The sequence below is a fragment of the Callospermophilus lateralis genome, chromosome 4 (assembly GCF_048772815.1).
Source record: "Callospermophilus lateralis isolate mCalLat2 chromosome 4, mCalLat2.hap1, whole genome shotgun sequence".
Lineage (NCBI taxonomy): Eukaryota > Metazoa > Chordata > Mammalia > Rodentia > Sciuridae > Callospermophilus > Callospermophilus lateralis.
Window position 1 is genome coordinate 157,570,862 of NC_135308.1, and position 128,161 is coordinate 157,699,022.

Sequence of the window (128,161 nt, forward strand, 5' to 3'; positions counted from 1 at the left end):
CTCAAGTCACCTCAATAAGACCAGAAAGAAAAACGCAGCACGCTGGAGCTCAAGTTCATTGAAAATACATGGGAAGGTAAGGCTCCCTGCAAAACCGTGAACCCTGATTACTTTGGGGAGGTAGCACTTTGAGTGGTTTTTAAATTGGGGGATGGAACCCAGGGGCACTTCATCACTGAGCCACATCCCCAACCCTTTTTTATTTTATTCTGAGACAGGGTCTCGCTAAGTTGCTGAGGCTGGCTTTCAACACATGATCCTCCTGCCTCAGCCTCCCCAGTGGCTGGGATTGCAGGTGTGTGCTACTGCACCGATCTGACTTTGAAATTTTTAATGCTTTATTTTCATTTCCAAATTTCTACCTTCCTTCCTTCCTTCCTTCCTTCCTTCCTTCCTTCCTTCCTTCCCTCCTTCCTTCCTTCCTTCCTTTGCAGTGTTGGGATGGAACCAGGGCCTGGTGTGTGCAAAGAACACCCTCCCCCTCTGAGCTGCACCCACAGCCCTGCTTACACATTTTAAAATTACTGGAAATGAAGGCAAGGAGCAGGTCCGGTGTTCAAGGAGCAGGTCCGTGTTTTCGTCCTGTGTCTCTGCAAAGATCTCTTTGTGGACAGGCCGGTTCTTGAAGTGAACTCATGTTTTCAGCTTGAACCAGGGAGGGAGGCCTTTTACTACGAATGACAGAAAACCCGACTCACATGCAGTTCCCCTGACAGGACGTCCCCATGAGGGCCTGATGCAGCTTCATGACCCGAGGTGGACCAGCTCCCTGGGTCCAGGGGAACTTCCTGTGATTTGGCCCAAACCCTCTCTTCCCCTCCTGTTTGCTTTGTTTATTCATGCGTTCTAGTCATGGAGGGCCATTGTGAGAATCACTTTTTTTTCGTGCCTGGGATTGAACCCAGGACCTTGCCTACCCCCGGCAAGGCTCCAGCGGAGCTGCACCCTGGCCCCCTCCCCATTTTCACGCTCTCTGTGTGCCCGCCGGGCCCTGGTCTCCTGAGGTGGGGTGCTACGTGAGGTCCTGCTGAGCTCACCCAGCCCCTGTCTCCAGGTTTTGCCTGGGGACCAGGACCAGGACCAGGCAGTGCAGGGTTGGGCCCACCAGAAGGCATTGGCCAGGAAGTGACCTGCTGTGTTAGCCAGCGTTTTCGCTGCTGTGACCAAAAGACTTGACAAAGACAACTTCAGAGGAGGAAAAGTTTATTGGAGGGCTCGTGGTTTCAGGGTCTCGGTGCATAGACGGCAGCTCCATTGCTGAGGGCCCGAGTCAGGCAGAGATATGACCGAAGGGTGTGATGGAGGTAGCAGCCAGGACAGGGCACCAGGATGCACAGAGAGAAAAGTCCCCTCACCAGGGACAAAATATAAACCCCAAAGGCACCTTCCCATGGCCCACCTCCTCCAGCCACCCCACCTGCCTAAGTCACCACCCAGTTAATTCCTATCCGGGGATCCCTGCACCGTTAGGAGAAGACTCTCATAACCCAATCATTTCACCTCTGAACCTTCTGGTTTTCTTTGGTCCTGGAGACTGAACCTGGGGGTGCTTGGCCACTAAGCCTCGTCCCCAGTTCTTTATATATTTTATTTAGAGACAGGGCCTCACCAAATTGCCCAGGCTGGCTTTGAACTCATGATCCTCCTGCCTCAGCCTCCTGAGCGGCTGGGATGACAGGCGTGCACACAGTGCCCAGCTCACCTCTGAACTTTTGTCTCACACAGGAGCTTTGGGGGACACATCACATCTAAACCATAACACCTGCCCACGGTCACATGGCCACTCTGTGAGCCGAATATGTGGATGAACAGAGGCAGGGGTAGAGCCCAGATCCTGACTCTTTCCCCTATCCAAGTGACAAATTCCCAAATCTGAACATCTAAACAGTGTGCCGGGCCCTGGAGACCTTGTCCTGCTGGCCTACTTGCCTCCCCTCTCACCACAGAACTGCTGTGGTTCACACACACCATGGGGTTTTACTCTGTGCCTTTGCTTATGCCGTTCCCTCTGCCTGAAATGCTTTTCCCTGCTGCCCCATCCACTTTGGTTTAACTCCTACTCATCCCCCAAGAGCATCAGCTCCCCTGGCAGCCTCCCTGACTGCTTGGCTGGGCGGGGCTCCCGTTCTGACCCCCCAGCGCTGTCCTCCCTGACCTTGCCCACTGAGTTAGATTCTCAGTGCACACACAGACCCCTCCCGACCCCGCCAGACATCAAGGCCCTGGAGGGCAGCCCTGTGCCGGGCTCGCGGCTGCTCCCTCATGCCGGCCAATCTGGCATGTTGGGCAGGAAGTCGGGGGCCAGCTCCACTGCTGCTCATGTCTCTGGCCAAGTCACAACCCATTTCCCAGTGATCGAGGTGTCACCAGACGCTCACAAGGACCTGGATGTACAGAAGACAGGCCTGGCTAGCCCGGGACGGCCCATCAGGTCCCCGCGAGCAGACAGGGTCTCGCCATCTCCCTGTGGTTAGGGGTGGGGCAGGGGCAGTGGAGGGCTACACTGTGGGGCTGGCCTGGCTTCCCCCCAGCAGGATGGCATCCTGGTGGCCATCCAAGGCCAGCGGGAACCTCCCCTCCAATGACTGTGGAGGAGCAGTGGGGAATCTCCCGGGGCTGCTGAGGCTCTGCCACTGTCACTGACCAGCCGGGCCATCCATCAGGCCTGAGCACAATGGGGTCATTAACCCCTGACCCGGCCCCTTTCAGCCACTTCCTCTGGAGGGCCCGCGGGGCTGAGCCGGCGCTGGGAGGGGAGGGTTGTCGTCAGGCCGGGAGAGGCCTCCCCTGGGCTGCTTTGGGGACCTCAGCTCTGCAGGCCTTTGTGAAGCTCCGGGCCCCAGTGCTCCGGCTCACTCCCCCATGGCTGCCTGGCAGTGGGTGGGGCCACGTCCAGCAGGTGGCTTCCATCTGTGCCACCCTTGGGAACACCCGCTGGGCTGACTCTTTCATGCCAAAGCAGAGTACAGGGGGAAGGAAAGAGACAGGGGACAGAGACCCTGAGAGAGATAGCAGAGAGACAGCGGAGGGTCCTTTTCTCTCTACAAAGGAACAGAGAGACCAACCTGCTGTGAGACGAGGTGCAAGAGCCCTAAACAGAATCTTAACAAGTCCAGCCAACAGTGTGAGAAGACGCACACACCAGGCCCGTCGCTTCATCCTCAAAACGCAAGGGTGGTTTGACATCTGGAAATCTGTCAATGAACTCTGTGTGGATAGAGTCAGGCAGAGAAGTCATGTGACCAACTCAACCCTGAACAGAAACCTCCGCATCTGCACATGATGAAAACGTCCTGGCACATGAATGGGAAGGGTCAGCCCGAAGCCCGAACCACAGAGCTCTTAAAGGGTCCGTGGACACGCGCATGTGCACACACACACATACATGTGTGTGTGCAAGACCTAGTGACTCTGATTCAGCTCTGAGTTGGGAACGACACCACTGCCTGGGTTGTGACCAAGTTCTCTGGCTACGTGAGATACGTGTCTGTGGGAAACTTGGAAAAGGCCCTGGGTCCTGTCTACCAGTTTTGTGACTTCTTGTGACTCTGTAATTATGTGAGAATAAAAACCTACACAGAAAATATTACTGAGGAGCAGGAAGATGGCTCAGGGGTAAAGCACCTGCCTAGCATGCATGAGGCCCTGGGTTCAATCCCCATCACCATAAAAAATAAACAACAGCAGCTAAAAATGTTTTTGGAAAACATTAAAGAAGACCCCACATGAGGAGTGCTGGGATGGAGAAGGGGTGCAGCACGGACAGGTTGTGGCTGAAGACAGATGACCACAGGGGACCCTGGTGAAGCTGGATGTGGGTCAAAGAGCCTTGCTGTTCTCTAATTATGTGCATTGAAAATTTTCTAGTATTGCTCTTCTTTTCTTTTTTCTTTCTTTCTTCTTCTCCTTCTCCTTCTTCTTCTTCTTCACTACAGGGATGGAACCTAGGGGCACTTTACCAATGAGCCATGTCCCCAGCCCTTTTTATTTTTAATTTTGAGAGACGGTCTCAGTAAGACGCTTAGGGCCTTGCTAAGTTGCTGAGGCTGGCCTCAAACTTGCAATCCTCCTGCCTCAACCTCTTAAATCGCTGGGATTGCAGTGTGAACCACCACGCTTGTCTGAAAATTTCCTTAAGAATTTTTTAAAAGAACCTCCCTTGATGCAGAGAATCAGTCGATGTGCACAGACTCAACGTGAAGATGTCAGTTCTTCCCAAATTAATGTCTACATTCAATTCAATTCTGATGGAAACCACCACAGGGTTTTTGGTGGAGTTTATCAAGCAGATTCAGAAAAACAGAGAAAGAGCTAAGTATGAAGACTGGCTGAGATGCCCCCACAGGGGCAGAGGGACCCTTGCCCTGCCACCTGGAGGCTTAGGATGGACTCTAGCCAGCGTGATACCCGCTGCCCTGCGGGACCTGAGCACCAGGTACAGAGCCTGGCCCAGGCCTGCTCCTAAGTGGATAGGGCAGGTGGGCGTGAAGAAAGGAGGGCAGGGCCCTTGTGTCCATCTTCAGGGATCAGAGCCTTCTTGCGGGGATGCCTCTTCTGGCTCTTAGAGTCCAGCATCCCAAGCTCCCATTTCACAGTCGATGTCACCAAGGCTCAGAAAGGGCCAGTGACACCCAAGCTCTTCTGGCCCTGATCCGACCAGCCTCCTCAGCCTGTGCCTGAGCCTCTGGCCCCAGGCCAGGCTGCGTTCACAGTCTCAGGGGTGGGGTGGGGGCAGGGAGTCTGAGCGCCCTGGCAGAGAGACGGGGTGGGCGGCGGGGGGAGTAGGAGCTGCTGACGAGGAGGGGTGGGGAACAATCGGGCACTGTCCCTCTCCCCTCAGCCCCTGGGCTCCCAGCAGCTTTCATCACTACCCTAACCCAGAGGGCAGGGTGCTGGGGGGGCCAGGTCAGAGGTCAGCCCACAGGCCAAGCTGAGCTAGGAATGGAGCCTCCTGGGGGTGGCCGGGGGGACTTGGGGCCCCATGGAGGCCCATGTCCACCTCGAGTGAGGGCAGCCGACCAGAGGCAGCCAGTGAGGAGAGAGGAGAGGGCAGCCCTGTGACCAAGGGCAGTGAGACCCCAGCTCCCCCGGGAAGCTAGGGACGGCTTCGGGAAAGAAGCAGCCCTCGTCCCCTCCCCAGCCGGCCCCTGGGGGGGACACTTTCCTGCCCCTAGGAAATCTGGCCTGCAGACCCACTGTCCCCCAGTCTGGCCCACCTGGAGGTTCCCTTCTTCCTCTCCTGCCAGCTGCCCTGGCATGCTGTCCCCTCTCCCACATTAAGTCAAGCTGGGGGGATGGAGACAGTGCCCCCACCTCTATCAGTGGGCCCCTCTGGACCCCTCAATCTGCCCAAGTAGCCAATGGGCTCTGAGCTGTTCTGACAGCTCTCTCCCTCCCCTGCTAGGGTCCCTAGCGTCAGGCACATGCCTCCGGGTCTGGTTCTGGTTGGAGGCCAGTGGCAGCCCAAATTGGCCCATTTCCTTGTTTAACGGGCCCTTGCCTGCCCGTCCTGTGAGCTCGTCTCCTTCCCGGATGTGTCCTCATGACCTGGACATGGTAGATGCTCAATATGTGTCCCCTGGACAGTGTGTGGAGGAGTGAAGGGGTCAGACCCCAGGTGGATGGGAGGCTCTAGCCATGGCCAGCGCTCCAAGGCCTGGCTGCTGGTTCTGCTGTTATTCCCCCTGGGCTTGGAAACCACGCTCTCACCTCCAGGCAGCTGGTGAACTGAATCCTCATGACCCACCCTTGGTTTTTTTTTTTTTTTTTTTTGGTGGGGGGGTACCAGGGATTGAACTCAGGGACACTCGACCACTGAGCCACATCCCCAGCCCTATTTTGAATTTATTAGAGACAAAGTCTCACAGAGTTGCTTAGTGCCTCGCCATTGCTGAGGCTGGCTTTGAACTCTTGATCCTCCTGCCTCACTCGGCCTCCCAAGCTGCTAGGATTACAGGCGTGGGCCACCGCACCCGGCTCACCCTAGGTTTCTTGACCTTTATTTACAGAAGACTTCGATGCTGGGTGGCAGGTCAGACAGTGAGGACTGCAGACCTTGTGTTGGGGAACAGTGATGACCTAGGGGCCGGTAGTTAGGCACAGCCCAGCTGTTGACACCAGCCCCATCCATCATCCTTAAACTGCAGTCTCCAGGCTCAGCAGCAGAGAGGATGGTGGCGGTTCTGGTTTCCCAGGAGCTATTTCTCCTAGCAGCCACCAGGTGGCAGCACTTCCTCAGGGAAAGAGTTGGCAGGCCACCTCTTGCCATTGAATCCGAGGCTGGGGGTCACAGGGATGGAGTCCTGGTGGAAACCCAGGCCCAGAGAGGGGTTGCAACTTGACCTCCTTCTCACAGCTTTCAGTGGCAGGGCTGGGTGAAAGATCACCCTCCTTCCTGGAGAGACAGGAGCAGCAATGGGGAGAAGAAAGAGACGCTGGGAGAGAGGCTTGGAGCTCCAGCCCCGCTCAGCTCCCTGCAGTGGGTAGCTGTCCTCCCCCTGGGTCGACTCCCAGAACCCCGCGCTTCCTCAAGGAAGGAACTGCAGCACTGCCTTCCGAGGCCCTGGCTGACCTTCCTCCCCACCATGCTGACAGAAGTGGGCTCACCCTGAGCCTCCCAAAGGACTGGCAGAGCAGCCACCTCCTGTCAGTCCCCGTCACACCACAGACTGTGACTCCCTGATGGCAGGGACTGTGCCTTGTACCTGCACATCCCGCCTCCGAAGCCTGTGCACCCGCCCTCCCTCCGCCTGGCAGCACCAGCACCTCCTTCAGGACTGCAGATGCCCTTCCTCCAGGGAGCCTGGCCTGCGTCCCTGGCAGCTGCTCCACTTCTAGGACCACACAACAACCTGGCCCCACAGGGACACCTGGTGCCCTAAACAGCCCGACCCCAGGTGTGGAAATGCTGTGCGCCCTGGGCCTCCGACACAGTGGTGTGCAGACCGCTCTTGGCAGGATGTCACCCCTAGAGCTTTGAGAAAATGCAGACTCCCCAGAGACTCAGGTCCACAGGTCTGAGATGGAGCCCAGGAAAATACATTTAGGACGGTACCTGAAAGGGTCTGATGCCAAGACCCGGGCACCGGTGGCCCTGCCTTCTGAAGTGGTTGGCAAAACAGTTACCCTTCAGAGCGACAGAGCAAACCTCTGACACGTGCCACTCACCGCACTTCTTTGTAGCTGCTCTCTGGGGAGGACTATCGCTCCACGGGAACCTGAGGCTCAAGGGTGACCTTGCCCACTATCCCGACCTGAAACCAGACCCCTGGGGAGGGTGGGCGATGGTCTGCATGCAGGTCTCCATTTGGAAACTGTTTCTCAAAATCCAAAATTCAGGGCCTTTCCTTAGTCTGGTGATTCCAGCTTCATAGAGAAAATCTGGGACACTGCCAGGGTCTCTGTCCAGTTGGGAAGACAAGAAGCATTTACTTTGCTGATGAAGCAAAGTACTTGAAAGCTCTTACCCCTCAGATAAATTGTGGTCCCAATCAGGCCTCCTCAATTGGCCAGAACGTGTTCCTCAATTGGCCAGAACGTTTCCTGGGTGGGCTGACCCAGGAAAGCCAGTCACCAAAATAAATAAATAAATAAAGTGGGTCATGGTATTAATTACAAAGAAATCTGGTTTCCTTTTTCTTGTTTGTCTGTTGATGGATTCCTAGCATCTATGGAAGACAGGAATCCCGGGATGGTAAAGTCAGTAGAGAAGGAAGCTCAGGAAGGAGAAAGTTGGGAGAAGTATTTTACAATTTCTCAGGATATGAACCCTAAGCCTGCATTTTAATTATTCTCATTTTTTTAGCACTGAGGGATTGAAGCCAGGGCCTCACATGTGCTCTATTACTGAGCCACATCCTCAGCCGGCTAAGCCCCAGTTTTAAAGGGGAAAAATCCTCCCCCCACAAAATATAGCATGTAATAAGCCAACCCCTCAGAAGAGGTTCAGGGAAACCATCAAAGGATTTCCATAAGACAAAGTTGCCAAAAGAATGATCCAAATAATAACTGCTTCAGGAGCTCAGGGAAAGGAACCCGATTTGAGGCTGCTGAGAGAGAGGGATGGCAGCTGAGCCTCGGGGGCGGTGGGAGACAAGGCAGAAATGAGGGGAGGCAGGGAGGGAACAGAATAGGTTGGGGGTTTGGAAGTTCTGGAAACATCTGTGTCATGTGAATTGTTTACAAAGCACTTCAAATCTGTTTCTCCTTTTAATCTTGACTTTCACAAATACCTGTGGGAGGGACCATTTTCCCATTCAAGGCTCAGAGTTAGCTGTGACTTGCCCCAAATCTGCTAAAAAATGGCAGGGCCCAGGCTTGAGCTGGGGCTGAGTGGGTGGAAGAGCCACAATCCACATTAAAGCACCTGGGCTTGGAGGCGGCCATTCTTCAAGACTGAAACTGTGGCCTGAAAAAAGGTGATCCCAGCTTGGTGATCCAGCTCTGCCCAGAGCATGTGAAAAAGGTGGAGCTGCTTCTGAGCCTCGGCCTCCCTGCTTGCTCTCCTCTCAGGGTGGTGGTGAACTTTAAAATCCTGTGAAAGTGATCTCAACTCCAGAGCAGTGGGCACAGGGAGAGCTGTTGCCACAGCAGCCCTCTGCATACCTGCCCAAACTCAGGTCAGCTCCCTGTGGAAGGGGTGGGAGGGCTTCCATCAGACCTGGGATATGTAGATAATCATCCCTCTGCATCCTCTTCCCTCATGGACCCTGGGGCAGCTGGGGAAGGACCCTGGATAAGCCGGTCCCCATGCAGCCTGAATGTGGTGACCAAGAGAGCGGTGGTCCTGTGAGAGCCAATCTCCTCCAGGGAACCCGTTTTACATAATATCAAGTGGGAAGATGAGATTCAGATTCCTCGACTGGGAAACACTGATGGTGTTTGTTGAGTCTCAGGGACGTGGAGGCTAAGGTCGCCTCAGTGTACTCAGGACTTAGGGAAGGAGTGGAGTATGAGGAATCTTTCACCAAATACCACGGAAAGCATCTACTCAATGCCATTAGTTTGTATATGGGGAAAATGAGGCTCATAAAGAAAAAGTGACAAGTCCAATCAGTCCTTATCAGAGGTGAATACACCTTTTCTGGATCCAGATTTAGTGTGAGTGTTCAAAGGGCACTGGACACCTGCGCACACTGCACACGCCTGTGATCCAGCTACTCATGAGGCTGAGGCAGGAGGATGGCAAGTTCGAGGCCAGCGTGGGCAACTTAGTCTCAAAAATAAAAAGAGCTGGGGATGCGCGCAGCGGTAAAGGAGGAAGGGAAGAGCGGGGGAAACCGAGGCGCCAACGGCGGCAGGGGTCTCGCGGCCAGGATCTAGATCTTCCTCCAACTCCTTGTGGCTCTGGACAAAATGATTTCCTTTCTCTGGCACTTCGATTCCTTGTCTGCCAAACTGGCTTGGGCTGGGACCTCCAGGGGCCCTTCCGTCTCTGGCACCGTCATTCTAGTCGAGAAGTCATGGGCTTTTCCTAGGACGACACGGTGACGACGTGAAAGGCAAGGTCTCCGAGTGTGTGGTCCACGGAACTCGGCCGAAGGTAACTCCGGCCCAGGGATGCTTCCGTTGCCACGGCAACCGCCAGGGCCGGCGTGGTCCCCAGCGTGCCGCGGAGGAAGCCGGGAGGACCTGCCCTCCGGTGATGGCGGCGCCCGCGCGAGGGGCGGGGCCCGGTGCTGTCGGCCGGTGAAGGCGTCTCCGTTGTTTCCGCTTTTCCAAACAGAGGCGAGCTCCCTCCAGAGCTTTTCTCTGCCCGGGTCCTGAGAGCCGGGAAGCGGGAAGCGAAGGGTGGCCGGCAGCCACCGGGGCACGGACCCGGGAGAAGGCGGGACTTCCGTGTCTCGCCGGAAGTGACGCGACAGTTGCGGCCGCCGCCAGGTGGAACGGCAGGTGGGTTCAGGTGCCAGCCCGGCCCCGGCCCTGCTGTGGGACCGACTCTCCCGTGAGCGACAGAGGCAGCCCCCAAGGGCCTGGAGACCCGTGGGGCGGGCTCTGGGATCCGAGCCCACCGCCCTGGCCTGGAGTCCCTCCCTGTACCTAGTAAGAGCCGCCGCCCACCCCGCACGCCGCGCCCCCTGCCCGAGGCCGGGGAGGTCCTGGGTCCTTGATGGGGTGTGGGGGCCTGGGGCCGGCCTCCGTGCGCTCCGGTCCCCTGAGCCCTTTGCTCCTTTCTCTCCCTGACCCAGTTCCCCATTCCCCTGCCGAGCTGGGCCGTTGGCCAGCCCACCCCGACTCTCGGAACCATGTTTGCAGACTTGGATTATGACATCGAGGAGGATAAACTGTGAGTACTTTGTTCCCCACAAGACCTAGGAGTTCTGGGGCTCAGGTGACACCCATTTCCTTGAACTTCCCAGCTCCACAAACCCGTTCTTCTCAATGGGGGAGTCGGGTGTACTGTAGCAGAAACAGGCCCCACCCTTCAGGAGCTCATCTTCCACAGGGGGCTGTGGACGGCTACTGTGCAGGCCACAGGACACCTACAGCATCGGCCAGTGCTAAGGAAAGCAGAGCAAGTGGAGCAGTGCCTCTGCCTGCAGGGTGGTCAGGGAACGCTTCACAGAGGTGGCCAGGCAGCCAGGTTTTGCTGTAGCATAGATAATTAGTAGGACAGAGTTGCAAAATTAGAGTTATCTGCTCATTAGAATATAGTCTCAGAACAAGGACTGGGTCTAATGCCTTTCTGTGTTCTCAGCATTTAGTAGGTTTGGGACACTAATAGCTTGTTAACAATTGTCTTTTGAATGAATAAGTTAATACACTTATGTTTTTTGCCATAAAATGTAAATAGCTGCTAATTTATAGTGATACTGAGGGGTAATTGAGTAGAGGAATTGAGAAATGGCAGGAGAATAGTTGAATAACAGGGAAAGACTCTCTAGAGGTGGTTATAATGTTCCACATGTTTCTCCGAAGGTGACAGAGCCTGGCTAAATCTTTTGAAAGTTTGAAGTCAGGGAAGAGCAGGAAGGTGGTGATTTTTCTATCAGTTGTGACACAGGAGTGGGGACAGTCCTGCTGGGTTGGCCCTGGTGCCTTCCATGCCCGTTCTGTGGGAACTCTGATAAGGGAGACTCATTCCCGTTTTATGGACGAGGAAATTGAGATGCAGAGAGGGTGATTTACCAAGTCCCATGGCAGAGCAGTGGCAGGGCTGGGGTTTCTTTTCACTCTGCACGACTCCAGGAGCAGCATACGTTCTAGCACAAATTGCTGTTTCTGGCCAAGTAAGGAAGAGAGGAGAGGCTGCGCAGCCTTTGGTGCCTCGTGGGCTGTTGGAGGGCCCTCCCCCTCCAGCTCCGTCCTCCAGGAGGCTCAGCCTCATTTGCTTCTCTTTCTAGTGGAATCCCTACTGTGCCTGGGAAGGTGACCCTGCAGAAGGATGCTCAAAACCTGATCGGAATCAGCATTGGAGGAGGGGCCCAGTACTGTCCCTGCCTGTACATTGTCCAGGTATCGGGCACTTTGGAGGTGGCGGTAGGGTCCAGATGGAGGGAGTCATCTCCCTACTGGGTATGGCAGGGGCAGGTTCACCGTGCTGCTCTGAAGAACCTGGTTCCTTCTCATTTTTGAGATATGACCTCAGCAAGGCCTTCGGACCAGCTGCTGCCCATGTTTTTCTCTGTCATTTGAACTCCTTCTTTGCCCGTGGCACTTGTCGCCATCTATAATCATTCCCTTGCTACCTGTTCTACAGCTGGCTGCCCTGCCAGGCTTTCGGCATTATGAGGGCAGGGTTGCAGTCTGCTTTTTCACCAGTGTTGATGCCAGGTACAGTGCCTGGCATGCAGTGGACATTCAGTGAAAATGTCTTTGATGAATCAGCAGAGCTGTCAGCCTCGGGTGCTAGCCCAAGTGAAGTAGGAAGGCTGTGAAATAGTAGCTTCCCTGATTACTAGCAAGTTCTTTAACCTCTCTGGGCCTGTTTCCTCTCCCAGAAAGTGAGGATTTGAAATACATAGGCATAAGCATCTTTGAATTCTTATAAAAATTGAACAGAATGACAATACACTGGTGCTGAAGAAGCCCTCCCTGAGCAGCAGCTGGCAGCTCCTGGCCGCATCACATTTCCTTAGCTGCTCTGCCCGTGATAACGGACAACTTTGTGGCCCCTGCTGAGGGAGCTGCCCTGATGATTTTCTATCAGCTGTGACACAGGAGTGGGGACAATCCTGCTGGGAGGTCTCCTTACCATGTGGCAGTTAATCAGTGACTTTTCTATTGCCTTGGAAGGTCTGGATTGTAGCTGTTCCAGCCCTCCTGGCCAAGTAGCCATTGGGGGACGTGGGCACCATGGCTTTTGGGAGGATCCTCTGGTCATGTCTCTGCCCAGGGTGTGAACTTGGCCTCCTCTGACTCAGGAGGCTCTAGAGAGGCTTCTTCCAGGCCTGGTCTTCTTGCCGTGTGCCTGTTCAGCCTCTCTGTCACCTCCCTCTCCCCATCTGTTGGAACCTTGGTGGCGGGTTTTGTAATATGAACTGGGATTATAAACTATTAGAATGTCTCCTCTAAAATTCAATTTTGTTTTTATCAAAGTACCATCTGACCTGCCTCTGACAAGTCAAGAGCACTGAAAGGCCTGTGTGTGGCTGCAGCTCACTGACACCCCCCCCACACACACCCCGTCGCTGTTTCTTCACACAGGGCTGCACGTGTCTCAGGGTGCTTGTCCTGTTGCTTTTCATCTCACCTGTGAAGGTCGGTGGCCTTCGCTGGTGCACTCTGCTCCCTCCTGCTCCATTCTCCCCACATGGCCATCTTGGCATTTTGGGCTAAGACACTAAGTGCAACAGATGTTTTGCTCAGCAGATCTTTTCTGAATACCTGGCAGCTCTGTTGCAGTTACAGGGGTTGAAGAAATAGAGAAGACAAGCCCTCTGCTTCCTGAGCTTTCATCCTGTGGCTCTGTGTTGAACTTTTTAAGAAACCTGTTTCTCTTCTTAGCTCATTCTCTCTTTCCTTTTCTTCATGATAGTCTCCTGGTTTTCTCGGTACGCTTTCCACTCAGACCTTCCCCATCCTCCTGCAGTCTGTTCTCTGCCCCCATCTCCCCACCGTGCCCTGAGCCCTCTCCCTCCCTGTCCTCTTTTGGAATCCTCTTCTCCAGGGTCCCTGTCTGGGTGGAGACTGGCCTATAGCTTTCTGAGAGAGGTTGTGTGGAAGATCAGCTTTGCGATCTTTGTCTTTGAATGCCCTGGCATCTTTTTTTTGACATTGTCACTTCCATATTCTTTTCAGTTGACATTTGGCTTATCAGACTCAAGAATAAATGTCAGAATGCTAAGTGAAGTTAGCCAATCCCAAATGGCCAAATGCCAAATGTCTTCTCTCATAGAAGGAGGCTGACTCATAGTGGGGTAGGGAGAGGGAGGGAGCATGGGAGGAATAGACAGGCTCTAGATAGGGCACAGGGGTGGGAGGGGAAGGGAGGGGTCGTGGGGTCAGAAATGATGGTGGAACGTGAGGGACTTATTATCCAAAGTACATGTATGAAGTCATGAATTGGTGTGAATATACTTTGTATACAACCAGAGATATGAAAAATTGTGCTTTATATGTGTAATAAGAATTAATTCTGCTGTCATATATAAATAAAAAATAAAGTAATTTTTTTTAGCTTTTAAAATAAAGTAATTTTAAAAAGAATTAATGTCAGGGGCTGGGGTTGTGGCTCAGTGGCAGAGCACTTGCCTCGCACACATGAGGTACTGGTTTCTACCCTCAGCACCACATAAAATTAATAAACAAAATAAAGTTATTGTGTAACGTGTAACTTAAAAAAATATTTTAAAAAAAGAATAAATGTCAGGCCAGAAGCCTGTTTGACTAGAAGTCTGATGGTGTGGCCTCCGAGGTACTGTCTTTCTCTTTGGAGACCCTTTATTTCTAATGTGCCTGTTATTGCTCTGTCAGGGGTTTTGGGAACTCCTTATTCCTGGGGTCCTGAGGTGTCACGGGGACCACTGCTGGCACGGGCCTTCTTTGTTGTCTGGGCTGGCTCCCCAGGGGACGGCTTCCTCAGAGCACTGCTCTCTTGTTCATGAGAGTTTTTGTGTTACTAATAGAGGACATTCTGCCCTCCATGGTCTCTGCTCTCTCTTCCATTTTGCAGTTTTTTTAATTGTAGTAAATGTACATAACATAATACATAAACTTTACCATCGTAAGCTTTTTTTCTTTCTTTTTTTTTTTTTTGGTACCAGGGATTTAATCCAGGGGTGCTTAACCACATCCCCAGCCCTTTTTATTTTTTATCCTTGAGACAGGGTCTCGATAAGTTGCTGAGGGCCTCACTGAATTGCTGAGGCTGGCCTTGAACTTATGATCCTCCTGCCTTAGCCTCCCGAGCTGCTGGGAGTATAGGCATGTGCCACCATGTTTGACTATCTTAACCATTTTTTTAAAATATTTTTTTAGATGTTGATGGATCTTTATTTTATTTATTTATTTTTATGTGGTGCTGAGAATCGAACCCAGTGCCTCGCACATGCTAGGCAAGCGCTCTACCACTGAGCCACCACCCCAGCCCCTATCCTAACCATTTTTAACTGCACAGTTCACTGGTATTAAATATCTTCATAGTGTGGTTCAGCCATTGGCACTGTCCAGAGCCCTTCATCTCATGACATTGAAACTCCACACCCATTAAACACAAGCTCCCCAACCCACCCCCCTCAGTTCCCGGCAGCCCCATTCCACTTTCTGCCTCTGGTTCTGACTGCTCCAGGCCCTCGTGCAAGTGAAATCGTGGGTGGTGTTTTTTTGTTCCTGGAATGTTTTACTGTAATGTCCTCTAGGTTCCTCCGTGGCATGGTATGTGTCAGGATGTCCTTGCCCTCAATGGCTGAGGAACGTTCCACTGCATGCTGCTTGGCCGGTCCTCCCCTGGTGGACGTCTGGGCTGCTTCCACCTTGTGGCTGTTGTGAGCCGGGCTGCTCTGAGCCAGCTTGCACAGAGCTCTCCTCCAGACCCTGCTCTCAGTTCTTCTGCTGTCCACCTGGGACGCGCTGTGCTTCCCTCCACAGGCCTGTGTGGCTATTCGTTCCCACCAACAGCGCGCAAGGTCGTTTCTCGCATCCTCGCAGCGTGTGTTATTTTCTCTGTGGTCTGCACCAGCCTCCTGATGGGTGTGAGGTGGTGATTCCTGGTGGTCTTGCTTCTCATTTCACCAGTATATAAGTGAGATTGAGCATCCGCTGTATTTACAGACCACTTATGTCTCTTTGGAGAATCTCTGTTCAGTCCTTTGCCCATGTTTGAGTTGGGTTGTTGGCTTTGTTGTTAGTTCTCTGTATATTTGGATATTAATATCTTATCAAATGCCATTTTCTCCCATTCTGTGGGTTGACTTTTACTCTGTTGATAGTGTTTTGTTTTTTTTTCCCTACCAGGGATTGAACTCAGGGGTACTCAACTGCTGAGCCACATCCCCATCCCTATTTTGTATTTTATTTAGAGACAGGATCTCAGTGCCTTGCTTAGTGCCTTACTGTTGCTGAGACTGGCTTTGAACCTGAGATCCTCCTGCCTCAGCCTCCCAAACCACTGGGATTATAGGCGTGCACTACTGCACCTGGCTGACAGTGGATTTTGATTCACAGATTTTAAAAATCTTTGGACTGTGGTTGTGGCTCAATAGTGGAGTACTTGCCTAGTATGTGTGAGGCACTGGGTTCGATCCTCAGCACCACATAAAAATAAATAAAGTTATTGTGTCCATCTACAACTAAAAAACTTTTTTCACAAAGTTCATTTGTATTCTTTCTCTGTTTCCCATGCCTTTGGTGTCATATTCAAGAAGTCATTGCCAAATCCCTGGGCCGAAGCTTCTGTTTTCCTCTCAGTTTTACAGTCTTAGTCTTACATCTAGGTTGCTGATCCAGATCATTTTAGGCCACGGACAGGCTTCATTCTTTGCATGTGGATCCCCTTTCCCTCGGCACCCACTGTTGAAAGACTTTCCTTTCCCCATTGAATGTTCTTGGCTCCTGTCAAAAATCATTTGACCATATACACAAGGGTGTATTTCTGAGCTCTCTGTTCTGTTCCTTTGGTCTGTCCATCTGCCTTTATGCCGGTACTATTCTGTTTTAATTACTGTAGCTTTGTAGAAACTTGGGAAATCAAGAACTCTGGGTCTCCCAGCTTTGTTTTTCTTTTTCAAGATTGTTTTAGCCTTTGCGAGTCCCTTGAGATTCCAGGTGGATTTTAGGGTGGATTTTTCTATTTCTGTTTAGAAAAAAATAAAAACCTCTTTGGGATTTTGACAGTGTTCGCACCGACTCTGCGGATTGCTTAGGTTGGTGGTGTCATCTGAGGGATGCTCGGGCTGCCCAGACGTGCACTTCCAATTACTTGTCTTTATTACTTTGAGCAGTGTTTCGTCGTACCTGTCATACCTGTCTTTCACTGTTGTTTTCAGTGTGATTCTGGGATGCAGCAGAAATGTTCATCTTAATTATCTCATTTTTCCTTGTAATATTATAAATAAGTTGTGAAGCATTCTTTTTCTTTTTGTAGAGAATTTAGAAATTGCAGGTAGGGCAGAAGGAATACAACATCAGAACCACTGCTGATGATGCGGGCCTCTCTCCTGGTGGCTTCTTGGTACAGTCTGCTGTACACCAGGTGGCCGACTTTCCCTGCTGTGTCACTTGTAGTTCTGATCTTCAGCAGCACACACAGCCTCACACAGCCAGTGGGCTTGGATCCTATTGAAGGGGTCACTTGGGATTAGGGGCTCACAGGCATTTGGGGCCCCTGTTCATGACAAACATGGACTGTTCTTTGGGGACCAAAGTGAGGTGTAGAATTGATAAGAGGCGCTTTGGGATGCTGAGTCAGCTTGGAGCAGCACTGTTGGTAAAACCTGTCAAGAGGTGACATTGGAGGAGCAATGTCACATGGATGTGTGATGGTTGGTGTATTTGCCATTAGAAAAGGAATGTCTCGTCGGTTCAGATTTACGTCCTGTCCTTCTTCAGGAACATGGGGTCATCCCTCCCTTGCTTGCTTTACACAAGAAGCCACAGGGCAGAGCTGGAGACCGAACCAGGCAGTGTGGGTGGAGGGAATGACCGTCTCCCAGCTTCACCTCAGTCCATCATATGTCCCCCCCCACCCCTGTCATCTTCAGGTATTCGACAACACACCTGCGGCCCTCGATGGCACGGTGGCAGCTGGCGATGAGATCACCGGTGTCAATGGCAGGTCAATCAAGGGGAAAACCAAGGTGGAGGTGGCTAAGATGATTCAGGAGGTGAAGGTAAGGCCGCTGCGGTGGGGCCTGGAGCCGCCAGGTCTGCTTCCGAGCCCTCCGTGCAGACTGCAGGGGGCCCGCCGCTCCCCTCCTGGTATCACAGTGTCAGGGGTACACCCGGGTCTCCCTCCGTTTCTCCCTCCTTTCTTCAGTAAATACTAATGTTGTGCTTGTGCTGGGCCTGGTGAAAGAGCCCCAGGACCACAAGGCATCTGTGGGGCACCACTCTTGGGGGTTCTGACGCACTTGGGCAAACCATGGTGTCCCTGGTCAGGGCTGGAGCAGAAGCTGAAAGCCCAAGGGGACCCTCCCTGGATAGTAGATACTACTAATGTTAGCGGGGCCATATTGGTCTCTACAGGGACCTCCTCCCTGCGCAGCAGGCAGCAGCCTGGCCACTTTGGAAGTGAGCCCAAGGCCCTTCTGCCACTTCCTAGACATCTGGCTGCTGGTGGCTCTTGAGAAACTGGTACAGTGAAGGAAGCAGCATGAGGCAGGGAGCAGGGTGATTGGCAGGCCCTGGGGGCAGGCGCAGCCCACTGTGGAAGAGGCTGGCTCAGTGGTTTAGCGGCTGCCCTGCCCCAGGCCCAGCACTCCCACAGCACTCCCACCCCCCGCTGGGATCAGGGCTGCTCCCACCTCCCAACGTCCCTTTTCTGGCTCCACCCGGAAGCCTCTTTTGTGGCTTCTCCCACAAGGCCCTGTGCGGCCAACTCATCCCCATGTGCCTCCCTACCTCAGGGACAGGCTTCCAGTTCTGCGAGGCTGCCTCCTAGCACCCCTTCAGCCAAGGAACAAGCCAGGGACTGGGTCTCAGGGCTCCAGATGCTAAAGGCAGCAGCCAGGTTCACTGAGCCCATAGCCACCACTGCACGGCTGTGTCACAGGCGTTACCTGATGGCCACAGGTGGCAGGCGGCCTTCCATGCATACCCAGTGTGGGAGCCATGTGCCCCTCCAGCAGCCCCTTCCTCCGCTCCTCGCTCCGGGTTCGTGGACCCTGTCCTCGCAGGCCTGTCTCCCCAGCCCCTTGTGCTGCCGTGAGGATGGGGCTCCTCCTGTTCCTATGCAGCCTTGGCCTGAACATGGTTCCCCCAACTCCCAAGTTTGAGTGCCAGGCAGGAGTCACTGCCCCACACTTCACTGGTGTCCAGAGGAGGAAGTGACCTGCTAAACTGGCTCAACTGCGTGAACCGGTCCTGGGCCCGGCCTCCCCCCACGGCAGCCTCCTTTACCCCAGCTGCTCCGTGGGCTGGTTCTGCAGAGCGTCCCGCAGCCTCCTAAGGGCACAGTTTCACCTGCTCCTGATTCCAGCTGTGTTGGCTCATTTCCATTCCCACTGGGGACGGAGTTTTAAATTCTGTTTTATATTCGGGTGGATTTAGTCCCAAGTCCACGTGCCTTAGGATTATAACGACGAGTGGCCACTGTGGCCTGTGGTCAGGGAGGGCTTCGTGGAGGAGTCCAAGCTCTGCGGAGAAGCCCTCCCCTCTCAGCACTGGAACACAACTCTTGTGACTCCCTGATTCTCTTTGACCTCCCCTGATGGACGGGGCCCCAGGGCTTGGCTGTCTCTGGCCCCTTCTCCTAGGTGTCCTAGCACTAGGCACAAATAAAGAAGGCTTCAGGGAGGGACCTGGGACTCAAGAGCCTTGTCACATGCTGCCTGTGCTGCTTTTGCAGGGGGAGGTGACCATCCACTACAACAAGCTGCAGGCGGACCCCAAGCAGGGCATGTCCCTGGACATTGGTAAGCTGGCCAGAGCTGCGGTGCCATTGCCCACCAACCCCAGCCCTACACAGAGGAGCTCCCATCCTTCTTATGAAGTCATCAGTAGCTCTGTGGCTGTGGTCTCTGGCAGTCTGAAAGGCCTGCCAGGACCTGGGTACTCTCCCTGTGGCTGACCTGTCCCCATGTCTCACTGCTCAGTTTTACCCTGTCCCCTAGCTACCCCCGCTGAGAGCTTGCTGTCTTAGGGTTGTCCTCTGTAGGCCGCTTGGATTTACTGCAGTCCAGAAAGGGAGGCAGCCAGCCTTGGCCAGTGCCTCGTGTCCACCTGCCCACCCCTCCTCCCTGACCCCCTCCCTGCCTTCTGCTCCCAGGAAGATGCAAGGTTAGAACAGACCTTAGCCACTGGGTAGAAGGTCATAGGCCAGCCCTTCTCCCACAGCTTGCTCTGGGACAGGGTACCTCCTGCCAGAAGGGCTGGGCTTTGGTTCTGTAGAAGCTTTAAGAATAAGAGGGGCCAGGCATCGTGGCACACGCTGGAATTCCAGTGCCTCAGAAGGCTGAAGCAGGAGGATTGCAAGTTTGAGGCTAGCCTCAGCAACTTAGTAAAAAAGTGCTGGGGATGTGGCTAGTGGTAAAGTACCCCGGGTTAGATTCCTGGCACAAAATAAAATAAAGGACCAGTGGGACAACAGCTTCAAAGTCTTCTGGACCAGCCCCCCCCACCGCCACACACACACACATTAGGGAACAAAGGCCGAGTCCCAGAGGAGGCTCAGTGACCCCTTCATGAGCGCACATCCAGGTGAACCTACCAACCCATGCCACCTCCTGGGTCAGGGCAAAAGGCAAAGGGCAAATCAAATCAGCCTGGAGCTTCCTTCTTAGCACTCCTGGGTTCTGTCCCAGGATCCCTCCAGGGACTGAGCTGGTCAGAAGCCATAACTGAGTCTGAGCTGAGGCCAGTGGTCCCAATGGCACCACAACGTTGATGTAACCAGCACAGACACTGACCCTTCCCCTTTCCCTCGTAGGGGCCACTCTAAGTCCTGATGAAAAGCGAAGAGGGCGAGGGACAGGCTCCTGACTGGCCTGGTGGCTGTTGTTGAGCCTGGGCCATCTGGGCCCTCAGTGATGCCAGCAGCTGGCGTGAGGCGGACCCTGGGCCGCACACCCCACGTTTACCTCCCCCAGCCTGCCAGTCCCCTGAAGTGGGGGTGAAGAGTGCAGGCCCTCCCCACTGGACACTGCTGCTTCCTAGACTCCCAGCCCGAGCCCCAGTCCAGCTCTCAGCCAGTTGTGAGGGGACCCAGGACAGGGATGGCCTGGGGCTCAGTAGCAACTCACTGGGTCCTTCCTCTCCTGGCCCCAGTGTTGAAGAAGGTCAAGCACCGGCTGGTGGAGAACATGAGTTCGGGGACGGCTGATGCCCTGGGCCTGAGCCGGGCCATCCTGTGCAATGGTGAGTCCCCTTGTCCCACCCAGCTCTGGCGCAAGGACTCTCACTCAGGCCCGTGGGCTGGGGCACCATGGTGCCTGCCAGGCTGGTATGGGTCCTGCTGGCCGGGCCCTGCTTCTGCCTGAGGGACTGATAGTCACCATCTCTTTGTGTCCCTGGAGGCCTTTCTGGTTCCCAGAGAGCTCCCACAGCTGTCACCTGGGCCACCCTCACCACCAGGGCCCCTCATATCACAGAGGAGGAGACAGACTCAGGGTAGGTGCCTCCTCCACTTCCCCAGGCTGGGGGCTGGGGGCTGGGGGCTGAGAGCCAGGGCCAGCCTGAGAGCTGGCTCCCCCTCTGCATCCTGGTTCCCAGTGCCCTCATCAGCCCCTCCCTTCCCCAAGAGGTGGCGCTGCTACCCTTGTTTCTGGTCCCTGTCCAGGCTGTAGAGGTGGCCACCCGGGCGGGGAGCAGCCACATGCCAGCGTGTATACACATGGGCACATGCACGCCTTCTGTCCTGGGGAGGCCAGAGAGACAGTGGCCACTCCCTCCATCGCCAGCTGGGCTCATAAATAGCACCGCCGTGCCATGGCCGGGGAGAGAGACCTGGGAACTGTAGGCTCAGCTGGGCACGCTGGGCTTTGTTGGCTATGGCCGTGGGGGTGGGGCCTGAGCCTGTTCCAAATGGGGTACAAAAGTGGTAGCTGCTATTTTTGGCCTCTTGGTGCCTATAAATCCTGTTCCCGTAGCGACCATGCGTTGAGATGAAATTAGAACTGGTTGTTGTGTTTTTCCCCCGAAACCTTGCAATTTCCCTAGCCATAAATAGGGTTTCTAAAATCAAAGCTGTCATGATGTCCCATGACCCAGCTACAAACAACAGCGGGTGCCTACACGGCTTATCTCCTGCCGGCCACGTGCTCAGGCCCAGGGAGCCAGGGCCTCCCAAAGACCTCTAGGGTACCCTTCCTCCCCAGCAGCCCACTCCCCAGCCACCTTCCCCCGTCCTCTTCCTGCTCTGAAGACCCTAACCCTGGTCAGTATAGGACACTAGAGAGCAAGAAGACCCCGATTTAGACCTTCCCAGCTGTGTGACTTGGGACAAATTGCTTTACCTCTCTGTCCCTTGGTTTTCTCAGTAGAATGGGAGAAGTAGTTCCTGTCCCAGCAGCTCAAACTAAGGAGGACTGAGACCTTCCCGGGGAGCCTCCAGCAGGCCTGGTGCCCAGTGGTCTGTGCTGTGGGTACAAATGCTGTTACAGGCCAGGCCCTGCCCTGGGAGGTGGCTGCATAAAGAAGCCCCCAGCATAGGCATGTCCCTTACGGTTGCTCCCCATGGAGAGGTGTGTGTGCCCTATGTCCTCACCAGGTGGAGACCTATCCGGGATTGCTGGGAGCCCTGGGGAGGGTGGCAGTTGTTGGCTGGAGGAGTCCTGGCTCCTCCTCAGGCTGGCCCTTGGCTGGCCTTATGTGCTCCCTGTACTGCCCCCGCCCCCCAGTCTGGAATCCCGCCTATCCCTGGTCATCTGCGTCCTCCCATTTGGCGGCCCTGATGTGAGACTGCGGGCCCCCACTTCTCCCTGCCTCTGCTCTTGGAGCCTAGAGCAGGTCTTGGATCATGTTCACCCTAGTCATTCCCTGGGCCTGACACAGTGGCAGCACATGGCTGGTGCTTGGCCGATGCCTGCCGAGCCAATACCTGGGCCACCAAGTTCTACACCCAGTGCCAGCCCTTCCTAGACCCCACTTCTCTCCCTCCTGTCTGTCCTGTCAGCCGCCTCGTGCTTTGCCATGGCAGCAACCGCTCCCAGCCTGCCTGGGAAACGGTTGAGATCTCCCTGCCTGTCCCCTGCCTGGTTGGGCTGTGTCAGCAGGGCCAGGGGCCTGGCTGCTCACCAAGAGCCTGCTTCCTACAGCACGGGGAGCTGCTCACCGGCTTCATCTTGAGGGCCCAATGTTTTTGCACTGAAGGACCTGTCTTTGTCTTGGAAGGACCTGTGCCCCTGGGTTGGCCCCAGTGGCTGGAGTGGGGACTCATCCCAAGAGCAAGTCCCCTGCTTGCCTCTCATTTGGGTGCCAAGGCCATTTACAGATCACTCTTGAACTGCCGACCCTAGGGTGCCTGGGCCCCCATCTTGTGTAGAAGCCAGTTTTTTGGGCCCGCCCCTCGTCCCCACCCCTGCCCTGGCCTCCTCAGGACACTCTCCTCACCTCTGACCTGACCTCAGCTGTTCTCTGAACCCCACAGATGGGCTGGTGAAGAGGCTGGAGGAGCTGGAGCGGACGGCTGAGCTTTATAAAGGTGCGGGGGGCTTTGATAGGAAGCGCCCAGCCCTGGCTCTGCCTAGGAACCTGTCCAGAGAGAGTGGCCTTGGAGGCAGGGAGGCCAACCTGAGAAATTCTAGGACCTCTAAACTTATGAGTCCCCAGAATCCCTGTGCTCCCGAAGGTGCAGCCCCTGAGAGGCCGTGTTGTCCTGCATCACACAAAGTCCCAGTCCCCTGAATGAGGGGCCTCTTGGTGGGGCTGTGGGAAGACCCAGTGGCTCCAGTACCAGTGAAGGCCTGAATGGGGTGGGGGGTGAGGCTGTGCCCTGGCCTGTGTGGCCTGTGACATGTGTCCCCATCCTCCTCATTTGGATCTCTCCCCCAGGGATGACGGAACACACGAAGAATCTCCTTCGGGCTTTTTATGAACTCTCACAGACCCACCGGGGTAATGGCCTCCCCGAGCCTGCTGCATGGCCCGGGCAAGTCCCTGCCTCTCTCGGGGCTCAGTAACCCTAACAGTGAGAAAGTGGCCAGCTTCCTCCCGGGGCCTTGTACCCATGCTGGGGAGAAACAGCTCAGCCTCCAGCTGGGGTGGCAGCGAGGGGCCAGTGGAAACTCTGGGCCACTGGCCTCCTGAGGGCCCACCCTACTCCTTACGTTGCCGCTTGAATGCATGTGTTCCCCTCGTTTGTGGTCCCATTTCTTACAAGGCTGTGAGACTGTGCGGGACATCCATGGTGAGCCCCATTTATAGGCGGGGAAGTGAAGCCCAGGCAGGAAATGGCCACTGGGTGGTCCTGACATCAGAACCCAGATTCCCAGGCCAGTGCTGTGCCCTCAGTGCCACCACCTCAGTCTGGCTCAGCTCTCCCCTGGTCCCGCCGTTGGGGCGCGCAGTCCGGCTCCCCGGTTTGTGTGCTCCCAGTTCCTCCAGAGCCATTGCTTGGAGATGCAGATGCCCTCCCGGGGCGCAGACCCCACGTAGACTTGTCTTCCAGCATGCCAGCCCCCTGGTGACACCCTGGCTTTCCATCAGGGGGTCAGGTGGGGGCAGCCTTCAAGTCATGCTTGTCATGCAGCCTTTGGGGACGTGTTCTCCGTGATCGGGGTGCGGGAGCCCCAGCCGGCAGCAAGCGAGGCTTTTGTGAAGTTTGCCGACGCCCACCGCAGTATGGAGAAGTTTGGCGTTCGGCTGCTAAAGACCATCAAGCCGGTACGTCCAGCGTGTGAGGCCAACGAGGGGACAGCGTGGCGTGCAGGGCTCTTCCACTGCAGCCAGGGGCTGGGGTGTGGGTCCTCCCTGGTCACCTACGTGGCTGCCCTCAGCAGGCTGCCGCACTGCTCAGGCCTGTGGGGACCTGGAGGCTGGTCAGCCTTGTACCAGATCACAGCTCATCACGGCCTAGACTTGGTCCTAACCTTGAGATGGGAAAGGCCATTGGGAAGTGCCTGTGGACTGTGTCCCCTGAATCAGGTGACACAGTGCCACTCTTTGTCACCCTGGCCACCCCCTGTGGGAAGGCCTAAGCACGTCCCCCCCACCCCCAGATGCTGACAGACCTGAACACATACCTCAACAAGGCCATCCCAGACACTCGCCTCACCATCAGGAAGTACCTGGACGTGAAGTTCGAGTACCTGGTGAGTAGCCTGCAGGTGAGCCCCGCTGGAGGCCTGCCCTGCCTTGTGTCATCCAGCTATGCACAGCCTCGTCACACCTGACTGGGACATGGAAATTCCAGAATCTCTGGAGATCCAGGAGCAGCGCAGGCCTGCCGGCAGTGCAGAGGCGCCTCGTTGGGCCTGGGGCTGGTCCTGGAGCTCTGGTCGCATCACTCTGACCCTGGGGGACTTTTAATTTTTTTAAAATCACATTTTAACAGTGAGTGAGTGTTTTAGTCAGCTTTTTTGCCACTGCGACCAAAAGACCCAGCCAGAACAATTTTAGAGGAGGAAAGGTTTATTTTAGGGCTCACGGTTTCAGAGATCTTGGACCGTAGACAGCAGGCGCCATTCCTCGGGGCTTACGGTGAGGCAGGACCCTGTGGTGGAAGAGCTTGGTTGAGGGGGGTGATCAGGAAGCAGAGGGAGGCTCCACTAGCCAGATCCAAAGTGTCTGCCCCAAAGTCGCACCCCCAGCATCCCCTCCTCCAGCCACACCTACCTGCTCTCCTCCACCTCTCAGTTAATCCCATCAGGGGATGAATTCACTGACTGGGTTAAGGCCTCTCAACCCACCGTCTTGCATTGTCTCACACATGAGCTTTTAGGGGGCTTTTCACATCCAAACCATAACAGTCTAGGTCTAGGTAGTTTCAATTGGTGCCAAGGAATGTTGGTTTTAGGTAATAATTCTGTGGTCACGAGTTGGGAAGCCAAGCTCCGTTTGTGGGACTTCCCAGAGCCAGGCTGGGCCTGTGTGCCATCTCTGGAGGGAACCGTTTTTCCCAGGGTATTTTTTCCCCTTCATTCCTGGGGCTGTTACCCAGGGCCTTGCAGGTGCCCAGCAGGTGCTGTACCACTGAACCATGCTTCCAGCCCCCAACGCATTCCTTGGGACCTGAATTGGGTCAACTCTGAGTCACCCAAACCCTCAGGCCTGCCCTCCCTTCCAAAGAGAGAGCCCTTGTCCAGCCTCTCTCAGCCTCCCCAGGCCTCCTACACACCTGCCACCAGCCTCTCCCATATGGGTCACAGCTGATCCCAGCGGGGGTCTGCAGGAGCCAGGAGGCCTGACATACTGCAGTTCTTTGGCTGGGCCAGCTTCCTGGGTCACCTGGGGGCATGGTGTGACATGGGCAGAGCTGGGAATGTTGGGGCGGATGTCCAGGAGGCTGCAGCTCTTGATTGCTTGGCCTCACCTGTCCCACGCAGTCGTACTGCCTGAAGGTGAAGGAGATGGATGACGAGGAATACAGCTGCATCGTGAGTATCGAGGGGTGAGGGGGCCCAGCCCTTGTATTGGAAAGGCTTGGGGCGCATGTACCTTCTCCCACCTGCCTCAGAGCCCCCAGAATGTCCTGGATCTGCCAGGGGCATCAGGTGGGTCAGGCCATCCCAGGAAAGTCCTGGGGGCTTGGTCAGACTCTTGTTCCTGGAGCATGGGACCATCCACACCCAGTCCCTCTGGGCCTTAGAGTGCCGGCCAGCTTGCCATGGGGCCACTCCCCAGGCCTGCTCCTCGCCCACCTCCAAGCTGGTGAGGCCCCTGCAGGGAGGCTGTCCAGCCTCACTCATGAGTGGCATTTTAATTTACTCAATTCAATATCTTTGCTGTTGGAGTCAGTCTTAGGACCCGTCTTCATTCGTTTAATGTGACGGGTTTGGGTCTTTTCTGGGTTTTTCTCCCTCCGAAGCTATTGCCATGTGCTTCTAATGAGTGCTGGCATCTCAAACAAGGGATTGTGGTGGCTCTAAAAAGTGCCTTGTGTTGTGGGGCTGAGCTGGGGGGTCAGCTCTGCAGCCCTCCCGCCCCACCCCCGACCCAGCAGGCCCCACTGCACCCAGGATCCCTAACGTGCTCCCCGCCCCAGGCCCTAGGGGAGCCCCTGTACCGAGTGAGCACAGGCAACTATGAGTATCGCCTGATCCTGCGCTGCCGCCAGGAGGCCCGCGCCCGCTTCTCCCAGATGCGCAAGGACGTGCTGGAGAAGATGGAGCTGCTGGATCAGAAGCACGGTGAGGGCACAGGGGCACAGAGGCGCCAGGCCGCGGTGGGCTGTTCTCTTACAGCCCTTGTACAGGGTAGCGGCCTGCTTCTCCCCATTGTAGAGACGGGAAATCCGAGGCCCAGAGAGGTCAAGTGCCTAAGTGAGCCCCAGGGGCAGGCCCTGGCAGTAGCCTGCCCACCTTCCCCGAGCCTGGTCTGGGTGGGCCCCTGGAGGGGGCCCCATGCCCTGCAGCCTCTGCTCTCTGAACTGGGGGCCAAGACACCGGGTCCTCTGGGAGGCCGCCGCATGGGCTGCCCGGTGCTCACCTCTGCACCTTCCCAGGGCCTGAGGGGTCAGCTGAGTGCCCAGGGGAAGGAGGTGGCCGGGCAGGCTCAGGGGTCTCCACGAGGCACACAGCCACCGGGCCTGTCCCCCACCCTCCTGCCCCAGTCCAGGACATCGTGTTCCAGTTGCAGCGCTTCGTGTCCACCATGTCCAAGTACTACAACGACTGCTACTCCGTGCTGCGGGATGCAGACGTCTTCCCCATCGAGGTGGACCTGGCACACACCACACTGGCCTATGGCCTCAGCCAGGGCGAGTTTACTGACGGGGAGGACGAGGAGGAGGAGGAAGAGGACACTGCAGCCCGGGAGCCATCCAGGGATATCCGCGGGGCTGCTGGACCCCTGGACAAGGGTGGAAGCTGGTGTGACTCCTGAGCACCCAGGGTGCAGATCAGGGGGGAAGGGCAGTGGGCAGACGGCAGCGGGAGCGGGGCTGGGCAGTGGTGCACGTGGTGGCGCATAAAGCCTGCTGGCTCGGGCGCCTGCCTCCCTGCTCCTCTGTCCTCGCACAGCGAACCCGGCTCCTGCCCAGGAAAGGTGCCAGGCTGAGGCCCAGCCCTGGACACCGGCCCACCCTCCCTCACCTCCCCAACCGGGGAGAGCGAGGCCTCTGGACCGTACTTAGGAAGGAGAGGGCAGAAGGACGAGGGGCTGCAGGTGGCATCCAACCCAGGACCTGCCATGCCTGCTGGGAGCAGGCGAGTCCTGCACACCCTACGCTGGCCCCCCCCAACCCCTCCGCTGGCCCCTCCACCCCCCACACCTCCGCGGCCTTTATTTATTTGTCCCCAGCTCAGCCATTTCTGGAGCAGGGCTGGGCCTGGGCCTGTATCAATAAACAAACCAGATGGAGCCGGCTCTTTGCATGGCCACAGGCCCTCCTCGCACCTCGCCTGCCTCCCACCTACCTCCCGCCTGCCTCCCGGTCACAGGGTCACTGCTGATCCCATATTCCTTGCAGCACCCTGCAGGAGGGGTCACGCTGTTGTCCCCACTGCAGCTGGGAACATGAGGCTGAGAGAACCATCTTGCTGGAGGCCACACTGTCCAGGGGACAGAGTGGCACCTGAGCACCGTCTGGCAGGTCCCAGGCTGTCACCTTTTCCCTTCCTCCGGAGTCCTTTACATCCTCCCTTGTCTTCGACCCCCCTGTGCTTCTGGACATGAAGAAAACCTTATTTGGGGGAGGGGAGGGCAGGACAGATGTTGGTCAGGCCCAAGGCTCCCCGTGGTGGAGATGGGGTTAGCATCAGGTGCACCTGTTCCCCGTGGCCATGGGGGTGTTGGGAAAATGACGTCCTCTGCTCTGGGTCTCCATAAAGTGACAGGACAGGGTGGCCCACAAGTCCTGCTTTGCCTGGCCAGGTCCAACCCACATTGTGGCCCTTTTCACACTGAAGTGCCCCATTAGGGCAGTGAGTACGGTCGTCCTGAGGACAGGAGGGAGGGCAAGAGGCAGCAGGGCAAGTTCATGATGGGGAGGACGACGAGGAGGAGGAGGAGGACACTGCAGCCAGGGGGCCGTCCAGGGATGTCGGCGGGGCTGCTGGACCCCTGGACGAGGGCGGAAGCTGGTGTGACTCCTGAGCACCTGAGCTCTCCTCAGCCCTGAGCTCAGTCCTGGCGCAAACCCAGTGGCATTCTCGGCAGGTGTGGGGCACAGAGCAAGAGGGGCTGGCACCAGGAATCCCTGGGGTCCCTGTGGAGCTGACAGGCCACTCCACCTCTGAAGAGGCAGCCAAGGGCACTGCCCCTGCCCCACAGACTTGGCTTCTGCCACCCTGGGCCTCAGTTCCCCAGACTGCAAAGTGTGGGCAGCAGTGGTGGACACTGATGGCCTCGGCCTCAGCAGATGGCTGGGGATCACAGGAGTTGACATTTGGAAAGGTGCTTGACCCCAGGTCAGCCCTCGGGGGCGTTAAGTGCAGTGTTGCTCTGGTGGCCTGGGGGACGACAGGTATAAAGGATGAGTCAGCCAGGCACCTGTAGGAAGGTCCACCCAGACAGTGGGAAAGGGCCACCATGGCTGGCTGTGTTGGCAGGACAAGGTCCCTGCACATGGGACAAATGCAGGAGGGAAGATGGCACTGAGACTCCTGAGGAAGCAGATAGATGCCAAGGACAGTGATGACCAGGTTGTCCACAGGCCACAGGTGTCCTCAGGAGCACCGTCCAGAGCAATAGCCTCTGGGACAGGCGAGTTCTCAAGAGGAAGGGTGCCTTCAGGACGGGGAGGGGACGTGCACCCCTTGCAGAGGACAGTAGGGCCCCATGCTCTCCTGTTGCCCAGGCCGCAGCACAGCTTCCAATGCCCACACTGACCCTGGGACCTTCTTTCTCTCGGGCTACTCTGACCCCATCTGTGAGCAACACCCACCCTCAAGCCTAAGGTGCTACCAACACCCGGCCACCTGGATGGGGAGAGGCAGGTAGACGGCAGCCCCCGGGCTTCAGTGCACAGCTCGGCCACAGCCGGGTCTCGGCCTGGGACGTCTCCCTGGCCCTCCATCTGTCTTTGGCACTGCCCAACTCCAGCAGCCAGGGCCCCTGGGGAGACCCCTCAGCACCCCCACCCTTCCCCCAACTTGGTGGTGACCAGATCCCGGATGGAGGTGCAGGCACAGAACTCGTGCTTCAGCTGAGCTTTATCAATGTGAGTTCCTGTCAGTCCACACGGCTTCACTGGCGAGGGGACAGAGGCCGGCAGCAGGAAGGACATTCCTCGGATACCCAAGGGATCAACTGCAGCCCAAACTTGCTCCCTGGAGGGACCACCCTGACCAGGCCCTCTGAGAGGACAAGTCACTCTGACCAGGCCCTCTGAGAGGCCCTCTGAGAGGGCAAGCCTGGGGTCGCGCCCAGTGCTACACAGACTCCCGACTCCGCCCTGGGTCTGCCTCCCGCTCCTGTCCCACAGACCCAGCCCGGGGGCTGGGCACCTCCAGGCTCTCGAGGCTGCGGGGCTCCTGGGTGCCGGGAGGCAGGGGCTCAGGTTCTCCCTCCGCCTCAGCGTCCTCAGTGTCACTGGCCCCACCAGTGGTGGGGCCAGGTGGGGTGTCCCGAGAGCGGCGCAGGCAGCAGTAGGTGGCAACAGCCATGAAGACCCCCGCCAGGGCCACCTCTGAGCCAGCCAGGTAGAAGATGATCTCGTAGTTCTTGAGTGCGTCCACCAGGCGGCCTGGGGGTGGGGACAGGAGGTCAGGGCCTGGGCGGGTCACCCTCAGTGAAAGGCAGTGCTGCTGATGTGGTAGGGCTCATTGGTGACTGTCACATGCCCCTGTCTTTATCCTATTCTACAGACACCAAGCCCCACACAGGTCCTGCCCCTTGAGACTTTAGAAATGTCACTCCCTCTCCCTGGGCCTCTTAAGCACTGTGGGACTCGGGGTGAGGCAGCTCTTTATAGAGTACAGAAGGTACTGCATGTGTCCAGGTACAAGTGTCCTGTGACTTGCCCAGGTGGCAGTGGGGAGGGGCCCTGGTTTAACCCTTTCTCCTGGGACTCCAGCTCTTGCTCTTTCTACACACGGCCCCGGTCTTCAGGGACATGGTTCATCCTCCTCCAGCCTCCTGCCCTCCCTGGGCCTCGAGCACCCGACTGAGCAGGCTTCAGCCTCTGCCCTGATGCGTGTGTGTGCGTGTGCTTGCGCGCACGCTCGTGTGCATGTGTGCACTCTGGGGATTGAATCAGGCAGGACCTCACAGATGCTGGCACCTGAAAAATTTTCTAACTGCAAGTATTTATCCCCTAAATTGTGGTTCCTCTGGGGGCCCCACCCTCTCTCTGGAGCATTCTTGTGGCTGAGCAATCAAGTCTGTGACCTTCAGGAAGTTCCCTGGTATCCCCCAGGCCAGCTGTCCTACCTATATTCCTCTGAGCAGCCTTCCTCCAAACATCCTGGTCCCTGCCCAGCCAGCCAGTCCACCCCTCCCAAACTCAGCCCTGTAGAGATGCATTCTCTGGTCATTAGAACCAATCCAGGGACAAGAAATGGCAGGTGGGCTCCTAAGCCTCTGGGGGCTGGGTTTAGGATGCCCATGAGTGCCACTGGGTCTGGCAGGTTAATAAAGCTTGATGAGGGCAATGCTAGTCCCATCCTGGAGGGAAGATGGGCAGCTCCCCTCAACTCAGCTGCAGCCGGGGCCCCAGCACAAGTGGCCTCCTCCATCCCTGTCACTACCCCATCCTGCTCACCTTCCTGCTGTTCTGGCAACCCAGGAAGACATGTGACCCCAACTCCGGTCTCTCCAGTCTTAGTCCTGCCTCACTCCTAAGGTCCAAGGCAAACCCTGCACCTGCTCATGCTGTGCCCACCCAGGGGGCTCTACAGGACACCACCCCTGGCCATCATCATGGTGACTGCCCAAGGCAGGTGATGGACGGAGATCGCCCTGCAAGCAGCCTGCACAGTGGAAGGCGCAGGTGCCTCTCCTCCTGCTGGCTGCCCTCTAAGAACCTTCACACTGTCCCTGAGTCTGATTCCCAAAGACATCGTAGCTGTCCCCCTTACAGGTCCAGGAACTAAGCCATCCAGACACTGTTTTCAAGGGGTGGACAGTGAGCATGGGCAGGTTATGGTTCTAACTCTGAGACTGCAACTTGTCCTGGCCCTCAGTGCCTCAGTGCCTCGGTGCCTCAGTTTTCCCATCTGCAAAATGAGAATAAGCACCCTCGCTTCCCGGGCCTTTGCACCCCTGCTTGCCGTGGCTGGGGGCCTTATCAGGTTGGCTTCTTCCTGGCTCCTCCCTGGCTTTTCCTTCTCCACTCACAGCTGGTTCCTGCTTGGGGGAGGGGTGGGCCACAGGGGGAGTCCACCCACCCGCTGCCTCTGTCATTGGTCCCTTCCCCTCATCCCCAAAGTTCCATTTGGGACAGGGAGAGAGCTTCCCAGGGACTAAGTGGCACTAAGCCTTGCCATCCCCTCCTCCTGCGGGGGGCACCTGCAGAAGGCGGTCCGATGAGCACAGCCACGGCCTCCACGAGCAGCACCAGGCCCAGCGCGCTGGGGAAGCGGGGCGCACCCACAGCTGCCATAAGCACCTCGAACTGCAGCGCACCCACCATGCCATAGGAGAGGCCGAAGGCAATGCAGAAGGCGACAAGGGTGCCGTAGGAGCGCGCGCGCGCACTGCTCAGATCGGTAATCCCGTTGGCCAGTAGGGCCAGGCTGAAGAGGTAGGGGACGTGTGGTCTCAGGCGCGCCAGACCCGCGAGGGCTCCGCACGCTGGCCGCGCCACGATGTCCACAAAGCCCACGATGGACAGCAGGAAGGCGGCCTCGGTGTCAGGCACACCCGCGTCCTTAGCGTAGTTCACCAGCAGAATGGCAGGCACGAAGAGCCCGAGCGCCATCAGGAACTTGGTGACCACGTACACGATGAAGGCACGATCGGTGCAGACGGCCACGTCCAGCAGGCGCCGGCGGGCCCGGCCGCCAGGGGGCGCCTCGCGCAACCGCAACCTCGTGCCCTCGGCATCCGCCTCCGCCTCTCTGGGGGCGTCCCCCGCGCAGTCCTCCTCGCGGTCCGCACGTGGCCGGGGCCGGGGCCCGGGCCCGGGCGGGGGCCGCATGACTGCTCCGCAGGCGCAGCAATGCAGCAGGAGGCCCCCGAACAGCAGGAAGCCGCCGCGCCAGCCGAAGAGCTCGAGCAGCAGCTGGCCGAGCGGCGACAATGCAGACAGGAACACCGGGCTGCCCGCCGCCGCCAGCCCGTTGGCCAGAGGCCGCCGCCGCTCAAAGTACAGCCCCAGCATGATGAGCGACGGCTGGAAGTTGAGGGCCAGGCCCAGGCCTGCGGGCGAGGCGGCGCTGGGCGCGGCTCCCCAGGGCACCCCGCCCCGCCCCAACAGGAGCGAGAGGTCGGGCCGACGGGAAGGGCAAACCCCTGGGGAACTGAGCCAGGGCACTTTGTGGGGAAATTAAGGACAGGAGGGACTGTCTGACAGGAAGGTCTCCCGACCCGCACCCCCACCGGGCGGGGGAGAAGAGCAGTGCCCCTCACCTGTGAGCACCCCGGCCGTCAGGTACAGCTCCAGCAGGCGCGTGGCGAAGGAAGCCAAGATCATGCCCGCTGAGGCCAGAAGCCCACCCGCCAGCATCACCGGGCGACAGCCAAAGCGAGTCACGAGAATGCTGGACACGGGGCCTGTGGGCAGGGCAGGTTCACCAGCGAGGCCAGGTGGCCCATCCCCCCGCCCCAGGGGACATCAGCCAGGCTACGGAACTCCCAGCCTGGAAGGGATAAAGTCGCACTCGTCCAGAGACTCAGAGAGGGCAGTGTCTGGCCAGGTCACACAGGCTGGCGAGGACAGGCGGAGGGGGCGGTGGGGGTGGTGGGGAAAGGCTCTGTCCTGAACCAGAGCTCCCATCCCTCATGGCTCTTGAGACCCAGAACCCAAGGCAGAAAGGGTGGCTTCTCTCCGTCTTCATCTTCACAACTCCAAGTCCCCACTGACAGCCTGGAATCCCACCGGCTGCCTCCCCCCCAGTCGCCCCTCATCCCCTCCCCCATCCACAGGTGGTTGGGGCAACAGGGACAGGATGCTTCCTGCCACCTCAGTTTCCATAGCAAAACAGGTGGGTGGGCTGGGGCAGCGTAGAGGGCTTGCCTAGCCGGGAGGAATAGTGGGTGCATGTCGGTTGGCAGGATTGGAGCCCCTGTTCCACCCTGCAGCTGACCGAGCTGGCCAGGTCAGCTGGGCCTGCTGTCCCTTTCCTGTCCCCTTCCCTCCCTCTGGTACAGAGTTTCTGCAGGAAGGAGGGGGTTAGGGATGTTTCAGGGGTCTGGTTCTGCTGGTTCCTGACCCAACCCTCCAGTCCTGGGCCCCTGGGGAGTGGAGGCCCTGGGAGGGGCGCTGACCGGTTCCGTAGAGCATGGCCAGCATGATGGAGGACACCCAGGCCGTGTCGCTGTAGCCAGCGCCAAAGTCGCGCATGAGCGCGCGGAAGAAGACGCTCACGGCCTTGGGAAAGCCATAGGCAAAGCCCGTGACCACGAAGCAGGCGCCCAGCACCACCCAGCCCCAGCCGCCGTCTGGGGGGCCCACACCTGGCCTGGGGCCGCCAGCGCCCATCACCACGGCTGCTGCTGGGAAAAGAGAGAGCAAGTGAGGCTGTAGCACACGGCAGGGGGATGGAGGGCTCAGAGGCGGAGGGGACCCGGAGAGCCCCGCAGCAGGAGGGACCCAGGGGAAGCCTGCCCCTCTTGCAAGGGGAGCGGCGAGGTGACTGGTTACCTGAGGCTTGGCTTCAGGAAGGCTCCCGGGAGGGCACCTCTCCCCTCAGGACCTGGTGACGCGGGAGAAGGAGGTGAGAGGCCGGCAGCCAGCAGGTGCCCAGGGGGTGCTTGGGACTGCCAGTGAGTACACGTGGCAGCCTCTGGACACCAGGCGCACTCAGTGGGTCGGATGTCAGCGGCAGAGAGGGCCTGAGCGGTCGATCTTTCTCTGTGGCTTATGGGATGTTGATTTCTCTCCATGATCAGGAGTGACTGTTGTCACCAGAACCTCACAGGGAAACTGTGACCGCAGACCCCAGCCTTGTCTCAGAAGCGGGTGCTGAGGTGCAGCCCAGGCCCTGTTTGTTCTGTGGTCTGTTTTCCCACCTGCATGATGGCTCCTAGGCCAGCTGGAAACCTTGGGGTCAGGGAGGGCTCTGGCTCCCACTGGACAGTGAGATTTTATTTATTTATTTATTTGTGCCAAGCTCTGAACCTTTACAGAAGGCTCTGGTTGGTTAAGTGCCCACCCAGGGGCACTTGACCACATCCCCAGCCCTTTCAGAGACAGGGTCTTGCTGAGTTGCTGAGGTTGGCTTTCTTTGATCTTTCCATCCTCCTGCCTCAGCTTCCCGAGCCGCTGGCACCGAGCCTGGCCCAGTGGGGACCTTTGAGAGGCCCAGGAGGTAGCCCTGCCTTCAACCCGGCAGCCCAGCTCCCCATCCACCCTCCATCCATGGATGACGGCTCAGAGACCCTGGAGCTCCAGCTGGGGGTCTCTTCACAGCCCCCTGGGCCCTGTGGCCGAGGAGGAGGGTGGACCAGCCCAGAGGGCAGCAGCAGCCCAGGGCTCCCAGCACAGCCTCCTTCCCTCCTGCAGCTCTGGGGGCCTGTGCCCTCCCTCTTGGCATTAACAAGACAGGCCCCCTCCCCAGGGGGTCTGTGACTCTGCCCTCCACCCGCCCCAGGACTTGGCTTCACCTGTCCCCTTCCACCATAGCTGCTAGAACAGGGACCAAAGAGTCCGGCAGGCCTCACCCACACTCACCAAGCCGGAGTTGGGGTGCTGCCTCACATCTCCCGAGGCCTGCAGGGAAGCTTCTGGATGGGTCTTGCAGACCCCCTCTGCCCAGCGCTCCTGGTGCAGTGGCCAGAGCTCTCCTGCGGACTCCCTCCCCCGCCTGGGGCTTAGAATGTCCCCCACCCCTGCCCCCGCCCAGCCTTGCACTAAGAGGCTTTTGCAGAGAGGGACCATGAACACTGGGCCAGGTGGGCCTCCACGGCGGGGTGACCTGTCCCAGCCCAAAGACGGACAAGGACACCCCTTCTACCTTGGGGCATCAGGTGGAAGTCACACAGAGCTGCCCAGGGGACCTGGTTCTGGGGGCACAGCCTGTGCTGGAGAGACCCGCAGCCCTGTCACCTCAGCCCCTTGGCTGCCCCACAGTCCCGGGCCACATTCCAGGAGGGCTCCCGGCTCCCCTGGATAAGGCTAATCCGGCCTGGGAACGTGGGGGTGGGGGGCTGGGACAAAGGCCGCTGTGTTCAGGCGGCCGGGAGCCGGTGGTCCCCGACTTGGGCCACTGCCACCTCCCCCACTCCTTCCTGGGTTTCTGGAGTGGACACGGGGGCTGGATCTGAGGGCGAGGGCAGCCCTAGGGCGATGCTCAAGTGAGGGGAGGGAGGGCCGGGAGTGAGGGCCTCCCAGGAACCGCCATGGACTCCGTCCTCCCTCCCCAGCTCCCGGCCTGTCCCCTGCCCCCCGAGTCAGACACACCACACCTGGGCACGCCCACTGCCTTTATTTTCATCCTTTACAAAAGTGAAAGGGGACACGTGGGGGGCAGGGGTCTCCTCCCCACGGGGAGAGTGGGGGCAGGGCTGGGGTCAGGAGGCTGCCCTGGGAGAGTTCTCGGCCCCTGAGGGAAGAGGCTGCTCTGTCCCTCAGTCCCCTGCGGCGCTGTGTCGGCCCAGACCACAGGCCGCTGTCCTGAGCCCTCGGGCTGAGGGGTGGGTGGGGAAGGCCCGGCGGGGTCAGGGCTCCAGCATCTGGGATCCGCGGGGGCTGCTGCTGCCACCACGGCCACCACACAGCTCCACGCAGGTGCGCAGGCCACCTCGGGCCCCCCAGGGGCGCCCCTCAGCGGATGATGGGTGCCGAACGGTCATTGGTGACAGTGGGACGCAGCTTCACGGTGGCAAAGGGGTTCGTGCCCCTGTGTGGAGGGAGAGGCTACCATGAGGGTCCAGGCTCCCGGCTACCCGGGGCCAGGGAGGGTGCCCAGCTCCACCTCCGGGTCATCCTGGTCACCCCATCACCCCTCACCCCCACTTGCCCTCTGGCCCCGATGGCGGGACTCACCGGGGGAAGAGCTCTGGAGGGTGCTGCTCCCAGGACATCAGTTTCTGTGGGGGAGGGAGGAGGTGGGTCAGGCCAGCCCTGGGCACCCCCAGCAGGCCAAGGCCTGGACGCAGAGACCAGACTTGGGGAGAGGAGACCGGCATTGTGAGAGCCCTGGGCACGCAGGCACCACCTCCTGGGACAGGCTGTCCCTCCCCTGGAAGGTCCCCTCCCTCCTCACCTGCCTGCCGCTGGCCCCAGGACACCAGGCTGCATCCCTGAGACACTTGTCCCCTCCCTCCCCGAGGCTCAGGACCCTGTCCCTCCCTCCCAGCACTGAGGGGCAGCCTGGGGCCAGCTGGGGGCCCTGCCAGGCAGCACAGGAAGGCTTTCCTGTCCCGCCTCCTTGCCCAGGGCCCAGGACGGCTGGGGACTTACCTTGACGTCATTGACACCCCCCATGCTGCTTCGGCGGCTGCCGGGCAAGGGTGCAGGTGCAGGCGCAGGGCTAGGGACGCGGCTTGGGGTGCGGGGTCGAGACTGGCCGTCCCAGTACTCGGAGGATGCTGCGGGGTTGCCTGGCCGCTCCAGGAGGTCATCCAGGCTGTGGGTGCCCCGGAGCGGGTAGGACCTGAGTCCAGAGAAAGGAGGGAGAGACGGGGTTCAGGGGTCGTCCCTGGTGTCCCCACCCCATCTGCTGGTCCCCTGAGCATCCTCCACCTTCTTTCTCTGGACCTGGGTGAGAGGGAGTCAGCGCAAGGGAGCGCCTGCAGGGAGGCAGGGGGATGGACACAATGACCTTCCATGCGCCCAGGGTGTGGCGCTCTGCCTCCCCTTGCCGCGGCCACAGGCCCACCCTGGGAAGGTACCTGGAAGGTAGCTCGTTCGCGGGGTTCACGGAGGTCACGGGGCTGGCGGGGCTCAGGGGGCTCCCGGGCACCTGCTCCAAAGGCTTCACGTAGGCCTCGGGGAACCAGCCGCTCCTGCGGGGCAGAGGCCAGGGGCCCTGAGCAGGCCCCGAGGACCCCGGGACGGCTGCCCCCCAGCGCCGACCGCCCCCACCTGGGCGCCCCTCTAGAGCAGCTGGGCCGGCAGGAGGGACATGGTGGCAGTTCCTGGCCTGATCACTCTTCAGAACACCCGGGAAATGTCCCCAGGAGCCAGTCACAACATGTCCCCGGGCCAGTGAGGCCCCCAGGCATGGACACAGCCATTGGCTAGCCTCCACCTGTTTTCAGGGGTGTGCCTAAGATGACACCTCCTGTCACCCTCCCACAGAGGGAGCAGCCCTGGGCCAGCAGGTGAGTGTCAGGCTCCCGCAGGCCGCTCCCACAGGGCAGCTGCAGGCACTGGAGGGCGGCCTCCACCCACACTCTCAGGCATCTGACCCCTTCTGCTCCGGTCCCTGTCACCTGCCCAGCCCGGACCTTGCACTTCACTCACATCTTGGGCCAAGGACCCACAATCCACCTGGGCGGCCTCCCACTGGACGCCTACTGCGCATCCACCAGAACACCCGCTGGCCCAGGTCACCCACCCACCCAGCAGTCCCCCACCGTCTGCCACCCAGCCCTCTGTCCCTCCGTCCCTCCAGCCTTCCAGCTGCCTGTGGCCATCCCCAGCCCCACTCATCTTCTCATGGACTGGGGCCACAGCGGCCACCTGAGCAATGTCCACTTACTCAGGCCCTGCTCCTCCTCCGTGGGTGGGAGTGGGCACCACTAGTTTGTCCTGCCACAAAGTCCCTTGGGCGGCACTGCCTGGTCCAGCAGGCCCCCAACTTCCCCTTTTCTCCTGCGGACACCGGGTCCCTCCACACTCCCTTTCTGGAGACCAACCCAGCTCTCCCCCAGGCCCCCTGCCCCCGCCCTGTCCCCTGCTCCCACTCACGCGGAGGAGCCCTCCAGCTTGCCGTAGAGCCAGCCGTTCTGGGCCTCGGGCACTAGCACCTCCACCACGTCTCCGGCCGAGAAGCGCAGCAGCGTGTGGTTGGCGCCCTCAGAGTGGGAGACCAGGGCGCGGACTCTCTTGGCGCCCCCGCTGCTGCCGCCGCCTCCCGGGCGCTCGCCGAAAGAGTTGGAGCGCGAGCGCTGGGAGCTGCTGGTGTAGAGCGAGGCTGCGGGGCGGAGAGCGCAGCGGAGCATGAGCGGGAAGTCCTCCCAGGCGTCTGCCCTCCATCCCTCCTGCTGCAGCCCAACCCGGGGCACTCACCGGCCGACGGCGTCCGGGGCAGGGACCGGCGGTCTGGCTCCAGCTGGGACGCGGACCTCGCCTCGGCGGGCTCAGGACCGTAGGAGCCGGAGCCGTGCCGGCTGCGCGGGGAGCTGAACTCTCCCAGAGGCCTGGGGGGCTGCGGGGGAGAGGGCAGGGCGGGTGGGGCGGGCGGGGGCGGCCGCGCCCTAGTCCAGCCCCCACCCCCACCCCCAGTCCCAGACGTCGGCGTAGGGGTTCTGGGGCCGGCGGCCGGGCCACCACGGGGGCGCCGAGGCCGCGCCGGGGCGGAAGGGCGGCCCGAGGGGCGCGGCGTAGGGCGGGAGCCTGGGGGTCCGCAGGCTCCAGGCTGCGGGCCGCAGGCCCCAGGGCCCCGCCGGGAGCGGCGGGGGCGCGAAGGGTGGCGGGGGCGCCCAGGGCCTCACCATGTCCAGGCGGGTGGGCGTCAGGCGGCCCGCGGGGTAGGGCGGCCCCAGCGCGGGGCCCAGCAGGCCCGGGGAGTGGGCGCGCGACGGGCTGCGGCTGGCCTCCGACTGCTCCTTCCACAGCAGCACGCGGCTCTGCAGCATGCCCCGGGCCTGCCGGGAGGACACGGGTCAGCCGCGTCCGGCGGCCCCCGGAGTCTGCGGGCTCCTGGACGGGCCCTGAAGCTCGGGATGGCCGATGTCCTCTGGGAGGAACCGGGGACCCTGCGGGGCCGCTCGGGCCGCTCACTGCCCCCCCCTCGTGTCAAAGTCCCCCCAGTCCTCCTTAGGCGCTGCCCCTGACCGGCCCAGCCTGTGAGCTTTGTCCTGCCGGCAGCTTCATGGGTAGCAGAGAAGCCCAGGCCTGGCCACCAGGCGGCCCATCCTCCTGATGACAAGAGATGGGCTTAGGCACACTCCCTCCCCAAAGCTGTGACGGAAGACCCCAGCCCAGTACCTACCCTGGAGCAATCTGGCAATGCCCAGGTAGAGTGGGGCCAGTACAGGAAGCTAAGACCTAAGCATCAGATGGTGGCGGACTTCCGATGGCATACTTTTGTGCACCTGGATCAAGCTATATCTGAATCTCTCTAGTTAACTAACCCTTTTCATTTAAGCCACTTTGAGTGATTTTCTGAAAGAGGCCTCTCAAACAGTTTCCAGTGTGTCCCTGTAGCTCACACTCTACCATTTCTACCTCCCACTCAGCCTCCGCCCCTGTTGAACACTTTCAAGGACAGGGAGCGCAGCAGCTGAGCACAGTCCACACCTACAAAGTCCCTGTAAATGTTAGACGTGCTGCCCCGTGTCTAGTCATGACTTTTATTTCCTGTCTTTTGAGATGCTTTAACATCCTGGGAATTTGCTACTTCTGGAGAAACCGCCCTTCCCAGGGGAGTGAGCCGCTTGCTGGGGACCTGCCCTTCTTGTGCCAACCAGCCTGGAGGTCGGGCCGTCTCTGAGTGACCGCAGCAGCAGTGTCCAGGGGTGCCTGACATTGCCCACTCCATTTTGTGAGCGGTGGTCTGCCATGAGCTACTCCAGGCTGAGTTGAAGGCTGAGGTGGAAGACTCCACACCTTGTTTGCACAGGTCAACAATGCCACCTGCTGGCACAGACCTGAGGCACAGCTGATACGTCATCATGCGCATAAGAATGACATCTGGGAGGTGACCATCTGGGAGGCCACCACGCTAAGTGAAATAAGCCAGGCCCCAGAAAGCAAAGGCTGAAGGTTCTCTCTGATGTGTGGGCCCAGTCACAGGAGGAGGACGGGAGGACAGGAGTTCAGGGTCAGACAAAGGGGAGGGAGGGAGGGGGATGGGGAAGCAGGAGAATGAGGTGGATCTGACTCTCCTGTGTTCACATACGAATACACCACCAGTGTTTGGGATTTGGTGGCAATGGAGCCCAGGGCCTCCCCTTGCCAGGCAAGCACTCTACTGCTGAGCTATCCCTAACCCTTTTTAAATTTTTTGTTTTGAGGCAGGATCTTGCTAAGTTGCTGAGGCTGGCCTCCAACTTGAGCGCCTCCTGTCTCAGCCTCCGAGTTGCTGGGATTACAGGTGTGCACCATCCTGCCCCCTTTATGACCAGACTTTTCAATGATTCCTTCCTTGAACCCAGCCCAGCACCCCCAGGCAGCGATGAGGAAGGCTCTGGGTGTCCCATCAGCTGGCCTGGTTGCTCAGTGGACACCCCATCGTCTCCTGCAGTGTTTAATTAGTAAAATAGCCAAAGGCAAAGCCTGGGGCCTCACTGCACTTGTCCCAGAGGCAGGAAGCAAAGGGAGGCCGCCCATCCTGCAGATGGTATTTTAAAGGGGTTTCTGTCTGCATCTGGGGAAAACACCATGGGCACCAGGGGGTCCTGGGAGGGACGACCATAGCCCCCAGGCACCACCTGGACAGCACTCAGCTGCCCCCACCTGGGCAGGTCGCTGGACTGGAAGGACCTCTGTGTGGACCTAGAGGCCCAGGCCAGGGGCGAATTCCAGGTTCTTGCGGAGAGGAAGAGCCTGCTGAGCAGGACAAACCCTGACTCTGGACAGAAGCACAGGGCCACCTGGCCACGGGGGATTCTTCCATATGGCAAAACCCACTGGGAATGTGGGAGCCGCCCGCCCAGGAGTGAGCATCCTGCTGGAGCCCGAGTCGGGCGCTGGCCTGGCATCGCCCACTCCCCCTTCGCTGCCACGCGCAGGACACCCGTGGGGCCTCATCGCCTGCCTCGAGACTCCCTTGTGGGTCCCCCTATAAAAATAAAGGGACTCCGGGTGCGGGCTCTCTTTTCCAGCGGACCCTCAGGTCGCAGGGCCATCCCACCCTCCATACGAAAATTACTTCTGTGTCCTGCGCTTTTTGGTTTTCGAGCCTAATGTCGCCGCCAGCTTTTTTGAACCCAGTTCATCTCCTCAGCGCAGGTCGCTGGGGGAAGGGAAATGGGGAGCAATACCCGGTGGACTGACAGCAAGTCATGGCCGAATGCCCCTCAGCTACACTTAAAAGTTCCTAGGAGTGATAAGAAAGGATCCTGACGCACAGCAGCGAGCCCATCTGAGACAGCGGCTGCTCATCGGCGCCTTTCCAGCGGCCAGGAGCAGACATTTGCTCGGAGGCCACTGTCAAGGGCACGGAAAGGCGCGATCCCAGGACCGTGTCCTCACCTGCCTTGCACAGTCACCGAGCCAAGTCACCATCTAAACATCTAAACCTGGACTGTCGGCATGAATGAGAAGGACACCTTGCTGTGCCCAAGCACTGATACTTCAACTCTTGTTCCCACTGTGCCTTATGAACAGAGTGACAGGACGATCTGGTCCGGAGAAACCCAGGTCAGAAAAGCAGCTGTGTGGAGCCTGCAGGTGGAGCCAACACCGCCACCCTGTCCCCGGCGCCTGCTGCAGCCCAGGTGCACCTGGCAGTACAGAGTGGAACAGGCCGAGAGGATTGTACCTGGGGCATTCAAGTCGGAACAGCAAAGGGAGCCAGCTCACTTCTCCTTTGCATTTGGTGGCTCACGTGACCAGCTGAGGGGGTCGAGGATCTGAACAGGTGGTGTGAGCACACTGGGGGACTCAACCCCGGGAGTCTGTGTTCCTGGGCACCAGAGGGGTCTGCTGTCCCACGAGAAGACTCCTAGGAGGCTCCTGAGAGCCACACTCCCAGCACAGACCTGCAGGCCCTGGGGGTGTTGATCTAATCTCTCCCAAGTAGATGCCACCGACATAGCCCCCGAGGCCTGGTCAGACTCCAGTGCCACCTGCCTGAACTCCACTCATGGAACTGAGGCAGCTCCACCCTGGGAGGGCACCCATGTGGTCGGCAAACCCCAGCTGACAGCCCTCCCATCCCATCCTACCTCATACGGGGGAAGGGAAGCTGAGAGTGACTCCAGGCTGCTTCAGCCACAGGCCAGGCAACCAGCAGCTCAGAGAGCAGCGCAAAAAGGGGAGGGGTCTGCACCCCCTGCCTGGCTGCTCTCTCTCTGTGCAGTGCTCACGAAGAAACGGAGTCGGGCATAGACGGCGACCATCTATGGTCCTGTCAACTATTTTGATCACCTCAGTGGAGACGATCTCTTCATTTATCATTAAGATTCTATCCTCTGAACATTCAGAGTATTAAACATATAAGTAACTGTGATCAGAATACGGAACTCTAGGGCAGCATCCGACTGAGGAGGGTTGGGAGAGGCAGGCGAATGGAGCCAATGACCTCTTCAGGGAAATAACACAGAAGAATGTCCAAACCTTGAGAATGAGATAGACAACCAGAGTCAGGAATCATTCAGAACCCAAATAGACAAGACTGAAAGAGAACCTCTCCACAGCACATTATAAGTAAAAGATCTGACTTACGGAGAGAATTTTAAAAGCCTCAAGAGAAAAACATCAGGTCACATTTAAAGGCGAACCAATCAGAATTACTCCTGATTTTTCAGTACAAACTCTAAGAGCCAAAGGGCTTGGAAAGATGTGTTCCAAGTCCTAAAAGAAAATACTGTCAACCCATATTGCTATATCAGCAAAGCTATCCTTCAGAATTGAAAAAGAAATCAAAACCTTCCACGATAAGCAGAAGCTAAAAGAATTCATGAGTGCTAACCCTACACTACAGAGCTTACTTAAGAAACACTCCACACAGAAGAAATAAAAAACAAACCTCAGAGCGCACAAATGAACAAATATCATTGAAAATTATCTTGGCAAATGAGAACCAGACCAAATTAAATAATATAAATAAATTAAAATGGCAGGGATTAATAAACATCTCTCTATAATAGCATCAAATGTAAATGGTTTGAACTCTCCTAAAAGACCTAAGGAGATGCGGGGTGCACACCTGTAATTCCAGTGGCTCCGGAGGCTGAGGCAGGAGGATTGTGAGTTCAAAGCCAGCCTCAGCAAAAGCAAGGTGCTAAGCAACTCAGTGAGACCCTGTCTCTACAAAAAATACAAAATAGGGCTGGGGATGTGGCTCTATGGTTGAGTGCCCCCGAGTTCAAGCCCCAGTACCTGCCTCCCCAAAATGACAGAGGCTGGCAGAACAGATTTTTTTAAAAAAGGTCTAACTAAATGTTGTTTGCAAGAGACACACCTCACAGGCAAAGAGAGCCACCAGCTGAAAGCGAAAGGATGGAAATTGACATCCCTCGCAAACGGAACCTGAAAACAAGCTGAAGTAGCTACACGCATATCTGACAAAGCAGATTTCACACCAAAATTAATCAGAAGAGACAAGGTCAACAAGAAGATATAAAAATAATCAATATTTACACCTCAAACATGAGTGCAGCTGATTCCATAAAAGTGACACTACTCAAATTGAAGATTCAGACACACCCACTACCATAATCCTGGTGATTTCAATACACCTCTCGCACCATTAGACAGGTCTCCCAGAACAAACTCAGTAAAGACTCTTTGAACCTGAAAAATATTACAAATCAAATGGACCTAACATACATCTGTAGAATATTTCTTCCAATAATAGCAGAATATACTTTCTTCTCAGAAGCTCCTGGAACATTCTCCAAAATAGACCCTACTTTAGGCCACAAAGCAACTCTTAGCATGTACAGAAAGTTGCTGAAATTGCTTGTATCTTATCAGATCATAATGGAATGAAATTTAAAAATTAAAAAAACAACTCACAGAAACTATATAAACACCTGGAGATTGAACAATACACTTTTGAATGATAAATGGGTGATAGAAGAAAGCAGGGGAGAAATTTAAAAATTCTTAGACACAAATGAGAATAGTGACCCAGCACACCAGAATCCCTGGGACACTAGGAAGTGAGTTCTCAGAGGCAAGTTTATGAGAGCCTACATAAGAAAATAGGGAAAATCCCAAATAAACAACCCATGGGTGCACATCAAGTCCCTTGAAAAAGAAGAACAAACCAATTCCAAGACCAGTAGAAGAAAGGAAATGATGAAGATCAGAGCCAAAATCAGTGACTTGAGAATGAAGAAACCATACAAAGGATCAATGGAACAAAGAGTTGTTTCTTTAAAATGATAAACAAGGTTGATAAGCCCCAAGCCACACTAACCAGAAGAAAAGGAGACCCGAATTAATAAAATTAGGGACATCACAGAAATCCAGCAGATCATCAGAGAATAGGATTTTTCCTAATAAATTGGAAAATCTAGAAGAAATGGATACATTTTTAGATGAATACAATATGCCAAAATTAAATCAAGAGGACACAGAAAATGTCAACAGGCCAATAACTTGTAATGAGACAGTAGCAGTAATCAAATATAAGCCCAGGACCAGATGGATTCTCGTCTGAATTCTATCAGACCTTTCAAGAGGAACCAATATTGCAGACTTGGTGGTGCCCACCTGTAATCCAAGGAGTCTGGGCTGGAGGATTGCAGGTTAGAGGCCAGCCTCAGCAACTTAGCAAGGCCTTAAGCAACTTAGTAAGACCCTGTCTCAAAATTTAAAAAATAAATAAAATAAATAAATAAAAAAGGATTGGGATGTGGCTCAGTGGTTAAGTCCCTTCGGTTCAATCCCCAGTACCCCCCCCCCAAAAAAAAAAAAACGTCAGTATTCTTCAAATTATTTCACGAATAGCAAGGGATGGAACACTTCCAAATTCATTCTACAAAGCCAGTATCCCATTCATACCAAAACCAAGGAAAGAAAACTACAAACCAGTATCCCTGGTGAACTTAGATGCAAAAATACTTAATAGAATATTAGCAAATTATGTTCAACAACATATTAAGATTATACATCACAACCAAGATGGTTTTATTCCAGAGATGCAGGGATGGCTGAACATACACAAATCCATAAATATGATCCATCATCTCAATATAACTGGGGACACAAATCTCTTAAAATCTCAATAGATGCAGAGCAGACCTTTGATAAAGCTCAGCACCCATTCATGATAAAAACATGGAAGAAACTAGGGAAGGAAGGAGCCTCCCTCAACATCATACATAACAAACCCAAGCCAACCTCATGGGGAAACCCCGAAAACATTTTCCTTAAAACCAGAACAAGAATGTCCACTCTCGCCATTCTTCTTTAATACATGCTAGAAATTCCATCCAGAGCAATTAGGCAAGAGAAGGAAATAAGAGGGATAAAAACAGGAAAGGAAGGAGTTAGATCATCACTGTTTGCAGATAAGATCCTGTACTTAGAAGATGAAAAAAGAAAAACACCAAACTTTGACAAAGTAGCAGGTTACAAAATCTGCAAACAAAAATTAACAGCTTTCCTATATCCCAACAAAGAATCAGCTGGAAAAGAAATCAGGAAACCACTCCATTCCCAATAGCCTCGAAAACAAAAACAAAACCTTAGGAATAAATCAGACCAAGGATGTGAAAACCTCTACAATGTACACTATGGAATGTTGAAGAACAAAATTGAAGAAGACCTCAGCAGATGGAGACTTCTCATGTTCATGGAGAGGCAGAATTAATAGTTAAAATGACTGTCAACCAAAAGCAATATACAGATTCAGTGCAATCGCCATCAAAATACCAGTGACATTCTTCACAGAACTAGCAAAAAGAAAAAACAATTAATTTTGAAAATTAAAAGACCCAAAATAGCTAAAGGAGTTTTAAACCAAAGGGCAATACCAGAGGCGTCACAATACATAGGCTTCAAATCATATTACAGAGTTACAGTAACGAAAACTGCACAGTGCTGGCTTAAAGACAGACACGCAGACCAGTGGTCCAGAATAAGAGACGATCACACACATCTACAGTCATCTGATCCTTAACAAAGGTGACAACAACATACACTGGAGAAAAGCAGCCTTTGGAACAACTGGTTATCCCTATGTAGAAGAATGAAACTTCACCCTTATCTCTCACCCTCCACAAAAAGCAACTCAAAATGGATCGAAGACCTCAGAAATAGAGTAGAAACTATGCAACTCCTGGAAGAAGTCGTAGGGTCCACACTCCAGCATCTAGGCACAGGCAATGACTTTCTCAATAGGATCCTAAAGCTCAGGAAATAATGCCAAGAGTTAATAAATGGGAAGGCATCAGATTAAAAAGCTTCCTCACAGCAAAGGAAACAGGAATGTGCAGAGAGAGCCCACAGAATGGGGAAGACCTTCGCCAGCTGCTCTTCTGACAGAGGATTAGTATCTAGAATTTATAAAGAGCTCAAAAAACTTTACACCAAAAACCAAATAGCCCAGCTATCAAGTGGGCAAATGAATGAAACAGATACTTCTCAAAAGAAGAAATACGAATGGCCACAAACATGAAAAGATGTTCAACGTCATTAGCAATTAGAGAAACGCAGATCAAAACCACACTGAGATCTCATCTCTCAGCAGTCAGAAGGGCAGTCCTCAAGAAAACAACAACAATAGGTGCTGGAGAAGATGCGGGGAGAGAAGGACACTTGGACACTCTTCATGAGGTTGTAGGCTTGTGTGACCACTATGGAAATCAGTGTGGAGCTCCTCAAAAGACCAGCTAGACCACGTCTTGGTATTTACCCTGAAGAGTGAGTCTCTTACTAGAGTGACAACCACAAACCCACGTTCATAGCAGCAGAACTCACAAGAGCCCAACTGCGGAACCAGCCCAGGTGTCCACTGGGGATGAGTTGATAAAGAAAACGTGGCATTTACACACAGTGGAGTTCATTCAGCCATCGGGACAATGAACTCACATCATTTGCAGGAAAATGGATGAACTAGAGACCATTGTGTTATGTGAAAATAAGCCACACTCAGAAGGTCAAGGGTGATTTGTTTTCTGTTATTTGTGGAAACTACAGAGGAACAAGGGAAAGAAAGGTGGGTGTGGGGTGGGGACCTCATGAAAATTCAAGGGAGATGAACAGAGGAAAGAGACGGGGTGGGGAGCAGGAGGAGGGGGGAGGTGCTGGGGAGGGGTGGTGTCCAGATTATACTGTGCCACCACGTGTTGTGTGCACGCATGCATGTGTCACAACAGACCCCACCATGACATACAACTATAACGCATCAACTAAAAAACACAGGCGTGAGCGCGCACCTTCCAGCCAGCCAGGAGCAGAAGAGAGCCACAGGTGTTGGCGAGGGTGTGGCGAAGGGACACCCCCACGCGCTTGCTGACTGGCAGGTCGACTGCAGCCACGCCACCCAAGGCGCTGGAACAGTCACACACAGTCATCACCCGGCCCAACTGTCCCACTCACACCGAGAGCAGGAAGAGTCTGTCCACACAGAGACGCGCGGCTCTTCCCAGAGGAGCCATTAACAGCCCCGGCGGAGCGACCCACACGTCCATCACTGGGCGCCCGTCCATCAAGGGGATCCATGCACACAGCCGGATGCTGCGTGCCCACAAAGGGAGCCGTCACAGAGGACGCACTCCCTCGGTGGCTTTTGTGTGAAATGTCGACAGTGACAACAGGTGCATCTCCTGAGGCAGAGAGGAGGAGGAGGGCGGACTCCACCACAGGGTGCTGGGGATTTCGGGGTGGGGGAGGTTCTGATGGACCCTTTCCGAGGGTGAGCGCTAGTGCGTGCTGTGGCTTGGGCACAGTTGAGGGGGTTCCCAAGGGCCATGTGCTGGCAGTTTGGTCCCCAGAGTGGCGATGCTTAGAGAGGTCTGTGGAGGAGACAGGTGACTCAGAGTGCACGGTCAGCCCTGCCCTTGGCCACAGCAAGTGGCCATTTCCCTCCTGCATCTCCAGCACACTACAACCCAGCCAAGGGCCTTGCAGAAGCAAAATCACGAATAGAGGGACAGATAGGGGACACATGGTGACACAAACACAGCAACAAGCAAAGATGGGTGGACAGAGTGAAACAAAATCAATTTCTGTGCCAGGCACAGTGACACACGCCTGCAATCCCAGCGGCTGGGGAGGCTGAGACAGGAGGATCTTGGGTTCAAAGCCAGCCTCAGCAATGGTGAGGCCCTAGGGTCAATGAGACCCTGTCTCTAAATAAAATACTAAATAGGGCCCCATGGTTGAGTGTCACCAGCCGTCCCTGGGTTGAGTGTGGGTCACTGTGCATCGAAACCTAGTGGGTACCAACCTCTAGTGCCTGGGAATGGCCAGACTCTAGTCTATCTCTGGAGACTATCCCCAGCCAATTGCCCAGAGACGCTGTGGCTCCCTGTCCCGCTCTGCAGAGCCCCACACAGCACCTGAGATGGGTGTGACCTGCCCAGATGCCAATCAACCTGCTGACTCAAGACATCAGGAAGCAAGACTCCGCCCTTGAAACCTGACCCCTGCTCTTGATGTGCCCCTTAAATAAATGACAGAGCTGTCTTCCTTGTCCAGTTCCAGCCCCCACGTGGGCTAGATCTATCAGGGGCCCCTGGTTAGTCGAGTACCCCTGAGTTCAATCCCTGGTACAAAAAAAAAAAAGTCATTTATAGGCAATGACCCATGCCTATAATCCCAGCGACTTGGAGGCTGAGATAGGAGGATCAGAAGTTTGAGGCCAGCCTCAGCAAATTAGGAAACCGTGTCTCAGAAAGTGGAGAGAGGGGAGGGGAAGGCTGGAGGTATGGCTCAGTGGTCAGTAGCGTCCATCCCTGGCACCAATTTCTTTTTTTTTTTTAATCATGCCCAGATGAAGGACGGATGGAGGAGGACTCCTGTGTGCAGCCACCTGGGGCGCAGCCTCCCCCACCGCACTCACCCGGCCAAAGAACTGCAGGAAGGTGTTGGAGAGCAGCAGGTGCTTCTCGGCCAGGAAGCGGTAGCGCCGCTTCTCCTCGAGCTCCGCGGCGCGCTGGCTCTCGGCCACGAAGGCCTGCATCTGCGCGTGCAGCCGGCTCACGCTCTCCTGCGGGAGGCTCTGGTTGCGGGTCCTGACTTAGCCGCCTCTTCCTGGCCCCTCCCAGCACCCAGCCGCTCCCAGCTCCGGAGCCTGCCGGAGCCTGCCCCGCGGGCATCCTCAGTGTCCCCCTGGCGGGGTGCCTGAGCCATCGCTCTGCCCCTGGCACCGGGCACCGGCCTGAGCAGAGCCGCCCCAGGAGGTTGGGTAATGAAGATGGGGTGGCCAAGATCACCAAGGCCCGACTTGGGAGGGGAGACTCTCAGAGGGAGACTCACTTAGAGGGGCCAGGAGAGGAAGCGGAGGAGGCGGGGGCTAATCCTGGCCAGGGCAGGGCCCTCTGGCTGGGCAGGAGGAGGGGCGCTGGGGTTCCAGGAGGGACCCGGGAGCCTGGGACAGGCCAGGAGGCCCCCGGGCAGGCGGGGTGCCGAGGGTGGCCCTGGCCTCCAGCAGCCACGGGAGCTGGCCGACCTCTCCAGCTGTGCTGGCCTCTGTGGGGCTGGTGCCGGGCGGGGACTTAGGGGGTGCTGGGGGCTCCCCTGAGACTGGACCCAGCGCTCACCTTCATCTCCCGGGCGTTCTTGTCCCTGTTGCGCTCCATGCGCCACAGCTCGGACATGCACTTCTCCAGGTTGGAGGCTCGGTGGCGGTACTCCATCTCGTAGTGCTGCCGGCTGTCCTGGGGAGGGTGGAGAGGCAGGGGTCCAAGCGCCCAGGACACCCATCCCAGGGCTCAGAGCACTAGACAGGGCTTGTGGGCTCAGCTGGGAATGTGTTTAACCTGGGCCTGGTCAATGCTAGGTGCTGGGGGAGGTGGCCTGCTGTGGGGAGCTGGGCGCCGGGTGGGGAGGGCAGACTCACCTTGATGAACTGCATGTCCAGCTTAGTGTTCTTCTCCATGTGCTGCAGCAGGTCTCCATGGAATGTCTGCACCTGTGTGGAGTGCAGGGTGGGGCTGATCAGGGCGGCCCTTCTGTTCCCAGGCCCCAGCACCCCCCGGCATTCTCTGCTGCAGTGTGCTGCCCACTGTGCTCCCGACACACCAGGCACCTGCCCACCGGTCAGAGAAGTGGGGATGAGAAGCTCATTTAGCTGGGGCTGCTCACGTGGTTGAGCAGGTAATCACCAGCTCAAAACACAGCCTTGATCAATGCATCTAAGTTTTCTGGTTCCTGGGTTAGTCTTAGTCTATGCTTTGCTCAGTTTCCTACCAGTCCCCAAGTGCCAGCTTCCCTGCCCTCTGCTGAGACTTCCTGCTTCCCCAGCAGCAGCCACAGCTCCTCCCCTGCCCTCCTGTGCTCTGGACATCTGTTCATTGACGGCTCCCTCCTGCAGCCACATGGCACAGTGTGTCCCGGCCACGGTCAAGCCCCTTGGAGCTGCTGTGGCATAAGCCAAGTCCCGCCTGCCTCTGTCCTCAGCACCATGGGCAGAGCCTGGCCCAGCAAAGGGGCCCAGAACTGCTGGGGCCTTGGGGGGTGGCAGCTGGGGGTTCTCTTAACAAGCAGGAAGTAGGTGTCTGACCACCTGGGGAGGCTGTTGTGGGCGGCAGGGCTCAGGATAGCAGTTTGGGCAAGTGGCCACCCTCTCTGAGCCTCGTTTCCCCATCTATTACAGGACCTGATGAGCTTTGGTGCTGTGGGCTGGGTGGTCTCCTCCATGACTCATGTACCCTCCACCCAGCTGCCTGCCCTTGGGCACAGGCTACGCAGGGGACACAGGAGCTACCCCGTCGCTCCAGCCCACCCACCCCTGCTCACCCTTTCCCCACGGGAGCCTTCCCGCCACCCTGGGTCCGCCTGCTTTGCGCAGGTGCTCTGTCCCCAGGGGAAGGGGTGCTACGCCAAACAGAAGGCTGGCAGTGCCCCCGGTGTGCGGGAAAGCCAGTGCACTGTAGCATTTCTAAAGTTAAAGTTTCCTCCCAAGATTGTTTCCAAATCCAGGGAAGTGCTGGTCTGCTGGGGAGCTGAGGGCCCCTCCCCCCTGCTGGCCAAGCCCTAATGCCCTAAAACACTGCCAGTGTGTGTTGGGGACAGAGGTGCTAAGAATGGAGCCTGCCAGGTGTGCGTCCTGGGAAGCACCGTGCGGGGAGGGGGGGGGGGACGCGGGCAGGACTATAGGCACGAAGGGAGGCCTCCACCCGCTGGGCTCCAGGAGAAGGGGGTCTCCAGTGCGGAGCTGGGGGCTGCCGTCCCTCCAAGGGCCATCCAGGATCCCTGCTCGGACTCCACAGGCGGGATCCTGAGATCCTCAGCCCCTGCACGAGGGCCCGACCTAACCAACAGGGCTCATGGGACATGCGGGGCTGGGACTGTGATAAAGTCGGGGAACCACAGAGAGGCCGCCTGGATTCCCACTGGAGCCCAGGAGACAAAATGGACAGAGTGGATACGCCAGGGAAGGCCTAATCATGGCAGGGCCGGACACAGGCACCTCGCAGGAGGACGCAGAACCCAGCAGGGGGGTCACTGGGGTCAGCAGGAGGGCCCTGGCAGGCCCAGGAGGCCCTCCCCAGGAGGCCCGGGCGCAGGAGCGCTTTCCAAATGTCCTTAAAATGCAGCCTCCAGAGCTCTGGGGATTCAGAGCGGCAGGAAATCAGGGCTCACTCCTTTCCTGCTCCCCTTGACCCTGTCCCCGTGCCCAGGACAGTCGCTTATGCAGATGCCACTTCCATGCCGGGCAGCACGGATCCTCTGCTTCCTGTCGCATGGGATCTGAGGTGCGTGGAAGTGGCCTTAGAGCAGCGCAGGCGGGCGGCCATTCTTGCTGTGCGGCTGTGGCTGACAGTGGGGCAGAGACACAGCGGCCGGGCGCAGGCACAGGGGGCTTGGGGGCTGGCGGGAAGTCTTCCTCAAGCTCCTGGAGAAGTGGGCCTCCCGAGAGGTTGAGTTCTTGCTCTGGGGACCAGAGGACTGTGGGTAAGCAGCAGGTGGCTTTGGACACAAGGAAGTCACCAACTCCAGGGCCGGCTGAGGACCTCCCTCTGCACACCACACTTGGGCCACACACTTCAGAGGAGGGTTCTGGAAGCTTCTGGACTCAGAAGCGCAGGACGCTGAGAGCAGCCGCGGTGGTGAGACACGCATGGCAAGGTCAGTGGCAGTGTCGTCCCAGCCCCCAGGAGTCCTCTTGCAGTCCTGCACCGGCCACCCCCGGCTCTCCTCCCGCCTCCTCCTGAGCTCCTTCGGATCAGCCTGTTGCCCCTCGGGCCAATGAGAACGTTTTGTCAAAATCATGGCTGGCTCCACGTTGCTAGGTGACCGCTGGGCCTCAGTGACTGTCCTGTCATCGCCCTCTCCCATGGCTGACCTTCGCTCTGCCTGGAAACACCTCCCTCCACTTCTTCTGGCCCTCGCCAGTCTTCCTCCTGTCTCCCTGGCTGCTCCTCCTCTGTCCTGTCCTGTCCCCTGGTCCCTACGGCTGGCTTGCTCCAGGGTACAGGCCTTGGGCCTCTTTCCTTGTCCTGCTGCGCCCTTGGTGAGCTTGCTCAGCCCCGAGCCCATGGCCCCAGGTGCACAGCACCCCCCCCCCCCCCCCCCCCCGCAGGCTCAGCCCAGCCACTGAAATCCCCAAGTCCCTCAACAGCTCTTCTGGAAAGGGCACAGCTGAGGGCCAGCCCTCTCGCTGGCCAGGCTAAAACCTCGGCACTGTCCTTGACTTTTCTCTTTCCTTCACGCCTGGTATCAGAGCCTTCAGAAAATGCTCTTGGCACTACCTTCTCTCCGATGTCTCCCACACCAGTCCCCGTGGCGGCCACCCCTTCCCGGCCACCTCAGCCCTCCCCAGGAGGCACTGGCCTCCTCTCTGGCCTTCCTGCTCCTGCTTTTGCTTCCCCTGGTCCTTTACTCTACGACAGGATCTAGCGTCATCCCACTAAAACAGAAGTCTACTAAAATAAAATCGCAATGCCATTTATGACAACTTCAACAAACACCAAACACCTAGGAACACGTCTATCAAAAGATGAGCAAGCCTGCTGTGCTGGGGAGGCAGAACATGGCCAGAAAGACAAGCAAACAAGTAAATAAATGGAAGATATACCATATTCATGGATCCGAAGATGCGACATTAAGAGATCCCTGAGTTCCAGATCAATACAACCCCTTCAAAACTCCAGCAAGCTGGCCAGGCGCCGTGGCCCACGCCTGTAATCCCAGCGGCTTGGGAGGCTGAGACAGAGGATCACAAGTTCAAAGCCAGCCTCAGCAAAAGTGAGGCGCTGAGCAACTGAGTGAGACTCTGTCTCTAAATAAAATACAAAATAGGGCTGGGATGTGGCCCAGTGGTTGAGTGTCCCTGAGTTCAGTCCCTGGTACCTCCCCCCCACACACACACACAAAAAAAAAAAACCCAGCAAGCTTCCTGGAAGAAGTGGACAAGTTGATTCCATAATTTATATGGAAAGACAAAGGATCTTGAAGGGAGAAAACAATTTTGAAAAACAACAAAGGAGTTCTTAGACTACTTGATTTCAATAAAAAGAAGTCCCTGCCCCCAGGATCAGGTGAGGAACGCTCTCTGCACACCTTACCCTGGGCCCCACTTTAAGAGAGGGTCCTGGAAGCCATCATGAAGCTACAGTAGCTGACACAGGGCGGCACTGGGGGAAGGAGACAAATAAGTTCATGGAATGGGGTCGGGTCCAGGAACAGACCCACTCACAGAGGACAAGTCGGTTTTTAAACCAAGACATCAAGTAGTTCAATGAGTAAAGAAGTCTTTTTAATATGATGTTAAGAAAACTGATGACCCTCACAGGGAAAAATGGACCTGGTTCACTTCATACCCACACAGATTTGAGATGGATAATAGAAATAACCATAAAGCCCAGAATATGGAGTTTCTAAAAGAAAACTTAGGAGAGTATTTTAATACCTCCCCCATGACAGATTTCTTGGCTGGTACATAAACGTGGACTATTTACAAAAATTACATGCTCATCAAAGATGGAAAGTATTAAGAAAAATGAACAGAGAAACAGGTGACAGACTGGGAGAGTGTCCACCATCCAGGCTGCGGAGAGAGGAATCCTATCTTGATTAAATAAAGAACTCCTGAAAGTCAACAAGAAGATCAACCCAATAAAAAAATGGCGAAGCCCTAAGCAAACTCTGGTGGAAGAAGGTGTACAAATGTCTAATAGGCCCCATAAAAGTCATTACAAAGCAGGGCCACGCGGAGCTGCCATTCCCCACGCACCAGAAGACCCAGAGAAAAAGACGGTCCCCACCAGCCGCCAGGGTGAGAGCAGCAGCCACCATCGTTCTCTGCCGTGAGAGTGGGGAACAGTCCCAGGCCGCGGGGAGCTCGGGCAGCACCTTGTGACCCTAAGCACGTGCCACGTCATGGCCCACATCATCCCTCCCGGCTCTGTATCCAGCTCTACCCACAGGAAGACTTGCCCAAGAACGTTAGTAGCAGGGTTATTCATACCAGCCCATAATAGCCTTCCACTGGAAATAACCCAAGTGACCATCATCGCAGGAGCCAGTAAACAGATAGCACCATGCTCATACCAAAGAGGACCGAGCAGTGAAACAGGACAGGATGTCCGCAGCCCAACGACACGAGCTAGCCTCGCAGATCTGTGCCGGGAGAGGAGCCGGACACAGAAGAAAACAAAGCACTTGGTTCTGCTCCTGTGACGATCTGGAACAGGCAGAATTAACCTCGAGAGACAGAAGTTAGATCATGGTGGCCCCTGGGGGGCGGGTGACTGATGACAGGGACACAGGGGCTTTCTGGACTGATGGAAACGTCCTGGATCTCGTTCAGCATGAGGCTATGTGGCACATAAGGTTGTTAAACTCGAAGCTCAGCATTTACTAGCTGGGCTTGTAGTGCATGGGAATTTTACCACGAGAAACCAAGTCAGCCTGGGGTCTAGGACGGGAGGGACGAGGGAGGGTGGTTCTTAAGACGGAGAGACTGAGGTGTGAAACCCAAACTCAGGACAGCCTCCAGAACCAAAGTCGGCGACAATACAGTGGCTCTTTCTTACCCACACTTTGGCTTTCCATAGTTTCAGATGTCCTCAGACAACTGAGGTCTGAAAATACTAAGTGGAAATTTCCCGAAACAAATGATTCATGAATTTTAAATAACTTTTGCTTTAGTATATCATAATAATTATTCTGCATTTCTTGCTAAATTGCCCAGCCTGACCTTGAACTTGACCACTGGGATTGCAGGTGTGGGCCCGGCACCCAGCAGTTCTCTGCTGTCATTAGTCATTGCTGTTGATCTTTACTGCACTAATTTATAAGTCAGACGTCATCGCAGGTGCGTGATCCCAGGGAAAACAGGGTCTGGGTAAGGCCAGCGCTCCCAGTGGCTTCAGGCCCCCTCGGGGTTCTCAACACACACCCCCGGAAGGGAAGGGGACCCCCTGTGTACCTGCAGCCCCCAGATACAAGCACTGTCCGCCGTGAGGTCAGTGGGGGCCAGCACAGGGAGCGAGGCATGGAGGTGACTGGGTGTCCAGGGTCCTGGTCACAGGAGCACCGCACACAGGCCACTCTGAACAGCAGCCGAAACCCGGAGGGGGGCCTGCTAGTCCCGAAGGGCCAGTGCAGGGTCCCTCGTAGAGGCCCCAGGGCTGGAGCAGCTGGGTGTCCAGGGGCTCTTGAAAGTGATCAGCCAGCTCCATCCCAGGACGGGGAAATGACACAGACGCCCTTAAGGGACAGAGAAAGCCACAAAAGCATGGGAGGCTGCAGAAAGGCTTCCCACAAGGGAGCCACCATGTTTTAGGAAAATATAACAATAGGGAGAGTCTTGCAAGGTAGGAAACTGCCCCACTGCGCCTCCTCCCAAATTTTAGAGTGAAACTCATTTCCCATAATAAAGAGCAACAAACGATCTGTGAAGTAAAATCCAATCGACAGTCACTAAGAGAGAAAACAGAACCCAGGACAGAGTAACATTCCACAGACACAGAAGCACACCAGAAAGATCAGCAAAACAGAAGGAAAACACAAGTTGCAGTTTTAAAGACATCAAGAAAGCCAGTGTGGTGGAGCATGCCTGTAATCCCAGCGACTCGGGAGGCTGAGGCAGGAGGATCACAAGTTTGAGGCCAGCCTCGGCAATTTAGTGAGATCATATCTTAAAAAAAAAAAAAAAAAATGCTGGGGACGTAGCTCAGTAGTAAAATGCCCCGACTTCAATCCTTACTACAAAATAATTTTTTAAAAATTTATTTTAATTGAAAAAAGGACTGGCAATGGAGTTCAGGGTAGAGCACTTGCCTGGCATGCTCAAAGCCCTGGGTTCGATCTCTGGCACCAAATAAATAAATAAACGACCATTAAGAAGAAGATACAAGACAGAAAGTAAACATCATGGATGAGGATTTGAAAATTCAGAAGTGGGTGACAATTCAGGACAGAAATAGAAATTAAAAAAGTAAAACATAAGTTCAGTAATGAAGATTAGACTATAAAGAACTTGAAAGTGAGTAAACTATCACGCCTTATGAGAGATATAAAGGAAAAAGGAGGAAAGGAAAATTTTAAACAAAAAAGCAATAAAGCAACATGTCCACAGGTTTTTGGGGGTAATGAAATGTTTCAAAATCAGACAGAGAAGATGGTTGCCTAAGTCTACTAATATACTCAAAAGTTCTGAATTTATAGCATGCGGATAATATCTCAATAAAACTGATACCTGCAAATACCTCAGGCTATAGATCCACGTTACAGTAAGGTCCTAGCTCCAGGCATTAAACCATAGTATCTGGCAGCAGAACAAAATAGAAATAAAGAAAAAAGTGAAAAACATCCCAGAGGAAGAGACCAATGTTGAAGGTAGGCCATGAAGACCTACATAAGGACAATAGGTGTCCCTGGTAGAAAAGTAAAGAAAGGGCCTGGGGCTCAGCGGTAGAGCCTTTGCCTGTCACATGCGGGGCCGTGGGTTGGATCCTTGGCACCACATAAAGATAAATAAAATAAAGGTATTTACAACTACAACTAAAATATATATATAAAAGGTATTGTATCCATTTCCAGCTAAAACGTTTTTTTAAAAAGAGATTTTAAAAAAATGTTATTCAAGGGCTGGGGATGCAGCTCAGCACAGAGCACTTTGCCTGGCGGGCCCAAGGCCCTGGGCTCCATCCTCAGCAAAGATAAATGAATGAATACACAGTAGTGCTGAGGCTGGATTGGAAGTATCGTGGTTATTTGAAGTATTTAAACTTTTTTCCTTTTTTTGTACCAGAGATTGAAACCAAGGGCACTTAACCACTGAGTCAAATCCCCAGCCCTTTTTTACATTTTATTTAGAGATAGGGTCTAGCTAAGTTGCTCAGGCCTCACTCCATTGTGGAGGCTGGCTTAGAACTTGCAATCCTCCTGCCTCAGCCTCCAAGCCCCTGGGATTGCAGGTGTGTGCCATCCCGCCTGGCTGTTTAATCCTGTGTGTCTCTAGAGAGCTCTCTGTGTGCAGGTGTGCACAGGGACAGCTGTGTGTTAGTGAGGTGCAGGTATGGACGTGTGTGAGGAGGTGTCTACACGTGCACAGTGCAGGCCACTGGGAGAGCTGGAAGCACAGGTCAGTGCAGCAGCAGCGAAGGCTCCTTGAGCCAGACTGTGGTCTCACAATACCACTGGCCAATAAAACCCAAGACGCCAGGCTTCGTGGGGAAAGTCAGATTCCCGTTTAAAGCAGCAGAGGAGCTAAAGAGGCCAGGGCTCCTTGTCTTGCAGGCTAGCAGAAAAGCTGTCAAAGCCACTGGAGTCCTTCCAAAGTGGAAGGACCAGGCAGACAGAGGAGGCCACCACTGGCCAGAGATGTACACTTTCACCTCCCTGCAGATAATGGTTGCAAAGGACCGCAGCACATCGAATGGGCTCAGATCTACATATAAGATTTAAGCCTGGACTGGACCCCAGGGCCTCGTGCTAGCTGGGCACGTGCTCCATCCTGAGCTACACCCCAGCTCTGATGCTAGTGGAAAATCAGATGTGTCCCCGCAGGGGAGGGGACAGGAAGCAAATTCTCTCCTGAGGACTGATGAGTTAAAGGGAAGGGTTGAGCCTTTCTCCGGCTTCTCCCATGTGAACAGTGCGGCTGGGGCAAAGAGCAGGCGGGCAGCCCTGTCCTCAGGTGCTCTGGCTCCCTGTGCTCTGGGCACAGCACCGTGACTGGATGTACAAATGGCCTAGACACACTGCTGTCCCTCAGTCTTGCCAATGTGCTGGGACAGAGGAGGCCGAGCACGCCTGGGCAGGACGGGCACCTGCTAAGCTTCACGGGGAACCTAGGATCTGTGACTTTTATCTGTGGGAACCAAGTCACCTTGCCCAGGTCTCCCACAGACAGAGAAAGGAAAAGAAATGGACACAGGGGACCAGCAGGTTAAAAGAAACCCCAAGCTATTTTTTGTAAGAGTGAAACCTCTTTCCCGTGTCGCGGGATGTCCATGCAGGGGACAAACAGGAAGGAACAAAGCGGGGGTCAGCTCAGGCCAGAGGCCCCCTCTGGGGTCGGGGAGGAGGAAGGGTCCCGGGAGGCTGGCCTCCTTCTACCCCTGGGAGCAGCCTCCGGGCTGGCTGGCCTCACCAGCTCTGATTTGTTCCATGGGAGTCCCTGTATCTGGTTTTTAGTTCACGATTTTTAAAAGTTGGAAACAAAACAACAACAACAACAAAACCACTCGAAGCCAACACCTCACACACCCAAGCCAGGTCCTGTCCCTTCTTCTCAAAATCCACCCGTGGTGGCATTTTTGTAGAGAGGACAGCTATCTGTGGCCCTGGTGCCGGCCCGTCACCCCCCACGGCCCGCGCTGCCCACTGCAGCTGTGGAACTCTCCACAGCTGTCCCCTCGGCTCGCCAGCTCTCCCGGGCACCTCCGGGCACACCCCCTCACCACCTGCAGGCCTCTCTCAGCGTCCCCTTTCTGTCATGTTTTCCTTGAGCGCCTGCCAAAAATGGCCCCAGACACCGCTACGGGCCCTCTCTTCTCCACAGCAGGTTTGCACCCAATGCGTCCACACAGCCGCAGCCTGGCTTGCTGCCCCTCGGTGGGGACAGGGCTTTCTGCTGCTGGGCCTCTGGTGCCCGATCAGTGCCTGGCACTGAGCTCCAGGTGGAGGCGCCTGTGACGCTGTCCTACCTGGCATAGCCCTGGCTGGGGGCCTGCCCAGTGTCACAGCCAATACACCTGCCTGGGGAGGGCAGCTCCCCTTACAGAGCAGGCCTGGGTGACGCTCACCCCTGGCCAGCACAGGTGTACCACAAGTGGCTTGGAGAGCCGCTGAACACAGGGCAGGAAGCCACAGGTTCATAACCAATGCCCACCCCGAGGGGCCGTGGGGCTCAGAGCCACACCCTAGTGTCCAGGGAGGGTTGAGCCCCGGGCGGGGGCGTGGTGCTCCCGTGTGGATGTGATGCACACGGTATCTTACAAAGAGCACCCTGATTTCCACGGACCCCTCACCCCGTCTGGGGACAGTTGATTGAGTGTCCTTCTGAGCCCCACATCACCTCACCCTCAGGCCCACCCTCTCCCCACTCTGCCAGCCTCTGGGCTCTGCCTTACTTCCGCCGGAGCTGGGTCCTTCCGGAAGGCTCTCTGCCCCCCTCCACCTAGCCAAGCTCCTTCCACACTCCGTGAAGCCCTGCTGGGACCCCCAGATCCTGGAGCTACAGGGAAAAGAAGACCCCCCAGCCCCTGCTCAGCCCCCGTGTCGAGGCGAGCTGAATCCCGCTGCTGGTCATTCAGCTGAGGCTCGGCAGGGCGCAGGGTCAGGGGGTCACGGGGGTCACGGGGTCACACTTACTAACTCATTCCATCCACTGGGAGCCCTACAAGGCAGGTAAACTGAGGCACGGTCAGCGACTGTGGTGCTGGACTCTGAACCCAGTGTTTGGGCTGCGGCGCCACTTTCCTAACTGCCATGTGCCAAGAGCAGTTAGAGGCACCTGTCGGGGTCAGCAGGAGAGGGGGCTACAACTGCTGGGGGTCAGGGGAGGGGTCATGGAGGAAGGGACACCATGCTGGGCAGTGGGGGAGGGGCTGGCCATTTTAGCCTGGGATACCAGCAGGACAGCAGCCCAGTGCAGAAGGCTAGCTCTTCCGGGTGGCTAGGCTGTCACTGGGGGTCTGGGCTGCTGGGTCAGTGGGAGCCCATGTTTAGTCCCCTGGGTGGCCGGGGCATGGAAGGGTTCTACCCCTGAGTGAGGTGGTCCGATCAGGGTGCTGCTCCCTGAGAGGCGGCGTGAGGAGGAAGGGGCGGGCGGGACTGGTGCACCCGGCAGTGGTCCCTTCTCTTCCTAGCTCTCCCTCTCTCTGGGGGAATAGCGAGACTGGATCTCTGAGAATCAGTTTCCTCTTCTGTAAGATGGGGATGGAAATGGCCCGGGCCTTCTGGTGGCCCAATCAAGCCATCGCGGGACATGTGCCCGCAGAACCTGCCAGGGCAGCTGCTGGGAAGAGTGGCCTTGGTCGCATCACTCAGAGCCAGGTGGGGGCAGGAGGTCCTACCTGAGAAGGCTCTGGGGGTGGAAACACAGCCCACTTCTTGAGTGACCCCAGACCTGGCGACCGATACTCACCACCACCTCCAGGTCTGAGTTCAAGTGCCGCTGGGTGTCCGACATCTGCACCAAGATCTCCCCTAGGGGCAGGAGGGGCGTGGCTTTAGTGTGGGGGAGCCTGCCCCACCTGCCCTCTTCCCACACCCGAGGCTGGATTTGGGGACCAAAGTCCAGGGATTTCCCATGTAGCTCTTGGGACTCTGCCACCCTTGTCCCAGCCCTGCGGCAGCCCTGCAAGGAACAGGGAGGAGCTTGGGCTCCCAATCAGCATCTGGGCTCAGAGCTGCAGGCTGGGCCGGGGCCTGTGGGGTGGGGGCTCCTGGAATGGCCAGTGTGTGAAAGGGGCCCCCCTGGGCCTCAGAATGTGGGGCCTGGGCTTGAGGGGGCATCAGTAACACAGGTGGGAGGCCCGGACAAGAGCTGAGAGGAGTGACCCCAGGCCTGAGAAATGGGGTGCAGTGGAGGTAGTGCCTCACCCAGAATCTGCGAGGTGGAACTCTGCAAGGCCTGCTCCCCAATCTTCTGGATGGCCCTGAAGTACACCTCAGCTGCCTCGGACAGGGCTACAGGAGAGAGGGGACGTCCAGCTCAGCCCCAGCCCGGCCTCTGACCCCGCCTTCTGGGTCTCCCACTTCGGTCAGAAGAATGTGTGGTGGGGGGACCTTCTGGGGTCTGGAGTGTGTGTGGGTGAGAGGGCGGAGTGCCCTGGGCAGAGCGTGGCATTGACCAGGGGCAACAGAGCGGGCTCTGCTCCAGCCTGGCACTGAGCAGGATGCTCCACTGTGTCCGTTGCAGGTGGGGTGCAGCCTCTGTGTGTGCCTGTGACGAGGGTGTGCACAGGTGTGTGGAGAGGCTCGGGGCAGGGCTTGGCCTGGGGTGGGGCAGGGCTTGGCATGGGAGTGGGAGAGCAGGATTTGATTCTGTGGTCCCAAGAGGCAGGGCAAGTGGTGGCCTCAGCTTCTACCTTGTTGGGTGCTGAGAGATGGGAGTGGCCACACGGGGCCAGTGAGGGTGACTGTCCACACAGGGCTGCTGCGGTGTGAGGCTGGGTGCAGAGGTGGCACTGGGTCTGGGAGTGGGTTTTGTAGATGGCACACAGGTGACACAGCAATGAATGTCGGGGTGTGCACTTGACTCTGAGGGACCCGCAGGGCCTGGTGCTCACTCCCGGGGGCGTCTCAGGGCACAGGAGGTGTGGGACTGGGATCAAGGGGCAGAGACTGCACAGGAAGGGCTGAGCATGGCCTCTCTGGCTGCAGCAGAGCAGGTGAGGTGCGTGGGGCTGAGGCTGAGCCTCACGTCTCGTGAGGGCTGCAGAGAACATGGGCTGGAGCTCAGGGGACTGAAGCAGGTGGGCGAGGCCGAGCGGCGGGGCCCTGGGCGCCTGAGGCAGTGCACTCACCGTGAAAGGCCCGTAGGTAGTTGTTGCCCAGGTACACCAGGTTCTCCAGGGCAGGGTTGAACTGCTCCATGATGCTCTGGACCCACGGGCAAGGGAGGCAGGGCACGGAGATGAAGAGAGGGTCAAGGAGCAGGGGCACTGGCCCCGCTGAGAAGCCTCCAGCCTCCGGGAGCCGCCCGGAAACCTGGGTGACTCACGACCTGGCTCTCAGCTGCAGGTCCCTCAGAGGCCACTTGGGGAGGCCCCTTTTAGGCCAAGGTCCCCTCACAGCCAGCCCCTGTCCTCACACCTGCCCCGGCTCCGGGGATAGCCTACTTCAAAGATTCTCCTCCTCCCTGGGCTGAGCTGTCCATTGGCTATGGCCCTGTCCCGGTCCAGGTCTCACAGGGCTGAACAGATGGGGCTGCTGAAAGTCGCCTCAGGGGTGGGGTCAATCTTGCCCTCCTCAAAGAGACCCCTGGGAGCAAGTTTACGGCTGAATTACTGTGGGTCACTGTGTGTTGCACTTTGTGATAGTCCAAGCCTTGGCCTTGGCCTTGAACTTGTGTCTTGATTCAAATCCCTTCTTTTGTGACCTTGAACAAGCTGTTTAACCTCTGTGGTCTCCGTTTTCTTATCAGCCGGGGTGGTTATTTCCTACTTCACAGGTAGGGTGATGTGAGGCTTACATGTAAAAGGGCCCTGCGTACAGCAGGAGCTCAATAAGTGCCTATGGCAACTGTGGCAACCTCCGGAGATGAAATAGTTCTGAGATGCTTAGAAATGGGAGAGACAGAGACAGAGAGCCCCCATTCCCCATGCTGGGCCAGCTCCCCCCATCGGGACTCCCGTCTCGGCTCAGCTCTTCAGCCCTCTGCGTGCAGCTACAGCCCGCCCGGCCTGGGCCCCGTCCTCCTTGTTGAGAGCAGGCGCAGTTGGGGTCCTGCTGGGTGGTGTGGCTGACGGCTCCAGGAATGCCCACTCCCTTGCCCACTGCTTGCCCAGCCTGGCCCAGGCCCTCCTTCCCAGAGCACCTGCAGCCTGAGGCTGCCCCCTGCTCCTGGAGCAGGCCTGTCCTCCACACCTGGCCCGGGCTGCCACATGCTCACCTTGTAGATGGCCATGGTGGACCTGTAGAACTGGTCCATCTCGGGTGCCATTAGGGTGGCTGTGCCGGTGCTGAGCAGAAGGCGGGGAGCACCGAGGGTTCAGTGGGCAGCGAGGAGGCTGCAGAGTGGGGCCTGCAGATGGAGGCCTGCCTCAGAGGAGGAGGCCGCTTAATTATTCACCAGCCGGGACGTCAATGCGATCTGGGGTGTAACCAGATCCGGCGGGGAAGGCATCCTGTGACGCGGGTGGGTTCATGTGACCTGCCCTTCAATTATTTACCCCAATGAGGGAAGGCCAGTGGGCATGCGTGCACGGGCCACTCTTCCCAGTCACCTCCTCTTCCAGGACCCCCAGCCCTGGGGAAACCCTGTCCTCACCCACCTCCCCAGGGCCCTGCCTGACGCACTCCTCTGGGCCTCCTGGGAGCGCCTGGCAGGAGGCCAGCTCGCAGGTGAACTATCACTGTCCTCGGACCTTGTCTCTGCTCTGAGCCCCTCAGAGCTGCCCCTCGAGGGGCTGTGGCCGCTGAGGTACATCCTCTACTCCTCCAAAGGCCGGAGGGGAGGCGCAAACCCAGTCACCAAGACCGGGGGCCGACCCGGCCCCGCTGCTCGCCGTCTCACCATCCCCAGGTCCCTGCCTTGCTCAGTCTCCAGCGGGCTCTCTGCCTTCCCTCACCCTGGGGCCTGCTGGGGAAAGTGGGCCCAGAAGCTGCCTCTGGACACCCCGTTGGCCTGTTCAGGGGAGGCCCTGAGGAGAGACTTGGTGTCCCTTACCCAGAGGGCCCAGAAAACAGGGCACAGGACGAGGCCAGGTCAAGGCTGAGGGAGCGGGGTGGGGACAGGACACTAACACCACAGGCTCACAGCACAGGAAAACTTCAGTCCAAGCCATTTATTTCACAGTTTGGGGGCCCCTGAGCCCCTCACCACTCTCAAGCCACTTCCGAAGGGAAGATGTGAACTCACAGGGTAACCTTTGAAAGCTGGGAGGGCTCTCGGGGTGGGGCCAGAGGGTGGGGTGCCTGGCGTGTGCTGAGGGGCAAAGTCAAATGGGGCACGCGGCTCCTGGAGCCCGGGCTGCCCTGCTGACAGGGTGGGGGCCCCATTTCTCCAGCCCCAACCCCAGGCGCGCAGGATGGTGGGCTGCAGTTGCTGGGGACTGAGAGCCGCGCAGGCCCCGGGGAGGCCAGCCGGAGACACGCTGGGCACCCTTAGTGTTAGCGGCCGGGCGCGGGGCCACGCGCCAAGTCGGGTGTCCTTCACAGCCGGGAAGCGGGCCGAGGGACCCTGCGCTTTCTGGGTCTGGGGTGACAAATGGTGGGGAAGGCGGTGGGGAGAGGCCTTCAGAACCAGCCTCAGGCAGGAAGACGCAGGCTCTGAGCCCCCGTCCCTGGACGACGGAGCCGTGGGGCCCTGGCTCCGCGCCACGTGGTGGGTGGCTTCACCCAGCTTTGCAGAGGGGCCGGGAGGCGCTCAGGGCGAGAGCAGCAGCTGGACAAGCTTCTGGAACTGCTCCCGGTGCTCGTAGATGTAGACCTCGGTCTCCCAGAGCGCGTTGATCAGCACCGCGTCGCTGACCTCGTCCAGCATGATGTCCGTGCCCAGCTGGGGGTTCAATCTGTACAGAGGAGGAAGTGTCACTGGGGGTGCCTGGCCTGGGAGGGGACAAGAGCTGGGACTGGAGGGCTGTCTCCAGGGGTAGGAAAGCCCATGCCGCCGGCTGGGGCGGGGTTGGCGGCCCGGCCTGGCCTCACCTGAAGTACTGAATGCCGACCATCTCGCACCAGGCCCGCGCCCGGTCCACAGCCCGCCCATCTGGATCTGTGCACTGGGGACAAGCAGCCTCAGTGAGACCTGAGCCTGGCCCCGGCAGTCCTGGAGTCCCCGACATCCCTGGGCTCTCGCGCCCATCAGCAAGTCCCTCCCCAGGCCTGCGACTGGCCTGGCTGTGCAGTCTGGGGCAGTGGTTTCCCATGTGGCTCAGCAGTCTGTTCAGGGTCACTGAGTGGCAGTGTGGGCAGCAGCTGATGGACAGGCCTCCCTGTCCCGCCCCACAGCTTTTGTCCGTGTGTATTGTGGGCTTCCACACGGGGTTCTGGGCAGAAAGGGACCCACAGCTAAAGGACATCTGAAAACCCCACAGTGGCAAAGCCTGTCATTTCGCCCTTGGTGGAGGGGCTGACCTAGCTGGAAACTCACACAGTCCACCACCATCTTGCCCAGCTCCTTGGCCCCAAAAACAGTCTTGGCTAGTTCCCAGGGGTTGCTGGGGCGGAAGACATCCACACAGGTCACAGGCACCTGTGGGGACCTCCCAGTCCCCAAAGAGACGACGATGGAGAGTTTCTTCACCTTGTTGGCCTGACCCTGTAAAGAGCAGGATGAGGGGAGTCAGAGGGGACGCCCTAGGCCAGGGGCTGGGAGCGCAGTGCACCTGGGGCTAAGCCACCATCCTGGGTGCCCTTGCAGGCAGGGTCTGGCCAGGGCTCATCTACAGCCCTCTGCTGGAGGCTGGTGTGGGCACCACCGTGGTCTACTGGAAAGCACCCTAGGTCCCTCCACGTCCACCAGCTGCGAGCACGCTCAGCCGGCCACGCGCTGCCCCAGACCTAGGCTCCCCAGGGGAGGGCGGGAGGACCCCCTCCTGTGGACTACAGGTGTCCACACCATTATCCCATAGTCCTCCAGCCCATCTGTGGCAGGACGGCCACCCCACTTCACAAATGAGGACCTCTACGCAGTCTGGGCAGGAGGGAGGCCTTCGTGGGCCACGCAGTGGGATGCAGGGCTGAGGCGTGGACCCGGGGTCCTGGGGGGCCACCTCAAGTTTGCTCAACAACCTCTGTTGCCAATTTGCCGGGTGACAATGGGGTGAACCCTCCTGCTCTGGGCCCAGGCTCCTCATGCTGAATGGTATGTGACTTAGACTGGGCACATCTGAGTCCCCCCACGTCACCTCTGACTTCTTCAGCAGAAGCCCTGCCTGGTCCGCCCCAGAGGGCAGGTGCTCCCCACCCCGGGGCCGCACTGCCCAGGCTGCCCTTCAGACAATCACAACAGCAGGCACCTCTGGCCACTCAGGCGCTGTTCCAAGGCCTCACAGGCCACCGAGTGACCATCCCTGGTGGGCACTATCTTCACCCAGCTCAGCAGCTGGCGCCACGCAGGGGCAGAGGCAGCCGAGCCCCCCACTGCCCCACACTGCCTCCCAGGGCACCAGGCCTCCCGCCCTGCTCCAGCTCCTCAGGGTGGGGTGGCTACTTGTCCTTCAGACACTACCACTGACTCTGCACCTCTCCATCCCCAAAAGCCTCGGGACAGGTCTTCTCAGACGCAGAGCAGAGAGGAGCCGCCTGACAGCCCCACCTGCGCTCCGTCAGCACCTGGGCGCCCAGAGGGTAGGACCCGGGGGGGGGGGGGGGTGCTCCTCAAGGGCAGGCCCACGCCTGGGCTGGGCGAGTGGCGGGTCCACAGGACTCACGCTGCCGCCCCTGACGGCAGACGGAGTTAGCGGATGGCAGGATCCTCACGCAGGGCTGCCTGGACCCCAGGGTCCCTCTTACCACAGTGCTGCAGGCCGGAGCCCAGGTGGCCAGGATCAAGTGGGCACCGCACAGCCCTCCAGGGCTGCTCAGGTGAGCACAGGAGTGGGCCATCGCCCAGCCTCCTCCTGGCCTGAGATGACGCTCACCTTGCGGATCAGGTCCTGGTTGTACTCGTGGATCTCGGTCATGGCGTCCAGGGTGGGGTTGTTGGCCAGCAGGCCGCCATCCAGGAAGCGACCATTGGGCCGGAAGTAGGTGGGGGCCGCCCCGCTGCTCCGGGCTGCTCGCCACACCAACTGGTCTGGGGACAGGGAGGAGGGTGGCCGAGTGACACAGGGATGGCAGAAGCTTATGCATTCCAGATCTCAGGGCGTGCGTGTGTATGCGGGAGGGGGTGCAGAAAGAGGGGACCCGGGCTCTCCGTTACCCCAGGCCCTGGCCTCCTGGGGAAGGCAAGTCCACCGAGGACCTCCTGGGGCCTCCGCTAGCCTGCCAGGGCTGCCAGCTCCCCGTGCCCATCCTCAGCCAGGCAAGGCCAGGGCGATGGGGGGCTGCAGGGGTGCGGAGCCCGATGGCAAGCCTGTCACTCCCACTCCCACCCCCACCCTGCGGCCGCGCGGATCCATCAGACAGCCTTAACCTGAGGGGTGAGTCGGGGGCTTCAGGTTGGCACTGGGGCTGAAGCGAGGCTCCCTGGAGGCCTCCGGGGCCTCGTAGTTCCGGAAGAGGTGGAGTTCGGCTGGCTGCCGGTCAGACAGCGTCCCGGTCAGCATCACCCTGGGGAGAAACACACAGGATGGGCGTCCCCCACCCAGCTCTCCCGGCTGCTGCCAGCTGCCCCCATCCACCACCCTCCCCGCACAGATGTCCCCTGCACACTGCAGGCAGGCAGATCCACACACCTTGCTGAGGCCACCTGGGGTCAATCCTCAGGCCCAGTGACCTGCTTCTGTGTGAGTTTGTCCTAAGAATGTGCCACATGGGTGGCAGTGTCCATTATTAAAGCAAAACGTGCCCATCAATGGGACAGTTCCAGATACTGCAGCTCATCCCCCAGGGGACAGGTGGGGCTGTGGAAGGAGCTGGGAGGCTTCATGCACAAGGGCTGGAGGCCAAGTCGCAGGTCTGCATAGAGAAGGCTGGGCCTCTGCGTTTAACAGGCGCCGTCTACCTCGAGGAACCTACGGTCTCTCTGCAGGGTCAGAGGGTGAATCTGAAAGGCCCCGTGGTGGCGCTTGGTAGCAGGGATCTGACTTTGGGTGGGGGGTTACTTGGAAGCTGCAGCTCCAGGAAGGGAGTGGGAGGAGAACTCACTGTCACCTCTGATGCCTGTCCTTTCCAAGAAACAGACGCCCTTAACCCTGCTGGCCCGGCCCCTCGAAAACTAACAGGTAAGCCAGGCACAGACATGCCTGTTGTCCCAGCGACTTGGGAGGCTGAGGCAGGAGGATAGTAAGTTTGAGGCCAACCTGGGTGACAGCAAGACTCTGCCTCAAAATAAAAATTTTGGGATGGGCTGGGAAGTAGCTCAGTGGCAGCGCACCTCTGGGTTCAATCCCCAGTGCCAAAAACAGAGAAAAAGAAAGGGAACCTGATATGTATCTAGATCCCGGCTCTTGGATATCCTGGCTCTTGGATCTGAGACTCGTCCCCTGGAAGATCATCCCAAAGGAACAATCTCCACCAGGATGAGGGCTTCCTGTGACTGGAGCTCACGGCAGCGGGACCGACAGGGAAAGCCCAGCAGGAAGGGCAAAGGGTGAGGAAGAGGGAACTGTTTTGCAACCGTTCAAACGAGGCTCACAAAGGGAGCTCAGAGGAGCCCAGACATCTGTTATGCCATGAAGAAAACATAAAGGCAGGGGAACAAAAAACTGTACAGGAAAAAAATGCTAGTTTTCCATACCCAGGAATACTGTGGGAAGATCAGGAAGAATTCCGCCAAAGAAAAAAACGTAAGTGCTGAAAAAAACATAGACTTTTTTGGTCCCGGGGATTGAACACAGGGGCCCTGGACGACTGAGCCACATCCCAGCCCTATTTTGTATTTTATTTAGAGACAGGGCTCACTGAGTGGCTTAGCACCTCACTAAGTTGCTGAGGCTGGTTTTGAACTCCCAATCCTCCTGGAAATGGTGTGGCCAGGGCTCTCCCAGAACAAAGACAAGGGGCGTATCTACGTGTAGGAGGTCAACTCTGTTGCGACTCGACGGAACCCCAGTCAGAAGTGTGCTACCGTACGTACAGGGGAGACCAAGGGACTAGCACTACGGGAACAAGCCAGGGACATATAAGACACTGAACCTGCAGCGCTCGGCACTCAGGGCTCAGCCTTTGGATACAAATCTGCTGGGCCAGTGCCCGCACAAATAAATGCTGCTTCCCACTGAAAGCCCCGTGTCCTGTCTCTCTGTGGGAGAAGCCTGCAACAAAGGACCACGGAGGAAGCAAACAGCTTTATTATGAAAGGAAATTCTCCCTATGCCTCCAGGCCTAGCTCACACTCTGCCTCCTCCAGGCAGGCCTCCCTGACCACCTCACCTCAGTCCACCTCCTTTCTCTTGCTCCTCCAGTCAGCTGATGGACACTGTTTAACAGCCTGCTCTGTGGCAGACACTGTGCTTGAACTGGGCTACAAAGAAAATCAAGGGAGCCATGTCCCTGCCCTCCAGAACTCCCAGCCTTGTGGCAACCTTACTGCAGGGTGGGGTGGGGTGTACACTGTGGACTGCAGAGCTTCTGGAACCTCTGCGGCAGGGCTGCCTTGCCTGGCTGCTGTTTTCCAGCTTATCTCCCAGCCTCTCACCTCCCAGGTGCACCCTCCCTCTTCCCTTCCACACAGAGGCTCAGGGAAGAGGTCCCAAGTGTGCAGCTAGGGGGAACACCCCGGGCCAGGCCCTGGGTGGGGGACATCAGACCAGTGTCTGGCAAGGAAAGGCGAAGGCGTGGGGCTGCTGCTTAGGCACTATCCCCCCCCAACCCAATGGTCACTGAGGCTGGGCAAACTGAGGGAGGCTTCTGCAGGTGCAAAGGGCTGAGTCTGGAGGACAGTGGGACCCGGCCCTGGGGAGAAGCCAGAGGCAAATCCCTGCTGTGTGTCTTCTCCTTCCCTAGCCCGGCCTCAAGCTCAAGAAGGGGGTCCAGACCTGCCCGAGTCCCACCTCAGGCCACCTGAGTGGCACCCTTTCCATCCAGCCCCAAGGGAAGGCCCGGATGCTGGGCTTGGTCCTGCAATGACCCTCTTGGGGTTAAGCATCTCAAACAAATGCTTCCTGGACACGTGACTCTCCTTTAAGCCCCGGCCTCACTATGAGCTCCAGTCTGAGGGCCTTAAAGCAAAGACAGCACCGCGGCTGTCCACTTGACACCGGGCTTCTGAACACGGGAGCAAGCGCTATTTGAGTGTGAGAAAGTGTCCAGCCACATGTTGTGAAAGGCTGGGGCTCCTTTGGCCTGGGCAGCAAGAACTGTGCCTCCGTCCAGCTTAAGGGAGGCCCAGGCTCTTTCCAGACAGCCAGGCCCCTGGCCAGGTGCAGAGCCACGCAAGAGGTCAGGCCCCACCTTTGCCCTGGGCTCCTGCAGGGTCCCTCTGCCCACAGGCCCTGGGCCCTCCAGGTGACTCCTCCCAAGGCCGCAGGGTCAGAGCTGCAGGCAGAGCAGGGCCCTCTGCTCAGGCCCACCGGCGACGGCGACGGGCTTACTTGGGCTTCTTGACATCAGTCATCTTGGTGTGCTCCCCAAACTCCCGCTTCAGGAACTCTTCCAGGGGCCCGGACTCGTAGGGCCGCGAGCCCCGGAACACCTCGTCCTTCATGCGGAAGTACACGCCGCGCATGTAGGCCATGGATTTGCCTAGAACAGGGAGGGGAGCACTGGGGGGACCAGGACTCCACAGAGCATCCCGCACACAGGCCAGCAGTGGCAGGAGGCAGGGGAGGGAGGCGGTGCATCTTCCATGGGACTGCACCTGAACTTCCGGCCCCTTCCTGACATCTTCTTCCCTCCCACGTGGACAGAAAGTGCCCTCCACAGCCCCAAGGCTCTGGGCCCAGCAGTGTGTTCATAATTTTGCAGTATTTTCTTTAAAGAAAGGCCCTCAAAGTGTACAAGTGTATAAAGACCCAATCTGGCGGGGCTGCTCCCCCACGAGGTTCTCTAGATAGTGTCATAGCTGTGGGACCTCTGAAGACCCAGGCTATGGGATGATGGTCCCTGAAGAAGGTGGCCCTTCCCAGAGAGGCTGGGACTTCCACCAACTCTGCTGGCCCAGGTCTCATGCCCTGGGCTGGTCCTGAGATGACTCTTCTCTCACAGAAGACAGAAAGGGGGAGAAAGCTGGGCGGAGCCAGACACCAGACCTGCCTCTGCCCCAACTCACTGGGTGACCTGACCTGGTCCTCAGCTTCCCCGGCTGCCCACCTCATGGCTATGGTGAGACTCGTCAAAACAAACTTCAACACCCCACAAGACTGCTGAGTGACGGAGTTCCCTGCACCCGGCCCAAGGGCCACCCTCTTGGCAGCCTCCTGGGCAGGCAAAGCCCCTGCTCCTGCAGCACCCTGCACCTCCCAGCCTGGCCTCCTCATGTGGCCCAGCAGGTGCCCAGATGCCTGTACCCCCATCGACTGGGTTCCCCGAGACGGGAACTCAGCTCTGCATGCCCAGTGCCTGGCAGAGGCATGGCTCACGGGCCTCGATGGCCCCTACCCTGGGGTAGGGTCCTCCCCTATTGCCTCCAGGGCCTTGGGTCACCAGGATCTAGATCTGAAAAGTGGCCTGGAGGTGGTGACCAGCACCAGGCAAGGGAATGCCAGCCAGGGACATCGAGGATGACGCACAGCTGGTGGCAGCTAGGCGCTGACTGAGCCTCACATGGCTTCAACAGCTCCACAGAGACGCCACTCGAGTGGCAATGTGGGCCTATATGGTGGCCCGTCTAGTATGCCAAGCACCCTGTCACCTCTGCATGGCTCTGTAGAAGGAGACAGATTCATGGCCCGTGAGGCCTGGGACATAATGGACATAATGGGCATGTAGGGGACTGCTTTGGCCTGAGCAATCAGGGATGAGCCCTGTGACCCTGGGCCACCCTGACACCTGGGACCTTAATTTCCAGGGCCCTCCAGGGCTCTGGCCTTCTGGGACTCCATGGCTCCTCATTCCTGACTGCCCACTCCAGCCACACGTGCAGGGGCGGTGAGGACCAGGGCGCTGCCTTGCAGGGGGGAGGTGGCAGAGGCAGCTGCAGGACATGGCCTCCTACACTAGCCACACCCTTGAGTTGAACCCCCACCCGGCCTTGCTCCGTGCAGCCTGGGGCCCTACGGCCTGCAGACTCCCTCAGAGCCCACCACCACTTTTTTGCAAGGCTATGCCAATGCACTGGCTCCCGTGAGGACAGGTTAGGACCCACCCTGCCCGCCTGCCCCCTCTCGGGGGCTGTGCTTACTGTGCAGAATGGCCAGAGCCAGGATGCCCCCCGTGCTGGTCCCTGCCACCCAGTCAAAAAGGTCCTTGGTGGCCACGCCCGAGGCCTTCTCGATGGCGATGAGCAGCTGGATGATGACTAGGCCTTTCACGCCCCCTCCGTCCAGGCAGAGCAGGTGGTCGTGGCTGCAGTGAGGACACTGGTGGTCACGAGGGAGCTGACTTCTGCATGGTCAGCGCGAGCCCCCAAGCACGGGCACCATGGCGCAGGCAGGGACAAAGCCAACGAGGCCTGCCACAGAGCCTCCCTGCGCAGGGCACACGGGGAAGGCCAGGATGCCGCGGGCCAGGTGCCATCCAGGACATGCACACCAGGGTGCCATGGAAACAGGTGATGTCCAAGGTTCACTGACATCTCAGGCAAGGGGTGACAGAGCCACAAGATCTGGCTGCTGGCCTGGAAGCCGGGCTGCATCAGATGATAGAAGTGCTGTCCCTGTGGGCCAGGCAGCAGCTGTGCCCGAGAGCAGCAGAGGGCCCAGGTCGGGAGGACCCTGGCGTGAGCCTCCATGCTGCACCTTGAGCAGGTCCCTTCCCCTCTCGCGGGCTCAGGCTCTGCTTCTGCAAAGCCAGGTTCCCAATCCTCCCTAGGAAGGCCGCTAGGAGGAGGAGGAGGTCACCCCCAAAGAACAACCCGCCAACGTGTGCTAACAGAGGTGGGGAGTCCCGTGGGCTGGAATCCCACTGCCTGTCGCGCGCCTAGACCTTCACTCTAGACACCAGGGCCAGTCCTTCGGGGCAGGGCTGGTCCCTCTGTGCCCTCACCCGGGCCTGCCTCCTGGGCCTGGGCACACAGCTCAGGAAGCCACGACCGTGCTGACGGATGGGACGAGGCAGCAGGTGGACACAGAGGGAAGCTGCTGCTGGGATCTCTCCGGAGGAGCCCCTGAGGCCCTCCCGCTCCTCAGACCATGGCAAGGTCAGGACCATACCGTGTTGGCCCTGGCACCCAGCTGTAGGACTACACTGTCCCCAGGATCCCGCACCACTGTTACTAAGGAGCCAATGCAGGCCCTGAGGACTCAGCCTCTGCCATGACTGCAGGAGCAGAAGAGCTGGCTCCCGGGGGGCACAGGGGAGAGCCTGGGCTGCAGGGGCACCAGGAGAGCTTCACCACGGTCCCCCGCCACACTGCACTTACGTCCGCTTCTCGTCCCTCAAGGAGCTCAGGATAAAAGCCGGTTTCCGGGCCCGGGAGATGTGCATGAGGTCCTGCAGTTCTGCGAGGCATAGGGCAGGATGCGCTGGGGCCGCAGGTCCCTGACCCTGTGCCCCACAGATCCCCAGAGCCAATCTGGAGCTGTGCCCACCCACTGTGCTCCCGCCCACATCTGAGCCCTGGCCCCAGAGCAGAGCTAAGCCAGGGGCCAAAGGCCTGCCAGGGAGACGCCCCACTGCTCTGGGAAGGATCCCCACCCAGTCCAGCTGCTCCCAGATTCTCCTCGGTGTCTTCCTCCTGAAACCCCAAAGCACGAACTCCCGACGTGCCCTGTTTCTCCATGCGTCAGCTCATGCTGCTGACAGCCACCTTGAGGCATAAGGATCATGCCCAACCTAAGCCAGTGTAGGCCCCAAAGAGGCTCCAGGAGGCTCCATAACTACCCAAGGTCGTTCAGCCAAAGGGCCGTGGAGGACACTGCTTGGAGCTGAACTACATGAATGAAGGGAGACATCCCAGCAGCCTTTGGACTGCTCGTGTCCTGGTCCCCAGTCGCCTCCAGGCTCAGGTCCACCCATCCAGTCTTCCTCTGTGCCCAAGACCCCACCCCATGCTCACCCTCCTAACAAGCAGGACAGCCCCCAGTGGCTCCACCCAGCAGGACCATGCGACTGTGACCCCAAAGGCCACTGCAGGGAGGCCACTGGCAGCAAGGCAGGCAAGCTGCACCCAGGCAGGAGCTAGAAGCAGCCAAGGAAGCAGGAGACTGGGCGGGAGGCGGAAGCAGACAGCCGGGGATGGGGCAGGGAGGGCGCTTGTCTGGGCTGAGAAGAGGAGACGGAACCAGAGCTACGGCCAGTGAGGGGCTTGGCTGGCTCCACGGCCTCGCTAGGCTCAGGCATTACCCATGTGCTGCCACAGCCCAGGCCCACTGTCCAGCCTGGCGTGGGTGACTGACTGCCTGCAAGATGGAAAGATACAGGGGGGGTGACTGGAGCTCTCGAGCGACACGTTGGGGACAGAGGCAGCCGCAGCTGTGTCCCTCCAGAGCTCAGGCCTGGCCAGCGGATCCTCTGCTCACCATCAATCTAGGTCTCTGAATGGACTAGGCAACAGAAAGCCGGGAGCAGGGTCTGGTCTCGTCTAAGGCTATCTTTGAGGACACCTAGGGTGCACAGGGGCAAATGCTGGCTGCCTGGCCATACTCAAAAGCATGTAGGTCACTGAAGGGGCCAGCAGGTGGCAGACCAGGCCTCGCACTGAACAGGTTCAAACAATGAAGTTGAAGCAAGAAGGCCAGGGGTGTGCGCCTCTCTCAGCTCTCCCCGCTCTCGGCGGGGACAAGGGAGGCCCTGAGAATGCCCACTTCATGGGTGCCGTGAGCAATACCCAACCCAAGACCACGTCCATCCTCTCAGGGATGATGGACTGTGGGACCTCTGCCAGGGGCACCCCAGCTCTCTGGGGCCCCTGGGTTGCCACCTGCTGTCATTAGCTAAACCTCGCCTCATCCTCCCCTGCTGCCTTCAACAACTTCCACCCTGGGGTCCTGCTTCTTTCCAGTCGGGACTCTGGTCCAAGGGCCTGGGCACTGCAGCAGAGGAGGGGAGGGCGTGGCCTACCTAGGTTGTTTAGGCTGATCGGCGGGGGCTGGGCTCTTTCCGGGGAGACGAGGGGGTGAGAGAAAGCCGTGGAACCCTGCTCTGTGGGGACCTCTTGGAGGAGTGAGATGCGGTAGTTGGCCCCCACGGTTCTCAGCAGAGTCAAGAGCGCCTTCCTGGTGGCATCTTGTCATGGTTTGGCAGAGGATAGAGATAGTGTCAACATGCAAATTTTAGAGGCCCCTCCTTCCACACATGGACTCCTGTCCCATCTACCAGGTGACCCGGATGTGGGTGAAGCCACCCTGACAGGGTGTGCCCCTCTGTCTCCAAAGCAGTCTCCTGGGGCCAGGTAAGGCGCTGGGGCTGGCCATGGCACAAGGCAGGAGGAGGGCAGGGTCACCCTGCCTGATTATTTTGGGGAATCCCTTCTTTCCTCCCACTTCCAAGGGAGCAGGGCTCCCACCTCCACAATCAGCAGCTCTCAAAAAATGCCACGTGGACGTTCCTTTCAGAGTTTGAAAGGGACAAACCAGCCAGCCAGCCCTCAGTGGACGGGGTGATGGAAAGGATGCCATGGGAAGCAGCACCCCCACCTGCGCACACCCACCCTCAGGTACACACCCACAGAACCCCACGGCTCCCTAAAACCCTCCATCCTCCAGAGGGGGCCCCAGGCTCCTGTGAGGAGGACCTGCCTCTCGGAGCTCTGGAGCAGGGCTCAGAGGCCAGGGCGCAGTGCTGGCACATGCACACTCACATCCACAGGGAGGTGCAGGCTCGTGCAGGCATGTGCACACTCGTGCTTGTGCACACTAGAGTGCAGCGCATGCAGGAATCCCATGGCTGTTCTGCTGCCACCTGTCCTGTCTCCACCCCCACTGACAGCCTGAAAACCTGACATGGGCCAGGGTGCACAGAAGAGGACCCTCGCTCGGCCAGCCCTGGGTGGGCCTGCACCCACACTCAGGGCCACTGTCTTGGGGGAAGGAAGTTCCTGGAGTCCCACATGCTCAGGGCCACTCTCAGCAGGCAGCAGCAGGGCCTAGGGCTGGAACTTGCTTATTTTCTCAGTCCCTGAACCCAAACCCCGCTGGATTCTGATCCCATGGGTCAGAACACGTACGTCTGCTGATCTTGGAGGCTATGAGAGCAGGAGTCTCCCCAAAGTCATTCGGGACATCCACTTCTGCCCCGAACACAATGAGGGCCTTGATCATCTCCACGTTGTCTTTCTGTTGGGGCAGAAATGCAACAGCTCAGGAAACAAAGAGAAAAGGACCCCTTCCTGCCAACTCACTCAGTGGGCCTCTCAGCATGGGTAGAGACACGTGCCCTCCTGACCCCTACCCCAGGGGTGTCGGCGCTCCAACATCTGCAGCTGAAAATCAGTTCCTTACAAATGGGCTTCAAAGCATCCCCAGGTAAAGGCTTAAGAACTCAGGCAGGAACTGGGGGTGACCACCCAGGCTCCTCCTCCAAGGAAGAAATGTACCTGTGACCCCAACCCAGAAGCCCCGGGGACACTGAAGAGCCAGCTCTGGTGGCTTTCAGGAGCAACAGGAGAGGGTGACTGAGGAACGGGAAAGCCGTCCTCCCCACGGAGTCCAGGGAAACAGCACAGCCTCCTGACAGCAGCCTCCAGGGGCAGCTTCCCTCCACAGTGTTGCATTAAACTGGTGGCTGGGCAGAGGGTGGGCATGACCCGGCGGCAAAGGACAAACCAATGCACTGGCTGCCTGCAAATTGAAGCAGTGTATCTCTACAGGATTCCCGTTCCATTAGGGTTTATATGGGTGCAGGAAAATATGGGTTTTAATTACTAGTTGATGTATTTCTCTTGGGGTTTCCTTTTATGTGTGGCACTGGTTTGTCACTTGTACTAGTGATAAAAACTTTGCCTTCCAAATAAATTTAAGTAATGTTTTAAAACAAGCAAGTTTGAACAAGTGATCAAGTTCATTGAAAAGGTGCTTGATGAAGCTGCCCCAAATGATGGTATGCAAATGACCAGCGCATGGAATGCAAATGACCAGTGCATCGGGAACAAGGCACGTCGGCAGTCCTCGAAGTGAGACCTGCAGGTCCCATGAATGCAGAGACCCCTTCACAGGGTTTTCAAAGTTAAAGCTATTTTCAGAAAAAATACCAAGACGTCACCTGCCTTTGGTACCTTGTTGACATTTGCACTAACAGTGAGAAAACAGTGGATAAAATTGTTGGTGGCTCAGCACTAATCAAGAGAGGGTTTCAAACTAATAGCCGGCTCATATTTCTTCACTACTACACACTCAAAGTACAAAAGAAGTTTTTGAAAATAAATAAATAAACTAGCTTCACTGAAGACTGCCCTTGAGGGCTGGGGTTGTGGCTCAGCGGCAGAGCACTCACACAGCAAGTGCGAGGCCCTGGTTCGATCCTCAGCACCACATATAACTAAAAATAAAGGCATTGTGTCTACCTACAACTAAAAAAAAATGAATGCCTTGATAAAGCAGTAAGAATTACATGGCTGCTTCAGTTACCAGCCCAACTAGCTCCTTTTTTTATGGACATAATTTTTTTTTCTTTGTGGTGCTGGGGATCGAACCATGCAAGGCAAGCACTCTTATCAGTTGAGCTATAGCCCCAGCCCATGGACATGATTTTTATTGGAAAGAATGACTGACAGATAAACCAGGAGCATTCAGCCTTAGACATTCAGGAGACATTTTCCTGAAAAAATGAATGCAGTCAGCCTGTTGCTTCAAGAAAACCAACTGGTAACATCTTTTTTCCATAATAAAATTGAAGCTTCCAAGAAAAAATAAGAATTTCAGAAAACCTGAATGCGTCATGATGGGCTGAACATCTTCCCCTAATTTAAAGACTTTTCTGATGAGGCAGGTGGCAAGATTCACAAATGTAGGTTTTTGACACAAGGCTGAGCATCCCTTAATCTGAAAGTATAAAATCCAAAATGCTCTAAGATCTGGAATTTGTACCTCAAAGTTTCATATTTCTGACAATTTCATATTTTCAAATTAGGTATACCCAAAGGGTAAAGTCTATGCAAATATTCCAAAATTTTAAAAAAATTGAAATCTGAAACACTTCTGGGCCTAGGGATTTCAGATAAGGGAAGCTTAACCTGTACTGTCCAACGAGACAGGTCAACATTTGGAAGCTATGCAAACTCAGTGCACCAATATTTTCCAAGAATGACACAAAATCCTGCATGGGTAAAAAAAAAAAAAAAAAAATCATGCAAAGTACAAGAGATACCAGTGGATATTAAAAAAAAGATTGAAAAGTTCATGGAGATGGTTTCAGATTGCCCATTGCAACTGTGTCAGAAACTGTTACTCGTTGAGTTTGGGTGTAATACTGAACAATATCTACAATTACCCGAAGAGGTACAACTTCACATCTTTTCCAACTATATACCTGTGAGGCCAGACTTTCTTCATACTCTTCAACTAAACAGCATACTGTTTAGAGAATAGGTATAGTAGAAGACATGAGAACCCCTGTGTTTTCTGAGAAGGCAGGCATTAAAAAGATTCACAAAATGTATAATGATATCAACCTTTCACATTCATCAACTATTTTTTGTTTTGGAAAATAGAGTTGGTTCTCCATGAAATGTCATTGATGTTATTTGGCATGTGCTTGGTTCATTACTGTTTTCTTTTTTGGGGTGCTGGGGATCTGGGAATCTAACCCAGGGCCTTATGCACACTAGGCAAGTGCTTTAACCCACACCCCTGACCCATTTTTAAATGAATTAATAAATATTTTGAAAATGTCTTAAACTTCTGAAGTAGCAAATAAAGGTAGAGGAAATTCATATAAATGAAAGTCTCCGGGATCATAAATACTTTTTAAGAGTATAAAGGGACCAAACAGGCCACAGCCTTCGAGAACGCTTAACTAGATCACTCCAAGGGCCCAGTCAAGAGCTAAAAATGTCCAGTCTTATTTATAGTTTTAGTCTCTTGAGCAACAATGTCTCTGCCACAGTTCTGATCTTTGGTACAAAACAGGATATCTTTGAATTTGTCCTGACTCTACTTCTTTTAGAGTCCCAGGGGTCTTTCCTGTTCTGAGACTCCCTAGACAGATGAACTTTCATCACGACCCCACGACACGTGCGCGCACACACCAATGTGTGCCTGTAACGCATCTTCCATCTTCCGCTCTCTGAGGAACAACATTCCTACTGGAGTCTGAGGAGGCTCCGGGGCTTTAGGGCAGAAATTACCCCCCACCCTCCTCCATCTGAATAAACCCCACCCCACCCCCCACCATGGCTACTGCTGTCCCAGGGTTTGCAGTCCCCCCTAGGGAGATGAGGAATCCTCAGGACAGTCTGAAGGGCAGCCGCCCCGCCAGGTACTTCCTGTATCCTGCAGACACTGCGCACAGAGCCACCTCCTGCCTGCCATTTAATCATTGTGATGACTCTCCTGGCTGGGCAATGACACCCCATTTTCCAGAGGCTGACAACGGACGAGACTTGCCCCAGACCATAGCTGCTGGCAGCCGGGGCGGGATTCTCCCTCATGCCACCTGAGTGTCTGGGATATAGGAGGACAAGCTCCTGGTGAAAGAGGAAGGACACGTCATTTGGGGCTGAGGGAGGTCACGGAAGGCTTCCTGAGGGAGGAGGCAGCGTCCGAGCTGAGCCTTGGAGGGAGAAAAAGACTGTGGGGCACTGTCCAGTTCTTTCTCTCTCCAAAGGAACTGAGGTTCAGGCCCCACTAAGGGCCACAAAGCAAGAGGCAGGTGGCCCTGGCCTCCAACCTTGATGGCAGCCCTGTTGTGTCACCAGCCGGCCTGTAGGCCCAGGGTCACCATGAGGTGATCCTGATGTCACATGGGTGTCCAGTGGCTATAATTATAAAAGACCGTGAGCAGCCGAGGGAAGGGGGGCCGAGGGCTGTGAGCCCCGCTCTGAGGTCTCCTGCAGGCCCACCCGGGCAGCCAGGCAGCGGGGCGCAGGGCAGGCTCACCGACATGGCCAGGTGCAGCGGGGTGTTGCCATTTTCGCCGCGGGCGCCCGCGTTGGCCCCGTAGGTGAGCAGCACCATGACGCAGTCGAAGCGGTTGCGCATCACTGCCACGTGCAGGGCCGTGTTCCCCGAGGCGCTGGTGCTGTCCACGTCGCAGCCCCGTTTGAGCAGCATACGGGCCATCTGGGGGCACAGGCCAGGAAGAGTCAGGGGAGAACTTGGGAAGCAGCTGTTGTCCATGGCAACTGGGCACTGTGCTCCCTCCCTGAGAGGCCCTCGGGAATTGAGGCCTCTGGAAAGCTCTAGCAACGCAAGAGTCCAGAGGCAGGTCCCGGTTACTAGGGGTGGCCCTGGACCATGGCTCCTACACCATCAGCACCCCAGGAACAAGGGACAAAGAGCAGATGTGCTGTTTCTAGGGCTTCCGGTCCCTTCCTGGAGCGAATCCCCATCCCTCCCTGCCAAGGCTCCTCTGGGCGCTGTTCCTGAGCTGTTGCCCTCCCTGGGGCCCTGCCAAGGCATCACCCCTCACTGGGCCTTGGCAGCCACATCCTTGCTCCCTGCAGTCCTGAAGCAGAGGGGCCAAGGGGACGAACCTGGGCTTTGGCACAGATACACTCTATTCTGTGGAGATGGGACTGCAAGTCCCTACTGCATAGGATGTGGTGACAGTAAGGAACCATACTGACTGGTGTGACACTCCAGGTACACAGAGGTCCCCAGAGGCGGCACCTCCTCCTCCTGGCCTGGCAGGCCTAGAGTAGGCTGGGTCGTGGGCCCACATGGACTACAAACGGCACTTCCTGGTGAGGAGACCAGAGGCCCTGATCCCAGCTCAGCTTGTGCCGGAACACAGTTGGGATGCCCAGCCAGGCACTCAGGGCCAGCTGAGCAAGCACTGTGGCCACAGCACACCACCTCCTATTTGCGAGGCACTTTACAATTCATGCAGAATGTTCTCAGGCACTACCATCCAACACCTGCAGAAAGGCCAGAGGACCCTGCTTCATGGAAAAGAAACCAAGGCACAGAGGGAACGCTGCCCCCAGCCAGTGAGCAGTAGAGCAAAGACAGGACTTCACCTCTCCTTGGGCTTATCTCCCATGGGCTCACTATGAGACCAGCCCCAAGTGCCATCTTCAAGATCCTCTGGAGTCTCCTGCCTGCAGGTGCTGACGAACACGGGGCTCTGTCCTGCCCTGGCCCCCGCTCACCTCAGCATTCTTGGCCCAGTGGAGGGGGCTGGCCCCATAGCGAGGGTCCTTGCTGTGGATCTGGTTGCTGTCCATGCTGATGATCATCTCAGCGCACCTGCGGGGAGAGAGGCCACGCAGAAGTGAGGAGAGGCAGGCAGCTGGGTGCTGGTGGCCGTGACTCAGGGCTGTGCCTACTGATGAAGGACAGTTTCCCCTGCATATAAAGTCGCAATGAACCCAACCCACCGGCCTAGGCAACGATTTCTTAGCACTCTAAAAACTCAGGATGCAAAGGCAAAAATAAATCAATGGGTGTGTTAAACTGAAAGCTGTAGCTCAGCAAAGGAAACAAGTAACAAAACAAAAAGTAACACGTGGGGGGCGGGGTTGCAAACCACATATCAAGTAAGAGGCTGAGACCCAAGTTTATTGAGAACTCTTGCAACTCAATAGCCAGAAAACAACCAAGAAATTGTAATGGAATTTCCTTCCTTTTTTAGGCTAAAAAAAATAATAATTAATTTTAAAAATCCTAAACAATTGAATCACATATTTTAAATAGATGAATTTTATGGCATGCAAATCACATCTCGAAGCTGTTAAAAAAAAAAAAGAGGGGGCTAGGGCTGGGGCTCAGTGGCAGAGCGCTCACCTAGCATGTGCAAGGCCCTGGGTTCGAACCTCAGCACCACACAAAAGTAAAATAAAGATGTTGTGTCCACTGAAAACTAAAAAATAAATATTAAAAGATTCTCTCTTTCTTTAAAAATAAAATAAAATAAAATAAAGGTATTGTGTCCAACTACAACTCAAAAAAAAAAAAAGAGTCCAGTTCTAGGGACAGCCTGCCTGAGTTAAGCCCTTTGCACGAGCGCCTGGCCTTGGGCAAGCTACTTAACCTAAGACTTTGGTCCCTCATCTATAAGATGGGATAAGATATAGCAGCTCACTGGGTTGCTGGGAAATGCGCCCAGAGGCGGGGCAGCAGCGGCTGCCATTTGTACCTGTGACTGTCACGACGGTGGTGTTGGTGCCCCCAGAGTGGAACAAGAGCCTCATCTCCTGACAGCCCTCATGCCAGGGCCAGGAGCCCAGCTCTGGGCTGTGCAGCTGAGCCCACTTCCTCCCCTGGGCTCTCGGGCCTCCGGCTCCAGGGGGCCTCTCGTGGCCAGGCTTGACCTCCACTCCCCTTGAGCCTTCCCTGAACCCCGCTGCCTGGACACCCTCCTGAGCTCGGAGGGTAAACCGCGTGCCCTCCGTCTCTGCCCTCTCACTACCTGGCCTCACGTTTCCCTTCCTCCAGGATGGGGACCTCAACACCTGAGTGCAGGCACACGCCCAGCTCTGGTCAAGGTCACTGAATTGACAGACACAGCAAAGGGGCTCTCAGAACAACTGACATGCAGGACACACGCGCTTCTCAGAGAACATGGCGAGCTCCGTGTGAAAGCTGTCACCCTGCTGGGTTTAACACAGCACAAGACATCCCCTTGGTCTCTGTGCAAGGATCCTCTGTGTGCTCAGATGTGCATACAGATGGCCCGGGGAGCAAAGGGGAGGTGGCTGAGGGGCAGAAGACGGAGGCATGGGACAGTGACCAGACTCCTGCACAAAGAAGCCTGGGGTGGTTAGAGCCCAGCAAGAGCTGGGTTGTGTCAGCCCCCTGGGTACAGAAAAGCATCACCTGTCACTTGGTGTCCTTTCAGGTCACAACCCGCAACTAGGCCACCTGACCACTGGGGGTGTTGGTATTTTCTGAAACCATTTGGTCAAGTCTTTCTGACAAGTTCCAGTCCATTTTGGCTGTGCTAGGGAAAATCAAGAAAGCAGGGTTTAGGCTGGGTGTGGTGGGGCACGCCTGGAAGCCCCGCAACTGGGGAAACTGAGGTAGGAAGATCACAAGTTTGAGCCCAGCCTCAGCAATTTAGCAAGACCCTGTCTCAAATTTTTAAAAAATTTAAAAAGAGGGATGTAGCTCAGTGATAAAGCACATCTGGATTCAATTTCTAATATCAAAAAAAAAAAAAAAAAAAAAGGAAGGAGGCAGGTTCATCCCAGCTGAGACAAGACCTCTCGAGGGACAATAGTGTCCCGTGGGGCCGGGGAAGTAGGTGAAGCCGCAGGGAAGGAAAGCCTCCTCGTCTGCACACATGGCCCTCCAGCAGGTGGCACTGCCAGGTTCCGGGTGACTTGGGGTCTCCTGTCCTGCAGCTGCTTGGTTCATAGCTCATTTTGTTCATTTCTGCAAGGCCACAGGGTCAATGGGCCAAGAAGTCATTCACCCATTCATTCAATCTAGATGCCCTTCCTGCTAAATGCTACTTTGTAACATTTCGCCTCTTTGATTCCACTCCCCACTCATACTGGTAGAAAAATTTTCCAGAGGCTGAGTTTCCCAAGTCTGAGAGAAGGGGACAGATAAGACAGTGTCTACAGCTCCCAGGACATGGGCTCAGCACTGCCACCAGCCAGGAGGGAGCAACGCATCTGGCCAGACAGGACCCTGGCCAAACTGGACAAACATCCCTGGGCTTTGAGCCAGGCGCAGAAGCCACCAAGCACTGCAGCCAGGAAGGAGGAGACCCCTCCAAGTCTCAGCTTGCACCGAACTGCAGAAGGTGGAGCTGCGTGTGGAGCAGGGTGAGAAGGGAGGACCTCAGGAAAGACCGAGACTGCAGGACCTTCTCCATGTTGGCAGAGGGAGGTTCGCGATCGGAAATTAAGGTGTGTACAGAAAAATTCTGAAAGTTCCATTCCTTGCATAGGTGAGCTTGTGGACCAAGTTCACAGCAAGCCCCTGGCGTGTAGCTGATATGCATCTGATGAGGCTCGGGGACCTGGGCCTCTGCTCTGAGGTCTGTGGAGGATCCTGCTCCCTGGGGTGGGGGGTGGTCTTACCCCTTCTGGGAGAACTTCATGGCGGTGTGGATGGGGTAGCCCCCGGGCCCCACGATGTTGCACCGGGCGTTACACAGCAGCAGCACGCGCACCATCTCCTGCTTCCCCATCTGGCAGGCCAGGTGCAGCGGGGTCAGCCCTTGGTTGTTCACCTGGTTCAGGCCAGCAGAGGCGTTCTTCCCTAGGAGCTGACGGCAGGACATCAGGGACAGGCTGGAGCCTGACAAAGAGAAGCCCCCTGCATGCTCCCCGGACACCCACCGGGGCCACCTCTTTGGGGGACTGAAAGGGAAGGGATTTGATGCCCTGAGGATGCCACTAAGAAAATAAAGAGGACCGACAGGGAAAGGGGGCTGTGGGAAAAGCAGTGGCGCACCAGGTGGCCAGGGCGACCGGGGAGGGGCGGCCACTGGGCTCACAGCAAAGTCCCTCAATCAAGAAGCTTAGAAGGTAGTGGCATCTAGGGATGGGCCCTGAGGTTCTAGGTAGAAGCCTTTCTTGCTTTCCATTTTTATTCTCCTGTTCAGCTTCAATGTTTTTTCTACGTGCAGATGTTATACTTTCAAGAAAAGGACAGTTGTTCCTTGATATCCACAGATTAGTTCCAGAACACATATCCCCATTCCAAAGTCCCTGGATGTCTACGTCCTTATATGAATGTTAACACACACCCTCCCATGTTCTCTGTTGCATTGTATTTATTTATTTATTTTGAGGTTCCCCTTGAACTCTGATCCTCCTGCCTCGGCCTCCCAGGTAGTGAGGTTAGAGGTGTGCCACCGTGCCCACCTCCTACGCACTTCAAATCATCTCGGATCACCTGCAGGACCGGATGCAATGTAAACACTATATGAACAATTCTCATACTATGTTGTTTAGGGAATAACCACAAGAAAAAAGTCTGTCCATGTTCAGTACAGAAGCAATGTTTTAAAAACATTTCGATTCTCAGTTGGTGGAGTTGGTGGATGTAAAATCCTCAGATATGGAGGCCACTGTCCTGGTACAGTTGAGAGGGGTTTGTTTCTCACTTTTGCTGCATGCTATCTCCTTGAGGTTAATTATAGCCACTGGACACCCATGTGACATCAGGATCACCTCATGGTGACCCTGGGCCTACAGGCCGGCTGGTGACACAACAGGGCTGCCATCAAGGTTGGAGGCCAGGGCCACCTGCCTCTTGCTTTGTGGCCCTTAGTGGGGCCTGAACCTCAGTTTCTTTGGAGAGAGAAAGAAGTGGACAATGCCCCAGCTAGGGGCCTCCTGAGGGTGGACCAGAGCACAGCACTCAGGACCAGGCCAGCCCATCAGCAGTTGATCAAGAATAGTGACCAGAGAGTGTGTTTCTGGCCTCAAGGCAGTGCCTGCAGCACACTCTCAGGGAAAACTAAGCACAAGGTACAGTTCACAATTTCCAGAAGAATCCAATGCCAAGGCAGAGACAAGGACATACCCTTCAGAAGGGGCTGCTCTTTCTAGACAATTAAAACATTATGTGATATTCTCCTGTTTTCTTTCAACCTAATACAATAGTTTTTAAATAACAATTAAAAAATAAAAAAAAAAGTAATCAAAAAATCCACACAAGCACCTCTGACGCACACACCTACCAGAGCCAGAAGGAGTCTGGTTTGTTTTGTTTGAGTTCCTGGAGCCAGAGCCCCCAAGCAAGGTCTGACCTGGAGGCACCAGCCCAGAGGGCAGGCTCACAGAGGGCAGGCTCACAGAGGGCAGGCTCACAGAGGGCAGGCTCACGGCGGTGTAATTGGCCGGAGCTGGATGTGGTTTAGTTGGCTGGGTTGGGGGATTTTCCCAGGCTGTCACAGCAGAGGCCAACCTTGTCTCCTGACAAGTGTCACGAGACACACGAGCCCAGGGCCCAAGAGAACTGCGGTACGGAGCGTGGAGGTGTGGTCAGAACCACTACCCTGCCCTGCCCCTGCTCACCTGCAGCACCTGGGAGTTGTCACCCTGCACAGCATAATGGAAGGCAGTCTCTCCCTTGTTGTCAGTGACGTCCATCTGGGCATGGCAGTACTGCACCAGCTCCACCAGGATCTCGCTGTCCCCCTTGCGGCAGGCCAGGTGCAGGGGGGTGCAGCCCTCCTCGTTCTCCGTGCTGTTGGCACAGCTGCAGGGAGGCAGGGGAGTGATCAGACAGGGGCCAAGAAGCCCAGGCACAGAACGGGACTCGGGCTGGGGAGTCAGGACATGCTGGTGTCTGTGCTAGCAGTCCCACCCCGCTCAACAGGACGGTTCAGACTCAGGGCTGAGTCGCCACTTATCGTGTTTCTGATGATCTGTATCAGGGTTTAGCTCACTTTCACATCTGAGTGAGAAAGGTGACCCAGGGCCACACCAGCATGAGGTGGCAACGGGGTGACATGGAAAAGGGCACAGCACGCAGAAATCCTGCACCAATGCACTTAACCTCTCTGGACTTAAATGTCATGTACAGAACCTGCTGCACCTGCCCAGGAAACAGATCTGCTGTGACATCAGACACCTCGATGTCCAGGATCCTGCATATAAACATGCGCACAGTGGGGCCTGAGCTGCAGGCCCAGGGGCTGAACCAAGTGGTCCTGGGAGGAGAACCAGAGGAGGCGTGGCTACCTCTAGGCACGGGCCAGTTGGCATCCTGTGCAAGAGCCGGCAGCGTCCTCTCCATGGGCCTCACTGCTGGCCCAGTGGACACACCACAAAGGCACCCAGCTGCCAAAAGGGCACCAGACCTTTGAAGGAGACACCAGGTGGGAGTCCCAGAAACTGAAGACCGGGCATGCTCTGTTGCTCCTGACCTGAGTCGGCCTTCCTGAGTCCTGACCCAGGGCCAGGTGGCTCCTTTTTAGTTCAAACCAACCCAGCCCAGCGCACCTGATGATGCGGCTGTGATGGAAGCACTCGCGGATCCCCAGCTCCACGGCCAAGTGCGCCACGGACCAGCTGGGGTGGTTGCGGATGAGGTCGGTCAGGTGCTGGAGGGCCTCGAGGTGCAGGACCTGCAGGGAGCTCTCGTAGAAGGGCGGCAGCTGCGACGAGAACTGCTGGAAGTGCACCAGCGCCTCGGCCTCCGACTCTAGCTGGAAGAGTCTGCGACAGGACAGGGGGTGACCGCACGGAGCAGGCAGGCCCCTCAGCCCTGTGCAGGCGCAGCCATGGTGTCCCCATGCAGGCCACCAGAGCCAGCCTCATCCCCACCCACAGCCGAAAGGAGCCTGGCTTACACTTCTCAATGTGCAAAAACTTTTCCCCCTCCCCCCCACCAGCTTTTATATTTTATTTAACCAAAGCTCTGTCACAGCCCCTTTCTAATTTGATCATCACATCTCAGACCTTAGTCTCCAATATCTGGCCCCTAGTACATGGTAAGAATTTAAAAATTTAACCTAAACATCCAGCAATAGAAGATCATATAAATTAGGATACATCTGTGAGATGGACACTAAGCAGTCAGTAAAATGAAATTAAAAGAACACAGAGGGCTGGGCTGGGGCTCAGCGGTAGAGCGCTCGCCTGGCATGCATAAGGCACTAGGTTCCATCCTCAGCACCACGAAAAATAAAATACAGATACTGTGTCCACCTAAAACTAAAAAATAAATAGTTTTAAAAAAAGGACATGGAGGGGCTGGGGATGTGGCTCAAGCGGTAGCGTGCTCGTCTGGCATGCGTGCGGCCCGGGTTCGATTCTCAGCACCACATATAAACAAAGATGTTGTGTCCGCCAATAACTAAATAAATAAATAAATATTAAAAAAAAAAAGGACATGGAAATATTTATTTTGTAAAAAAGCAGAATAAAAATCATAAATGTTACAATGTGACTACAACTGAGTAAAAAAAGACTAGAAGGAAATATGTCAAAATCTGCATGATATTATAATAAATAACCTAAATGTTCTTATTCATTTCTGTAGTTTCTAGATTTTCTATAGTGAGCATAAGTTTTTATAATCAGAAATCAATTTTTTGTTATTTTTAAGAAACTGGATTTGAGTTCAAGTTCTGTTATTAAATTGTTGTGTGGCTTTGAGAAAACCCGTTTCCTCCCTGAGCCCCATTTGAAAGAAGACTAATTGTATCTGTCCCTCCTCCTCACAGGAAGCTGTAAGGACAGATGAGAAAGCAATGCGACCACACCAAAGCCATGATAATCCATGTCAGTGATGGCCACTTGAAATTCTTATTTCTTTTTTTCTTTTTTGGTTCTAGGGATTGAACCCAGGGTAACCAGTGAATCATATCCCCAGCCCTTTTAAGTTTATTTTTTACTTAGAGACAGGGTCTCCCTGACTTGCTTTGGACCTTGCTAAATTATTGAGGCTGGCTTTGAACTTGTGATCCTCCTGCTTCAGCCTCCCAAGCCACTGGGGTTACACCACCGAGCCCAGCAGCTACTTGAAATTCTGATCAGGGTTTCAACAGATCAGAAGGTTCTGCCTCACCCACACAAGCCCAGCGGCCAGCTGGGTCTAGTGGAGGCAGGGCCCAGTGTGGTCTCAACAGGGTGCAGGCCCTACACAGTGGGGTCACTTACAGCCACCTCCTGAGCCTGTGGCCTGTGCCAGACCCTGTTCTAAAGGGAGAGGAATGAAGAGACCGTGGGTGACGCCTTGCCCTCCCAGAGCCTGTGTTCTTAGAGATCAGCAAGAAGTGGAAGATTTTAAAAGCCCACGATGAAGACAGAACTGGGCGGACTGTCGGGTAATAAGTGCTACGGGAACAACAACCGGCACAAAGTGGGAAGGACAAGGAGGACCCCCAACACACACACACACACACACACACACACACACACACACTGCCCCTCGGCTAGTGGGTTCCATCTCACCACTCACCAACCCAACCACGGGGAGCGCAGCTGCTGGGCAGACGGAGCAGCTGGGAGTCGGTCACTGGGTCTGGCACCAGGGCTGCAGGAGTGGCCCCGACAGGAGCCTTCAGTGCAGTGGTGGGACCGCAGCCTGTTGGGAGTGGGCTTGAGGAGTGGGGAAGTGAGGAGCTGTGGGCGGCAGGTGCAGATGACGTTCCCAGGAGGCTGCTACCGAGGAGCACACGCAGAAGTGGAGCGATGGGTAAGGGCGCAGGCCTTTGAATGACCAAGGGGACGGCAGGAAGGACCTCCCAGTCCACCATGGCAGATATGAAGGAGACACAGACGCCCACAGTGCACAGCCCAGGGGCAGGACAGGAGATCACAAGATGCTCGCTGCCTCTTAAGACAGTGATGCGCTACCCGACTGGGAAGGGGTGGCGGAGGCCAGGCCTGCCCGAGCCCAGCATGACAGAAGCCAGCCCTGCCTGAGCCCGGAGTCAAGGGATGGATGCTATTCGAGAGGACAGAAGATAAACCGAGTGCTGACAGCCTTCTGGGACTCAGGCCAGGGGGCTGCAACCAGGGGTCTGTCGGGGCACAGCCCAGGGCGCACCTCTCACTTTGGGTGAGATCCAGGAGGCTCACAGTCCAGGAAGGAGGCTGAGGCACACAAGGCCAGGTCCTCCCAGGAACACAGCATGGCCTCAGACCACTCGGTTCCAGAAACTGGAGTGAGACTGACCGACTGAAACTGTCCCCGGGTAGTCAGGAGAAGCCAAGTAACTGCTTCCAGTGGAGAATCATCAACTAGGCTCAGTTGAGTCCCAGCCGCTCATTTGCAAATACAATGTTCAACACGTCCTCAAACTCACAGGACAGGTGGGCTCAGACAGGAAAGAAGGCAACAGGAACAGGTCTGTAAGGGGGCCGTAAATACTGAAGTTCTCTGACGAAGACTTTAAAATAATTATGGTAACACTCAAGAAGACAGGAAATTGAGAATTTTTACAAAGAACTTGAAACTCTGAAGAAAGAATCAAATAGAATTCTAAAATACCACTGCCAAGATCAGGAGCTCAGCAGCCAGGCATATTAGCAGAACAGCCGGTGACGAGGGACAACTAGCGAATGGTTGGGGGCCACACGAATGACCACGCCCTCCAGTCCTGATGCCCCAGCCTCTGGCCGCCACTGCATTCGTGGTGGCCTGGTCCCAGCTCGGACGGCAAGGAGGTCTTCTTTGGGGGGCGTGCCCCTAGGGCTGAGTTACACTCACCTGTTCCCTTGAGTCCTGCCCCTTCTGCCCTTTTGTGGACAGAACTTTCTAAGAACAAGCGTCCCCCCCCAGTAAAAGCCCCCTTCGGACCGTGCTCCCTCGCTCTCGTCAGCCTCTCGTCACCTTCTCCTGCTCTCCCTCTTTGGGAGCCGGAGGCCGAGGGCCGGGCAAGCGGCCCTGAAGCTCGTGTAAAGGTAAATTGTGTCTGTGTTTTATTTTGTGTCCCTGCAAATTCACACGAGTGATCTTAGTTCAGCTGCCTGCGCTGGTCGGGGGCAGCAGGTGGCAGGGGACCAGGGACGCTGGGTGGGTTTCCAGGTAGCCCTGGGGGAGCGCACTTCAGAAATGCCGTGACGCGGGACCTGGGCTGGGAAGAAGCAGCTGACAAGAGCCAGGGACGTCTAAGAACTCGACGGGCAGAAAAAGGTTTACCTGATGACCCTGGACACTCTAATTAAGTGGAGAGGGACACGGTCGGGGGCCCAGCTGGCTCAGTTCCTGAAAACAGAGTGGCGTTCTGTGAGGAAGAGTCACCAGATCTGCGCTTGGGAGAGGCTCGGTGGAAAGTGTCTAGGGCACCTCTCGGCCGAGTGTCTCAGGGTACAGGGAGAATGGTGCAGTCGGGACTGCCCTGGGGTGTCTGGGGACCGAGGGAGGGCCCCGGTGCCCGGGAGACCTGGGGAAGGGGCAGGGCTCCAGAAAGAAAGGAGAAGTCTGGGGCAGGAGAAGCCGAGGCGGCCCGGGCGGTTTGGCCTTTGCTTGGGGTCAATTCTCGCCACCCAAGCAAACGGCAGATGGCAGCCTCGGGGAGGCCAGAGACCAGACCTTCAGTCGCCCCTGAACCAGACAGAGCAGTGACTTCGAAGTGCGCCAACCGGACGCCCGGTGGGCTCCGTGAGGCAGTTCAAGATGAAGGGGAGGAAAATGGACAGGAGACACTGACGAAGCTGAGCCACGGTCCGAGGACCCAGCCTGAGGGTGAGGACGACTAGAGGAGGCTCGGGTCCATTACGCCTGGCTGGCCCCGCGCCCGCCATCTGGGTCCGGCCACTCTCCTCTGGAGAAAAGCACACACACACACACACACACACACACCCCACAGACCTTGTCATTAGTAGACCTTCACTAAAGGAAATATGAAAGATTTTTTTTTTAATTAGTTGGACACAACACCTTTATTCATTTATTTTTATGTGGTGCTGAGGATTGAACCCAGAGCCTTGCACATGCTAGCAAGCGCTTTACCGCTGAGCCACAACCCCAGCCCATGAAAGATTTTTCTTCACGTAGAAGGAACATGATCCCAGGTGGATGGTCAAAGGAGGCAGAGAGAATGAAATACCGTGACATGGCAGATGTGTGAGTGAATCTACATAGAACACTGGTGGCACAATGTCTTGCTGGGTTTAAAATAAAATGCACAATTTAAAACCAACACATGGCATAACAAAAGACCCTTTTGCTTTTCTGGAAGAGGCTATCATACCATACAGTTCAGTGAGCTGTGACCTCTAGGGTCCTGTTGAGGACTGTGAAAGGTTCCTGATTTCATGCTACTTGTATACGAACATGTCAGCCTGACACAGTGTCACAGATGTTGGGAGAAGACACAAAATTCCTGGGCCAAAGACAAAAGGCTGTTTACTACTCACAGCAATAGCCAAGGTTTCAACATTTGTGCCAATGTCCAGGGGTCCCAATTCCCTCAGAGGACATAAAGAGGGCAGATGTCACTTGCTTATGTTGCATCACAAGAGGGAAACCCCAACTCAGAAACTGGACTCTTTCATAATTGACAATAAACAACCAGTCTATCCTTTGCTACCGGGGAAGAACTTTTTGTACTAAAAAGAAAGCAAAGCTTCCCTCTGCTCTCGGAAACCCCAGTTCTATCTTCCAAGACTGTGTGCTGTACACACAGCCTCGAGATGACAGCTTGGAACAAAGTCAATGTCTCTGCTACCAAGATGCACAGAAAGCAACATGACGGACTATGGGGAACTGGGGAACCGTTTCTAAGAGTTACAATTTAAAAATAACTACAGAGAGTACTTTCCAAGCCAACAAAGAGGGGAAATAGAATAATAAGAAAACAATCACAAACTGCAAAAGCATCATGCTAAGTGAAAAATGCCAGGCTCAGAAGCCCATGTGTACATGATCAAAGGCAAAACCACAGTGACAAAAAGCAGGTCCTGGGGCGAGTGCAGGGGATCTATTTATGGCAAAGGAGCATAGAGGAAATCTGGGGACTCACAGAAGTATTCCGTATCTTGATTGTGGTGGTGGTTACATGAACATGTACCTTTATCAAAACCCAACAAATGGTACACTTAAAATTGGTCAATTTTATTTTTGTAAATTGCATCTCAATAAAGTCAACTAAAACAAAAAACACACACAGCAAAAGAAAACAAGAGCCAGCACAGAGGCTGAGGCAGGAGGATCACAAGTTCAAAGCCAGTCTCAGCAACTTAGCGAGGCCCCAAGCAACTCAGCAAGACCCTGTCTCTAAATAAAATGTAAAAAAGGCTGGAGATGTGGCTCAGTGGTTAAGCATCCCTGGGTTTAATCCCAGGTACCAAAAAAAAAAAAGAAGGAAACAAAATAGGAAGAACAGAAAAGAAAGCAAAGAGTAAGATGGTAGATTGCAACCCCAATATGTCAGGATTACATTAAGTATAAATAAACTAAATATGCCAAATAGAGTGTAAGGAGTAACAGGCAGCACACCTTTGGCAAGACTAGAAGTATAAGGAAATCCATAAACACAAACCAGGGGAAAGCCAGGGACCACCATGACATCAGGCCCAGAGTGCTCCCCGAGTCCCAGAGCAGTCACACTTCCCCAGGAAAGCATGACGATGGTAAACCAGTGTACCTAATAAGAAAACTCCCAAATAAAGCCAAAGGAGAGAGAATGAAGAGAACTAGCCAGATCCCCACCACAGCGAGATACTCACCCATCCTCTGTTACTCACAATCAAAACAAGTAGACAAAAGCAAGCAGCAACCCTCTGGATGTAGGAGAGTTAGTGAACTTGACTTAACGGGCATGCCGTCTTTGTCCATGGGGACTGCTTTGACCAAAGAGACTGAATTGGTTAAAACAACAAAAATTATTACTCGCACGTTCAGAGGCAGGAAGTCCAAGACGCCTACTCCTCAGAGTGGCACCTCCTGTGTGTCCCTATTGTGGAAGCAGCTCCTTCAGGCCTCTTGGATAACGGCACTGATTCCATTCATGAGCCTCACCACCTCCCAAAGTCCCCTCCCTAAACACAATCACACCAGGGACACCAGGGACCCAGGGTTAACGAATGAGTGGGGCACAAACTCTTAGACTACAGAACATAAAACAGCTTCCCACCAACCACAGGAGGCACATTCTTTTCAATCACACACAAATAAGCATTATCAGTGCTGGGCTTATGAGGGCCGTAAAGCAAATCTGAACACATTTCAAAGACCTGAAAATATTTAGACCATGTTCCCTGGTCACAATGCAATTAAGCTAGAAATCAACAGAAAAAGATAACTACAAACCATGCCATGTTTAAATATTAAGAAGACACATGTAAATTATCTAAGTTTCAAAGAATAGGTCACAGTGAAGTTTAGGGAATATCTTGTTCAATGATCATGCAAACATTATCTATCAAACTCGAGGAATGAACTTGTGCTCCTGGCCGTGACCCAGGAGCTGGTATCAGACCAGCCTCGGCTTAGCAAGTGCGAAGGCAGAAGGGAATGCATACAGCTGTCTGAAGACCAAAGAGAAACCGAGGCAGGCAGGATGCATAGGGCCAAGAAAGAACCCCACAGAGATAAGCACCTCATGTTTACGTGTTTACATTCTCACTCCTGCCCCCTGGGACCGGCCTGCTGCTCCTGGCACTCTCCCCAGGACGGGCAACGCTGCGCTTGGAGTTCCCGGTGGCCAGGACCTGAGGGAATCAGAGAATGAGCCCTAATTCTGCACACGATGTTCCCTACTAAACCAGAGCACGGTTTAGAAACCAGACAGAAACAGCAACAAGGAGGAGAGAGTGGAGAAGCAGCTCTGGCAGCTGTTTAGTAGTGGAAACAGGAGAGTTCAGGCCACCAAGGGAGAAGGCAAACAGACCCTGGAAAAACACTGTCAGCCGGGTCTTCAGAGCCACTGCCCTCCAGAGTAAAGGTCATGACTTAGGAGTGGGAGGCCAAAAGACAGGCCGACCTCGACAAAGCCCGAACCTTAATGCAACTCAGTGAAATCCTCTGAAGGAAGACACCACCATCCCCAGCCACAGACCACATCCAGCATGAAGAAGAAAATTACCAGGCATGCTAAAAAGGCAGAAACGAGTGACCAGAGACGGACAAAGGAAAAAGTCCTTGAGAGAAGAAGCCAGCACCTGGGATCCCAGTGACTGAGGAGGCTGAGGCAGGAGGATCGCGAGTTCAAAGCCAGTGTCAGCAAAAGCAAGGTGCTAAGCAACTCAGTGAGACCCTGTCTCTAAGTAAAATACAAAAAAATAGGGCTGGGGGTGTGGCTCAGTGGTCAAGTGCCCCTGAGTTCAATCCCTGATACCAAAAGGAAGAAAAAAAAAAAAAAGGATATATAGAAGATAGTACAAAGATTTAATACATGTGCAATTAAAATCCCAAAAGGAGAGGAGAGAGAACAGAAGCAATAAAAATATTGACTGATCATATTCCAAAACTGGAAAGACGCCAAGATACAGGCTAAGAAGCTCCATAAACTGGGCATAGCGGCACATGCCTCTAATCCCAGAGGTTCAGGAGGCTGAGGCAGGAGGCTCACAGTTTGAGGCCAGCCCCAGCAACCTAGTGAGACCCTATCTCTAAAATAAAAAGGGCTGGGATATAACTCAGTGACAGAGCATCTCTGGGCTTATCCCCCGTACCACAAAACAAACAAAGGAAAGAAAATCAAATGAGTGTTACCTGCTGAAGCGGAAGCTGACGCGGCCTATGTCCCAAACAGAATACTGCTGCGTGTGTGCCTAACAGATGCACACATCCTTCATGCACCCAACTAACCTAAATCTCTAACAGCAGAATGAGTAAATAAAACTGTGATATACAATTACGTGCCACTTGACAACGAGCTGTGTCTGAGAAATGTCACTGGCAAACATCACAGTAGACTTATAGAGACCAGGATGACTATGCTGTCACTAGGTACTGACCTCACGGGACACCACTGTGCACCACTGTATGGTGCACATGAACGTGACTCGCGTGGCCTCATACAAATCACACACATCTCCCCAACAAAGTGTGGAGAAAAGAGACCAAACACAAGAGCTGTTAACGTCACAGGCTACGGTAACCTTTCTTTGGAAGCAGGGAAGGGGCACTTCAGGGCTGCAACAATGTTCTGTTTCTTGACATGGGTGGTGGCCACAGCGGTGTCTAATAGATCATTGAGCCATAGATACTTTTCCATATTGTGTCATATATTTCATTATTTTTTTTTCTTGTGTGTGTGAGGTGCTGGGGATGGAACCCAGGGCCTTGTGTGTGCCTGGCAAGCGCTCAAACACGGAGCCACAAAAAATTTATAGAGGCAGAGGGAGGAGACTAGAGAGTTAAACCTAGGCAGGGCCTGGCGGAAAGTGGCAAAGAAAAGGAGCACATTTGCATAGTAGAGAGTAAGGCCTTCGCTGGGGGCTGCCAGACCCCCCAGGGACTTAAACCACAGTTCTGGAGGCTGGGAGTCTATGGTGCCACTGACGGGTCCTGCTGAGGGCCCTCTTTCTAAGTGGCAAAGACAGCGCATCTCTCTTGTGTCTCTTATGAGGACACTGGTGGCATTCATGGGGGCTCCACCCTCATGACCTGATCACCTCCCAAGGCCCCCTCCAAACGCCATCACACTGGGGATTGGGGCAGCCACATGTGAGTTCTGTGGGACACAGACATTCAGTGCCTGGCAGGAAATGTCTAACAGCGAAGGGAGAGGGCTACGTGGGAACTGAGGAGATGACGTCATGAAGTGGCTGGGGGACCGTGGCCGGAGTGGATGGACGGAGCACCTCTGGGCCACAGGGAGGTGGGACCCAGGTACAGAAGTAGCTCAGGGTCCTCCTCTTATGGGAGAGAGTGAGGTCACCAAGGCCATCCGCTCACATTGTGGGGTGCAGGATGGAGGGAAGGGAGAGGGAAAGGCAGGGCTTGGGAGCGGGACGGGGTGAAGAGAAACGCTCACCCAGTGAGGTCAGGTGGCAGGACGTCTCCCTGGCGGGGGAGAACCGCAATCGGCAGCGCCCAGAGAACAGAGAGTGGGAGGAAGGCCCGTGGGGCGTGAGCAGGGCAAGGGGTGGGGAACACGAGAGGATGGGGCAGTGGGGAAAGGTCACCTATTGTCCCAGGGGAGGGAAGATGCAGTCAGAGGACGACATGGAGTGAGCTGGGAAACCAGGAGGCAGAGCCAGAAACAGCATTTGTAGAAGAGCGGCTGTTCACAAGGCCAGAGGAGACCATGGCGATGGGGGTGGGTGGGGTGGGGAGGACAGGAGCCAGAGGCACCATGCAGATGGGAGGCGGGGACAGGAGCCTGAGGCAACACCCCGTCAGAGCTCACGTGTTTGAGGATGCGAGTGCACCCCAGGGTCAGGGACACCTGCCACAGGATGGAGAGCGGGTGGCATCACAGGAGTACATGAGGGTCAAGGAGAGGTGGGCAGGGTCCTGCCCCGCCCATGGGAGAGATGGGGAGAGATCAAACACTCCAGAGGGCTGAGGGGAGCCAGTGGTCAGCCCGAGGAGGTAGAAAGACAAGGAGGGGGAGGCTGGAGCTCCAGAGCCTGTGTCCCCTTCCTCCCCTGGAATGGGCCCCCGGATGAAAGCCACCAGGCCTGTTCCAAGGAGTCTCCACCTCTGCCCTGGGACAGGGGTCTGTGAATGAGTCTCAGGTGTCTGCAAACCTCTTGAGCTTGCAGGTATCATTGGTAGATGTGCATCTGGGGGCAGACAGGGTCCCTTGGGACTCAAGGGCATCTCAGGCCAGAACTGAACCAGAGCCATCAGGCCAGCACTGTGCTCCGGCTTCTGGGCCCAGCACAGCCTTTCTTCCTTGAGGGCCTCCTGGTGCCCTGTCCTTCTGTCCCTCTGAGACTTAACCCATGATGGGCCATCCCTGCTGGGCCTTCTGCTCATGCTACCTGCTGAGGTCTCCAGCCCTTGCAGGCCCTCCCCAGCCGCCCCAGTGCAGCCCGCTCCCGCCCTCCTGCCAGAGGCTTTTGGCCCGGTGCTCAGCAAACATTCCCATGCACCTGGTGCACACCGGCCCCACAGGGCATGAGGAGTAGGGGGGACTGGGCTCCCAGGGGAATGGCAGACAGGGGGACACATAGCGCCTGAAGGCAAGAGGGTGGCCAGCAAGTAAGGGGACAGCGTGAGGGGACAGAAGAGCAGCAAGGAGGGCTGGGCTTGTGGCTCAGAGGTAGAGCACTCGCCTCGCACACAGGAGGCACTGGGTTTGACCAGCACCACGTAAAAATAAAAGTATTGAGTCCACCTGCAACTAAAAAGTAAACATTAAAAAAAAAAAAAGATCAGTGAGGAGGGGTCGCGCGAAGGACTCGGGAAGAACACTCTTAGCCGAGGAAAAGCAGGTCAAAGGGGCTGGCCGGGGAGTGAGGCCCACTGGGAACGTGAGCACTTCACACGGTCCCACTGTGACACCCGTCCCACTGGATATTGGGGCCACATCCACCTGGCTCCGGCCTGCGTGACCTGCGGGAGGAGACCCGCCGTTTTCAGCTCTGCTGCTGCAGGTGGGCTGTGGCCGGACAAGGGGGTGAAAGAGCAGAGTCCAGGGCACATGGCCGGACGCGGGCCACCTGCCAGCATGAGGCTTCAACAACCAGTTCTATGGCAACGGCCTGTCCAGAGGGCCCGAAAGTGAGCCCTCCAGGGAGGCCAAGATCACATATCCCACTGGGATCATCCTCCAGGGACTCCTGGGTGTACGGCCTGCACCTGCCGAGTCCATGAGGGCTGCCGTTAATTTATACAGGAGCAGAAGTATCCTAACATGACAAGTGACCTCCAGGAGCTCATGCCTGAAGAGCCAAGGTGGCACCACAGGTCAAGCAGGGCCCAGGTTGGGCCCAGGTGAGCAGAGCTGCCCCCTCCCGGCCCCCACTGCACACCCTGCAAACGGGCCCCGGGCTAAGAGGCCGCTGCAGAGCTGGAAGGCTGCTGCGGAGGGCTCAGCTACTGGCCCGCTGTGACCTGGGCAAGGTGCTCAGGCTGCTTCCACGTCTGTAAGAGGATCAGTAGTAAGAGCCTCCCAGGGCCATGTGACCGCAAAATGAGCAAACGCTTAGACCACAGCAAGCTCACAGTGGCCACTAACAAACCAGGTATTTGGTGATGGTGTCACCATCTCTCCCCGCAAGAAGGGGCAATGTGGGACTCACAGGCCTTAGGGAGTGTGACCTGAGGAGTGAGACTCAGGTCCCGACTCCATCCCCATCCCAGGGCGGCTCCTGACAGCAACAGCAGGACAGGACACCTCCACATGAGGCCGACACAGACCTCCACACTGAAGCTACTTTGGGGAGAGCCCAAAGCCCTCCAGAGAGATTGAGGAGACATCTAGGAGGCAGAACCCCTCCTCCTTGGAAGCACAGCGGGTGGAGCAGGCCTTCCCTGCAAACTGCAAGGTGTTCAGGGGGTCAGGAGGGTGCCAGGGACATGCCCCCCAGCATGTCCCCCAAGGGTTCATATGCTTGACACCTCCCTGACGCAGGGGTATTAAGTGGTGCTCGAGTCTTTGGAGTGGCAGGTAATTAGTCACTGGGGTCACCGCCCTTAGAAGGGCTTAATGCTGGCCTTGCAGTTATTCTCCCGAGTGGGTTATTATAAAAAGAACAAGACGGGCCACTCTGTGGCTTCCTGTCTCACCATGTGATCTCTCCCATGCACTCCTACCATGATGCCACCCGTCATCTCATGACACAACCAAAGGGCCCTCATACAGGTCACAACAGGGCTGCCCAATCTTAGTGCCCAAAACGGTGGCTACATAAGCCTCTGTGTGCACAGTAGCCAGCTGGGTATTCTATTATAGCAACAGAGCCAGGACTGATATACTATTCAACAAGCCCCCCAGGGCTCGGCACAGTGTGTGCCCTGACCCTTTCCTCCAAGTCCCCAAGGTAGCTCCACTGCCAGGTCATACTCTTGGCCTTGGCATTACCATGTCTGCGATTCTTCATATCCTGAATTTCTGCAGCCCATCTGCAGCCTCCACCCACTGCTTCCTGCTTCTTGGTCCACCCCCTACTCCCTGAATCCAACCGCTGTCCACCCTCTGGAAGAGGGGACAGCACATGGTGTCCTTGGGAAATATAGTTAAAGGTGAATAAATACATCACGGTCCTTCATCCATAAATCTGCTGGGTGCTGGGGATACCATGGAACACAAGACAGTCCCCCCAGGGCAGGGGCGGTGCCTACACAGTGGAAGCACCTGCTCTAGCTGAAGGCCATGGGAGGGCAAGCAAAGGGAGGGCATGGTGAGAACTAGGGCAAAGGTCAGCAGCACAAAGTGGCAGAGCTGAGAGCAATAAGCAGAAGCCTGCTCACAGGGCCTCGGAGCCAGGCTGGGCCTCTGATATGCCACCAAACAAGAAGCCGCAAGGGTTAAGCAGAGGAGGGGCACAACAGACTGCCCTCCCCAAAGATCACTCAGCAGGCTGGCAGGGGACAGAAGGACAGCAAGACCACAGCAACAGTGACAGGCTGGAAGGCTGGGTGCAGCGGGGGTCCACCTGTGCCATGACCGTGGCCTGGAAGAGCTGGCAGCAAAGTGGAAGGCCGGGCTTTAGGTTTGCACATGGCTGTCTGGGACCCAGGCTACACCTCTCGGCCTCCCAGCAGTGAGCTATGCCGGACACTCAGTTCAAACAGAAGGTATGTGTGCAACTTCCAAGAACTGTTCCTAAAGAGAGACTGGCCAGGCATGGAGGCACACACCTGTAATCCCAGCTACTCGGAAGGCTAAGGCAGGAGGATCACAAGTTTGAGATCTGCCTGGGCATCTTATTTTGAGATCTCATTTCAAATAAAAAATAAAAAGGACTGGGAGTGTAGCTCAGTGGTAAAGACCCCTGGGTTCAATTCCCAATACAAAAAAAAATTTTTTTTTTTTTGATAAAAGAGAGAGAATATCCTTCTGCCTTCCTCGGCTAGAAAAGTAGACGTGACGGATGGATCTGGTACAGCCAGATGGGACCATAGGTGGCAGAGAATAAACGGAGGCCTCACATAGTCGAAAGAAGACAGGAGCCCAGTGCTTGTCCAGCATGGCTGCCACTTGGAGGAGACCACAGGTCTACCTTGGTTGGCCCCCATCACGCTGGGCTTCCGGTCACTCATCGGAACCCAGGTGTAACTGCCAGCGGAGCAGAAGCACACTCAATCCCACCCAGGAACAGCCTATCCGAGCCCAGTAATGACCTGGATCTGGGGGTGAAGGAACCCCGAGAACCAAGGATCAAACAGGGTTTCTGGATCACACAACCACAGAACAGGGTGGGGCTGCCATTGGCTGAGATGGAGCAGGTGGCAAGGAGGAGAGAGAAGACTCCAGAGCCAAGCGAGGCACGCCTGGAGTTAAGAGGGGAGACTGCGCACTCAGCTTGAAACTGGCCAATGCTCCTTAGTCCATCTAAAACATGAAGCGACACGGCGGCACGGAGAGAGGACTGGCTTAGGAAAGGAAGACATAGGCTCTGCCTCCTCACTGCGGCCTGCGCCACCCCGGGTGCATCACTTCCCACCAGTCTCAGTTTCCCCACCCATAGGAGGGGAGGCCGCCTTCCTGGCCTACCTCAGTAGGTAACAGGGAACCCATTCTGGAAACTATCAAGGAGACCTGATGAAGAGCAGGGGTCTGGGGGTGGCTCAGTGGGAGAGTACATGCCTAGCAAGCGGGGGCCTGGGTTCCATCCCCAGCACTGAAAGAAGAAACAAAAAAAGAAGAAGTACAGACAATTTATCAGTGGGGCCAATACGCTGCCGATGAGTGCTTTGATCCCCCTGGGAAGGAGGAGTGCCGAGGACAGAGCTCAGGGTCACCGGGGCAAGTCTGCACTCCTGGGGAAGAGTCCTCACAACCCACAGAACTTGCACATGGAGACGGTGGGGTCCCCAGGGCAGGTCCCAGTGGTCAGCCAGAAGGTGCCACCCCAGCAGTGTGCACTCGGCAACTGGACGGCACTGCTGCCAGCATCTGGAACAGCACCTACTGTGGGGACCTCCACCCCAGCTTCTCTGTGGAGCCAGGTCTGAATTTTCACCTGATTGGGCAGAGCCATGATACTGGCCTTGTTCTCCCAGCAGCTGGCCCCTGGCCCCTGGCCCCCAGCTGCCACTCTCTGAGGCTCCTGATGCTGCGCCTCCTCAACCAGAATGGACCCAGATGTCCCTGGGCCTCACTTCTCACCAGAGCCTGGGAGTCAGACAAGGGCCCTGCCTGCGGCTCAGCCCCGTGCACCTCCCAGGTCTAGAACCGCCTGCGTGCAGGACAAACTCCTCCTGTCCTTCCAGAGCAGCTTGGGGGGCTAGCCGGCCCACCAGGAAGTAGTCACTTCCTTCCCACCACTCCCTGGGCTCAACCCGACAGGAAGTGCGTTGCTCCCGAGGGTGTCCTGGTGCCTGTGCCAGGAAGCCCTGCTCTGCACATTCCCTAAAGACACGTTTGTCACCCCCCCCAGTTCCCGTGGGGCCTGGCCTCAGCCCAGACTCCGCAGATGCTCAGTGCGTGCCGAAGGGATGGGTGCAGACAGTCAGAGGGACAAACAGGCAGAAAGGAGATATCAGCACAAGCCTACCTCCACAATGGCCCCTGCAGTCAGAGGCCTGGCTTATGCCATCCCTGCAGCTGGTCTCCCAGCTGGCCCTATGACCTCAGCCTTGGGCTGACTTCCTGTCCTGCCCTCCCAGCTGGGGAGTCGTCCCAACATGCCTGAGAAGGGACATCTCTGGACATCCCTTACAGGCTCCTGAACAAATCCTGGCCAGCCCCTACAAGGATGGTCATGCCTATAAAGGCCCAGGGGTAAAGGTCACGCTGATGGACCTCATCTGCCTCTCCCACCCCACCCCACCCCTTGATCGGCAGGGGTCAGGCCTCCGGACAGGAAATGCCCAGGCTTCCCTCCCAGTGCCCAGAGTGTGCAAAGAGGGAAGGCTCCCTCCTCCCCAGATTCAGTCTCCCCTTCCCCTCTGCTCCCTCAGCTGGAGACCCAAATAAGTGGCTTCCCCGCATGCAGAGCACCAAGAAAGGAGAGGTGTGGGTGGGTGGCCCTGCCCATCATCACCCACCGGAAGCCACTATGCGAGTTCCTTGGGTTGACCAAGATGCAGTCCCAGGTGCGACTGGGAGCGTTCTGGAAAAGGACCAGCTGCCCTTCTTCCCGAACCCGGTTACTTGAGGCATAGTCCGCCACTGCCACCTCCTTCACCCGGAATGGGTTAGAGAACAGGTTGGTGACGCTGGTGAGGGTATTGACCAGGCGGCCGAAGAACTGCATCTTCTGTGGGGCAGGTGGGGAGGCCCTGCCGCCTGCCCCCTCAGTCTGGAAGAGAACAGGGTCTCCAGTCAGCTGGGCTCCGTCTCCCATGCCCACCTCACCAACGCAGCCGGGTCCTGCACAGGTACCTGTGGCCCCCACCAGGCTGTCCCTTGAGTCTGGGCCTGCAGGGACCTGAAAAGGAGGGGAGAGAGAGAAAAACAGCACTGAGCGGGAAGTCAGAGGTCTAACAGGAAGCCCTGCAGCCCCCAGGGCCCAGCTGGAGACCCAAATGCACAGGGACCTTAACCTCCCGCTCCCTGACCCAGTGTCCCTGACAGACTCGGTTTCCTCATCGGTGGTCAAATGGGACAGCAGGTGGGAGCACATGCTGTCGGCAGGAAGGCCCTGGGCAAGCAAGGGCTTCTTACTCCACAAATTATAGAAACAATTTTTTGGCAAAGAGCTCAGCTTTTCAATTCCAGAAGCAAACTCAGATCCCTTCCCCACTAGACACCACAGGGAATCAGGCCTCACCACTCTGCCTTGGGGGAAGGGGCCGCATCGCATTCCTTTGCTTCCTGCTGGCACTGGCTTCCCAAAGAGCTCTGGGGAAGGGGGCCAGAAACGAGCCCCTTGTTCGAGTTTTCAATTTCCACAGTTTCAGTGACTGTAGTCCAAAGATATCATGTGGAAATTCCAGAATTAAATTATTTCTAAGTTATAACTTGCATGCTGTTGTCAGTAGCAAGATGAAATTTCATGCCATCCAGCTGGGTCCCAACCAGAGGGTAAATTCATTGCTTTGTCCAGCATATACATCACCCACCCAGTAAGGCACTTGGTAGCCATCCCAGTTGCAGATCAGTGGTCACTGTACAGCGCTGCTTGTACGCAAGTGATCCTGTACTGCTTGATGATGGCCTTAAGGTACATGAGTGATGATACTGGAAATTTGGAAATGCCAAAGAGAAGCCCGGAAATGCTGGGTATATAGTTTCTAGTACTATCCTTGGTTTCAGGCATCTACTGGGGTTCTTAGAATGAATCCCCTGTTGAATAAGGGAAGACTACTGTAATTGCATTAGAGATGTTTACCGACCACTTACTGTGCAGTAATTCCTGAGTTAAGTACTTCATGTGATTGCCTCATTTATTTATTACAAAACTGTACAAGGCAGATACACTAAAAAACACAGTGCAGGTCTAGAACCTGGCTGAGTTCAAGTTCTGAACTTACCACTTAGCTGCATGACCTTAGGTAGGTTACTTAACCTCTGTCTCAGTTTCCTCATCTGTCTCACAGAACCTTAATAACAGCGCCTAGCAATAGCACACAGCAGATAGTAAATATTCAATGAACATTAGCTATCTTTTCACAGATAAGGAAACTGAGGCTCAGGGCACCCTGAATGCAGGACTCTGAAAACACCGAAGCTTTGCAATGTCCTTCCCTCTAGGATTAGTAGCAGGGCGCAGCATGGGAAGGCAGCCTCAGTTTTCTCCTTTCAAATGGGGACAAGCCTCACCTCCCTCACAGTGTGAGGACTGCAGGAGAATGTGAGAACACTCAGACCTGCCACGTTTCCTTCTCTCTCCCATACTTGGGGGCTTTAAGGACAGAGAAGCTGAGAGATTGTGTCCCTCTCCACAGCCAGGGAAGGCATAGGAATTGGTCCCAGGAACCCCCCACCCAAAATATAACCAAAATGTATCCCGGCTCGCACATCGCCATGCCTCGACACCCATGTACAATGGTGAACGTGGCTACATTCACTCAGGCAGTACCACGTGGCCACTAAAAGCTGTGACTACAAAGTGTGGCCACTCAGGAGAAACTTGGTGACACGAGTCCACACCGCTGCCTGTGCCGCTCCCGTGAGCCGCAGGGGGCTGGTAGCCTCTGCTGCCCGTGCAGCCACCGGCTCAGGCTCTCCAGCCGCAGCTCCGGGCCTCACACCCTGTCCACTCCAAATCTCATGCATTTGGGAGAGGAAAGCCCCGAGCACTCCCCGGCCGCCTGCCTGGCTGTGGCCATCTGGAACAGGGTGCACCCTCTCCTTTTCTGTGTGGAAGGCCCGCTGCTGTTCAGGTCCAGGCTCAGCTCTCACACGCCCCTTGAACTGCTCTGCACACGCCTCTCCAACTGCCAGGTCTCCTCCTGGCTTGATGCTGCCACCTCAGGGCTGGGGGTACAGCTCAGTGACGGCACATGCTCAGTATGCGGGAGGCCTTGGGTCCCATCTCCACCACCACAAAAGTCAAAAAACTCTCCACTCCTCTGCCCCAGTGCGTCCTAAGTGTCCCCGCCAGACGACAAGCTTCAAACCAGTCACCCCCCCACGCTACCCAGCCCCTCCCTGTGCTTGGCACCGTCCCCTCCGTATTCTCCCCATTTCCCCCGCAGGACCACCCGACCAAACAGTTACATCCTCATCCTCATTTCACATGGGATTCAGCCACAGAAAGGTTAAGTGATGTGCCTGAGGTCACACAGCTAGTAGCAGAGGACAGAGGACTGGAGCCCCTGTTGGCTCCAAAGCCCAAGCTCTTCTCACCTCTACACTAGCTCACGGCAAGTTTGACAGAACAGAATTTAACTGAGAAGAAAATAATACCAAGATAGAAAACACCAGAATACCAACACAGAGGACGGCGCTGGGCTCACGGCGGGCTTCTGCTTTCCCGTGTTTTCCCAATGGTATGCGAATGATCATACGTTTCTAAAGAAAGCAGGAGTGGGCCGAGCTCCGGGGGGCCAGTGGGGTCAGGGTGGCTTAGAACAGGGCAGGCGTCCCGGCAGCAGGCCCAGGCCCGCGGGGGACCCCCAGGAGGGGAGGGCATCAGGAGCACTGGCAGCCAGGGCCACTGGGGCCAAGGCAGAAGCTGACCAGCGGGCTCCAGCTGCCTCAGAAACGACCCCCCGCCCAGAGGAGGCCCTGCCTTGGTGTCCCAGCCCAGGCCCCAGCGCCAGGGCTGCGGGGCGCCCCCACAGGCTGACGGCTGTGCGGCCACAAAAAGGATGGCCTGGCTCCCACCCAGCCTCCTGGGGTTGGCGTGAGAGGATGAAGTGACGCAGTGGAGGGAAGGGTCCAGGACACTGGCCACTGTGCACAGAAGCGGCAGCCATCGCCATCACTAGGTGGAGAAAGGAAATGGAAACCACCGGCCACATCCTGGCACTGTCCTGGCCAGGAGGGCGGCCAGTGAGGGGAAGGCAGGCACGTGCCTCCCCGTTCCTGTCCTCTTCCTCTGTCCCCCACTCAGAGCCCAGGGCCAGGCTCCTCCCCGCCCAGCTGCAGGGGACAGGAGGAGGGGCAGCGGAGCGAGCAGCCACTGGGGACCTGGGGCCTGTACTGGAGGCTGTCCCTGCACAGCCTCCTCTTCACTTCCTCCCGCTTCTCCAGCCTCCACCCTTGATCTTCCCGGGTGTAAACATCTGCTTTAACCCATAACAACGGTCCCTCCTGCCGCCCACCTGGGCTGGCTCCCTGCGCACCACTGGCCCACCACGATGCGGGTCCCGTGACACACTCCCGGGACACCTCCTGGGACGCGCCCAGCAGAAAAACAAAACCCAGGACCAGTGATGGCGTGACGGCCACTCCAGGCACTTCCCAGGGGCCAGTCTTGTCTCCCCGGGTTGAGGCCAGATATTAGTGGCTTTTCTCCTTGTCTCTGCTCACCAGTCCCTTGTCCCAGGCCCAGCGCACCCGCCCGGTTTGTTCAGGGAAAACTGGCGGCATCTGCAGGGGCCGAGGCTCTCTGGCTTCCCCCCGAGAGAAGAGGCCAGAGAGGCCTCGAGCTGTCAGTGTCCAAAGAGCAACTAGAGTGGGCATGCCGACTCCCACCCAAAAGGAAACACTGACAAAAGCAGGCGCAGCGGTGCACACCCGGACTCCGGGAACTCGCACGCTGAGGCAGGAGGATCACAGGTTTGGGACCAGCCTGGGCACCTCAGCGAGGCCCTGGGCTCAAAATCCCCAGAAGTGCCACAGAATGACAGAAAGTGAAGGATCCCTTCTTGTCCTTCAAGGCTCGTTCAGGAGCCCTCCCGGCCTCCCCTCAGCAGCCCAGTCACAGCACACAGCCCAGGGGGCACTTACCAAGGGACAATGATGTGCACCTGTGGGCTTCTTGATTTGTGACCCACAGTGGGGGTCTAATGAATGTCACAAGAACGAATGGCTGAAACCTAAAGAACCACCAGCTGGGCACCAGGAGGTCCTCGGAGGAGATCATGGAGACCACCCCTCACCCCCCACACTGCCAGCTCTTCACCGAGAGGAGCTCAGCCCCCCGCCCCCAGCACCTCTGAGCTTTGGGAGGGGCACCCAGTGCCAGGCGGGTCCCTCTCTGAGCCCTGGTCTGGAAAGTTCAGCTCCACAGACGCTGGTCAGGGTGCCCACAGCTGAGCCCACTCCTACTCCAAGCAGGGAAACTCTCCAGGCCCCAGGCTTCCGCAAGAGTGGGACAGCTGCCCAGGAGGTGAAGGAGCCCAGAGGCACCCGGCCAGGAGCAGGCCTCACAAGACAGGCCACGTGGGGGTTCTAGGAGCATACAGAACTGCCTAAGGTGAAAATCAGGCCACCAGAGTCCTGGCCACTTACAGCAGGATGTCCCATGATTGGAACAACTGCTGATTGGTCCTGGCAGCAGGACATTGACACCCCCCGAACCACCAACACCTCCTGCCACCCCGTCATGACAAAGCCAATGGAGGACACAAGGTCTGATCAGAGCACCAGCTTGCAGTCACCCCCGGGCTTCCTTCCGGCAGCTCCCACACCTGACCACCCACACAGGAGCACGTCCCACTCACGGGACCCCATCCTCTAACAGGTGGCCACATTTTATGGAGAGCAAAGGGATCCCACATCTATTAGTGGACTCTGAGCTCACGAAGAAAGCTGGAAGCTGCAGTGTCCACGGGAAAGCAACCCAGAGACAGGAAGTGGGGGTTCTGCCTGCGGCTGGGTCCTGAACCGCAGGAGGCAAAGGGCCTGTCACCGGGCAGGTGTGCAGTTCACAGGGAAGGCGAGCTGAGGTCAAAGGTCACATCTACCTGCTACCACACCCTGCACCTCCAAGACTGCACCCACCAGAAGGTCCCTCCAGCCCTTCACCCTGGCTCCAGCTCCAACCTCTTTGCTAAGTGAGCGAGGAAGGGAAAGGGCTCAGTCCTGTCACCTTCCACCCCAGCAGCACTGCCACCTTCATCCACTGAGCGCCAGACGCCTCATGAGATGAATCACCATCTTAATCCTCAGGACACCCCAAGAGAAGGCAGGTCTCCCCGTGTCTCACGAGGCACCGAGGCTCAAGAAGACCAGGTAACTGCCAGGATCTGAACCCGATTTGCTGGAATCCAGAGCAGCAGCACTTAGTGCCCAAACCACCTTCAGGAAGAAGCTGGCCAGAAATGCTGGACGAGGCTTGATTTTGCCTCCTGGACTCCCAAAGCCAAGGTCCTCACCTAAAACGCGCTCACAGGAGCCAGGTTAAAGTACCCCTTGAAAAGGGAAAAGGCGCTGGGCATGGTGCACAGCCTGTAATCCCAGTGGCTGGGGAGGCTGAGGCAGGAGGATCACAAGTTCAAAGCCATCCCCAGCAACTTAGTGAGGGCCTGTATCTAAATAAAAATAAAAAGGGCTGGGTTCAAAAAGCACCCGTGGGTCCAATCCCCGGTACCAATATACAAACAAACAAATAAAAGGGAAAAGGCGTCTCTCTCGTTCACTCTGCTTGGCCAGAGCACAGCTAGAGCCAACTGTCCAGAGGACTGCAGGAGGCCCGGGGAGAGTGACACAGGAAAAATCTGAAAGCCCCTGAGGCTGGTGCAGGTGGCCCATTTTGTGATTCACTCCACAAATGCGGACCTCTATGGCAGATGCTGTTCTAACTACTGAGGGAACAATAATGAACAAAAAAGAGAAGATCCCCGCCCTACTGGAACTTATATTTCAAAGAGGCCTGCAAATAATAAAGAAGTCAAATAAGGTGTGTGTGTGTGTGTGTGTGTGTGTGCTCGCACGCGCACACACACAAACTAATTAGGTGCTGAGGAGAAAAATAAACCAAAGAAATTAAATAGGAAAGGTTGACGTGGAAACTGAAATTTTAGAAATGGTGTCCAGGGAAGCCCTCACTAAGAACTTGACCGTGGATAAATTCCTGGAAGATGAGAGGACAAAGTCATATGGGTACCAGGTGAAGAGCTTTCTTCTAGGCAGAAGTGCAAAGGGCCTGGGGCTGCAGCACGCCTGATGAGTTCCAGGAACAGCAAGGAAACAAAAGGGAAGAATAGGGACTAGGCCTGTGTAGGAAGTGAAGTCACAGCAGGGCTGGGAGAAAATGGGCAACAATTTAACAGATCACTCTGGCTGGATATGGGGTAGGATAATCTCACAGCTTTGATCTGAGCAACTGAAAGAATAATACTGCCAATCCAAAGGTGGGAAAGAGAATGGGAGGGAAGATTTTGCTCTAGAATGGGGCGGGGGATGAATACAGTTCGACTCTGAATACTTCAACTGTGAAATGCCTAAGTTTGAGATGGCGAGTGAGCATCAAGAACTGTGAGTCTATCATCCAGAGAAATGATCTCCCCAGACTAGGAGAGGATGCAGTTCAGAGGCAGAGACTTGCATGCACACACCAGGTTGCATCCTCAGCCCTGCAAAAAAGTAAAAAAATAAAAATTGCAGGGCTATTACAGTACAGATGGTACTTTTGAAGCTATGAGACTGGATGAGATCACTTGAAAATGAGGCGACCAAAAGAGAAGTGGCACTTAAGATACAGTGAAGCTAGGAACACTCCCTTCACCATGGCCCTCCCCTACCCACTGCCCTGCACACATGCCCAGAGCAGGTGAGCACACATGTTTTAAATTCCCCCTTTATCCATTTTTTGGTGATGTCATTCTGTTGAGTGAAAAGTAAAGCCATTTAATATATAAGTAACCATCCAAGGGAGAGAAAATTTCCCATACACCGAGACAACAGGAGCAACCCGTACACAGCAGGACAATCTGTGTATACAGGCTCTGGCGCCCCATGGACAGTATATGCTCCCTGACTTTTGATGGGGTTTTGCTTCAATAAGCCCATCATAACTTGAAAACATCACAAGTCAAAAAATGCATTTTAGGGGTTGAGGTTGTGAACCAGTGGTAGAGCGCTTGCCTAGTATGTATGAGGCACTGGGCTCAATTCTCATCATCACATATAAATAAAATAAAGGTCCACTGACAATGAAAACAAATATTTTTTTAAAAATGCATTTTTAGGGGGCTGGGGATGTAGCTCAAGCGGTAGCGGCTCGCGTGCAGCCCAGGTTCGATCCTCAGCACCACATACAAAGATGTTGTGTTCGCCGAAAACTAAAAAATAAATATATATATTTTAAAAAATTAAAATGCATTTTTAGGAGCCAAGCATTGTGGCACATGCCTGTAATCCCATCAGCTTGGGAAGCTAAGGCAGGAGGATCACAAGTTCAAAACCAGCCTCAGCAATTTAGCAAGGCCCTAAGCAACTTAATGAGACCCTGTCTCGAAACAAAATGTTAAAAAAAAAAATAGGGCTGGAAATGTGGCTCAGAGGCTGAGTGCCCCGAGTTCAATCCCCAGTACCTCCCCTAAAATAGATAAATAAACAGGCTAGGAATGTGGCTCAGTAGTCAAGCACCCTGGGTTCAATCCCTGGTATGATGTCATCAGACATCATAACTTAGCAACACAGCACACTGGGGAGTGCCCACTGTTTCCCCTCGTGATCCCCTAGCTGACTGGGTACAGTTCACCACCACTGTCCAGCAATGAGAAGACAAAGCCACATGTCCCTAGCCCAAGAAAATACTCAAATTCAAAATTCAAAGTACGGCTTCTACTGAAAGCATTATCGCCTTTGTATCATCATTCAGTACAAAAAAATCAAGTCAAACCATTGAGAACTGGGGATCATGCACACTGTATTCAGTTCCCAGCTCCAACCTAACTGGTATGACCTCAGGCAACTCCTTCACCCTCTTCTCCTCTACCTGCTAAATGGGAATAACACTGGCTACATGGAGCATATCCTAAAACACTGGAGTCAAATTAGTATTTGTTCAATGAATAAATGAAATGGTAAAGATATATAAAAAGCCTGATTCAATAAACACTGCCAAATGACAAAGGAAAGACATGCACTCATCTTTCTCTTATCATTTCACTTCTTTCCATTCCTATTCCATTCTGTCCTGCCTTTGATACAACAGCAATGGCCATACATTTGTACCAAGCCACACAGGTTACAATGCTGTGCCTTCTACATTTTCTCAAATATTGAACCATATGGCAGCTTCACATGGAACCACATTCCCTTGCCACAGATGAGAAAACTGAGACTTGAACAGAAAACAGCTTCCAAACTTCAGGAACATTTTAAGGCACAGACAATAACAAAAACACTGCACTCAGGCCAAGGGTGGAGTTTCAGTGTTGCCAAACCAAACCTGCCTAACATCCTGTTGGGCTGGTAAAAGGGCAGGTGAGGGGAAGACCCAGAAGCTCAGAGGAAGGGATGGTATTTGTTTGGGGTCATGTGGGTAGCCCATTAAGAAAATGGGCACAGATCCCAAAGCCCTGTGCCCTCCCTGTCCCAAACCACACCCTGACCAGTCACATGGTCACCTAGTTCACAAGCTCCCTGTCACCAGCTTCCAGGTCATCTGTGGGAGCTGGAGGTGGACACGGGATTGGAGACTAGGTCGTGGGCAAGCAGGGAGCAGAGGAAATCTAGAGGCACATGAGAAAAAGCGGGGAGAGGGAATTAGAAATGGAAAAAGAAGAAAACACAAAAGAAAGAATGCAGGAGACAAAGACAATGGGGGAGAACCAGGAGCACTTCGAGGGCTCGGGAAGGAAGCTCAGGACCACCCAAGGGTCCCAGGGTGGAAGGCGGAGGCTGCGAGGGTTGGGAGGGGAAGATTCTGGAAGTTAGGGTACTGAGGGAAGCACAAGAAGGTGACTGGGACACTGAAGAGGGGTCCAGGGACGAGGCCGGGTCCCTAAAAGAGCACAGTTGGAGATGAGCCAAGAGCGGCCATGGGATGGAAGTTGGGGACGTCGGGGGGATGGGAGTTGGGGACGTCGGGGGGATCAAAGGACAGAAACCAGAGACACTCAGACGGTCGCACAAGGATCAGTGGAGGACGTGCCTCAGAATCGGAGACACCAGGATGGTCCAAAGCAGGGTTCGGATGGAGACATCGGAGCCCCGGGTGCGGAGATTAGGGGAGGCGCCGGGGCCCCGCCCCGCTGCGCCGTCACTCACCTCAGCTTACTCAGCACTCTGCCGCCTCCTACTTCCGCAAACAAACGCGCGCCGCACCACGTGACGGCCCGACCTCGGCTCTCCGCCAATCATCAGAGCCCAGGCCCCGGATCGCCGCTGCAGCTCCGCCCCCGCCCTGCGAACCCCGCGCACGAGGACGGGCGGGGGCGGGGCTCCGCCATCTTGAATAACTGCCCAATGGAAGGGGCTCTCGTAGCCGAGGGAGGACGTGCTCTCGGCAGGAGCCAATTCTCCGCTGCCGGGCGCGGCCATGTCTGCGCCGGGCGGAAGGTCCCTGTGAGGGCTAGTTGAAAGACATGTTGAAGAGGGGCAACCGCCCGGTCCCTTTCCTCCCTGCGCCCCCTGAAACATCCCGGGAGCCCTGTGGACTTACTGCTGGTGACTGCTCATAAAGATCACAATCAAGCCGACGAAGGCACAGGGCGTGACAGGGAGGAACCTGCTTTGATTTTTGCCGGGTACTCCCAAACTAGGATTGTAGCAAATAATAAAATAGGGGACCTCCAATTAAATTTGAATTTCAGGTAACCCACAAATGAATTTTTGGTGTAGATAACGATGATACGGTGTAAGTACAGTGTAGTGCTATAATCTTATTTGTTGTCTGACAGCCCTCCTCCACGCAGATCTTATTACCTGGACAAATGATCTCAGTGAACCTGAGAGGTGGGTGCAGGAATACCCCACCGCGGTGTGTGTTGTGACCAGAAAGAACTTAGCCCTTCTGCCTGCGCGTAGAGGGACTTCAGTGATGGCACTTGTTAGGATTAACAATGCCAATGATGAGGTTGTGTGCGTCTGACGAAGCAGGCTTTCTGGGTCCAGCCCACCAGACTGGGTTGGGGTTTTACTTTTCCTGATGATTCCCCAACCAGCCTGAGCCCTAAGCAACTCCATTTTAAAACTCCAGTTTGAAGCCTGCAGTCTCACCAGGCACACCCATGGAGCCCTCCAGTGTGGCGCTCAGGCACTGACTTCTCCCCACCTGGCAAACTCAGGGTGAAGCCTCGGGCAGGCTGTCCTCACCCAGTAAGAGGGAAAGGCGAAAAGGGAACCACCAGACCAGATGTTTTAACCCGAAGGTAAATGACCCAGTGGCAACTGATAAGGATTAAAAGTGGGGTCAAAAGCCCCAAAATGTGGTATAAATAATTGGAGCAAATGAACAGACATTCAGCCAGCCGACCCTGGTGCCCTCACACTGAGAGCCTGAGAGGACCTGGACTGACATCCCAGCACCTTTTGTCATTGGCCTGATTCTCTGCTTTTTCCTCACCACTCTCAAACTCTACACCCACATCTTGACCCTGGTGAGAGTCACAACTTCTCCCTAAGACTCTCTCCTCAGCCAGTCATCAGCTGCACCCCAGGAGAAGCCTGCCTTGGCTCCTGATCTGGTCACCACGGTCTGAGTGAGTGGGCGCCTGCTGGACTTAGAGCTCAAGGCTTGAGACTTTAGATCTGACACTTGAGCTTAGCATGCAGAGGGAATGTCTGTCATGAGCCTGTCATGAGTAAATGTGTTTGCAGTGCTTAGAATTAATCTAGAATTGTTTGCTGTGGATTGGTTATGTTTATTGAAGTGCCCAGCATTAGGGATTGTCATTTTCTTGATTAAGAACCTATAGAGTGGAATTGTATTGAGTGATTTGAATGACTAGGGCAAAAGTGTGTGGGCATTCTTTATTTCTCCCCCTGGACTGCATAAGTCGCACCTTTTGCCCACCATATGCCAGACTACCTCTGTCCATGTGAGCAATGTAGCTGCTGGTGTTCTCCTCTTCCATCCAAAGATAAGTGCCCAGACTCAGGTAGTGAATGCAAGTGGTTCCTCAGGCTTAGGTAAGATTCTATGCAAGTTAATAAAGCTAATTATAGTAACTAATATTTGTACAGAGCTTTATCAGTTACAAAATGACTTCATCTCCATCTTCTATGGGTTGTAGTAACTCTTTCCCCCATTTTGCAGATGGGAAGAAGAGTTTCAGCTTGGATCTGAAAGAAAGAGATGAATTCTTGGTGAAAATATGTTGCCCTCCACACCCCAAACAAGTGAAGTTAGGGTGATGGTAATGAGCGAGCTTACAAAAGGCCAGGACTACGCACCCACGACCATGCAGTCTGACCCAAGAAAATCAGTAGGGTTAACAGGATGAGTCCCATTCTTCAGCAAACACCCACCCTGTGTTCAGAGTGGCCTGAGAGGCAAGTCTGGCCACACAGACACACAGCTGAATCTGAAGTGCAGAGCAGACCAAGGAAGTGTAGGTCAGGAAGGCTTTGTTTCTTTGGAAACAAAGACAAATTTGAAAAAAAAGAATCTCAGTGCCTGATGTAGTTAAGTGTCCCTTCCCCAGTTATTTCTGGTGGAAACTGATAGATGAATGGGAAATCAAGAGATGGAGTGTAGGGGATTACTAGGTAGCATCGAATGAGCAGACAATGTCAAGGGAAGAGCAGGTAAATCCAAGGATGTGTGCTCTGTTGAATTTCTGCTGGGCTTTGCATTGGAGATGTCAGCAGTACAAGTCCGAGATCTCCTGACGGGCTGCGCCAGGCCCTGCAGACATCAGAGAGCAAGGTCTCTGCCCTCTGGGAGTCCAGAGGCTCAGACTAGACCAAGCCCTCTCCCTCAAGGAAGTAACTAACATGCTGACAGTGCAGGCTTACACCTCTTACCCTCTTGATCCTCACAAAACCCCTGAGAAGTAATAACATTATCCCCACTTTTTAGATGGAGACACCGAGGTTCTGTGAGAGGAAACGGTCCCCAGAAGTGGATGTCAGTGAGAGGCGGAACCAGAGTCAGATCCTGTCTTGTCTTTTCTGTACTCACCACAAGCCAGGCCAAGTTCCTGGTGCAGACAAAACTGCAGTGAATAAAATCACAAACCCTTGCCCTCAGGTGCTCACAGCCCAGCAGGGAAAGAGGAACAATAACAAGAACAGTGAAACCTGGAGTGTGTTTTGCTAAAGTCTTTGGCTGAGGCGTCCAGAAGTCAGCGAAGTAAGCATCTTTCTTTTAAAATGCCTCAAGGTAGAGCCTAGCATGGTGGGGCACACGCCTGTAATTCCAGCGGTTTGGGAGGCTGCAAACAGGAGAATCTTGAGTTCAAAACCAGCCTCAGCAACTGTGAGGTACTAAGCAACTCAGTGAGACCCTGTCTCTAAATAAAATACAAAACAGGACTGGGGATGTGGCTCAGTGGTTGAGTGCCCCTGGGTTCAATCCCCGGTACCTCGCCAAAAAATTAATTAATTAATTAAATGCTACAAGGTGGATTCCGGGATTGTGTGTTCGAGTGTCACGGCCCCAGTCCTGCCATCATCTGCAAATTTGAACATTTCTACCATTAAAAAGTTGGGGGAAATACATAGTGTGCTAGGGAATGGTAAATGCTATGGAGTAAGGGCAGAAAGGAGAGTTGTATGCTAGGCAAGTGCTGTACGACTGAGACACCCCGGTCCCTGCAGTTTTCAATGGAATGGCCAGGAAAGGCCCCACTGAGAAAGGAGATACTTAAATAAAGACCTGATGGAGCTGAGGGGAGTAAGCCAGGTGGATAATCTGGAGAAGTATGTTCCAGAATGCAAGTACAAAGGCCCTGGGGTAGGAGTTGGCCTCGCTTGTTTCAAGAAAAGCAGAGGAGCTTGTTGTGACAGTTCCCAAGTGGGAACTGTCATGGTTTGGATCTAGAATGTCCCCCAAAGGTTTGTGTGTGGAAGGCTTGGCCCTCAGTGCAGCAGTGTCCAGAGTGGGGCTTTGGGGAAGTGTTTGGATTATCAATGGATTACTCGATGTATTCACAGCTGAATGGACTATTGGAGGGGGTAGAAACAGTAGGTGGTTAAAGAGAGCCCTTGCTCCTTTCCCTCTCCCTCTCTTTCTCATCTGCCTGTCCCTCCTCCTCCCTGCCCCATTCCTGGCCTCCACAGGTAAGCAGCTTTGTGACACCACCCGCTCCCTACCAGGGTGTTCTGCCTCATCACAGACAACCAAACTCCAGAATCAACACAGCCAGGTGACCTGGATCAACACCTATGAAACCTGGAGCCCAAACAAATCGTTCCTTTTTCAGTTGTTTCTCTCAGGTATTTGGTCACAGCGACAGAAAGCTAATACAGGAGCATAGTAGGTAATGAGGTCAAAGAAATATAAGGCGTGGGAAGTGTCAGGCCTGTAGGACATTGTGGACTTTCCCTCTCAGAGCAACAGGGAGCCTCGGGCTGTTTTACAGAAGAGGAGCCATGGGCTCAGACTTACATTTTAACAGATGGGTCATTCCCTGAGAGTGGACTCCGAGGCTAAGGCAGTGAGGAGGCCAGCCAGGAGGCCAGCCAGGAGGCTGTCGCAGAAATCTAGATGAGAGACAATGGAGTGACCCCCCTCCATTGGATCATCACAGCAGGGTGGTGTGAGAAGTCATCATCGCTGGAGGCAGTAGCTCTCTCTGTGGGAGCAGTGTGAGCTGACTGTGGAGCAGGAGGGAGCCCGCCATCCTGCCTGTCATCATCTGCTTCCACCTGCACTTCCTGCAACAGCAGACTCAGTGCTAGGACAGAAATCTTATGGACTGGAAAACCTGAAATATTTCTGTTTGGCCCTTTACACTGTGTGTGTGTGTGTGTGTGTGTGTGTGTGTGTGTGTATAAAATGTTCTATATATAATGGGGCTGGGGTTGTGGCTCAGTGGTAGAGTGCTCGCCTCACACGTGCAAGGCCATGGGTTCGATCCTCAGCACCATATAAAAGTAAATAAGTAAAATAAAGTTATAAAAATATTATATATATACCATATATACATATGTATTATACACACACATATATGTGTGTGTGTGTGTGTGTGTGTGTATATATATATATATATATATATATATTTTTTTTTTTTTTTTTTTTTTTTTTTTTACCAAGCCCTGTTCTGAAATTGGGTTTCAAAGGTCGAATAGGAGTTTGCTGGATTAGGAGTAAGAACATCCTAGGTAGGAGGACCCCTTTCCTCTGGGGAAAGGTCACCATCATGAGATCATGGGGATTGTTTGGGGAACATGAACAGATTGAACATAGGCATGTGTGAGTCAGTGAGGCCCAGGTGGCAGCCCACACCTGTAATTCCATTGGCTTGGGAGGCTGAGGCAGGAGGATCGTGAGTTCAAAGCCAGCCTCACCAATAGTGAGGCACTAAGCAACTCAGTGAGACCCTGACTCTAAATAAAATACAAAATAGGGCTGGGGATGTGGCTCAGCAGTTGAGTGTCCCTATGTTCAATCCCTGGTACCCCCAAAAAAGAATGTGATTAGATGAGGCTTGAAGCCAGTTGTGTTGTGCACACCTGTAATCCTGGGTGTCAGGAGGTTGAGGCAGGAGGATCACAAGTTAGAGGCCAATCCAAGCAACTCAGTCTATTTCAAAATTTAAAAACAAAAGACAAATTTTAGCTCAATAATAGAATACTTACTTAGCATGCACAAGGCCCTGGGTAATTCTCAGGACCACACAAAAATAATAATAATACATAAAAGAGGCTTGAGGGAGCCTGTTTGCCCCCTTCTGCAACCCCCTTCCACTGTGTAAGTGGACTTTGAAACCAAGCCACTGTCTCTGAAGCAGAGAGTGAGCCCTCACCAGATGCCAAATCTGCTGATGCCTCAATCTTGGACAGAACTAATGAGCTTCCCAAACCATAAGCAATAAATGGCTGTTTGCAGATTACCCGTCTAAGGTGTTTTGTTACGGTTTAGACAACATTCATGAAAATGTAGTCAAAATTATAAAATTTCAGTGGATTACATTCCAGCCTATAAGAGGTAGGAGAGGCAAGGGCATGCTGCAGTAACAAACAGCCCCTCAATCTTGGCTCAGCATGATGTCTTTGTTCACTTTGTGTGTCCAGTGTGAGGAGGGATGGGGTCTCTGTTTGTGGAGAGACTAAGGGGCAACTCTCAACATGTGCTTCCATGACCTCTGTGGCAGGAGTGAGGGATTGTGGGGGATCAGGTATTGATTCTTAAAGCTACTTCTCAGAAGTGACATGATTCTTCTGCTTTTCATTGGCTAGAGCAAGCCACATGTTCATACCCAACTTCAAAGAAAGTGGGAAATGCAGCCTTCCCTATGGCCAAAGGAGGGAGGGAAGAACTGAAATCTATGAAATCCCACGTGACTTCTACCTTGATTGACAAGGTGACAGGTTCTGTTTTGTCTGTGAGAACAGAAAGCCCTCACGCTTAATCAACTCAACTCATCTTCCCCGTCAGCCTTCAGCATAAAGTCTCTCCAGTGTGTTCAAATGACTTAACACGACGATGCAAATGCATTTCAGAGAGTTCTGGCAGGGGCCCGAGTTGAGAGGGCCAGGGTTCTACATACGGGAGCAAGAAGAAAGATCAGAATGAGTCAGACTCTCTTGATGGTGAGAGAAACCCAACTCAACATCAGTGTGGGCGAGTGAGTAAACCACTGGAAAGTAACCAGAGAATCTTCCAGAATACAAGGAGGGGCCAGCCAGTGGTGGAGACGTCAGGGTGATCCCTAGGTGGGCCTTCCATGGCTTGTCTTTCTGCATAGTCACCCCTTCTCTTTTTTCTGGCTTCTTGTGAGGATGGCCTTGGGCCTGAGCCTAAGCAGCTCCATGTTAAAGCTCCAGTTTGAGACTGCAGTCTCCCCAGGCACAGCCACAGAGCCCCCCGTGTGGCCCTCGGCACAAACACATCACTTCTGCCCACCCTGACAAGCTCAGAGTGAACCCTCTGGCAGGTTGCCCTCACCCCATAAGAAGAGTGAGAAGCAAGAAAATCAGGGTGGGGACCACCAGACCAGAGGCTTTAACCTCAGGACAAATGACGTCACTGAGAAATCCAGTAGTAGCTGATAGGGATTGAAAGCGGGGTCAGAAACCCCAAAATTTAGCATAAATGATGGAGCAAGTGAGCAGACACTCAGCGCCGACACGGGTGCCCTCACCTGAGAGCCTGGACTGGCACCCCAGCTCTTCTCATCTGCCTGGTCCTCTGCGTTGTCCTCACCACTGTCAAACTCTACAGCCACCTCTTGACCCTGGTGAGAGCCGCAACTTCTCCCTAAGACCGTCTCCTCCACCAACTGGCCGCCAGCTCCACCCCAGGAGAAGCTGCCTTGGCTCCTGACCTGATCTCCGTGGGCTGAGTGAGTGGGCGCCTGCTGGACTTAGAGCCTAAGGCTTGAGACTTTAGATCTGGCACTTGAACTTATCACTCGGAGGGAGTGTCTGACAGGAGCTTGCATGAGTAAGTGTGTTTGCAGTGCTTGGAATTAACCTAGAATTTTTTGCTGTGAATTGATCATGTCTGTTGCAGTGCCAGCAGTAGGACTTTGTTTTCTTGATTAAGAACCCATAGAGTGGGCTGGGGATGTGGCTCAAGTGGTAGCGCGCTCGCCTGGCATGTGTGCGGCCCGGGTTCGATCCTCAGCACCACGTACACACAAAGATGTTGTGTCCGCCGAGAACTAAAAAATAAATATTAAAAAAAAAAAAGTATTGGGAAATGAAATTCATCATATTATATTTGATGTCACAATAAAATCCATTGTTCTATAAAATTAATATACACCAATAAAAAATGAATCCAGAAAAAAAAAAAAAAGAACCTATAGAGTGAAGCTGTATGGAGATCTGAGTGAATAAAGCATTGAAAGGGGCAGAAGCACGTGGACATTCTTTGTTTCTCCCCACGACTGATAAGTCGCACCTTTTGCTCATGGCGACACTTCTTCTGCCCAGGAAGGAAGGACACAGCCCTTACCAACCCACAACACTAGGCTGGAGAGACCCTGACCTTCTCCCCTGGGTCCCCGTGGGAGGGCGAACAGAGCCAAGGTGGGTGGTGTGCCCGCCCCTGAGCAGCAGCTCTGGCCAGGAATCCGGAGCTACCACTGGCTCAGCTCGGGACCAGCAGCTCTGACGACTTCTGCGATGGCTGGACGTGGGCAGAGCCAGCAGGAAGAGTGCACTGGTCACACAACAGCACCCAACTTCCCTCTGAGCCCTCCAGGAGGTGCCCTGGGGCTGGGGAAATGCCCCGAACCTCAAGAGTGGAGAAGGGGTGGGAAATCCTGGATGACAGGCGGGAGGCCTGGGGAGGGAAGTGGCAGAGAGTGAGAGGGCTTGAGATCCAGTAGAGGCTGCACCAGCACCAGTTACCTACTTGCCATCCTGGGGGTCCTCTTCTGGGTCCCAGGGTCTCCTGACCACTGCTGCCAATCACGCCTTCCTGGCAGGTCCAATGGACTTGTTCGGGGATGATACAGGGAATGGCAAGGATCCCGAGAGCCAGAGTGGTGGCCCTGCTGTTGGCAGGACGAGATGGCAGTCAGTGACACAAGCAGGCCCACGTCAGGGGGCCAAGGGACCTTCTGGGAGGTGAGCAACGCCCCCTTCCTTCCTCCCCGCTCTGCCACAGCCTGAGCCTCCCTCTCCAGCCCAGGCCCAAGGCCCAAGGTCAACTTCATTCATCCAACTCGGCTCCTACCACATGCCAAGCTCCGGGCGAGACACAAACGAGAGAAAAACAGACTCCCTGTCCTTAGAGAGCCTGTGGTTTCAGCCACAAAGACACTGAGTTAAAGACACTGCCACACAGGGATGTGCCCCCTGTGTCCTACCAGGCACCAGGAACCACGCCAGCAGGGCGAGAGGAAGCCTGCCGAAGAAAGGACGCCAGGCTGGGGGCTCCAGGTGGAGGGCGCTGCGGCCAGACAGCCCGGAGGCGCCCATGAGGACAGAGGTCCTGAGTGGCAGTAAAGCAGGCGGAGGCAATGGGGGGCCATGTGTTTGGAGAAGAGCGTGGCCAGGCCAAGGTCAGGGTTCAGAAAACTCCCTCTCTTTCACCCAGGGCCTCTCACATGCCAGGCAAGTGCTCTGCCACTGAGCCACATCCTCAGTCCAGAAAAGTCTCTGTCCTCTGCATGGAGGCTGGAGGCAGGGAGGCTGGGCAGGAGGCTGGCTGCTCTCTAGAGTGGCTACGGAAAGGTGGTGTCACCAACCTGTTAAAGCTCATGAGAGGGGTACAGGTGGGAGGGTGATGCTAAGTGCCACTGTGACAATGCTGAGCTGGCTGGGAAGGGCAGAAGTGGACCTGGAGCACGGGAGACAGCCCTGAGCACAAGGCAGAAACCTGGGAGTTGGTCACATCTCACAGGAGGGGCGCTAAGGCCAAAGCTGAGTCTCACTACTAACTAGGAGTTCAGGAGAGAGCAGGATGGAGGCTGGAAGGCTGAGGGGAATCCAAACTCTAGAGTCCAAGCTTTAGAAAGAGTGTTTCAAAAAGAGGGGAAAAAATCTGGGCATGGGGGTGCACATCTATCGTGCCAGCTACTCTGGAGGCTGAGGCAGGAGGATGGCGAGTTTGAGGCCAACTGGGCAACTCAGTAAGACCGTCTCAAAATAAAAAGGGCTGGGGATGAGGCTCAGCAGCAAAGCACTAGCCTAGCATGTGTGAGGCCCTGGGTTCAATCTCTAACACACACCAAAAAAAAAAAAAAACGAGGAAAAAATTAAAAACTAAAAAAGAGGGTAAATTGCACCTGGGCTGCCTGCTGTCAAAAGATGAGAGAGATGAGGACTGGCTCAGAGAGGTCCTGGGACCTCAGCGGTAGAGCAGCACCCATCTGGGAGGGGTCCAGAGGCAGGGGCCTGGGCACCCGAGGCAGGGAGCCAGGGTGAGCTGGGGTCTGGCCATGTCAGGGGGGGAGGAACAGGGTGGGGCTGGGGTGAGGGGCGAGGGAGAGGTGGGGCTCAGGTGTGACTGTTAGACATGACAGCCACTTGAGAACTCCAGGGGTGAGGGACAGGTGCCCGTGGGAGGGCCCAGGAAGGACAAAGGTGGGTTTGGGGCAAGCTTCTGGGGGACTGGGAGAAGGCTGGGAGCCCCGGCAGAAGCTGTCCAGCGGCCTGGCCTGCCTCCTCCAGAAGCCACAGGTGGTAGGACAAGGAAGGGTGCTGAGGTGAGCAGGGACCGGAAGGAAGGACCCCTGGCCACTCTGGGGCCTGGTGGGCCTGGTGAGGACCACCTTGCAGGCTCTCTCCCGGGCCCTGAGCAGCAGGGCGCCGCAGGCGGGGCGGAATGGCGGCTCTCGGGTTACAATTCGACAAGCCCTGGCAGGGCCTGGACGCCTAGTAGGCATGGCTCTCTTCCAGGCCACGCGGGGCACCTCGGATCCGAAACGCTCCAGGATCTGAAGCTTTCTGAGCGCTGACGTGAAGCCACCTGTGGAAAATTCCACACCTGACCTCACGTGACAGTCGGAGTCCAGTGAGATGCTTCCAGCAGTACCCGACGTCGCCTGCGGCCCGTGGGCAGGCATGAGGAGCCCGGGTGGACCGAGTTTAGACTGGGGCCCCCCACAGGCACCTCACGAGGCACAGCAAAGGTTCTAAACCAGGAACCCGACACCCTGCTGGTTCCCAGCGTTTCAGATGCGGGACACACAGCCCAGACGCTGAGGCTGTCAGAGGGCAAAAGGGCTTTGGGGGGAGCAATGGGGGAGTAGAAGTCAGATGGGAACTTAGGGTCGATACCCCAGTCACCTAACTCTTAGGACGGTACATTGTGAGAATCCTTCTATTTTATTATCAGCTATTGTCGTTAACCTCCTACTGTGCCTGATTTCTCCTAGGTGTGTGTGTATGGGAAGAAACTTGGTGCCCACAGGGCTCCGTGCCCCCTGTGGCTTGGGGATGCCTCTCCCAGAAAAGCCCCGTGGCTCACCCCTGGCAGGGGCAGCGGGAGACACCAGTCAGCCCTTGTAGCTGAGCCACCTGAGTTCAAGGGACCCGGGGGCTGGCTGTTGGGCTGGTTTCCTCATCTCTCACGGTCTCCATTTTCTCGTCACAAGACGGTGATGACCACACAGTCAGGGCACAGAGCAACACACCTGGGGACCAGGCCTGGGTCCCAGGGCAGATGGTGACTCATGGATCTGCCCATTTCCTCAGCCCTGAGCTGGGGATCATTAGTGCGTACTGTCCCCTCCAGGGAAGGCTTCATGAGAAGGGAAAGCTGAGACTCTGAAATGTCAGTGTCAGACTTTTTATTTTTTCCCCCAGTTTCTTGGCAGTGAGAGAAAACAGTGGGTGAAAAAATACAAAATACTAACAGGTCATGAGCACTGAGCACAGAGCCGGCCCGGAGGAAGCGCCTCATTAACATTCTAATCATCATTATTAGATTAATTATTATTAATTACCAGTAATAAGGAACTGGGGTGAGTCTGTGGTGGGTGGAAGTGTCAAGACAAGGGGCCAACAGTGCAGAAGGGGGTTCCTTTGGCATCGCTTAAATCCAGCAAAGGGACCCATGGAAATGTGGGTCCTGGCCCAGGGCTGGATGTCTGCCCCACCGAGAGTCCCAAGGACAGAAGCCCATGGGGAGTCAGTCTCATCCATAATGAGAGGCCATGTGTCAACCACCGGGTGCCGAGGCTCCAGCCCAGGGCCTGTGCCAGTAGCCAAGTGCCCCACCTCTGAGTTACATCCCCAGCCCCTTCACCAGGGCGCGGGAAGCCAGCCCTGGCCCCTCCCCGGCAGCCCAACTTCTGGCTGCTTTCCATCCTGGGACATGCTGCAGAGGTGACCTTTGTCTGAAGCAAGTCCAGCGTGGCTTCAGGCTGTCTGAAAGCCACTAACCTCGCAGTCTGCAGATGGGGAACTGAGCCTGGAGAGAGGAACGCCTCCCACTCCCCATGGAGTCAGCCATGTCCAGTCTGAACTGCAAAGCTGGGCTTGGGTCGAAGACAGGGGCCATGCCCTCCACTGCGGGCCACAGTCCTGCTGGGACTCGGCCGGGCACTGTTCTGTGCTTTGGACCCCCCACCCTGGCAGGTGAACAGGGGAACCAGTCCAACTAGTTACAGTTCTGTGGGGCCCAACAGGCGGAGGGCGGGTTCTTCTCTAGAAACTGTCAACAACTCCCCTCCCTGTGGGTGGCCGGTGAGGTCTCTCTGCAGGGTGACTTGGTGTCACTAAAGTCACTCACCCCTGGGAGAAGCAGGTTTCTCAGAGGGAGTGTCCTAGGGAACTCTAGGGACACTCTCTGTCAAACCCCATATAATTGATCTTTTATTACACACTCAGCACCCGCTGCCAAAGGCTCTTAAGTGTGAACGAATTACATTGTTTCAGAGCCCAGAAGAGGGCTTTATTAGGAAGCCAGGTCACAGAGGACAGGGAGGGCAGCTGGGGCGGGATAGGGCCGGGTTTCCACCCTACACACTAACTTGGGTCCCTGCTTACAAGTTTTTTCATTATGACATAATTTCAGATTTAAAGAAAAATTGAAAGTATAATAGAGCATTTTTAGATGCTCTTGGCCCAGAGGCCTCAAAGTGCCCTTATAATACCCCCTGGTGTCTACGGTGGGGGGCTCAGCAGCAGCAGCTCATTTCCCTGAAGCTCTGAGCCTCAAGGCGTAAGTGTGGCTGGTTTCTTCTCTCTCCCTGGTTTACTGATGACCACCTCCGGGCTATGTCCTCATGAGGCCTCTCTCTGCGTGGGCAGCCTAGACATCTGGGTGTCCAGACTCTGTCTTCTAATAAGGAGACCAGCTTGACGGGATTAGGATTGCCCTTTCACCTCCTTAAAAAACCTGACATCTGCCAGGTGTGGTGGCGCGTGCCTGTAATCCCAGCAGCTCAGGAGGCTGAGGCCGGAGGATTACCAGTTCAAAGCCAGCCTCAAAGCAACTGTCTCTAAACTAAGACCCTGTCTCTAAATAAAATATAAAAACAGGCTGGGGATGTGGCTCAGTGGCAGGGTACTTGAGTTCAATCCCCAGTACCTGCCCTACTCCCCCCCAAAACCCTAACATCCAAGTATAGTCACATGCTGAAGCACAGGGACATGGGGGGGCAGAACTTTAACAGATAAATTTGGGGGGACACAATTCCATCCATATATTATCTCCATTTTTTTTTTCCTGAACCATTTCGGAGTAAAATGCAGAATGAGGCCTCTTTGCCCCTAAATATTCCGGTGCGTAACTTCCTGAAATCAAGGACATTCTCTGACACTGCCATCATTTTTTCTTACTTCTTCCTTCTACATTGCCATAGAACAATCAATCATCAAAACAAGGAAATTGACATCCATAAAATACCATCACCTAACTGCAAACCACAGACCCACTCGTCCCATTACTGGTGAAAAAGAAGTGGTTTTTGTGCTGGGATGGAACTCATGGATGCTCCACCACTGAGCTACATCTCCAGTCCTTTTTAATTTTTTTTATTTATTTTGAGACAGGGTCTTGCTGATTATTGAGACTGGCCTTGAACTTGCCATCCTCTGCCTCAGCCTCCTGAGTCACTGGGATTCCAGGCCTGTGCCTGGAATTGATTCTCATTAACTTAACTGATAATACTAACTTGAGAGTCTCTTAGTGAAGGTTTGGATCTGCCTAATTTCTCCAATGTTAGAGTTATTATTTTCCATCCATAATTAATAATTGTCTTGTGGGGAAATATCTTGAAACTATGTAAATATCTTGCTTCTCATTGAATTTTCATATGCACTGATGACACCTGCTACAATCCATTACTACCATGGTAGTAATGGCGGCATCTGGATGGTCTTTTTTTTTTTTTTTGCAGGTGGAAGGCCCAGGGATGAAACTCAGGGACACTTGGCCATTGAGCCTCATCCCCAGCCCTATTTTGTATTTAATATTATTAGAGACAGGGTCTCGCTGAGTTTCTTAGCACCTCACTTTTGCTAAGGTTAGCTTTGAGCTCGTGAACCTGCTGTCTCGGCCTCCAGAGCCACTGGGATTACAGGCGTGCACACCGCACCCGGCTCCGATGGTCATTTTCCAATGCCATCATACCTTCTGTTTGAGAAGGTTCCCTTCTCCCCTTGGTCTGTTTACATATTTATGTCAGTATGGACTCACAGATTCTCATCTTATTCAATAGGTTATAAGTCACTATTTCCATTACTTTTTTTTTTAATTTTCAGATTTTTTCATGATAGCAGTTAATTAATTAATTAATTTTTTTTTGAGAGAGAGAGATTTTAATATTTATTTTTTAGATTTTTTAGATATTTATTTTTAGATTTTAATATTTATCTTTGTATGTGGTGCTGAGGATCGAACCCGGGCTGCACGCATGCCAGGCAAGCGCGCTACCGCTTGAGCCACATCCCCAGCCCAGGAAGAAATTTTTAACTACAATGTTACATGATACCCCTTGACCAGAAAATGAACCACATCCGTGGGAAGCAGTCCCTTCAGGGTCCATAATGAAGCCCTAACTGTCCTGCTCCTCCAGGCCAGGGCTCTAGGTAGCACGGGGACCACGGGTGCTGTGCAGGTCCGCGGATCACGCACTAGTTGAGCACCTCTGTGCGTCAGGCGTGGCCTCAGTTCTTGAGAAACTCCGGGAGAAAATGGAGGGTGGAAAAGATAGACAAGTCACAATTGTGATGTTTCTAGAACTGAGGACTTTTGTGCCCTGAGAGGCAACCTGAGTGGCTCTCTTAGCTGTGCAAGCAGAGGGCAGTGAGCAACTGGTTTGGGGTGTTATTTTGAGTCCTTGAGAAAGCTGGCTCAACATCTGGTCACTTAGGAAGCGAGTGGGTCAACTGCATGGGAAACCTCTGGGAGGTAAGGGACAGATGTCACAGTGCCAGGGAGACCAAGGCTGGGAGGCAGAAAGGCCTAACAAGGACCTTGAAGTCTAGTTACACTTGTCAAGGGAAAGAGCCTTGAGGTCCTACACCCTGTGCGGCAGAATAAGATTCCCAGAGCCCAGGCTGCTGGAGTGAGAAGTCCCAGCAGAGGCAGAGGGGAATGAATGGCCTGCAAGCCTCCTCCCTGTTGCCTCCAAAATCTCGGCATGAGGGGGACTCCCAGCCACTGCACCCACTACTCACGGACGCTGCCCTCCTTGCCCATTAGGTGTACCTCCAGAACATCTGGACCAGAAGTCAGTCAGACCCGGATGCAAATTCCAGTTCTCGTACTTCCTGGTGGAGCGACTTTAGAGCATCTCACCAGGTTGACCAAAGCGACCAAAGTCGCAGACTCCACACGCTTATCCCTTCAACATGCATTTAGTGTGGCCCTCCTTTCCCAGGAACTGCACGTGCTGTAGTGACAAGATGGTCAGGGTCCTGCCTTCATTCCATTCTGGTTGGAGAAGACAGACTAAAGAGTTAGCAAACACAGAGACTAACACCCTAGAGAGATACTAAACTAACACTAGAATAAACTTCAGAGGTGAACACTCCTTTAGTTCAACCAAGGATGTCAGGGAAGTCCTCTCTAAAACGGTGACATCTAAGCTGACCTGCAAGATGAGAAAAAGCCAGGCAAGTAAACAGACGAGGACACAGCCCATGAAGAGAGCCTGTGGCAAGAATGAGCTTGGTGCTTTGGGGGAACGGGCCATATGGTGTGGACAGGTTGGGTAGAGGCCAGATGCGCGGGGCTCTATAAACCTCCTGCCTTAGCCTCCCAAATAGCTGGGACTCAAGGTGTCATCCGGCCCTGTGACATTGACTGGTATATGAAAGCCCATAGGGATTAAAGAAAGGGCTGGGGACATTGCTCAGTGGTACAATGCTTGCTTCACATGCAGGAGACCCTGAGTTCCACTCCCGGAAGAAGGAAAGTAGGGACACGGCGATGGCTTGAAGCGTTTCCATGCGGACTGTTGGAGGTAGAGCTAGTCTGATTTAGGATTTGGAGAAAGAGGGATGGACAAGACTTGAGCACTGAGGCGGGTGTGACCGGGGAAGCCGGAGGCAGGGCTGACCATCAGGAGTTGAATTTGGGTCGAGTCATATTTGCAGACCCTATCTGACACTCACGTGGAAGCGTGGAATGAATGGGCACCTGGCTGCGAGTTTGGAACTGAAAGAAGGTGTTGGAACTCTGGAAACACAAATCTGGGAGTCAGGCACACAAGTTACCTTTGCAGCCACGGGACGGGATGATATCATCCAGGCAGAGGGTGTAGTTTGAAAGAAAGAGGCCGGGACCGTCGACTGTAAAATGAAGCAAACGACACC

The 128,161-nt window shown here is 55.4% G+C and overlaps 4 protein-coding genes across 14 annotated transcripts; 1 reads left to right on the plus strand and 3 right to left on the minus strand.

Moving 5' to 3' along the window:
* Positions 1-9,863: 9,863 nt before the first annotated feature.
* On the plus strand, positions 9,864-27,552 carry Pick1 (protein interacting with PRKCA 1). Of its 3 annotated transcripts, none has more exons than XM_076853311.2 (13): positions 9,864-10,041; positions 10,188-10,285; positions 11,343-11,454; positions 17,139-17,267; positions 18,944-19,010; positions 20,362-20,451; positions 22,682-22,735; positions 23,086-23,148; positions 23,783-23,916; positions 24,252-24,344; positions 25,578-25,628; positions 26,237-26,381; positions 26,804-27,552. In XM_076853311.2, the coding sequence occupies exons 2-13, from the start codon at positions 10,245-10,247 to the stop codon at positions 27,073-27,075; spliced, it is 1,251 nt and encodes a 416-aa protein (XP_076709426.1). In that variant the 5' UTR covers positions 9,864-10,041; positions 10,188-10,244; the 3' UTR covers positions 27,076-27,552. The 3 variants fall into 3 exon arrangements, with proteins under 3 accessions (XP_076709426.1, XP_076709427.1, XP_076709428.1); XM_076853312.2 differs by having other exon boundaries at positions 9,864-9,891; XM_076853313.2 differs by having other exon boundaries at positions 26,809-27,062.
* Positions 27,553-29,564: 2,012 nt separating this feature from the next.
* On the minus strand, positions 29,565-33,775 carry Slc16a8 (solute carrier family 16 member 8). The gene is made up of 4 exons (XM_076855434.2): positions 33,562-33,775; positions 32,704-32,847; positions 31,642-32,493; positions 29,565-29,878 (listed from the first exon to the last, which is right to left on the minus strand). The coding sequence occupies exons 1-4, from the start codon at positions 33,773-33,775 to the stop codon at positions 29,565-29,567; spliced, it is 1,524 nt and encodes a 507-aa protein (XP_076711549.2).
* A 2,283-nt stretch (positions 33,776-36,058) lies between these two features.
* Baiap2l2 (BAR/IMD domain containing adaptor protein 2 like 2) lies at positions 36,059-63,314 on the minus strand. Its single transcript, XM_076853314.2, has 14 exons — positions 63,264-63,314; positions 62,176-62,251; positions 61,250-61,336; positions 60,792-60,853; positions 50,088-50,159; positions 49,789-49,905; positions 49,089-49,235; positions 38,896-39,048; positions 38,471-38,609; positions 38,150-38,375; positions 37,129-37,242; positions 36,698-36,890; positions 36,281-36,324; positions 36,059-36,134 (listed from the first exon to the last, which is right to left on the minus strand). The coding sequence occupies exons 1-14, from the start codon at positions 63,312-63,314 to the stop codon at positions 36,059-36,061; spliced, it is 1,557 nt and encodes a 518-aa protein (XP_076709429.1).
* An 829-nt stretch (positions 63,315-64,143) lies between these two features.
* Positions 64,144-112,122, minus strand: Pla2g6 (phospholipase A2 group VI). Of its 9 annotated transcripts, none has more exons than XM_076855147.2 (19): positions 111,981-112,122; positions 102,926-102,971; positions 102,589-102,842; positions 87,024-87,239; positions 86,094-86,277; positions 84,147-84,334; positions 81,267-81,363; positions 80,053-80,235; positions 76,185-76,293; positions 75,080-75,244; positions 74,302-74,418; positions 73,440-73,518; positions 72,261-72,424; positions 70,513-70,663; positions 67,452-67,588; positions 66,958-67,112; positions 65,466-65,633; positions 65,021-65,094; positions 64,144-64,884 (listed from the first exon to the last, which is right to left on the minus strand). In XM_076855147.2, the coding sequence occupies exons 3-19, from the start codon at positions 102,795-102,797 to the stop codon at positions 64,740-64,742; spliced, it is 2,541 nt and encodes an 846-aa protein (XP_076711262.1). In that variant the 5' UTR covers positions 102,798-102,842; positions 102,926-102,971; positions 111,981-112,122; the 3' UTR covers positions 64,144-64,739. The 9 variants fall into 9 exon arrangements, with proteins under 9 accessions (XP_076711262.1, XP_076711269.1, XP_076711264.1 ...); XM_076855154.2 differs by having other exon boundaries at positions 112,097-112,114; XM_076855149.2 differs by lacking the exon at positions 111,981-112,122 and adding an exon at positions 107,089-107,259 and having other exon boundaries at positions 102,926-102,961.
* Positions 112,123-128,161: the final 16,039 nt, after the last annotated feature.

Coding starts and splice junctions, on each gene's coding strand:
- Pick1 (XM_076853311.2), top strand. CDS start 10,245: ATGTTTGCAGACTTGGATTATGACATCGAGGAGGATAAACT. Junction 22,736..23,085: donor GACGGCTGAGCTTTATAAAG/GTGCGGGGGGCT, acceptor TCTCTCCCCCAG/GGATGACGGAACACACGAAG. Junction 23,149..23,782: donor ACTCTCACAGACCCACCGGG/GTAATGGCCTCC, acceptor CTTGTCATGCAG/CCTTTGGGGACGTGTTCTCC.
- Slc16a8 (XM_076855434.2), bottom strand. CDS start 33,775: ATGGGCGCTGGCGGCCCCAGGCCAGGTGTGGGCCCCCCAGACGGCGGC. Junction 32,848..33,561: donor GGCCATGCTCTACGGAACCG/GTCAGCGCCCCT, acceptor CCCTGCCCACAG/GCCCCGTGTCCAGCATTCTC. Junction 32,494..32,703: donor GACGGCCGGGGTGCTCACAG/GTGAGGGGCACT, acceptor CCTCGCCCGCAG/GCCTGGGCCTGGCCCTCAAC.
- Baiap2l2 (XM_076853314.2), bottom strand. CDS start 63,314: ATGGCACCCGAGATGGACCAGTTCTACAGGTCCACCATGGCCATCTAC. Junction 38,376..38,470: donor GCCCCGGACGCCGTCGGCCG/GTGAGTGCCCCG, acceptor TCCGCCCCGCAG/CCTCGCTCTACACCAGCAGC. Junction 37,243..38,149: donor AAGCTGGAGGGCTCCTCCGC/GTGAGTGGGAGC, acceptor TCTGCCCCGCAG/GAGCGGCTGGTTCCCCGAGG.
- Pla2g6 (XM_076855147.2), bottom strand. CDS start 102,797: ATGCAGTTCTTCGGCCGCCTGGTCAATACCCTCACCAGCGTCACCAAC. Junction 84,335..86,093: donor ACAACTCCCAGGTGCTGCAG/GTGAGCAGGGGC, acceptor TCCTGCCGTCAG/CTCCTAGGGAAGAACGCCTC. Junction 76,294..80,052: donor CGCTGCACCTGGCCATGTCG/GTGAGCCTGCCC, acceptor CTGCCCCAACAG/AAAGACAACGTGGAGATGAT.